The 144,179-nt window shown below is 41.3% G+C and overlaps 1 non-coding gene and 1 pseudogene across 1 annotated transcript; both read left to right on the top strand.

Moving 5' to 3' along the window:
- The first annotated feature begins 36,366 nt into the window (after positions 1-36,366).
- LOC116578855 lies at positions 36,367-128,300 on the top strand (annotated as a pseudogene).
- A 7,449-nt stretch (positions 128,301-135,749) lies between these two features.
- Positions 135,750-135,892, top strand: LOC116580408. Its single transcript, XR_004281645.1, has one exon. It is a non-coding gene; the product is annotated as a U4 spliceosomal RNA (small nuclear RNA).
- The last annotated feature ends 8,287 nt before the right edge of the window (positions 135,893-144,179 follow it).

Here is a 144,179-nt window from a genome sequence, read left to right as displayed (position 1 = left end):
TACCGTGGGCCAGAACTCTTGGCCCCTTTGGTCTGAACTTGTTCCTTCCTTAGAATGAGCAGCTTACATTTTTGGAGGGTTCTCAGGCACGGTGCTAATGACTTCATTCAGCAAAATCTAACAGTAATTGTTACAACATATCAACCTGGAGCCTAGTAGAGCATTCTATTCAAATGGATTAGGTAGGGTACCTGGGTGGCTCAGTCATTAAGCATCTGCCTTCGGCTCAGGTCACGATCGGAGGGTCCTGGGATCGAGCCCCACATCAGGCTCCCTGCTCAGGGGCGGGATGCCTGCTTCTCCCTCTCCCACTCCCCCTACTTGTGTTCCCTCTCTTGCTTTGTCTCTGTCAAATAAATAAATAAAATCTTAAAAAAAACACACAACAAAGCATGCAGGTAGCCAGAGCCTTAAACTCTTAGCAACTTCCTGTCCCAGAGACAGTTTTAGCGTAGTAGGGAAGCATTCATGTCTGGACTCAAGCAACAATATTCACATCTGGGCTCTGTTATTTTCTGGCTGTGTTACATGGGGCAAACAACTTAACCTCTGCATGTGTCTGTTTCCTCATTGCAGACATAATGCTAATAATAATAACTTAGTTCAACGTGTTGTTGTAAAGCTATCATGTACAAAACATTTTGGATAGGGCGCCTGAGTGGCTCAGTGGGTTAAGCTCCTGCCTTCGGCTCAGGTCATGGTCTCAGGGTCCTGGGATCGAGCCCTGCATCGGGCTCTCTGCTCAGCGGGGAGCCTGCTTCCTCCTCTCTCTCTCTGCCTGCCTCTCTGCCTACGTGTGATCTCTCTCTGTCAAATAAATAAATAAAATCTTTAAAAAAAAACCCCAAAACAAAAAACACTTCGGATAGCCCCTGATGTGGGGACACAGTCTGAAGTGACAGGTTTTTGACGCTTTTCTTTTCAACGACATGACTATGTTTGCCAGATTCTTTTGATTTGGGGTGAAGGACGAGAGGAGAAATGCAATCAACTGGTGATTTTACATGAATCCCATCTCCCATGGCAGGTGTGGATGTAGACATTTGACTCGGGTGCGTAATTTAAGGAGGAAAGCTTAACCTTAAGGGAGGCGACTAGCTGTTTCTGGCGGGCGGATGCCCGTTTTCAAGGGGGCAGGATTCGAAAGGATGACACGAGTTACCATTCTGATGGATGGGAAACTGATAAAAGTCAGTTTCATAGAGTCAAGGCCAAAATGTGTGTGTGTTACCAGCTGTGGGAAAAGCCGTGTAACTAATTATCCTTGGAGGAGTGGCAGTCAGTTAAGCTTTAGGTAATCTCAGTAAAATTCCTTAGGCCTCTGTCCAGCAGGTCACAGGCTGAACAATGGCTCTGGAATGTCAGAATTCTGGGTTCTCATCCTCCCTCCGCTGCTGATCTGTTCTGCCGTCACCCCCCCTTAATCCCCCCATGCCTCTACTTCCCTCCTGCCAAATGCCAGAGGTCTCCCTGGGAGATTTTGAGGGATAACCAATGAAAAGGATTAGGGACAAGAACCACCATCCAAATTGTTAATAAAAGTGGCATTTTGTACTCAATTTTTGCATTGAAACCCTTTATACTCTCTCTCTGGCATCCCCCACCCCCTCCTCTTATGCGTGGACTTTTCTCCCCACCCCCATAGAGAAGCAAAAACATGACATATATGGTATGATCTCTTGCAATAAAATGGCAATCTGGGTGAAGGAGAGAATTAGCTATGCCGTGACATTTCAAGCAGTTTGCAGTCCAAGGGAGAAATTCACCTAAGGGATGCCCCCAGTCCAGCAAACAAAGAAGTAATAGAAAAAAAATGCTGTAGGAGCTCTGGGTCTCGCGATGGGACTCAGATGTTGTTGTCTCTGTTAGGTTGGCCAGTGCCTGAGCAAAGGTAATGTGAAGATTCTGGATGCTGAGAAAAATAATAAAATTGCCAGTGTGTTGGAAATTAACTGCATGAGCATAAATAATGAACACAACATAGATTGGAATAAATGATGTACTCTGCTTTAGAAATGTTATTTGAATAACTGATATTGTACTTTGTTGGGCTATGGTTTCAAATGCATTCGATTATACATTTTAATGTTTCCCCCCAAACAGTCTTTCAAATCAGTATAAATTGCTGTATGTAGCAGGCATGTCTTGATCTTTAGCTGCCATGACAACGGGATACAGAGAAATGCATTTTCATAACAATTGCTAGCAATGTTTAGTATCACTGTTACTTTGTGTCAGGGAAAGGCTGGCTTTGGGAAGAAAGCGGTACTGTTTTCTTTAAGTTGAAAGCTTCTCTTGTAATAATTGAAAAAATAGGTAGAAAAATTGCTGTTTAGGGGAGTTGTAGGTAGATGGAAATAAAGCCTGGAGTGGGAGGTGGGGAGAAGCAGGGAGAGAGAGAGAGAGAGAGAGAAAGAGAGAGAGAGATCCTTGCCTGGAAAGACGGCTACATCCGTGGGTGCATAGTGTAAAGCTACCTAGCGAGTAACTGGGTAATCAAATCAGCAAATGGAGTCAAATGATGTGATTTTCAGTGATTTCACAAACTTGGAGAAATATACATGTATTTCGTTCCCCTACCTGTGTGTTTTAACCCAAATCTTCTCAAATAGCTCAGAGAGAACGAATCTGAGGATTTGTAGTAAATAACATGTTTGTTTGGACAACGGACATTAAAAAAAATTGCAGATACACATGTTCCACAAAAAAGGCAGTGGAGGTGTTTTTTCTCCAGGTCGTCTGAAATCCATGACGTCCCCTGCCTAGAGGCGCCTTCTCACTTCTAGGGTAAGGAAGAAGGCTGCATGGCCTGGTGGGAACGGGAGTATCAGGAGGTAAGTTTAGCCCCAGGGCAGGCAGAACTGGGATGATTACTCTGGCTCTGCCCTTCCCCAGCTGGAGAGGTTATTTAACCCCTCCAGATCTCTTTATTTTAAAATTAAAGTTACTAAGCTCCTTGTGTTTGCGGAGGGTAAAGAAGATGAGGCAGAAGAAGGCTTAGCAAAGTGCTTGTCACAGAGTGAACCTTCAAAATGTGTTAGCCATCCCTGTTATTGCTGTGAGATAATTTCACGGATAGAGAAAGTCTGGATCATTCTGTTATTTTCTACATCAGGTTCTTAATGTTCCTTAAGGTAGCTTTTAGAGATATTAGAGGAATTCTCAGATGACTGGTGTCTTAGAGCTCTTGGATCAGTCATGGCTCTGGCAGGAAACACAATTTCCTCCAAATGATTTAACTAGAGAGAGTTCAGTGAAAGGACTGTTTACAGGAGCGTGAGCAGAGGTAAGGGACCAATGAAGGACCGTGGGATCTCTAGAGACCCCACCCAGTGGGGAGCCCGAAGTGGCAAAGGGAAAGCAAGTGGCCAGAGCCCAGGGGCGCCAGAGTCATAGAAGGGAGGCGGCTTCTAGAAGCACAGGTACAGCAGGACAGGTGGGGAAGAAGTGCCCTGGCCCTTCTCTCCTCTCACCTGCTGACCTCCTGCTGGTGCTTTGGCTTGGTTGCTTCTCACTGGAATCTAGAGAGCAATGGATTGGGGTGAGGTCAACCCCAGGGGTCAGCTCCTTGGGGGCACAGAGCATGGGGAGAGGGGCAAAGAACAGATTCTTGGAGGCAAATGGAAAGGAGAGCAACCAGCCAGGGTTTATCTTAGTGTGATTTTTAGTAACTAGGGTCAGCTTTTTAAAAATTGCTATAGAACTGGGCGCCTGGGTGGCTCAGTGGGTTGGGCCACTGCCTTCGGCTCAGGTCATGATCTCAGGGTCCTGGGATCGAGTCCCACATCAGGCTCTCTGCTCAGCAGGGAGCCTGCTTCCCTCTCTCTCTCTCTGCCTGCCTCTCCGTCTACTTGTGATTTCTCTCTGTCAAATAAATAAATAAAATCTTAAAAAAAAATTGCTGTAGAACTGTTTCCTTTTATTGTCTTGTGTGCTATTCACCCACCTCTCCGGTGAAATTATAAGTTCACTGAAGGCAAAGACTATGGCGTATTCCTCTTCTCGTTACCACCAAAGGCAAAAGGCAAAACAACAAACAAACAAACAAAAAACAACCAGTGCTGGCCATAAATAACCATAAACCTAACTGACGGGAATGCAATAGGAACAATTATTCTTAGTATAGCAGAAACTTACATAATATCTACTATGTCCCAGCTATTAATCTAGATATGTACTTTGTATATTTTAACTGATTTAATTCCCACAGCAACCCTGTGGGAGGCTCTATTATTACTGTCATTTTGCCGATGAAGAAATCAAGGTCCAGAGTGGCGGAGGAGGCAATGAATCACCCTTCTGTGCAATGTCTGTGTCTGCAGAGATCAGAGACATCCAAGATGGAGGATACTACAGAAACTCAAGGGCGGTGAGGTGGGTAGATTTTTGGAAACTCCTTTTTGCTAGGGGCAAGGATTCCTAGACTTCCTTTTTTTAAAAAAGTTTTATTTATTTATTTACTTCAGGGTCAGGGGAAGGGACAGAGGGGCAGAGGAGGAGAGAGAATCCAACTGAGCATGGAGTTCAATGGGGGGCTCAATCCCAGGACCCTGAGATCATGACCTGAGCTGAAACCAAGAGTAGGACGTTTCACTGACTGAGAGATCTGGGCATATCACTCTCCCTGTCCCCCAGCCAAATTTTAAGAGTGCTGTGTGAATGCTAGAGTTTGGGAAATATTTGCTTTAGGGAAAGAGACTGAGTGGATGAACTGTATCATAAAGTCTGGGCCCCTCCAGCCTGATGAACACTGCTTGGGGATAAGTTGCAAGTTTCTTTTCACCATTTTGGGGTCATTCTTACTTACTTCCTAGATGGTTTAAAGTAGGAATGAATAAATTCTTTCTGTCCTAAATCCTGAGGGCCATATCAGAATTTCCAGACATCTCAAAAACTTTTGTCACTGCGATAATGGTCCCCAAAGCTATTGGGTCCCTGGAGCCTGTAAACATCGCCCTATATGGCAAAGATTTCAAAGATATCATTACATTAGAGACTCTGAGATGGGTAGAACATCCTGGATTATCTGTGTGTGCCCTAAATACAGGTACAGTGTTCTTTTTTAAAATTAATTAATTTATTTGAGAGAGAGAGTGAGAACACATGAGCAGGAGTGGCAGAAGGAGAGGGAGAGAGACTCTCAAACAGAACCTGACATGGGGCTCAATCTCACGACCCTGAGATCACAACCTGAGGTGAAACCAAGAATCAGACATGAACCCGACTGCCCCAGCTAGGCATCCCTGGGCACAGCGTTCTTAGGAGAGAGAGAGGCAGAGGGAGATTTGCTACACACAGGGGAGAAGGTAAGGTGACCATGTGTCAGAGAGAGCTTTGATGATGCTGGCCTTGAAGACTACAGTGATAGTGGCCACAAGCCAAGGAGTGTCGGTCACCACCAGGAGCTGGAAGCAGCAAGAAACCAGATTCTTCCCCACAGCCCCTGGAGCAGGCACAGCTCTGTGGACACCTTGATTTTGGCCAAGTGATACAGATTTCAGTGTTTTGACTTCTAGAACTGTGAAGGAATAAACGCCTGCTGTGTTAAGCCCCCCAGTTTGTGTAACCTGTTATCCTAGGAAACTACATCTGTTGCCCTAGGAAAATCAAACAAATCTTGCTGCAGGAGCAGAGTGATCAAGATTCCTTGGGTACAGTGGTAACTGACTTCTATCCCACTTTTCCACCTTTTCCTGATGCTCTCAAGATGAAGTCCCAGGTGTGAATGATGGGCGGGGCTGAGCTTAGGTCCTATGCCTGCCCTGTTCCCTCATCCCCACCATCCTGGGATAAGGAAGGAAGGAACTGGAAATTTTTGTTTAAGCAATCATCCAGAGTTACACTTTCTTATAGGGATTATTTCTATTATATAACTATTCTTACATAAACTATAACTTCTGTAGAGATACAGAAGATGGTAGGGGCTGGGAGGAATAATGTCAGGATTAGAACAGGTAAGAAAAGCTTCACAAAGGTGCCACTTGAGATCTGGGTCCTGAGCCACGAGCTGAGTTCATAGGGTAGAGACAGGAGAGGAAATGAGCTCAGTCAAAAAAAGGTGATCAAGAACTTGGAAGACAGGGGCGCCTGGGTGGCTCAGTGGTTTGGGCTGCTGCCTTCGGCTCGGGTCATGATCTCAGGGTCCTGGGATCGAGCCCCGCATCGGGCTCTCTGCTCCGCAGGAAGCCTGCTTCCCTCTCTCTCTCTCTGCCTGCCTCTCTGCCTACTTGTGATCTCTGTCTGTCAAATAAATAAATAAAATCTTTTTAAAAAAAAACAAAACAAAACTTGGAAGACAGGCACTCTGTGTCTTCCAAGTTTCAGCCACAATACACATCCCATGGGTCTCTATATTTGCCTTCTGAATACTCTTTTCCCCAGAGGTGGTAAAAATAATACTGAATGTTTAAAGTGTACTTTTTCCCCCCTCTCTTCTTTTGCCTGTCTCCCTCGTGGCATTCAGAAGTGGACCGAAAAATGAAAAGATATAAGAATTAAGGGAGAAACTTCTTTGCTGTCAAGGTTTTCAAAAAATCAAGATGATAAAAGGGAGAGAAAATCTGATAGATTGATATGCCAGTCCTTACATTTTGGTTTCTCTTTCCTCTACAAAAGAGATGATCTAAGATTGCATGATGTCCAGTGTTAAGTGATGAACAGAATTAGGAGTCAAACAGACATATCCCTGTTCACCTAAAGGGCTTTTACAAAAGATACAGAGCTTCACTGCTTTTTGGGGCCACCTGCACTATGAAGGGGAAAATTCTAGAAAAGCAGTGTTATATTAGGCCTCGAGTTTGCCCAACTTTAGTTATTTAAGGACCACCATCAAGTGTTTTGAGATATCCCCATATCACTCAAGCAATTCATTTCTTAAAATATTAAAAAAAATAATCAACTTTTCTTCTTTGGTATGGAAATCCATCATGTTTTTGATATTATTGCACATTTTCTATGCCTTGAAAGAAATCTTTAACATTTATTTTATTTCTTGATGAATATCAAGAAATATTATTTTTAAATATAATATTATTGAATTATTGAAGTCTAATATGGATATTATTAAAATATAATATGGGTATTTAAAAATGTATACAAATCATCTATGTAGAGCTTGATGACTTTTTACCAAGTAAATGCACCCATGTAACCAGTGCCAGACAGGCAATAGAACAGGACCAGCTCCCTAGAAAGCTTTCCTCCCACCCCCTCTGCTCCTCTAAAAGAAAACACTTTTCTAAATCTATCTTCTCAATCCATTTCTTTTTAAAAGATTTTATTTATTTATTTGACAGACAGAGATCACAAGTAGGCAGAGAGGCAGGCAGAGAGAGAGAGAGAGAGGGAAGCAGGCTTCCTGCGGAGCAGAGAGCCCGATGCGGGGCTCGATCCCAGGACCCTGAGATCATGACCCGAGCCGAAGGCAGCAACCCAAACCACTGAGACACCCAGGCGCCCCTCTCAATCCATTTTAAAAAAAAGATTTTATTTATTTATTTGACAGACAGAGATCACAAGTAAGCAGAGAGGCAGGCAGCGAAAGAGGGGGGCACAAGCTCCCTGCTGAGCAGGGAACCCAATTCGGGGCTCGATCCCAGGACCCTGGGACCATGACCCAAGCCGAAGACAGAGGCTTTAACCCACTGAGCCACCCAGACGCCCCCCTATCAATCCATTTTGACAGTATTCTGAATTTTATATAAATGGGATCTTACAGTATGTACTCACTTGGGCCCAGCTTCTTGCATTTGGTATTATGTTGTACTGTATTATAGTCTTTCTTTGCTGCATAATGTCTATGATGGAGGTACACCAGTCAAAGCTCTCTTGAAGGAAGAACTTTTTGCTAGGAATGTGGTCTGTGAACAGCTTTCTGTCCTCAGATTCTTCAGGATTTGCCTCAGCTGCAGAAACCATTGGCATGCCATTCCCAAGGTGGCCAACGTTCTATGACTATCATGGCAGGATATGAAGGTCCAGCCACTTTGGCTCACCAGGGGACAATTCGGACACATGTGGTATATATTGGCCGGGCTTCAATGAGCCTATATTGTGGTTCAACTTATTCCTCTACTTCTTCCCCCTCCCTTCCACAGAGTTCCTTCCTAATGAATATTCTGCATATCAAACTCCATTTCTGTGTCTGCTTCCAGGAACCCAACATGTGCCGGTTGGTCTGAGAAAGTCTGAGAAGGCAGGCACTATAATGGAATCTCGGAATTGGGTCACTTACCATTTGGCTGGCAGTGAGAGCTTTGTCACCGGTGGTCACTGGAGCCCAGGTAGCCTGTGGAACAAGGTGGGAGGTCCTACTGTGAAAACTCTTACCAGTGATGAATTAGGAAGGATGGCAAAGGAAATCTACTACCTTGTGTCATGCATCAGGTGTTTGGAAAGTGCTGGAAATCAAAACTATAAAAACAATGCAGTTGGATGACTATTTCCTGTGCCAAGTGGATACAATTGTCATAGACAGTAGCAGGTTTGGCGTGCTGGCAGAGAAGCGACTATGGGAGTGGGGGGATGGCAAATAAAATATGGCATTCCTAAGACAGAATCAAAAATATGCAGAATCAAAATATGCAGCTAACACAAGTACCATTCAGCTTGTATCTACCACCAGAAGAAATCATAGATGGGTGATCAGAAGGCGGCTGAGGTAGACGTCTATAAAAAAAAAATAATGATTTCTTGCTTTGTTTCCAGATCGGAGCCAGTTTTTGTCTCAGTATTCACTGACTAAAGAATATGTGAGGTCTCCATAAAGAAATAACACTAGGGCAAATATACTTAGGAAGGATTCTCCCAGTCTTCCTCCAAATGGATCTATAGCCACCAACTAGGGTGACTGCACGTTGGGGAAAAGGGAACACCCAAACATTTTGATTAATCCTGGATGTAGGATCTAAGTTGACCTTGTTATCCAGAGACTTATGTCACCATCTTGGTCCTCCTTTTAGAGTGGGGGCATGTGAAAACCTGGTAAGGGAAATCCATTGCCACAGCTAACCCACCCAGTGGTTATTTTTCTGGTCCTTGGATGTATGACCGAGACTGACATACTTGGTAGTTGGGTCCTTAATCTGTGGGGTATGTGGGGCAGGCCAAGTGGAAACGGCTCCCTTTTCCATCCCCGGCCAAGATGGCAAATAAACAACAATATGACATCTCAGGATAAGGGGGAGGGTGGGAATTCGTGTCACCCTTCAAGATCTAAAGTTTGGAGATTCTATCGTATTTCCATTCAGTTCATCAGTCTGGCCCCTGCAGAAACAAGATGCATCATTGGGGATAACAGTAGACTTCCACGAAAATAACCAAGGGCTCCTCCTGGTTGCAATCACCATGTCAAAGTTTTATCTTTGCTGAAACCAAATATCCTGGTTTCAGATATGCAAACTGCAGCCGTTAATTTGGTGAAAGTGTCCCGTTTCTGATGAGAAACACAGTGCATTAAAAAACGATAGGCAATGATACACACTTGGAGTTTTGCCCCAGGGCTATTTAAACTCTCCTGTCCTCTGTCATAATAGACCCTGGAAAGATCTGACCATTTGGACATCCTACAGAATATCACATCCTACAGAATATCATCCTACAGAAGCTCATATCCCACTATTGATGATTGGGATGATATTGATGACATTATGCTAACCAGGCTGGATGAGCTAAATGTTGGAGGATCTGTCCCAGAGCATAAGAAACAAGACCTATGAAGATTCAATAAGGGCCGGTGGGGGAAGTTTCTAGGGACTCGTGAATAAGGGGAAATGCCAGGAAGTTCCGCCAAAGCAAAAAGATACATTTTTGCATCCTATCATGAAGGAGGAAGCCCAGGGCCTGGTAAACCCCTTTAAATCTGGAGGAAGCTTATTCCACACCTGGGAATCCTGCTGTAGCCCATATAACAGGTGTCACAAAAGGCTGCCAGCTCTGAGTGGTGCCCAGAACAGGCAATGGCTCTGCAGCTAAGTCCAGGCTGTGGTGCAATCAGCCATGTGACCATATGACATGGCGGCCCCCATCCTTGATGGCAGAAAAAAATGACACAGCGGGAGTCCCATCGAACTGTAAGCTATAGCCGCTGCCGGAGAACTTTAAGGCTCCTTGTGTTCTAGAGAACGTTGAGGCAAGGAAAGGAGTCACCATTTGGGGAAGAGTAATGGACCTCAGTATCAGGAGAAGGTAGGGTTGCTTCTTCCACACTAGGCAGGAAGGAACCAGTTGGCACCAGGCCATCCACTTGATGCCTCTTGCTACTCCCCTGCTTATGTTAAAGGGTCAAGGGCAACAGCCCCGGCCTGAGAAGGGCATGGTGACCAGAAGCTCATATCCCTCAGCATTGAGGGTCTGTGTTCTGCCACCAGGTGGGTCACAGAGACCAGTGGAGGTGTTAGTTGGGCGTGAGGGCAATCTAGAATGGATAGTGGTGGAGGGAGAGGGTCAGTATCAGTGTGGCTCTGAGACCAGCTGCCGGGGAGGGTGGGGTCTATAGTCCATCTCACTAATCTTCATCTCTGAGTTCCCCTGGGAGGCCCATTGGAATCCTGGAGGAACAGCATCTTGAACAAAACCAAAGGAGTGGAACGGAGCAGCATCATATGTGGTAGGTGGTGAATACTGACATTTCCTGCCCAGGGACCCCCTCCCCCTTTCAGAGGACTTGTTTCCCCGGTCCTTAGAGTGGTGGCATCTAACTGCAGACAGCATCTAACTGCCAGCTCTGTCAACAGCAGAGAGCCACCTCACCTTTCCCGGGGCAGCCTGCACCCAGTGACAGGGGACGGCAGGTGTATAAAGCATTTCAGCTCACTGTGGGACCACACTGAGCGGCCATACTCTCCAGGGCTCCCCACACCCTTGGCCCAGACTCTGATAGGTCTGCCCTGCAGTGTGCTCCCCCATCTCCTCAGTCCTCATGGATGTTGATCCCTGAGGCTCTTTGCAAGATACAGAAGTTTCCAGGGGAGCCATCCTGATGAGGCATTTCTCCCCAGTGACCGAACCCCACTTCAGACAAAATTTGGGAGACGAGGTCAGCTGATTGGCATCCCAACTGGGATTTGTGCTCAGCGAGATGTTGATATAGGAGACACTTATCCTTAGCACCCAGTAGACAATTTGACTGCATTTAGCATTCTGTGAATGCACAGCGAGCTCAGAGGAAAGACAATGGAGCTGGACACGGGTTTACATCCTGACTCCTGGGCCAGTGACTTGAATTTTCTACCTCAGTTTCCTCATTCGTGAAATGGGTAAATGAAATCTTTAGACAGTTGTAGGAATTAGAGAGTACATACAGCCCCTAGGGTATGTGGTAAGGAATTAGCTGTCAAAAAATGATCATTTTAAAATTTTATATTTTTAGCCCCTCCCTTTCATTTTTGTGTGGCCAGCCCATCATTTTAGGCAAGAAAACAGTTAGTTGTGGAGTGTGTGTGTGTGTGTGTGTGTGTTTAAATTTCTATTTAAATTCAGTTAGGTGGGGCCCCTGAGTGGCTTAGTAGTTAAGCGTCTGCCTTTGGCTTAGGTTGTAATCCCAGGGTCCTGGGATCAAGCCCCACATCAGGCTCCCTGCTCAGCAGGAAGCCTGCTTCTCCCTTTCCCACTCCCCCTGCTTGTGTTCTCTCTCCCGCTATGTCTTTCTCTGTCAAATAAATGAAGAAAATCTTAAAAAAAAAATAAAGTCAATTAGGTAACATATAGTGTAGTATTAGTTTCAGGGGTAGAATTTAGTAATTCATTAGTTGCCTATAACACCCAGCACGTGCCCTTCTTCTTCTTTTTTTTTTTTTTTAAATGATTTTATTTATTCATTTGACAGACACAGAGATCACAAGTAGGCAGAGAGGCAGGCAGAGAGAGAGAGGAGGAAACAGGCTCTCCACGGAGCAGAGAGCCCAATGTGGGGCTTGATCCCAGGACCCTGGGATCATGACCCGAGCCGAAGACAGAGGCTTTAACTCACTGAGCCACCCAGGTGCCCCAGTACGTGCCCTTCTTAATGCCCATCACCCACGGACCCCATCCCCTCACCAGTGTCCCTCAGTTTGATTAATGCTTGTTCATTAAGATTTTAGGTGTTTAATATATCTCATCTTCCCCGGGAAATTGCACTTTTAAAAAGGAGCTGTGAGGTCTAAGTAAAGGAATGATGGGCCGAAGGGTCGGCATTTGGGGAGACAGGAGCCCTTCATTTGGTCTTGTAGAGGAGAAGCTCTTTGTGCCTGTACAAGGCAGACTCTCCCCACTTGCAATGAAGAGGAAAGGGAAAACTTTCCACTTCGGGAAGACTGCCCCCTCCCCTGCCATGATCTGTGTGGAGAAGGGTTTGCCTACATCTTGCTTTTTCAAGTGGGACAACTAAAATATCTTCTAGCTATTTGTTCCAGTAGTTCAATATATATTCTTGGTTATATCAAATATTTGATATTTTAGGAAATCAGCCTTGTTAAATTAAAGTGGATAAGATGGCATTTTAAGGTCACCTTGCTATGATCAAACATGATGCTGACATTTACAATCCATTTCCATTCCTCCTCGCATGTTTCCTTGTCAGTTAAATCCAGACTCTTCAAACTTAAAGGAGTTTCAAATCTAATAACGCAATTATAAATACTGTACCCGAGTCGCTAACTGCCCACCGATCTCGAGGCAAGTTAGAAAATCTTCATACGTCCTTTCTCTTCATTTAAAAATTTTTCAAACTGAAAGTGGCTTTACTATGCTACCTGCCCAAGTATAAATGAGTATATATATAAAATATTTATAGATTCATTCAGTGATTGACTTGTGTCCATATAACAATCAAAATAGATTGTCACATTAATTAGAAAGGAAACCACAAATTAAATGATGTTCCATGAACCCATGAATTCAAGGTGGTAGAGAACACAGTTTCACAGAAAACACATTGTCACACATAGAATGAATTTGGGCCACACTGCTGTGGGTAGGTTCCCCCCCCCCAAACATTTGCTTTCATGCCGACAGTATTTTTTGAGAATGAAGTCTGCCTCTACCCTTTCCTTGATAGATCACTATTATCATAATGCCTAAATGTCAACTTAGGCACATAAATAGTGTGGAAACAGGTAGGTCAAATGTGGTTATCTTGGTGACCGAGACGAAACCTGCTTACAAAACACAATTTAAAATATCGTAGCGATATTTAAAGGCTGAGGATATATCCACAGTCGTCTTCAGGAATCCATACACCTTGTTTAAGAAATACTCATGTAGGGGCGCCTGAGTGGCTCAGTGGGTTAAAGCCTCTGCCTTCGGCTCAGGTCATGATCCCAGGGTCCTGGGATGGAGTCCCGTATCGGGCTCTCTGCTCTGTGGAGATCCTGCTTCCTCCTCTCTCTCTGCCTCCTTGTGATCTCTGTCTGTCAAATAAATAAATAAAATCTTAAAAAAAAGAGAAATGCTCATGTATAATGCAGAGGAAACAAAGCATAATAATATAACTCTCAATGGGATATGCTGTGAGAAATAATGGGACTGGCCACTGTGATTAGGAAGGTAATCTGTGTGAACTGATGGAAATGTTTTCAGAATTTAGTCACTAAAATTGTTTTTACATTGGTAAAATATACAATGCAAAATTTATAATTTTAACCATTTTAAGTGTTCACTTCTGTGGCACTACGTTTACATGGTTGTGCAACCGTGATACCATTATCACCACCCATCTCCAGAATCCTTTCATTGTCCCCAAATGGAACTCTGTCTCCATAAACCACTGACTCCTCCTTTCTCCTTCCTCTCAGTCCCTGGCAGCCACCATACCACTTCCTGTCTCTATGAAGTTGACTACTCTAAGAAAATCATAGAGGAGGAAGGAAAATATTTGTCCTTTTGTGACTAACATACTTTATATTGTCTTCAAGGTTTATCCACATTGTATCTTAGATCAGAAACTCCTTCCTTTCTAAGGCTGAGTAATATTCCATGGGGTGTCTATTCCACATTTTGTTGGTCCACTCATTCACTGATGGACACTTGGGTGGCTTCCACCTTTTGGCTCTCATGAACGATGCTGCTACGAACATGGGTGTCCAGAGATTCTTTTCCAGTGCCTGCTTTTACTTGTCTTGGATGCATATCCAGAAGTGGAATTACTGGATCCTATGGTAATTCTCTGCTTAATTTTTTTTGAGGAATCACTATACTGTTTTCCACAGCCATTGTATCATTTTACATTCCCACCCACAATGTGCAAGGTTTCCGATTTCCTACATCCTTGCCAACACTTGTTGTTTTCTTATTTTTTATTTTCTTGCTTTTTAATAACAGCCTCCTAGTGGGTGTGAGGTGGTATCCTGTGGTTTTGATTTGCATTTCCCTAATGACTAGTGATATTGAGCATATTTACATATTGGCCATTCATATATCTTCTTGAAGAAACATCTATTCCAGTCCAGATTCATTTTTGAATTGAATTTTTATTGTTGAGTTGTGGGAGTACTTATATGTTCTGGATATCAATCCCTTATTAGGTATATGATTTTGAATATTTTCTCCCATCCTGTTTCTTTTTTACTTTGTTGATAGTGTATACAAAAGTGTTTAATTTGGATGAAGTCCAACTTATCTATTCCTTCTTTTGTTGCTTGTACTTTTGCTATCAGATCAAAGAATTCTGTGCCAAAGCCAATGTTATGAACATTTCTCTGGTTTTCTTCTAAGAGTTTTATCATTTCAGTTCCTATGTTTGGGTGTTAATACATTTTGAATTACTTTTTGGTGTGATACAAGGTAAGGGTCCAGCTTTAACTTCTGCATGTGGATGTCCAATGTTCCCAACACAATTTGTTGAAAAGACTGTCCTTTCCCTATTGAATGGTCTTGGCACCCTGGTCAAAAGTTATTTGATCATGTGTGTGAGAGTTTATTTCTGGGCTTTCTATTCTCTTTCATTGGTCTATAAGTCTGTCTCTATGTCAGCACCATACTGTTTCAATTACCATGGCTTTATTGTAAGTTTTAAAATCAAGAAGTGTGATTTCTGGCTTTGCTTTTTTTTCTCCCAAGATCATTTCAGCTATTCAAGGTCCCTGTATATTCCATATGAATTTTAGGATGAAAGTATAGAGTTCCCATATACCTCCTGCTCCCTGCCATAGAACTCTTTCCACTATCAACATCTACCAGAGTAGGACATTTGTTACAGTCAGTGAACATACATCCATGCCATCCAAAGTCCATAGTTTATGGTAGCATTCTTGGTGTTGCATGTTTTATGGGTTTTGACAAAAGTGTAATGGTAAATATTCATCATTATGGTAGCATATAAAATAATTTCCGTGCCTTAAAAATTCTCTATATTCAGTCTACTCACTCCTCCTTCCCTTCCCCTTAATCCTTGGCAATTACTGATCTTCTTATTGTTTCCATATTTTGGTCTTTTCTAGAATGTCTAATATTTGGAATCATACTGCATGTGGCATTTTTAGATTGGCTTCTTTCATGTAATAATATGCATTTAAGATTCTGCCACATCTTTTCATGACTTAATAGCTCATTTCTTTTTAGCCATTGTCGGGATGTACCACAGTTATCCATTTATTTACTGAAAGACATCTTGTTGCTTCCAAGTTTCAGTGATTGTGAATAAATCTGCTATAAATATTCATTTAGAGGTTTTTGTGTGGACTTGTTTTCAATTCCTTTGGGCAACTACCAAGGAATGGGATTGCTGGATAAGATAAATAAGAGTGTGTTTAGTTTTTAAGAAGTTGCCACATTGTCTTCCAAAGTGGATCTAGCATTTTGTATTCCCACAAGCAATGAATGAGAGTTCCTGTTGCTCCACATCCTCACCAGCTTTTGGCATTGTCAATGTTCCAGATTTTAACCATTCTAATAGGTATGCAGTGACATCACATAGTTTTAATTTGTGATTCCTTAATGACATATGATACAAAATGTATTTTTATATGCTTATATGCCATCTCCATATTTTCTTTGGTGAGGTTCTGTTCCTATCTTTTGCCCATTGTTTTCTAATTAATTTTTAAAATTTTAACATAATTAATGTACAGTGTTATATTAGCTTCAGGTGTACAATATAGCGATTCAAAAATTCTGTACATTGCGGGGCACCTGGATGGCTCAGTGGGTTAAAGCCTCTGCCTTCATCTCAGGTCATGTTCCCAGGTTCCTAGGATCAAGCCCCACATCGGCCTCTCTGCTCAAAAGGGAGCCTGCTTCCTCCTTTCTCTCTTTGCCTGCCTCTCCATATACTTGTGATCTCTATCTGTCAAATAAGTAAATAAAATAAAAAAAAATTCTGTACATTGCTCAGTGCTCATTACAATAGGTATACTCTTAATCCACTCTTTTGCCCAATTTTTAAAAAAAGATTTTATTTTTCAGAGAGAGAGAGAGTGCACAAGCAGGCAGAGTGGCAGGCAGAGGCAGAGAGAGAAGCAGGCTCCCTGCCAAGCAAGGACCTGACGCAGGACTTGATCCCAGGACTCTGGGATCATGATCTGAGCCGAAGGCAGCGGCTTAACCGACTGAGCCACCCAGGCATCCCTCTTTTGCCCAATTTTTAATCAGGTTGTTTGTTTTCTTAGAGTTTTAATACTTCTTTGCAAATCTTGGATAAAACCCTTTATTAGATGTCTTTACAAATATTTTCCCCCAGTCTGTGGCTTGTCTTCTCATTCTTTCTATATATAGGCTACATATGTATACATATGTGTGTGTGTATGTATGTATGTATGTATGTATGTATATATATATATATATATATTCAAGAAATATATACATATATGTATTTCTTGAAAGAGATGCCCAAAGCAGGAAAAAATAAGAGTTGGCATATAACCTTAGCCTGTGTTTCCTCATGTGTAAAGTTCAGACAAAGATTTAGATAATTTTCATATAGTATTTAGCTTTTCCTCTTCCTATATCCCTATCCCCATACTGGAATTTCATGCACATAGTATGATCTAACTTTTTTCAACAGCTATTACAGTGCTAGATTTAGATAAAGATTCTTTATCCCCAAGAATAATCTGAATATATATGGAAAGGGACATGTTAATCCACATTTCAATGAGATAGATGGGCCCAAAGGAGAAACCAGGCTAAGATCCAGGAGAAATAAATTCAAGGCCAACCTGACATTTCGCTTTTTGTGTTGCTCTGTTAAAAAAAGAGCAAAATATCTACTCTTCCAGCACTTGGCTAACATACTGATGACTCACTCAAGTACATTTGTGAGGTTCTTTGAGCTCTTTGGAGGTTAGATAGGCCCCAAGTAATAAATCTGGAGTAAGGCCTCATGAAGAGCCAAAGGCAGTGGCTTAACCGACTGAGCACTTGAAACAGTTATGGTTTCTGCTAGTTTTAACATCAGTTGTTCTTTTGCTCTTCTGTAATTCTTTCTCTTACAGCAGAGTCTTTTGTATCTCAAACATTTAATGTGCTGTTTATTGCATTTGTTGTACATATGTAATATAGTTGAAGCAACATTGATTTGAACTTTGAGGTGTAGTTATACATGAATTTTTTTTTATAATACAGGACTATAAATATATTTTCTCTTCATTATGATTTTTTTAAACAAGATTTTATTTATTTATTTGAGAGAGAGGGAGAGAATGAGAGAGAGAGAATGAAAAGGGGGAGGGTCTGAGGGAGAAGCAGACTCCCTGCTGAGCAGGGAGCCCGATACAGGACTTGATCCTGGGACTCCAGAATCATGACCTGAACTGAAGGCCATCGCTTGACCAACTGAGCCACCCAGGTACCCGCTTGTGATTTTCTTAATGTTTTCTTTTCTCTAGCTTACTTTATTATAAAGTACGGTACCTAATACCTATAACATAAAAAATATGTGTTAATCAACTGTTTGTGTTATCAGTAAGATTTCTAGTCAACAGTAGTCTATTAATAGTTAAATTTTAGGGAGTCAAAAGTTGCATGTGAAATTTTGACTGTGTAGGGGGGCAGGGTCCCTAACCTACATGTTGTTCAAGGCTTACCTATCCATATATTTATCTCTGTGTGTGTTTGGATGTATGTGTTTGTGTGTATATATATATATTTAAATTTCTTTCCTTTTGTATTATACAGGTTAAGACCTTCAGTTTAATGTTAAGTATAAGGAAGAAACAGGCATCTTTGTTTTTTCCTTTAAAGAGACCGCATGTATATAATGCTTTAGCTTTAGATACGATGTTTACTATAGGTTTTTGGCAGATACCTTTTACAACTTAAGGAAGTTCTCTTTCTAGTCCAAGTTTACTAAAAAGTTTTTTACTTGCATATTTTGAGATTATCATACATTTTTGTTTGTAAATATGATGAATTATGTTGGTAGATTTTCTAATATTAAACTAACCTTGCATTCCTGGAATAAGCCCTACTTGGTTAGCATCTTAAGTATTTTATGCATTTTTGGATTTGGTTTGTTGATTCCATTTAAGATATTTGTATCTTTATAAGTAAATTTGATGTATAATTTCCTTTTCTTGCACTGCTCTCGTCTGGTTTTCATATCAAATGATATCATATTAATATCAAATGATATCATATTAATCTCATGAAATGGGAGTCTCATGAATGGAGAAGGTTTACTCCTTCCTTCCTTTTCCAATCTAGTGGCTTATGACAATGAGACTCGATCCCTTTTTGCTTCAGTTTCATAATTTGGGAAATGGAAATGCTGATATCATAGGGATGTTTTGAGAGTTAAAACAGTTAAAATAACAAAGCACTTAGAACAATGCTCATAACATAGCAAGATACCTTTTAGTTTTAGCTATTATTGCTATTGTTCTACTCTCTAAGTTTATATGCAAGGAATGATGTGCTCCTAGAGACTGGGTAACACTCACCTGCAAATCACCTAACTTTTTTCTTTTTGTGGGTATATTTTAACTTATTCATTTGCAACTTTATTTTTTCTTCTTCTTGAATTGTTTTTGGCAAGTTATGTTTTTCTACCACTTTGTCCATTTCATCTAAATTTTTCAAGTGCATTGACTTAATGTCTATAGCACACTGTTATTAATGTTTAGTTATTGCTATATCTATATTTCTGGCTCCCTTTCCATATTTTCACTTTTGGGGGGATACTCAGTGCTTAGTTCATTAAATTTTAGTTTTCTTCCCATAAATGTATGTGTATATGTATATACACACACGTATATATGCTTTTATTACCCTCCACATGTCCCAGTTGGTAATATTTTTCATTGTTACTAAGTTTGAAATGCTTTCCAGTTTCCACTGTAATTTCTTACTTTGATCCATGAATTCATTATATTTATAAACATTTCCAAAACAAGGTTTCTATGGTTTCCCTTTTATTATTGAACTTTACTTATATTGTATTGTCATCAGAGACTGTGCTGTATATAATATAGCTCCGTTTCAATATCCATAATACATTTATTTATTCCTTATAATCCCCCTCTGGAATGTGACCCCCATGAAGAAAGGAACTTACTCTGTTAAGTTAGCTATCATGTCCCCAGAGTCTAGGATGGTGTTTGGTATATACCTGTAACTCAGAAATTGTTGAATGAAAGAATAACTGATGCTCATAGTAATGCTTGCTGATCAGATTCTATTTCCTCAGATTGGCCACTGAGAAGAAGATGCAAATTTCCACCAGTTGCAGTCTACCCTCACACCCTTGGCTCCATGACTCACATCCATATGTGTCTGAAAAACATCAAAATTTCCTGAGTGACAAAATTCCGGAGACCTAATGTAAAGCATGGTGATTATAGTTAATGACACCTATATTTTGAGATCTTAAGTTTTCTGACCACACACACACACACACACACACACAATGATGACTGATAGTTATGTTAATTAGCTTGATTGTGGTAATCATTTCACAATGGATACATATATCAAAATCACATTGTACAGCTTAAATATATACAACTTTTATTTGTTAAAAAAAGTAGAACTTAGAGGACATAGTCCTCTATGTATTTTGATTAACTAATTAATGTAATTCTAATCTGTCCATTCTCAGCACCCAGGCATTGATGTGACCTCTGCTGCCCGCAGACCACAAAGGTTGACAGTAGCAGAACCGGGAATCCTCATAAAAAATTTGTATTTCCTGTATTTAATGTTCTCCACAAAACAATATTCATACATTCTGTTACGCATTTATAGAGTAGAGACAGCTGGCCATCACTCAGCTTGGTGTATCAAATAGGTACTTTTGAAAATACACAAGCTCTGAAAATTTTTATTCTTCAGACAACTTTGGCTTTGAAAACTCTGTATATCTTAAAAGCAGTTTCATAATGTCAGTAGTTTTCTGTGATTGATAGTCACAGCACACTGAGCTCATGGAGACATTAAAAATGTGGCATAGAAAAAGGGAAACAAGTACTTTCCAATATTGGATTCTGTAACAGTAAGTAATCTGCTCTTGGCTTTCCCTCCCTTAACTGAAAGATTTTTTTTTCCCCTCTGCTTCTGAAAGGTCTGTGTTTTATTACATTCTAGTTTTGGACATCCTAATAAAAATATATATTTTTTGATGCTTGCCAGAATCTTATTTCTCAACATAGAGGGAATTATTGCCTAAGTGCTGTACTGTCTCTCTTTGGAATGCTGAGACTCCAAATTAAAAACAAAACCAAAAAATTGCCAATAAGCAGGGACACCAGGTAGAACAGTGACATTGGCAGGTCTCTTCTGGGGTGATGGGGATGCTTGTATGCTGCATTCTCACAAAGGCAGAGGTGTTTCCATTACTGGGTGTGGTGGCTGAATGCCAGGGTTAAGTGATACAGAGAAGCAGTGAGTCAATGTAGGGACAATTCTGAGAAGCACAAGTGAGGTTATCCTTTCTGAATGTGGAGGGATGTTATTATTTTTCCTAACTAGAGTGTCCTATGAATAAATGATAGTGGGATAGCTGCTGTAACAAATACATTTGGAAATGGAATGGCTCATTATGGAAGCATATTTCTCGCTCCGTAATTAGTTTTCTGGGAATTGGTGTTCATGTTGGCAGAGTGGCTTCCTTTGACCAACTCACTTAGGAACACAGACTCCTTCCATCTTGTGGCTCTGCCATTCCTTAGAACAGCGCTTAGCATTTTTTTTTCCCCCAAGAACATGATAGTAAATATTTTAGGCTCTGCATACTGTACAGTCTCTGTCACAGTTATTCAATGCTGCCATTGTACCATGAAAGCAGCCATAGTCAATAAATAAGTTAATGGGGTGGCTGGTTCCAATAAAACATTATTTTGAAAAAAAAAGGTGGTGAATTGGATTTGGCCCTGGGGCATAGTTTGCTTATCCCTGCACCAGAGTCTGGTCATTCTCTTCTGTATCTAGTAGAGAAAGGGTAGGAGCATAGAGAAGCAAATGTGGAAGTTTTCTACAGGGCAGACCTGGAAGTAAAACACATCATTCCCCCTCATGTTCATTGGCTAGAAATCAGGTTTTTGATAACACCCAATTACCAGTGAGGTTGGAAAATAACAGTCGTGTGCCCAGAAAGAAGAAGAAACACATCGGTGAATGGGTGGCAGTCTTTCCTACATCTAGCGTAAGAGAAAATCTGAGGATGGAACTCAAGGTCCATTCTTTAAGTATTCTACCATGTTCTCAAATATGGGGATCACAGAGCATGGTTTTGCAATTAGACAGACCTGGACTTGAATCCTAGCTAGGCTGCTTTTTTGCTGTGTACACTTGGGTAATTTATTTAACCAATCTGTGTCCCAGTCCTCATCTGGAAAATAGCAGTAATGATACTCTAACCATCACTGGGAGCGTTAAATAAAAGTGATGATGATCACTTCATATATGTTTAATAAATAGTAGCTATTATCATTATTATTCAAATAATGACTCTTCCTCCTAGTAAAGTGTAATTTAATGCTTTGCTGCTGGACTTGAAACCCTATTCCACTGTTTACTTGTTGTGTAATCTTAGACAAATTATTTACCCTCTCTGTGTCTCAATTTCTTCATTTGTAAAATTACAATAATAATAATTCCCATCTCCTAGGACTGGTGTAATGCCTAAGTGATTGAACACATATGAAATCATAGATGCCTAGACTTAACAGCGCCCAACATGTGTTATCTATTACCTTGATACGCTGATCCCTGGCATCCAAAGAAGATACTAATGATAAAAGTCATCACCACCACATCCATATATTAATTTCTTCAGCAAATATTGAACACTTAAGGGCCAAATTTTGTGCTAATCCCCGAGGCCCTAGATGGTGACTAAGCCTGACATGGTTCTGGTCTTCATGGAGCGTACAATGAGTTTGCTAATAGTATTTCCTTTTTTTGAGCACTCCTTGCAGTGATCTCTTTTAGCATGTTATTTAATTTTATCCTTTGCCATCACTCTGAGAAATTGGATATTATTGTCTTTATTTTACAGACAAGGTAGTAGGTTTACAGAACTTAAATAATTTGAGTAAGGTCACGGAGCTGATAAATGGAGGAGATGGTATTTGAAACTACGTCCCTCAAATTCAAATGCCAATGGTTCTAACAGTCACATTGGGCAGTCAGATCTGGCCACGTAAAAAGATTTGTCTGGAAAAATATATACTGTTTAATGGGAATGTGGGTAGGAGGTGGGGGAAGGGAGGGCTGTAATGGTGAGGGTGGCCTCTTGGTCTGTCTGGGAATTCAGTTCCATCTCCAGACCATTTATGACAGCAAATGCTCTCTCTCCTTGGATGATTTCAAACATCCCACAGGATTAGAAACATGTAATCTTATCAACCAGGTTTGGTTCCCATCTGCAGGAGAGCTGGGCTTTTCAATTTAACCACTGGCTTAAAAAAATGGGAAAAAAAAAGGTAACACAAAGAAATCTACTGTCTCTACCCTTCTTTAAAATGATGAATGCTTTTTTAAGGCAAATCCATCATTGGTCACTTGAGGGAGGAAATGTCAAGAAAAGTTATGGTTTGTTAGCTTTTACTTCTTGACATTATACAAGAAAGTAATTGAAGTACAAGAAATGCCATGTTGTTTTACCTCATCTATTTATATAGCGACCTGACAAGATGAATATATATGTTACTGCGGATTTGGAAAAAAAAGTGACACAGGCTCTATGATTCGTTCTGTTGTCTTATCAGTGCTGATCAGATGCTCTTTCCCTCAAGAAACCACATGGCCGAGGATTTGGTATTCTTTCATGTGGATTCCTGGATATTAAACCCTTGAACTCATTTTACACTCTCAGCCCCATTAGGCTCTTATCTCAAGTTCTGAGAGCTTTAACACGGATGTATAATAAAACGTGCACAAATTCAATTCAATACAACAAATATTTATTTAGCACTCACTGTGCAAGAGATACCATTAAGTCACAATCTATGATAATTCCAGTGCAGCCTGGGTTAAATGTTACCATTATGCCGTTTACGGCGGGGGGAGGGGGGGAGAAGGAATCTGCTAAGCAAATCAACAAGGTAGATCTCACTATATATTACACGATGCTCCTGAAAACTCGTATGTAAATCAGATTTTGAATGCACTAGGAGAGCTTGCTGTTCAAAGAATTTTATACTAATGTTTCTGGAGAATATATAATCACTGAGAAATGAGGATTTTTAAGTTAGATATTTAAAAGGTGAGTGGCCACTTTATTGAGGGATATTAGGTGACTAGTATTATGAGAAATTCCAAGGCTTGTTTCTATGACAGCCCAATCTCTTTGTGGTTGGGTAGTCTGGTTGTCAGGGAACTTAAATAGAAGAGACATGTTAAATTATTTTTCTTTTTCTTCTGAAAGGTGTCAGCCACAAAACAAAGGTACAGAGCTGTTTATTCTGGGGTAAAGATCTCTTTAGTTTTTCACATAGATTGCAGGGGAAGAAAAGAGATACTAAAACTATACCTAATAGGAAGAGGCAGGGTAAGCTCTCAGTGTGTCTTAACCTTTTTATTTTGCTGAAATTGCCTTAGAAAACCAGCTGGGATCTCAAGTGAGTTACTCAGGGATATAATATTAAGAATCATGAAACAATATCTACTATGGAAAGAATATAGTAAGATGATGTTACTTTGCATTTTGGTTACTCTGTTTTTTTTTTTTTTAAATAGCCCCTTTATCAAAACTGGTCCCTTTATCAAAACTGGTTCTTATCCATATGTAAGTGGTTGATAGGTTGGACTCCAGAGAGTTTGAATTAAGAACCATCATTTATATGTCTGTACTCTGTGGTAAAGAATGTGGCCATGTCCAAAGAGATGTTGGGCTTTGCCCTCAGCTTCTGGGAGGTAATCTTTGTCATATATGATTGGAGTGTCTTTGTTTAGGTGGACGCTGGCCACACTGGGTCTTAGCGTGAGACCAGCCACACCGATAGTCTTGGGGTCCGGGCTGGCCATACTAGAGAGATTTGTTTTGGGAATCCCTCAGACTTGTAATTGATGTCATAAGTGAAAGGAGTCTTGGGGATGATTTTCCCTTACCATTGCACTTTGGATAACTACAGTTAAGTACCAACCAAAAGGGGTCTATGGACATGCAAATGTGTCCCATTATATACAGCAATGATATCTGGTCTCAAAAGTCCTTCAAAAGAAGAAAATTTACTTGGAGGTATTTGTAAAAGAGTCTAAATCTGACAAGTTTAGGAAAATCAGCATTAGGCAGACATCTTTTTTATGCATCCATTTGAAATTAGAACAATCTTAATGGGTTTGAGTGATTTCAGGGGTTGCAAAAAAAATACCTTATGGGCCCAGGTAGATAAGCTAAATGTAGTGCTAGGTAAGATCTGTGGTGGACTGAGGAACATATGCTTAGTCTAAAGGCATTCAGGGTTAAGAAAAATGTAAAACACTATAAGGACGATTAAGAAACATCTGTAACAGGAGCTGACCCAGAGACCACCAGTTTGTTTTTTCTCTACAATCTGGACTGAAGACTCCAGTTACAGATTGGTCTTTTTTTTTTTTTTAAGGATTTTATTCATTTATTTGACAGAGAGAGACAGTGAGAGAGGGAACACAAGCAAGGGGAGTAGGAGAGGGAGAAGCAGGCTTCCCGCTGAGCAGGGAGCCTGATGGGGGGCTGGATCCCAGGACCCTGGGATCATGACCTGAGCCAAAGGCAGACATTTAATGACTGAGCCACCCAGGTGCTCCAGATTGGTCATTTTTTTAAGTGAATGTTTTGAGATCATTCAACTTTTCTATTTCCCTCTCTTCTTAACTTTTTTTTTTTTTTTTTTTTTTTTTTTTTTAGAATTTATTCATTCAACTAAATTTATTTCAAACTTACTGGCATAAAGTTGTTGGTCATACCTTCTTATGACATATAATGTTTACAGAATCTGTGGTGATGCCTCATTTTAAATTTCTGACTTTGATTATTTGTGCCTTGTATCTACTTTTCCTGGCGTTTTATCATGGGTTTATTAATTTTGGTAGTTCCTCCCCAAAATAAATCTTGTTGGTTTCTTTCATTGATGTTTGTTTACTATTTTATTAATTTATATTCCTATGTATATTTTTTAAGCCCAGTGGAATGATTAGACTTATTTATTTATTTATTTTTAGGATTTTATTTATTTCTTTGACAGAGAGAAAGAGAGAGAACATGTACAAGCAGGAGGAGCAGGAGAGGGTGAAGCAATCTCCCCACTGAGCAGGGAGCCTGATGTAGGGCTCCATCCCAGGACCCTTGGGCTCATGACCTGGGCTGAAGGCAGACACTTAACAGACTGAGTCACCCAGGTGCCCCATCTTCCTATGTTTCTTTATCTGTCCTTTGTTTTTCTACCTTATTGACAAGTATGTTTAGCTATTTGTCCATCTTTTTCTTTTTCTAAAAAGGCTATGTATTTTTCTTAAAGAATGGGTTTATCTGCTGCTCATAAATTTATGTCTATATATAAATATCATCTATTAGTTTTATTATCATTTGGTTAAGATATATGTGAATTACCACAGTAGTTTTTTGATTTACAGGTTATTTAGAAGTATATTTTGAAATGTTCAAACTTACAAGTTTTTTTTAGCCTTTGTTTTGTAACTGGTTTCTTGCTTCATTGTATTAGGGCCAGAAAACATAGTCTGGTGGTTTAAATCATTAGAAATTTTTTGAGACTTGGTTTATGGACCAGAAATATTTACAAATATTACATATATTCTTGGAAAGAATATGTGTTTTCTGTAGTCACTAGAATACATGTTTTCTGTTGTCACTAGTTAGTCACTAGTTTCCCATAGTCGATAGCTGTCCATTAAGACAACTTTGTAATTGTATTATTTAAATAGATCTTCACTGATTTTTACTTATTCTGTAAGCTATCACTGAAACCTCCCACTATGATAGTACTTTTATCTCTTTTGTATCTTGTCAATTTCTGCTCTATGTATTTTGAGGCTATTTTAGGTACACACATGTCTTGTTACTCTATCTCCAGGAGGAACTGAAAATTTCATCATTAAGGTTTTTGCTTTGTCTGATAATACAGGTATACCAGGTTTTAAAAATTTAATGCTTAGGTAGTATATTTTTCTTGCCCTTTTATTTGTAACTTTTTGCATCCTTACATTTTAGGTGTCTTCTTGTGAACAACTTGTAATTTAAAAATATCTGGCTGAAATTCTTTGTCTTTTAATTGGAATTATTGGTCCATCTACATTACTGATATATTTGAGTTTAAATCTACAATCTGAATGACACTTGCAGAGGTGCTCAGAGCCATTTAAGAGTAAACTGTCCTGAGGGCTCCAAGATGGCGGGGCCTAGGAAACCTAATCTTGTCTGGTCTCAGGAATTCAGCTAGATAGTTATCAAACCATTCTGAACACCTGCAAACTCAATAGGAGGTCGAAGAAAAGAATAGCAGCAACTCTATGAACAGAGAAACAACCGTCTTCTGGAAGGTAAGACATACAGAGACTTGAATCAGAGGCGATATACAGGAAGATGGGGGCGGGCACAGGAGCGGGAAGGGAGTCTCCAACAGCCATTTACCAGCAAGCAAGAGAGCAGTGGAGCACAAAATCGAAGTTTTTAGAAGTCTGCTGAACAGAGGGACGTTTCTCCAGTGACTAAGTGGGGGTCGGGTAGAATCCTAATGGGGACAGTGTGGTCCCAGAACCCACAGCATCACAGAAAACCCCGGGGGTGTCTGAGTGCAGCAGAGCTCCCAGGTATCAGAGCTGGGACGCTGGCTGCAGAGATGGTGTCAAGGAGGTCTCTCAGCTCAGGGTTGCCATAAACTGTGATCTGAGGCACAGTTAGGCCACTACTATTTCAGCTGGGACACAACAAACGGCTGGTTTGGGGAACTTCTCTTCCTCCCCTGGGAGGAGTGGTGTGGGAGCACAGGGCAGGAATCTGCTGGGTTTGGAGACTCCAGAGATGGCAATGCTTGGTCACAGATCAGATGAGCTCAGAGCACAGCTGGAGACCAGGGAGAGAGGAGGGATTGACTGATTTTCTCTGAGGGTACACTGAGGAGTGGGGCCCCATGCTCTCAGCTCCTTTGGGCAGAAGACTGGGAGGCTGCCATTTTCATTCCCATCCTCCAAAGCTCTAGAGAAAGCTTTCAGGGAACAAAATCTCCTGAGAGCAAACTGAGCAGATTGCTTAGCTGGGCCCCCTGGCAAAGGCGGTGCAATTCCGCCTCAGGAAGAGACATTTGATACTCATTGCAATAGGCCCCTCCCCCAGAAGATCAGTAAGATCCAGCCACAACGAAGTTTACAATCAATGAGAACTTCAAACCTCCAGCGCTAGGGAAATAGTCACAAAGAATTCATGGCTTTCCCCCCATGATTCCTTAGTCTTTCAAAGTTAATTTTTAAATTTTTCTTTCTTTTTTCTTTTTCTATTTCTTTTTTTTTTTGAATTTTTCTTCTTCCCTTTTTCAACTGACTTATCAGTTTCTTTAAAAAATCTTTAATTTTCATTTTCATAGTCATATTCTATCCCTTCAGTGTATATAACCTTGTTTTTGGTAAATATATGCCTTTCTTTCTTTAAAATTTTGGAATGCAGGTTCTTCTAACAGACCAAATATACCCTAAATCTAGTGTATGGCTTTGTTCTGTTCACCCACCTGACCACATTCTCTCTCTCTCTCTCTTTTTTTTTTTTACTTTTTCTTCTTACTTTTTTCAACAAACTTATCAATTCCTTTTTAAAAATCTTTTTTAATTTTCATGTTTACAGTCACATTCCATCCTTTCATTGTATTTACCCTTCTCTCTCTCTCTCTGTGTGTGTGTGTGTGTGTGTGTACTTTTCTTTCTTTAAAATTTTGGGAGACAATTTCTTCTAACAAACCAAAATACACTCAAAAGTGTATAAAATACACTGAAAAGTGTGTGGTTCTGTTCTATTCACCAGCCTGATCATATTCTTCTCACCCCTACCCTGTCACTGGTTTCAGGTCTCTTCTGATTTGTTTAGTATATATTTTTCTGGGGTTCTTGTTACCCTTTTAGCATTTTGTTCTCTAATTCATCTATTCTTCTTTGGACAAAATGACAAAAAAAAAAAAAAAAAAAAAAAGAGGCAGTAACAACTGCCAGGGAGCTAGTCAACAAACATGGACATTAGTAAAATATCAGAACTAGAGTTCAGAATAACATTTATAAAGATACTAGCTGGGCTTGAAAAAAGCATGGAAGATACTAGAGAATCCTTTTTTGGAGAAATCTATCAAAGTCGAAATCAAAAAGGCTATTAATGAGATACAACAAAAAGTGGAGGCTCTAACTGCTAGGATAAATGAGGCAGAAGTGAGAATTAGTGATATAGAAGACGAAATGATGGGGAATAAAGAAGCTGAGAAAAATAGAGATAAACAACTATTGGATCATGAGGGGAGAATGGGAGAGATAAGTGATACCAGAAAGCAAAACAAATTAGAATAACTGGGATCCCAGAAGAAGAAGAAAGAGAGAGTAGGGCAGAGGGTATAATGGAGCAAGTTATGGCAGAGAACTTTCCTAATTTGGGGAAGGAAACAGGCATCAAGATCCAAGAGGCACAGAGAAACCCCCTCAAAACCAATAGAAATAGATCAACACCCTGACATCTAACAGTAAAGCTTACAAATCTCAGAAACAAAGAGAAAATCCTCAAAGCAGCTTGGGACAAGAGTCTGTAACCTGCAATAGTAGAAACGTTAGATTGTCAACAGACCTTTCCACAGAGACCTGGCAGACCATAAAGGACTGGCATGATATATTCAGAGTAGTAAATGAGAAAAGTATGCAGCTCAGAATACTATATCTAGCTAGGCTGTCATTGAAAATAGAGGGAGAGATAAAAAGCTTCCAGGACAAATAGAAACTAAAAGAATTTGCAATCACCAAACCATTCCTACAAGAAATATTTAAAGGGGTCCTCTGAGCAAAGAAGAGCTTAAAAGTAACATAGACCAGAAAGGAACAGAGACAATACACAGTAACAGTGATCTTACAGGCAATACAATGGGTATCAGAATGGATTAAAAAACAAAGACCCATTAATATGCTGTCTGCAAGAAACTCATTTTAGACCCAAAGACACCTCCAGACTTAAAGTGAGGAGGTGAAAAGCCATTTACCATGCTAATGGACATCAAAAGAAAGCTGGAGTGGCAATCCTTATATCAGACAAATTAGATTTTAAACCAAAGACTGTAATAAGAGACTATATCATACTTAAAGGGTCTGTCCAACAAGAAGACCTAACAATTCTAAATATTTATGCCTGTAACATGGAGCAAGCCAATTTTATAAGCAAATAACAAAATCAAAGAAACACATTGACAATAATACAATAATGGCAGGGGACTTTAACACCTCCCCTCACTGAAATTGACAGATTACCTAAGCAAAAGATCAACAAGGAAATAAGGGCTTTAAATGACACACTGGACCAGGTGGATATCACAGATATATTCAGAACATTCCATCTCAAAGCAACAGAATACACATTCTTCTCTAGTGCACATGGAACATTCTCCAGAATAGATCATATCCAGGTCTCAACTGGTATGAGAAGATTGGGATCATTCCTTGCATATTTCTAGACCATAATACTTTGAAACTCAAACTCAATCAAAGAGGAAAGTTGGAAAGAACTCAAATACATGGAGGCTAAAGAGCACCCTACTGAAGAATGAATGAGTCAACCAGGAAATTAAAGAAGAACTAAAAAAAAATTCACAGAAAACAAATGAAAATGGAAACACAACTGTTCAAAATCTTGGGGATGCATCAAAGGCGGTCCTAAGAGGAAAGTATATAGCAACATGGCCTTTCTCAAGAGACAAGAAAGGTCTCGAGTATACAACCTAACCCTTACACCTAAAGGAGCTGGAGAAAGTACAGCAAATAAAGCCTAAGACCATCAGGAGAAGAGAAATAATAAAGATTAGAGCATAAATCAATGAAATAGAAACCAAAAGAACAGAAGAACAGAGCAATGAAACTAGGAGTTGGTTCTTTGAAAGAGTTAATAAGATTGATAATTCCCTGGCCAGATGTATGAAAAAGAAAAGAGAAAGGACCCAAATAAATAAAATCATGAATGAAAGAGGAGAGATCACAACAAACCTCAAGGAAATACAAACAATTATAAGAACATATTATGAACAACTATATGCCAACAAATTAGACAATCTGCAAGAAATGGATGCATTCCTAGAGACATATAAATGATCAAAACTGAAAGAGGAAGAAATAGAAAAGCTGAATAGACCCATAATCAGCAAGGAAATTGAGGCAGTAATCAAAAATTTCCCAACAAACAAGAGCCCAGGGCCAGATGGCTTCCCAGGGGAGTTCTTAATACCTATTCTTCTGAAACTGTTCCAAAAAATAGAAATGTAAGAAGGACTTCCAAACTCATTTAATGAGGCCAGCATTACCTTGATCCTAAAACCAGACAAAGACCCCATCAAAAAGAATTACAGACCAATATCCCTGATGAACACAGATGTAAAAATTCTTACCAAAATACTAGCTAATAGGATCCAACAGTACATTAAAAGGATTATTCACCACAACCAAGTGGAATTTATTCCTGGGCTACAAGGTTGGTTCAACATCTGCACATCAATCAATGTGATGCACTACATTAATAATAAATAGTACAAGAATCATATTATACTCTCAATAGATGCAGAAAAACCATTTGACAAAGTACAGTATCCTTCCTTGATTGAAACTATTCCCAGTGTAAGGATAGAGGCTACACACCTCAATATCATAAAAACCATCTATGAAAATGCCACAGTGAATATCATTCTCTTCCTCTAAAATCAGGAACACGGCAAGGATGTCCACTATCACTACTGCTATTCAACATAGTACTGGAAGTCCTACTTCAATAATCAGACCACAAAAAGTTATAAAAAGTATCCAAATCAGCAAAGAAGAAGTCAAACTCCCACTCTTTGCAGATGATATGATATTTTATGTGGAAAACCCAAAAGGCTTCACTCCCAAACTGCTGGAACTGATATAGGAATTCAATAAAGTGTTAGGATATAAAATCAATGCACAGAAATCAGCTGCATTTCTATGCAGCAGCAACAAGACAGAAGAAAGAGAAATTAAGGAGTTGATTCCATTTACAATCGCATCCAAAACCATAAGATACCTAGAAATAAACCTAACCAATGAGGCAAAGAATCTGTACTCAGAAGACTATCGAACACTCATGAAAGAATGGAGGAAGACACATAGAAACAGAAATATGTTCCATGCTCATGGATTGAAGAATAAATATTGTTAAAATATTTATGCTACCAAGAGCAATCTACACATTTAGTACAATCCCTATCAAAATGCCATCAACTTTTTTCAAAGAAATGGAACAAATAATCCTAAAATTTATATGGAACCAGAAAGGACATTAAATAGCTAGAGGAATATTGAAAAAGAAAAACCAATGTTGGCAGCATCACAATTCCAGACTTCAAGCTCTATGACAAAGCTTGTAATCATGAAGACAGTATGGTACTGGTACAAAAACAGACACATAGATCAATGGAACAGAATAGAGAGCCCAGAAATGGACCCTCAGCTCTATGGTCAGCTAATCTTTGACAAAGCAGGAAAGAATGTCCAATGGAAAAAAGACAGTCTCTTCAACAAATTGTGTTGAGAAAGTTGGACAGCCACATGCAGAAGAATGAAACTGGATCATTTCCTTATACCACACACAAAAATAGACTGAAATGGATGAAAGACCTAAATGTGAGATAGGAATCCATCAAAATCTTTGAGAAGAACACAGATAGCAACTCTTCAACCTCAGCCACAGCAACTTCTTCCTAGAAACATTGCCAAAGGCAAGGGAAGCAAGGGCAAAAATGAACTATTTGGACTTTGTCACAGCAAAGGAAACAGTCAGCAAAACAAAAAGACAACTGAGAGAGTGGGAGAAGATATTTGCAAATGGCATATCATATAAAGGACTGGTATCCAAAATCTAGAAATAACTTATTAAACTCAACACCTGGGGTGCTTGGGTGGCTCAGTGGGTCAAAGCCTCTGCCTTTGGCTCAGGTCATAATCCCAGGGTCCTGGGATCAAGCCCCGCATTGGGCTCTCTGCTTGGCAGGGATCCTGCTTCCTCCTCTCTCTGCCTGCTTCTCTGCCTACTTGTGATCTCTGTCTGTCAAATAAATAAATAAAATCTTTTTTTAAAAAAAAAACAAACAATTCAACACTTTAAGAACAAATAATCCAGTCAAGAAATGGGCAGAAGACATGAACAGACATTTCTGCAAAGAAGACATTCAAATGGCCAAGAGACACATGAAAAAGTGCTCAACATCATTGAGCATCAGGGAAATACATATCAAGACCCCAATGAAGTACCACCTCACACTGGTCAGAATGGCTAAAATTAACAAGTCAGGAAATGACAGATGTTGGAGAGGATACAGACAAAGGGGAACCCTCCTACACTGTTGATGGGAATGCAGGCTGGTGCATCCACTCTGGAAAACAGTATGGAGTTTCCTCAGAAAGTTGAAAATAGAGCTACCCTATGACCCACCAATCACATTACTGGGTATTTACCTCAAAGATACAAATGTAGTGATCTGAAGGGGCATGTGCTCCCCCATGTTTATAGCAGCAATGTCCATAATAGCCAAACTATGGAAAGAGTCTAGATGTCCTTTGACAGATGAATGGATAAAGAAGATGTGATATACATCTTGGACATCTTGAACATCAGTGGACATCTAGGATATATATATCCTAGATGTCTTAAATTATATATACATATATAATCTAAGTCTATATATATATAATCTAAATCTATAATATATATAGATTATATATATAATGTATAATATATATAGATAATTTTCATATATATATGAAAATTATGCAGCCACCACAAAAAAACAACTTGCCATTTGCGATGATGTGGATGGAACTAGAGGGTATTTTGCTAAGTGAAATAAGTCAATCAGAGAAAGACAGTTATCATATGATCTCTCCGATATGTGAAATTTGAGAAACAAGGCAGAGGATCATTGGGGAAGAGAGAAAAAATGTAACAAGACGAAACCAGAGAGGGAGACATATCATAGGAGACTCAATCTCAGGAAACAAACTGAGGGTTGCTGGAATGGAGGAGGATGGAGGGGAGAGGGTGGCTGGGTGATGGATGTTGGGGAGGGTATGTGCTGTGGTGAGCACTGTGAGTTGTGTAAGACTGATGAATCACAGACCTGTAACCCTGAAACAAATAATTCATCGTATGTTAGTAAAATAAGAAAAAAATAAAATAAATATATCCTCAGTCTTACTATGTAACTTATTCTACATGTTTTATGTTTATTTCTATCTATCTCCTTTCTTACATTCTTTTGGATTGATAATTTATTATTTTCTCTCCTCCTTTTATTAGTTTGGAAGTTACACATTATGTTATATGTTATAGAGATAATATTTGCAATGTCAATATCTAGAATATACAAGAAGCTCTTTTTAATGAAAAAGAAAATGATGGGGAACACAAAAGAAGGCTAGGCAAAGATTTTGAACAGGCAATTTCCAGATGGGAAAGTATGTGAACTAATACATGGCTTCATTTGAAATCAGAGAAACACAGATTAAGACGACAAGGAGATATCACTTTATACTCATAAAATTTGTAAACATTAAAACATGTATTTGGATAATACCAAATGTTGGCAAGCCTGTGGAGAATTGGCAAATTATATGTTCTACTTGTGAATATTTAAATATATTCAGCTGTTCTTAAGCACAGACTGCAGTATTTAGTAAAATTAAGCATTGTACAACCCAGCAATCCCATTATTGAGTAAAAGCCTTAGAAACGCTGGTTTATCAGTGTACCAGGAGAATGCATAAAGATGCTCATCATAGTGTTGAGAAGTGGGAAGGAAGTGGAAGCACCAGAGATGTTCATCAACATGGGTCTAGATTAAAAAAAAAAACAAACAAATGTGGTAGATGCATATTGTAGGATATTGTGCTGCAGTTAGAGGAAATGAACGTAAATAAATCATAAGAACAGCATTGAGTGAAAAAAGTAAAAACCAGAATGGAATCTAGCAGAACAGATTTGCTATACAAAACAATGCTATTTATTTTTCAGAAGCACAAACAAATCTGAGCGTATTTAACAAAAACATCATAAAGTTGTTGTTCTGGGGTGAAAGGGAACAAAAAAGGGGTTTGGACTAAGAGGTAAGAAATCCAGAGGGCACCTGGCTGTTTTTGGTCAGCTGAGCATCCGACTCTTGGTTTTGACTGAGGTCATGATCTCAAGGTCATGAGATCACGCCCACACTCGCGCCCACACAGGCCCTACATTGGGTCCTCAGCTCAGCACAGAATCTGCTAAAGTTTTCTCTTTTCCTTCCCCTCCCCCTCTGCTTTTCCCCTTGCTTGCTTACACATGTGCACATGCTCTCTCTCTCTCTCAAAAAAAATACATGAAATCTTAAAAAAAAAAAAAGGGCAAGATATCCAGAAGTAAAAATTAACAAGATGAGGATCTGTGTGGTCTTCTGATAACCGAGTGATACCAACGATCATCATTAACTCATCTCAAAGGGAGAGTTGCGTTTGGGATTCCAAAGACCAAATTATGTATATTAGAACCTTTGCTTTATGTGGAGAACATCTAGACAGTGTACTTAATATCCTTTTAAAATAGTTCCATTGAAAACACAGATATTTTATTTAAAAAGGAAGCTTTATATCATGACCATCAATGGAAAACTGACCTTTTCCTGGTAAATACAAGGGAAGTGTAAAAGTAGTTACATGAAAACCAACCAATGGTCGGAACTTCAGCTGGATACTGTGGCTGAGTGTGAGGTTGGGTCTCTGTGGAAATGTCTTGAAAGTCACTGAAAAGAAAAAAAAATGAATACAAAGGAAAGCCACTAAAGATATAGTAACACCAGCCTATGCTATTCCTTTTCTTTTAAAAGCAGAAGAGGGAAAGGAAATTAAGAAGGAAATATAACTTTATACGATGTGCTTCAGAAATGTTTAATGCCTTTAACTGGCATTTAGCACAGCCCCTGAAATTAATTTGAGGCCCATCAGCGTTCTATTTCCCACACTTTGGGAAACCCAGGAGTGAATGACTGCTAATGTTTTTTCCAGCTCTAACGTTCTGAAATTGCATGATTAGGAAAGGCAAAATCTTGCTGTGAACGAGGAAAGATTCTTGGTACTAAAAACACCAAATAACAGGATGTGTTTCCAGTTGAGGAATTAGGACTAAAAGGCTACTTGGAGGGTTGAATCGAATCTTCGAGATTGTTCCCATTTCAGAGCGCTCTGCAAAGGTTACTTAAACCCTGGGGATGATCCCGGTGAAGCTCGTTGAAACGGGTCAGGGGGGCGGGGGTGGACGCTTGGTTGATGAGTTTCTTTTCTTTCTTTCTTTAAAAAAAAAAAAAAAAAAAAGAGCATGAGTGGGAGAGGGGCATATGGAGAGAGAGAATCTGAAGCAGACTCCCTGCTGAGTGGGGAGCCAGACAAGGGCTTGGATCTCAGGACCCTGAGATCATGACCTAAACTTAAATCAAGAGTCAGCTGCTTAACTCACTGAGCCACACAGGTGCCCCTGCTTGATGAGTTCTAATGGGTTGTAACGATTCAGCTTCTGAGTTGTCAGCAAGCTTTGGAGCCGTCCTGAGGATGGCATACAAAGGTAACTACATAGGCAAGAGTCCCCAGAACGTGTAGTTCCATTGGTCTATGACGTCTTTAGCAGTTTCCAGGATTACAAATAATTTGATTGATGGAGGGAATAGATGTTATTTACCATGATTTCTTCCAGACATGGTGAAGATTGGGCTTCAAGTGATGTAAACCTAACAAGTGAAAAGGAGACACAAAGTTACCAGTATGGTTTGCTCCTTCTTCAGATTGGCTGTCTCCATATCACCAACCCCAGTGGCTTCAGGCTTCCGTCCTTCCAGCTTCCGCGCCTTGAGAAAGAGAGCTTTCAATGGATTCCAAGAGTTGCTGGAGCCTGTTGTTGGCCAGAATGGAGCTCTGTACCCACTGCAGAACCATTACCACAGGTAAGAGGATTTCTTAAAGTATGGATTCAAGCTCTGTGCTGGATGTGGGGGTGGGACCAGTCCTGTCCAGAGCCAAGGGCTGAGAATAGGGAAGGTAAATGCATGCTGGGATGGCAAAGTCAACAGATACTCATTGCTTCTTTGAAGTTAGACCAGGGATCAGCAAGCTTTTCCTTTAAAGGAGAAAGAGTATTCAATATTTAATCCTTTGGGGCTATTCAGGGTCTGTATCACACTTTGCTCTCTCTTTCTATTCTGATCCTTTATTTTGATTTATTTACTTGAGAGGTCAGGGGAGAGGGAGAGAGAGAATCTTAAGCAGGCTTCATGCCCAGCACAGATCCCGATGTCGGGCTCAATCTCACGACCCTGAGATCATGACTTGAGCATAAATCAAGAGTCAGACGCTCAACTGACTGAGCCACCCAGGGGTCCCTCTGTTACAACTCCTTAAAAAGGTTGAAACCTTCTTAGCTTGTGGGTTACAAAACTGGCTGCAAGCTGGATTTGGTCCATAAGCCACAGTTTGCTGATTCTTGAATTAGGCTGACCCTTCTTTTTTGTGTTTCAGAATGACTGTTTATAAGATTTATTTTCTGAAATGCTTCTATGGACAAAACAACCTCTATTCCGGAAGCTTCATTAGAGCGGGTGCCATATCTTTTCTTCTCCTTATTCTTTACTTCTTCTTCCCCTCCCTGTCTTGTGCTTCTCCTCTTCCTCCTCTTTCTCCTTCTTCTCTCTACTGTTACCACTATTTACCACCTTCTATCCAGTGTCCAGCACAATGTCTGGTAATCGAAGTCACCCAATGAGTGTATACTGGGTAGGTAAGAGCCCTTTCTCAAAGTCCCACCAGCAAAGACTGGCCTTCCAGAGGCTTAGAAGAAAATAAAATCGTTCTCTTTGGTGTTTTGCTGGGCTACACTGCTGGGTGATGCCAGGAAGGTGGGTCGTGATTGGCAGAAAGAAAACCATGTAAGGAAGCAAGAAACCAAAGTTTTAGTTTTAGCTTTGTCACAGCTTTGTGACTTTGGACAAGTCATTGATCTTCCTTGGCTCTTTTTGCTTCTTCACTTGGAAAATAAAATGATTGGATTAGGGAGTGGCTAAAGTTTTCTGTAGCTCAAGTTTTCACAGCACAAAGGGAAACATTTTGCAACAGGGACAGGGCCAACGAGAAGGGGAAACTGTGCTTTTATTGTGGGCTGATTTTGGAAATTGATTTTCAGGAGTTTTGGCTTTCTGAAGAAATGCTAATGACCAAAACTGACCTATAAATGCAGCTATAGTAGAAGGGGAGTTTGTCAGGGGCACCTGTGTGGCTCAGTCAGTTAAGTGTCCAACTTTTAGTTTTCGCTCAGGTCATGATCTCAGGGTCATGGGATCGAGCCCTGCATTGGGTTCTGAGCTCGGCAGGGAGTCTGCTTGTCCCTCTCCCTCTACTCCTTCCCCCTGCATGTGTTCTCTCTCTCTCTCTCTCTCAAATAAGTAAATAAAATCTTTAAAAAGAGGGAATTTAAAATGTTCTTTTCAATTGAAGGCAGGAATATTTCTAATATTTTTCCCAAAGGATGAAGCTTTGCAATATGTTCAGAAGCTTACCTTTCACTCCACACACGGCAGACATTTGTAGCTGGAGAAATTATCCTCTATGTAAATATTGTCCAGTAAATTAATCAAACTTCTACTGAGAACTGATTAAATATCAGGTGCTTAGTTAGATGCCTCAAAGATGGAGAACAGATGGTTCCTTCCCTAAGGGAGTTTTAATCTGGAGATGTTGAATGGAGAATCACTTAGGTCTGACCAGGAAAACAGAAACACCTCTAAGTATTTCGAATGAGGGAATTTAATGCAGAAAGTAGTTACACAGATGATGGAATTGTTGAGAAGCCAACAGCGGAGGAGGCAGTGACCCAGGAGATGATGCGGACCTGCTGCTAGGATGTTTTTAGAGGCATGGAAAAAGAAATGGCCCGTGATAAATGAGGTGGAAATGCCAGAATTTCCACAGAAGGTGATGGAAATGGATTGAAAGGCTCAGAAGAAGCCCAGAGAACCCACCAGGTGCTTGCATGCCATGGAAAGGCTTGGAGAAGGTATGTTTGTAAAGAGATGAGGAATGTGTGGGTGAGTGAGTGGGACAGTAGCATCCCTTGGAAGCCTGGTGGGGCTTAGCCAAGGCTAACTCTAGGATACATGGTGACAGGACTAGGCTTACCAACAGCAACAGGGAAGCTCACACTAGGAAAGAGAGGCCAGATGGTGACACTGAGCATCAGGTGGACAATTACTGTAATGAATTGAAAGGTCAGAGCTGCAGCCAGGAAGGCCCTTCTTACAGAGCATTATGAAGATGCTTAAAGGAAAATGACATCTCCAAGGGTGAAAGATGGGGAGCCAACAAGAGTACTACTAAATGTGTATAATTGAAAGAGATCAAGGGTGGCCCATCAGGAGGTTGACAGCAATCACTCCTAATAAAAGGACACAGCACATTGCTCATTTTTGCCAGACCTGGGCCCGTTTTGGAACCTGAAACTCAGTGAGAGGACAGTTCTCCACAAGGAAGACCCTTGCCCCATAAGTAGACCCGTTAATGATTCTTCCAGGCTTTCCCCAAAGGGATGCATAGCCATTTACTTGAGTAACTGTACACTGGGAAAAGGCTAATGGCCAAACACTTCTAGGACTGGTGGACACAGGATCCCAACTGGCATTGACACCTAGAGGTCAAAGCATGGTCATGACCCTTCTATTAGAGCATAGGAGACAGATTTGAGGTCCTTGACTATAGTCCAGCTCCACAGCATACGAGGTCTGTGGAGTCAGCCAGTCGTCCTGCCCCAGGTTTTGAAAGTATTACTGGGATAGACATAATCCATAGTTGGTTTCATCCACACTGTCTTTGGTCTATAGAGTAGGGGTTACCATAGTGAGGAAGGGAAAGTCAAAGGCTCTACTCCCTACTTCCCAATGCTGGCAGAGATAGTCAATGCTTAGTATCTCATCTAAGGGAGATAACAGAGATTAATGCTGGCAAAGTCCTAAAGAGTTCAGAGGCAGTGGTCCTCATCCTATCCCCATTCAGTTCATTAGCCTGGCTCCTGGAAAAATCAGGTGGCCTCCAGAATAGACAGTGGAGACCAAGTAGTACCCATCCCACCTCCAACCAGTGCAGCTACTTATGTCGTCTGTAGTCTCTTTCCTAGAGCAGATTAACAAAGCCACAATGTTCTAAAATATAGTATTAGTAATAGAACATTTGAGGTTCGGTCAGGTCAAGAGCTCAGGATGGTTACTATTGGAAAGACACTTTGTTAGTCACAGTTCCCAAGAAAAGCAGGCATACCAAATGCCAGAAGGGGTGGGGGGCACCAGTGTTGTCAGGAGATGGGGGGAGGGGAAATGCATTTGCTGTGGTTTTCTTCAGGAAGCTTCAGTGGGCTCTAGGCCACAGGAGCTCTCCCTAGTTGTCTGACACCTGGCCTGGGATGATTAGGCCAGGATGGTAGAGGCCCAGAGTGTGAGGGCCCAAAAAAAGAGGTGGTTGAGGGTATGGCCAACTGGATTGGTTGGTTTGCATTTGAAAACTGTGCTAGTGGGTGGGTTGTTTACTTCCACTAGGAATTGGCTAGGCTTGGGAGGGACAGTTCCCCCAGGGTTAGCAAGGGCTCTGATGTCACAGCATCAGAATACAGAAAAGACATGGCTGATATAGGTGCATAGTATGTGGTCACTGATCTGGTGAAAGTGCCCTTTTCGTTTATCAGAAGATGAGAAACAGCCTGCTCGTCACATGGAATGGCCAACAATATGTGTTTATAGTTTTGTTCCAGGACTATGTTAACTCGCTCCCTTCTATCATAATATATTCAGAGTAGACTGTCCGGACCTTCCACAGACTATAATACTGCTCCATTATATTGATAAAACTGTGATAATCCAACTAGATTCGCAAGAAGCGACCAGCATGTTAGAGGCGTTACTCTGATAATTGTACTCTAGAGGGTGAGAGAGAAAAACCTATGAAGAACTAAGGGCATGTCCTATCAACAGCATTTCTCATGGCTCAACTTGTTTGGAGGTTTGACTATTTAAAGATGGAGGTAACAAGTCTTTCTTGCCCCAGGTAGGGAGAGTCTTGTAGGGTATGCCCACCTTTAGGACTCCCTACAGAGTTGCTGAAATTTCTTTTGAGATCTCATCAGAGCTTGACCTCTCCCCTGAACCAAACTTGTTTTCTTCCTTTCTTTTCTCTGGTGTTGACCCCAAGGATAATTCCTTTTATATGTGTGTGTGTGTGTGTGTGTGTGTGTGTGTGTGTGTATACATATATATATGTATATACAAATATATATAGTTTATTTGACAAAGAAAGCACAAGCAGGGGGAGTGGGAGAGGGAAAGCAGGGGGGAGAGGCTCCCCACTGAGCAGAGAGGCCAATATGGGGCTTGATCCTAGGACCCTGGTATTGTGACCCAAGCCGAAGGCAGACACTTAACCGACTGAGCCACCCAGGCACCCCCCCACCCCACCCCACCGATAATTTTTTTTTTTTAAGATTTTATTTATTTGACAGACAGAGATCACAAGTAGGCAGAGAGGCAGGCAGAGAGAGAGGAGGAAGCAGGCTCCCTGCTGAGCACAGAGCCCAATGTGGTGCTCGATCCCAGGACCCTGAGATCACGACCTGAGCTGAAGGCAGAGGCTTTAACCCACTGAGCCACCCAGTGCCCCCCCACTGATAATTCTTAATCAGCCTCCCATTCCCTAACCTCTATCTCAGAATCCACTTTTTGGGAAATACAATCTGTGATAAAAGTCTTTTCCATTACCATTCAAGCAACAAACAGAAGAGATCTATGAGGACAGACAGGAAGGAAACCTTGCAAAAACAAGTGTTGGTCACTGCTTTCTCTGCCAGAGAAAGCATACCCTTACCTCTAGCCCTAGAAAGACAATGGCAGTGGCGTATTTGTACCACGTGACCCAATTTGTCTTACTAGGTCAATTTTACTAATGGTGGGTACCTGATTCAAGGGTAGTTCATCCACCGGCTGGCCAGGGCTAAGTGGTTTGGTGATGGAGTGTGGAAACATGGTGCATTTGGGTCCATGCGATTGTCCACTCAGGAATCTGAAATGAGACAGAAACTGAGCAGGTTAGCTGTTGTGCACAGTGAGGGGGAAAGAGGTACGTTAGGAATAGTTTGGGAGTGGGTATCACAAGCTCTGTGCAGGAAAACGCAGCTTGGTAAGAGAGTAGGGTATAGAATAAAGAGTGATTTAAGGATGGGGGAGGAGCCTTGATTCTTCCTGGCTTCCCATTTTCAGTTCCTACAGGGCCTACCTGTGCTTTGGTTCTTACCTTTGAGTTCCAATGAGACACTATTGAGACTAGTCCTTGGTTGAGCTAGATTGAGTGAATCTCTTTGTTACAACCAAAGAACCAGCTAGGAATTAAACCCTAAGGTGCACCACTTGCTGCGTGATTTATCATGTCGCTTTCTTTGTTATGTTATTAGTTACCCGCTATGTATTGTTTCTCTCTCTCCATTTACACTGTGAGCTTTTTGAGGTCAGTGTTCTATATATTTTAGGGAAGGTTAATCATGATAATAATAATGTTATTATTAATAATATTAGGTCACATTAACTCAGCTTTCCCTACGTATCAGATGCTGAGCTAGGTGCTTTTCCAGGCACCACCTTTCGGAGTAAATGCTCAACTGTGAGTTCTTCTTATCATCATTATTAGTAATTACCTTCATCTACTTACTGCGAGGGTAGAACCGGAGGAAATGAACTTGTAATACAGCTGGAGGGAGGAAAGGAGGAATTTATTCCTGGGGTTGTATTATTTTTCTTGATTTCTTTTCTTTCTTAACAAAAGTGAGATGTGTCCATGAGAGAAAATTTGGAAAATACACAAGACCACAAGGAGGAAAAATTTAAAAAATCACCCCATTCTCACCACAAGAGATAACCACTGCTAATACTTTGATGCACAGCTTTCCCTTCTACATGCATGCAAATAGGCGCACATGCTATTTTGTCATTTTCCCCCATACAGTCTGTGTGAACGCTGGATGCCATTCCATATGCTGCCAGGACATGATTTTTAAAGATCTGTGCTGCAGTCCTCTATGTGAGAAGTGTCAGGGAGGGAATGGAACAAAGGACCCTGGCAGATCGTACCCCGGGGTGGGGGCTGTGAGCTCTCTTGCCTAATCCTGTGGGTTCCAGGTACATTTTTGCCTGACACAGGGGGAAGGGTTGTATGACCTCTGGAGGGCACTATGTTTCCAAAATTCTTCTGAAACCAAACTCTTGCATCTTTTTCCTATCCTTTTTCTTTTGGCTTCCTTCATCTCACGTTGCTTTTGAAATTTTTTTTTGCTCTTCGATGCCTTGAGGCTCCCGAGAATTGGTGCCTCAGGGTCGTTTGCACAAGATCTGGGTTCTTGGGGCAGCCGCGGATGGCCTGGGTCTCCTGGAAGGGTTTGAATTTTCGGCGGCGTCCCCGAGACCAGTTCATTTCCCTGCACTATACCAGGAGCTGCCAGCAGATGGCGCTGTGAGCAAGTGCGTCTGCCTAGGTGTGATTTACACAAGCCCTTGAAGGCTTTAAATATTTATCCACAAAATTCAATAAAGCTGTTCATCAAATCTAATGCTTGGAATTTGGGCAGCCCATGAAAATATTATAATATTTTGCCCGAGGTTCCAGAATCCTCCTCTGTAGGGTGTGTTTGTATATTCAGACTCTTGATATTTGTTTATCACTAGCAGGAAGGAATTCATGTTTTCGTATTGGAAATTTTGCATGAGATCAGGCCTGGGAAAGCTTCCTAATTTTTTCTCTAGGTATTGCAGGAAGCACGAGCTCCTTACCTGGCTGAGAGGTCATCCAGGTGAGGTACAAATGTAACCATCCATGTATTCTCCGTACCCAGCAAGTGTGTCAGAGAGGGAGCACACCATAAACAATTTAATTTAGGGAGGGGGAAGCTGGGTAAGATTTTTATTTTTTATTTTTATTTTTATTTTTGAAGGAGTGTGTGTGTGTGTGTGTGTGTGTGTGTGTACATCCTTTATAGGGGAAGGGATTAACAGTTAACGACAATCATCAATTAACCTGACGTGTGCTAGGTGCTGCCCCCCTGAGGAGAATTTGGAAATACATCTGGTTGGCACAATGGGTGGGTGGATGTGGGTGAGGGGGTTCCCACCGGCAATGGGTGGGCAGGGGCCAAGGATGCTGAAGACCAGGAACCAGTTCAGCACAAAGAATTGTCCAAAATGCCACTCGCTCCCCCTTTAAGAAGCCTTGTATGCCTTCTTTCTAACTGGGGGTGTTATGCAAACCACCTAACTTCTCTGAGCATCAGTTTTTCTCATCCTGGAGATTTAAGCATTCATCTGGATTACCTCATAGAAATGTGGGTATCAAATAAGTAATGTATATTAATGCACTTTCCACAAATTATAAAGCACTGTAGGACATAGCAACCTTCTTGGGCCCACAGGAAAATTTCACCTGTAAGCCTGGCCTGGTTGGCTGTGGAGTGTGATCAGCTGAGACCCACAGGTGGGACTCAGACCTATTTCCACCTGAATTCCCAATATGTCAGTCACTAGCTCCTCTCTCCTCTCGGTTGCTTAAGCCCCAATCAGAGTCATCTTTGATTCCTTGTTATCTGTCGCCCCAAAAGTCCAATCTCTCAGCATTCACATCCATTCCACATAAAAACTTTGCTCAAACCTGGGTCTTCTCTTCAGCTTTCCTGCCTTCACCGCAGACCAGCTATGGCCTTTGACCTCCTGGGGGAGCCGGTGAGGCTCTGGGTCTCAGGGCTTCTATCTGGCCCCTCCCGTGATGCTCCTCTGCCCAGGGGCCAGAGTGATATTTCAAAGCTGCACATCAGACTGTCAACTCCCCAGCTTCAAACCCTCTGTCCACTTCCCTTGGAATCACAGCCCCTCCTTCCACTGGTTTCCAAGGCTCTCCAAGCTCTGCTGTCTTCCAGCACCCTTTTGAACCCCGTCTCCACGTTCTGCACAGCGCCCTGACATTCCTATTCCCAAGCTTCCCAAACTCTTTCCTCCCTTAGCCATTGTGCCCTTGCTGTTTCCTCTATCTAAGACATTCTTCTTCTTCTCCTTTTTTTTTTTTAAGATTTTATTTATTTATTTGAGAGAGAGAGAGAGTGGGAGAGCTCAGAGGGAGAGTGAGAGGGAGAACCAGACTCCCAGTGGAGCAGAGAACCCAGTGTGGGACTCAGTCCTAAGGACCCAGACCTAACTGAGCCATCCAGGCGCCCCTATCCAGAACATTCTTTCCTGAATCTTTTATTTCTTCAAATTTCAGTTCAGATATCACCCCTCAGCAGAAGCTGGCCTCCCCAGGTAGACCAGTCCTACCAGGCGTTTTCCACCCTATTACCTTGTTTCATTTCTTTTGCAACGCTTCTCATCTTCTGAAATGGGCCTGGTTGCTCTTATCCATTCCTTGATTTACAGTGTTAGAATGCCATTGTCATGAAAGCAGGGGCTCTCTTGGACTCGTGCCTGCTGCATTCCTAGAACCTAGAACACTGCCAGGCATTTAGCTGGTGCTCAGTCAATGCTTGCTGATGAACAAAAGGGGGTAGCTCTGGCTCAGGGTTTCCCATTGGGTAGCAGTTGGGCTGTTGGCCAGGCTGTTGTCCTCTAAGGCTGGTAGGAAGCTGGAGGAGCCCCTTTGAGGGAGGTGAGTCACTCACGGATGGGTAGGAAGCCTTAGTGCCTGGTCATGGGAACCTCTCTGTGGAGTTCTCCATGACATTGAAACTAGCTTCACCCAGAACAAGTGATCTAAGAGAGAGCAAGGGGAAAGCTTGAGGTCTTCTATGATCTCAGCACCCATGGTCACTTCGGCCTTATTGTATGTGTTTGAAGACTCACTGAGCCCTGGACACACTCTGGAGGGAGGTGTGTTGAAGAACTGTTGGACAGCTTTTAAAACCACCACGCCCAAGTCATCAACCACAGAGTCTGGGGCTCATTCTTTGGGGGCCATATAGCTCTCCACCAGCTTCATCGACCGCTTCAAAGTATGTCATTGGTGGCAAGAGGCAGAACATGGAGACAGTCAAACACAGCTAGCCCCAGCTTCTAAACCAAGAGAAACCCCACCTCGTGCCATGGGACCGGCAGCATTCTCTGTGTGTGCAGAGGATGGCCCAGGAAATGCTCGCACAGGCAACACCATGCCTCCTCCCTCTTCCCACTGCACTTCTTAACGTTGGTGTTTGGTGGTAAGTGGCATAAACGCACGCTTGGCCCTTAAGCTACAAAAAATGAGGCCCCAGTGATAACAACAGAGAAAATCCAAAGCTAAGGGAAACTAGTCTCTGAGAATCCTTGTTAATTGAAGTAATTAAATCAGCAGGAAGCCATCTGAACAATTATCACACTACAAGGGAAAACTCATTTTAAGGCCTTAGAATAAACATTCTAATAAACAGCTATCGGTTTATATTTGTAAATACCATCGGCCTATCAGGAAATTTGCTAATAGATTTTTAATTAAGGGGAACATTTATTGTAGAGCTGTACAGCCTTGCACTCAACATACTTCCCCTGGTCTGGACATGGAGCCTTGGACTCACTTCCAGAAATTGAGAAATTGGCTTGATCTCTCTTGGCCAAAGTTGCTGACTTTTTTTTTTTTTTAATTTCTTCCCATTGAAAGCTGATGGTAATTTTTTTTTTTCAAATTCAAATTTTTTTAAAAATTTTATTTCCTTAAAAATTTTTTTTTATTAACATGTAATGTATTATTTACCCCAGGGGTACAGGTCTGTGAACTGTCAGTCTTACACACTTCACAGCACTCACCAGCTGATGGTAATTTTTTTTTTTTTTTTTTTTAAAGATTATTTATTTATTTGACAGAGAGAAATCACAAGTAGGCAGAGAGAGAGAGAGGAGGAAGCAGGCTCCCTGCCGAGCAGAGAGCCCGATGCGGGACTCGATCCCAGGACCCTGAGATCATGACCTGAGCCGAAGGCAGCGGCTTAACCACTGAGCCACCCAGGCGCCCAGCTGATGGTAATTTTTAAAGGAAGTATGAATAGCTTACTTCTTCTTCTTCTTTTTTTTTTTTTTTTTTTTAAAGGATTTCTCCTTTTTGAAGTTCCTTCCAACACATCATCTCATTAATCCTCACCCAAACCTCCTGGAGTACATAACACAGATATAATTATCCTCATTGCCTGGATGAAGTAACTGAGGCAGATGTGATTTAATGTTATGTGGCCAGTCAAAGACAGAGTTGGACTGGACCCTGGGTTTTGCAGTATTTCCTGGTCTCTCTCTGCCTTGATGTTTCCCAGTCTTCCTTTAATGCAGTGGTGCCTACCTATGTGGGGCTCACCTTTAAGAATCTGTAGACCTTGGATACCTAGGTAGCTTGGTTGGTTGGCTGCCTTTGGCTCAGGTCATGATCCCAGGGTCCTGGGATCGAGTCTCACATCGAGCTCCCAGCTCTGTGAGGAGCCTGCTTCTCCTACTACGTCCTGCCCACCCCCCCCCCCCACTTGTGGTCACTCACTCTTTGTCTCTCTCTGAAAAATTAATAAATAAAATCTTAAAAAAAAAAAAAGAATCTTCAGACCTTTTCCAAAAAGAAAAAAAAATCCACCTGCACACACAATTTTAGGTACAATTCAGGAGATTTAATCACTCCCTGAAAATCAATGGTGGACTGCCCATGGGTTTATTTATCCCAAGAGGAGAAGTTTTGCCATTTACCCAGCCCCAAGGTGTTAGCCACATGAAGGTTTAGACCTCATGTGAGAAGCAAAGATCTGACTCTTCTGGCTCACAGATTCCCTTGCCCATCGCTTCCCTTCAAGTCTTGTGTTTGTCGGGGGAACCTGAGTGGCTCAGTGAGTTAAGCTTCTGCCTTTGGCTCAGGTCATGATCTCAGGGTCCTGGGATTGAGCCCCACATTGGGCTCTATGCTCAGTGGGGAGCCTGCTTCCCGACCCCTGCCTGCCTCTCTGCCTACTTGTGATCTCTGTCTGTCAAATAAATAAAATAAAATCTTAAAAAAAAAAGTCTGCTGTTTGTCAATAATTAGGGGAAAGGGGGACCAGATTGAAGGTGCCCAATTCACAAGGTTTTATCCTGTTACGTTAATTATTATTTTTCTTTGATATCTATCGGGATTAAAGGTTCTGGAATCAGATATCCTAACACACTCTCACACCCCTTTCTCCAGTTTAAGGTCCAGCTGGAGGGTTTTACTTGGATTTGGCATGAACTGGCCTTGTTTTATGGGCACACCCATGTTTCCCCTTTTCTTTGAAATATCTGTGGCAGAGTAATATGATAAAGTTCTTACTTGACACACTGAGTAGTCTGTAATATGCTAACATTTCTGTATCATGTTAGTATTGCATTAAGCTAATATGACACTAATTCAAGATGACAGGAAAAATGACTAATACAATAAAACCTTCGTCTACTTCTCTAGGGTTGCCGCACGCGTCTGATTTAATTCACCTGAAACCTCCCATGGCTAGGCAGGGTTAAGGTGTGGGAGGGCCATGAAAACGAAAGTCCCTGAAAACCAAAACCACTGGACAGTTCCTGCCTGCCTTTCCTGCCTCCCTCTCCACCTCCACATTCCAATTCCTGGGAGACAAAATAGAAAGGCGTGTCAAACTGGTGGAGTGGTTCGTTAAATGCACTAAGGTTGGAATGAAGGCAGACCTGGATTCAAGTCTAAGCTCTGCAAAACATTGATCTTGGGCAAGTTAATTAACTCGTTTGAATTTCAGTTTCCTGCAGAATAACGTCCATCCAGCAACCTCATGGGGCTATTTTGGGGATTAAATAAGTCAACATATGCTTAGTAAGTACTCAGAAATGATGATGATGATAATGATGACCAACATGGTATCTCACTGGACCTAGAAACAGAATTTCTTCGAAAACCCTTGGGTATGGAGATTAATTTATTTTTTATTTTTTAAAGATTTTATTTTTAAGTAATTTTTGTACCCAGTGTGGGGCCTGAAACCACAGCCCTAAGATCAAGAGCTACATGTTCTACTGACTGAGCCAGCCAGGTGCCCCAAGATCAACTAAAAAAAAAATATATATATATATATATATATATGGATATTTCTTTATTTGAGAGAAAGAGAGAGCATGATCATGGGAGTGTGTGCAAGTGGTGGAGAGAGGCAGAGGGAGAGGGAGAGAGAGAATCTCAAGCAGACTCCCCACTGAGCAGGGAGCCTGTTTTGGGACTCCATATCAAGACCCTGAGCTCATGACCTGAGCTGAAACCAAGAGTCAGATGCTCAATGACTGAGCTCCCCCAGGAGCACCCCCCCACCAAGATCAGCTTTTTAAAACACTGTTTTACTGTGGTACAAAGTGCATACATAAAATTTACCACCTTAACCACCTCTGAGTGTACATTCAATGGTGTTAAGGATATTCACATTGTTGTGAGATGGCTTTCCAGAACTTTCTCATCTTGTCTGTCTGCAGCTCTACCTATAAAAAAGTCCAATTTCCCTCTCCTCCCTAGTTCTGGGCAGCCGCCATTCTTTCTGTTGCTATGAATTTGGGACTAAGTGCCCTAAGTGCCTCATTGAAGTGTTTGTCCTTTTATGACTTGTGTGTGTTTGTTTTTACTTTGCAAGATGTCCTCAAGGCTTACCCATGTTATAACATGTGTCAGAATTTCCTTTTTTTTAAAAGATTGATTTATAGCAGAATTATCCATAACAGCCAAATTATGAAAGCCCAAGTGTCCATTGGCTGAGGAATGGATAAAGAAAATATGGTATATATATACACAATGGAATATTATGCGGCCATTAAAAAATGTAATCTTGCCATTGGCAATAACATGGATATATACTAGAAAGTATAATGGTAAGTGAAATAAATCGGAGAAAGACATACCATATGATTTCACTCATATGTAGAATTTAAGAAACAAAACAACTGAGTGAAGGGGAGAAAAAAAGAGAGAGCTTGGTAAACCAAGAAATAGCCTCTTAACTATGGAGAACAAACTGATGGTTACCAGAGGGGAGGTGAGTGGGTGGGGGTTGGGTAAAAAAATATAGTATTCCTCTGCATATGTAGAATAAGCCATATTTTGTTTATCCATTCATCTGTTGATGGACATTCGGTTTGCTCTCACCTCTTGGCTATTGTGAATAGTGCTGCTATGAACAGGGGTGCGCAGAGGTGTGTTTGAGAATCTGCTTTCAGTTCTTTTGGGTAGATACCTGGAAATGGAATTGCTGGGTCATATGAGAATTCTATTTTTAATTTTTTGAGGAACCACTGCACTGTTTTCCAATGATTAGTGATGTTGAGCATCTTTCCAGATGCTTGCTCTGGAAGCCATTTCTCTGTCATCTTAGCAGAAATGTCCATTCAAGTCTTTGTCCGTTTTTTAAATTGAATTATTTGCTTTTTTGTTATTGAGTTGTAAGAGTTCATTATATATTCTAAATAATAACTCCTTATCAAATATATGACTTGCACATATCTTCTCACATTCTGGAGGTTACCTTTTCACTCTGTTGATTATGTCCTTAGATGTACAGAAATCTTAATTTCTTGTCCAATTTGTCTATTTTTCCTTTTATTTCCTGGGCTTTTTCATATCTAGGAAATCCTTCCCAAATCCAATGTCATTAAGCTTTTCCCTTATGTTTTCTTCTAAGAGTTTTACAGTTTTCATTCTTACACTTAGGTCTTTGATCCATTTTAGGTGATTTTCATATACGGTGTGAGGTAAGGATCCAACTTCAATATTTTGCACATGGACATCCACTTTTCTTAACACAATCTAGTGAAAGAGTCTTCCCATTTGATGGTCTTGGCAACCTTATCAAAAGTCATTTAACCATATACGTGAGAGTTTGTTTCTGGGTTTTGAATTCTTTCTCATTGTTCCATAAGTCTATCTTTATGTCAGTGCCACACTTTTTGATTACTGTAGCTTCGTAGTAAGTTTTGAATTCAGGAACTGTGAGGATTCTAACTTCTTTTTCTAGATTGTTTTAGCTATGCAGGGTCTCTTTAAATTCTATATGAATTTTAGGATGGAAGTTTCTATTTCTGCAGAACTGTCGTTGGGATTTTGAGAAAGATTGTATTAAATCTGTAGATTGAATTGGATAGTACTGACATCTTCAGCTTTCAAATCCATAAACATGGGGATTTTTAAATTTATCTGTATCTTCTTTAATTTCATTCAACAATGTTTTGTTGTTTTCAGGGTACTACTCTTTGCTTCTTTGGTTAAATTTATTCCTAAGGCTTTTTTTTGTTGTTGTTGTGTCATTGGTGCTGTTGTAAATGGAATTATTTTCTTGATTTTTTTTTTTGATTGTTCAAGGAGATTTCTTGTTATTTATTTTCTTGAAGTGTGTACTTTTTCCGTGTCATGTGGGCACGCAGTAAAACATTCACACAACATTAGCACATGTGCAATGCAAAATAAGTCTCCCTCCATATCTGGCCTCTAGGTCCAAGCTCCCCATCCCAGAATGCATCATCCTTGCTAGTTGCTTGTGATGCCTTCTGGAGATATGCTGTATTGACACGGCTACTGTATGAACAGATGGGGTGTATAATATACACTGTTCTGGACCTCACTTTTTTCTTTTAAACCCAATACATGTTGGCAGTAGTTTCATATTAGCACACCAGGAGATACCTCATTCTTTGTAAAAGCTACCTACATGTTACTTTTTTTTTTTTTTTTACTTTACCTTTTTTTAAAACCATTTCCATAGTGAAAGACATTTAGATTGTTTGCAGTTTTTGCTATTAGAAAGACTGCTTCAATGGATGTCTTTGTACAAACATCTTGGAGCACATATGTGAATAACCTGTTAGAATAAATTCTTAAATATGTTTCTAGAACAACAATTGCTGGGCCAAGATTATGTACCCAGGAAATTTTTGGAGATTGTATGAGTTTCTACTAATGAATACATGTTGCTGTAGTTTTTAAGGATGTAGGTTTTTGTCATATCTGTAGGAGAACTTTGGTTTTTGCCAATCTGATAGGTTAAAATAATGGCACATTTTTTAACAGTCTAATTTACATTTCCATAATTATGAGTAATGTTCAATATATTTTTAAAAAGCATTTTTTTCTAACGCTGTGAACCACACTGCATCTTTCATGCTCATTTACTTATTGGGCTGTTGAACTTTTCTCATTAACTTATAAAAAACTTCTTAGACAAAACTGGCTCTTTGCCAGATATGTCCCAAATACTTTTTCCCAGTTTTTTGTTTGTTTGTTTGTTTCCTTTGTTTATGGTGACTATTTCATTGTGCAGACATCTTACCTTTTTATGGAATTAAACTATAAATAAAAAAAATGTAAAACTTTTCTCTGTGGCTTTGGGTTTTACATCATGATTCAAATGGTCTTTTCTATTCCAAAATTAAAAAAAATTCCCTTGTGTTTCTCTTACTGTTCTTATGTTATTTTTCATGGTTAGATGTTTGATCTACTTGTCATTTATTTTGGGGTAAGATGTGAATTAGGGAATCTGTCTCTTCCATCCCTCCCTCCCCAATGGCTAGCTAGTTGTCATTATACCTTTTATTGAAAATGTTCTATTTTTTTCTCCACCAACCGAAGTGCCACCTTTGGTGCATAATACATTTTCAAAGGTACTTAGATTTATTTCTAGACTCACTGTTCTTTTCTATTGGTTTTATACACCTGCACCAAATTATTTTAATTACTGTAGCTTTCTAGTTCTGTAGAATGAGATTTACTCATCCAAGAAATAGTCTATTGATATAGTATTGAGATTACATAAAATTTATGGGTTGATTTAGGGTGAAGGGACATCTTTACAAATAATACTCAACCTTCCTTCCAAGAACAGGGTTGTTTTTCCATTCATTTGAGTTTTGTTTCATGTTCCTTAGGAGTGCCTTCATGTTTTCTTTTTACAAAGATTCCGCACATTTTACAAGGATACCTACAGTTTAAAGTGTATTCCTGAATATTTTATCTTTTAAAATTTCTGTTTATAAATGAGACTTTTCCTTCCATGATGGGTTCTTATTGGGATATCTATATAGAGAAATCTAGTGTTATTCATATATAAAACTTACTCACTTGTCTGAATTCTTGTTTTTTTCCTAATAGCTTTTTAGTGGATCTTCTTGAGTTTTCTAGGTACTATATAAAATCCCATAATGTACAAATAATCCTTGTCTTGCCTTCCCCTATCTAGTTTTAACTACCATATTTTCATGGCTTGCTAAGCATCCAGAACAATGTTAAACTGTTTTGGTGTGGTGTCTTATTTCATTCCAGACTTGAGTGGGAATGATTTGTTAATTCACTATTATACATGATGATGACTTTTTCTTTATATATATGTTTAAAAAATCATATTAAAGATGTATCTATTTCCTTATATTTTCATAAGGAGTTTATTTTTGTCAACTAAGACTGCATGTTATTTTTTATCCAATACCTTTACCAGTATCTTTGAACATGATTATATCATTTTTCTTCGTTGACATGTGACTATAGTGAGTCCCTAATGTTGGACTATCTTTGCATTTTAAATCTTGGTATATTATTCTTTTAGTGTGCTGCCAGATCCTAAGTGCTGATATTTTATTCAGGATTTTTACATTACTATTCATAAGGGCGATTTACTCTGTATTTTTTTTTTTTATTATGCTATCTTTGTCCTATTTTGGTATCAAAGTTTCCCTGGTGTTATAAAAAGAGGATGGAAATGATCTTTGAAGACTTTGAAATGTTTTGAAGTGGCATTAGAAGTCATCCATTCTGTGAGGTTTTGGTAGTTTTCCCTTGTGAAACCATCTGGGTCTTCTACATTTTGGGTGGTTAGTTCTTTGATTCCTTTCTAAATTACTTCTAAAATTAGTATATCTAAAAAAAGGAAAAAATGTAGCTGTATGTGTTTACACTTGTGATGTAAAAGTGTTACAATAAATTAATAAGTCTCTACAAAATTAGTGTATTTGGGTTCTTAGCTCTTCCTGGGTCTGCTGTGATGATGTTTTCTTAGGAAATTACCTATTTATCACAGTCTCAACTTCATATGAAATTAAAGTCTTCTTGGTGATACTTTGAATGAGCTCTTTTATTCTTTCCTCCTCATCCCTTGGTATTTTGTACCTATTCTGGTTTCTTGTTCCTTTTTTTTTTTTTTTAAGGATTTTATTTATTTATTTGAGAGAGAGTGAGCATGAAAAGGAGGAACAGCAGGCAGAGGGAGAGAGAGAAGGAAGCTCCCTGCTGAGCCGAAAGCCCAATGTATTCAGCTTTCTTTGTTTTAGAAACTTATACAAATAGACTATGACTCTCTCATATCTGCTGCTTTCACTCAGCCTAGTATTTGAGATTCATTTATGTTGTTGTGTGCCTATTTTATTTCTGAGTAGTATTCCATTGACTGGATATACCCCAAAATGTTATTATCCACTTAACCTGCTGGGGAATAGTTGGGTTATTTCTAGCCTGGAACTATTATGAAGAAAACTGCCCCAGATATTCATGTACAAATCTTTTTGTGGCTGTATGTTTATTCTAAGTTGAATATCTAGGAATAGAATGAGTGGGTCCTAGAGTAGAAAGCAATGCTTAATTTTTTAATGGAATTGTTTTTCAAAGTAGTTGTATCATTTTACATTCCCACCAACAAGGTATGAGAGTTCCGGTTGCTCCATATCCTCACTAATGCTTGGTACTTGTTTGTCTTTTGAACTTTAGTCACTGTAGTGGCGTGTGGTGATATCTCTCTATGATCTCAGTTTTGCCATATCCCAATAATTAATGATGATGAACACATTTTATGGGTTTATATAGGCCATTGGTTTCTTTTTTCCCAATCTTCTGCCTGAGTTTTTGTTTTTTCCTAGCAAATCATTACAACTTGATAAAGCAGACTTAGCCCTCCTTCAATGCCATTCCCCGAGAATGGAATCTATGTTACTATTCATAATTTTTCTATGGGGCTAATTAAAAATTGATTTTTAAAAATTAATAGATTTTCTTACATTCTTTGAGCAGTTTTAGGTTTACAGAAAAAAAAATTGAGGGAAAAGTACAGAGCATTTCCTTATCCTTCAGCAGCCCCCCATTTTACCTATACTAATTTCCCTAATAGTACTCATATTGCTCTGTATTTAGATTTTCCTCAATAACTATAAAGAACATCATCACATGCAAATCATTTTTTTTTGTGTATTTTGTTCAAAGTTTTTATTTGTGAATGCCAGAGGGTTAATCTGATATAAATTACTCCAACATATACGAAGTTGGAAATCCAATGTGAATTAAATTAAATTAAATTAAATGTGATCTCGATTTGGGGTTTTGTAGTTCAAAGGTTGCTTCTGTTAAAAGCCACACACTCATTATCTGAGTAAAGACACATTAAGTTCTCTTGATTCTACCTCTTAAATATATGTACATTTATGTATTTCCTTGTATCATAATTCCTATCCTCTTTCTCCAAGACAGCATCAGTCAATGCTTGGTGGGACTGCCACCGTAGCTCCCAAATGGTTGCTCTATGTTTATTCACTCCTGCTCTCTTGGGATGGACATTTATTCCTATTTTCTTGGTTATAACACCATGATTTGTGTGTGTGTGTGTGTGTGTGTGTGTGTGTGTGTGTGTGGTTATCCAGTTCCTTTGGGTACAGTCTTAGTGCTCTCCACTGCTTCCAGCCCATTCATTTGGCCCAAGGTAGGCATGTGACCCATTCTTGGCATGCAGATCCTCTGTCCTCTGTCCCCAGAATTTGGATTTTGAGCAGAATGTGGTAAACACTGACAGTGACTGCAATTATCCATCCTGTTGACCATGCCAAAAGACACAACTCATGAACTTTTGCTTCTGAGCCAGGGTCTTTAGATTTTCCAGTGATTCTGGGCCCTGACCCATAGCCTTCCAGTAAACTGCTCTTTTAAGCTTATGTTAACCTGAGTTTCTGTTGCTTACAACCAAAGAATTTTACCCAACGTTCACAGATTAAATAGGATATAGACTAAGCTGCTATAACTAAGATTCCAAAAGTGTTTCAAGTGACATCTAATTTTCTCTTTTTTAAAGATTTATTTATTTATTTAAATAAATACTTAATTATCTTAATAAAGATTTGTTTATTTATGTGAGAGAGAGAGAGAGGGTGCATGTGCAGGGGGAGAGGCAGAGGGAGAGAGAGAATCCTGAAGCAGACTCCATGCTGCGTGTGGAGCTTGATGCGGGGCTTGATCCCATGACCCTGAGATCATGACCTGAGCCAAAATCAAGAGGCAGCTGCTTAACCAACTGAGCTACCCAGAGGTCCCTGTTTCTTTCTCTTGTGCAGGAGTCCAAAGTGGATGAGTGGGTCTGTGCTGTGAGGTCACTTGGGCTCAGGTAGCTTTCCCCTCTTGCTCTGCCATTACCAAGGGTGCTGTCCTTGTCCTCTTGGTTGATGGGGGTTTACGGCCACATCCACATTCCAGCCCACAGGAAAGGTGCTCATGTGGTATGGCAAATCTTTCTTTTCTCCTGCTATACCTGGGTGAAGTGGGTTGGGTTATAGAGGCCCTTGTTGGGTGAAATGTGCCCAGAGAAAAGGGAAGAAGGATTTAGAGACAATTGGCAATTTGCCACGTGACATCACACACACACACACACACACACACGCACACGTGTAAATAGGTCATCCTCCTCCTGAAAAGCCTTCCATAGCCTCCCCTGTGGTTGGATTAAAACCACAACCCTCACATGGCCTGAGGCCTTCATGCTGGGTGGGGCTCTCCCCCGCTCTCTAATCTACTTGCCCTCTCTATTGCCCTTACATAATCTTAATTTGTTGTACAAATTACATTTTAGTGTTTATTGTTTTTATAAGTTTTTATTTAAATTCCAATTAGTTAACATACCGTGTAATACTAGTTTCAGGTGTACAATATAATGATTCTCCACTTCCATACAACACCCAGTGGTCATCACAAGTGCACTCCTTAAACCCCATCTCATATTCCCCCCCCCCCCCCACCCTCCCCTCTGGTAACCATCACTTTGTTCTCTAGAGTTAAGAACATATCACCGTCTGTTTTCTTTGCTTGGAACATTCTTCACTTCTTCTCCTGATTTACCTTCCTTTTTTAGGTCACCATCATTGTTTTCAAGGAAGCTTTCATAGCCTCCCAGATTAGGTCACAATCCCCTGAAGCACCCTCTTGTAGCACCCTGTACTTTAATTTTCAATCATTTACTGAGCTTAAGTAATCATGTGACTGATTAATATTATTTTCCCCTGCCAGAATGTCAGTCCCATGGGGACAGGAAACCCACCCACCCTGCCTTCTTGGGATGCTTAGCTCCTAGCATAGTGTTTGGCATAGAAAAGACCCTTAAAAAATCCCAAATGAATCCTTGAATGAAAGAAGGATAAGAGAAGACGGTGTTATGGCATAGGTGGGATGAAACGTTTTTGGCTTTAAGAAACTGGAGTAGATCCTAGGTGTGTTCATGAATATCCTGATGCCGGATTCTTAGAGAGGTGGGGTGCAGGCCGAGGAGGAAGAGAAACCCCTTAGACAATGACCACTATTTGAGATTTTAATGGGGCACCCTCTGTGCCTGGGCATTCTTCAGTTCTGAATCCCAGCTGGGCCAAGCAAGACCTATGGAAACACTGTTTTCTTTGGCCAAGACGTCAACAAAGAGAAATGGAGGAAGAATGGGGAGAAGGAAAGGAAAAAGAAGAAGGGAGAAGAAATGAACAACATATTGGATAAAGTTCCATGGGTCACAGCCCAGGTGTTCATGCTGGTTAATAAGGACGTCCATCATTCTTTACGTGTGTCTGGGCATCCTCGCTCATGAGGTGCGTTCATGGATGTGATTCATTTTCTTCTCCCACCAGCCCTTTGAGTGGGCAAGGTGGTACTTACTGTCTTGACTTCAAAATAAAGCTTTGATTGCTTTCCTTTCTCGTTGCAAAAAAAGATACCTGTTTCCTATATAAATGTTCCCAAACACAGGTAAACAAAAAGAATTTTTAAAAGTCTTATCTCTCCGAGATAGAAACTCTTAACCCCTTGATGTGTATCTTTCTTCATCTTTCCCTGTGCATATTTCATGCTCTCATTCTACTAAAATGAGAATTTGACGAAAGGGGAAGACAAGGCTCGGGGAGGGACTTCACGTATCTATTTCTTTCTTTATTCATGTAATGATTTCTTTCTAACAAGCTCTGTACAAAGAGGATCGGAGGCATGGGGCGGTCACAGCCAGTGAGGAACCGACCGAGAGCGGGGGGGCCCCCATCTTGAGACTCTTATTTTGAATTCATGTGACTGTTTCCACTTCTCCAGCCAATGGAACCTCATGAATAAGAATTTGTTTTCCCCCTAGGAGAGGGTTGGCATAAGTGCCAAGAGACATGGGGGTTGGTTCTGGAGAGAATGGTAAGAAGGCAGGTTGTGGATGGGAAGCATAAGGAAGCCTGGTAGAGCCCAGGACAGATGGACAGATTTTCTGATGCCACATTCTGATGCCCAACCTAACAGATGACAATTAGCAGCCACCAGCTGTAAAGTGACTGTAAATGCTGCTTTGAATAAAATGAGTCTTTTATTTTTGACGCATTTAGCAAAACATTTTAAAATCCAACAATGAATGTTTGTTGGCAGCCCAGAGGCTATGTGGCACGGGGGAGGGCTGGTTATTTGCCACGGATGAGGGCTTCTGTGGGTATCCTCTCTCCAGCTAGAGCAGGAGGCTCTCCTCTTGAAAGGAGGGAAGTGGGCTCGTTCACAGAGTTGTCACTGTCTAGCTGCCGGATCCTGAACAAGTTCCTTCTCTCTTTTGTCATCAGTTTTCCATCTGTAACTGGTCTCCCTGCTTCCCTTCGTGTCCCCTCCAGTTCCCACCCTGTGCCTCTTCTATACATCATCTCCAGGAGTGGTTTTTAAACATTTGAGGGCGCCTGCTTGGCTCAGTCAGTTGAGCGATGACTCTTGGTTTTGGTTCAGGTCGTGGTCTCCTGGGAGGGAGACAGAACCCCATGTCAGGCTCTGTGCTCAGCAGGGAGTCTGCTTCCCACCCCCCTCGCTGCCCCACCCCTGCTAAAATAAATAAATAAGTAAATCTTAAAAATTAAAAAAAGTTAAAAATGCACATTCATTTGAATCGCTCTCCTGTTTATAAATCCTATGTCAGCCTGTAATAATGGGCGTAAACTCTATGGGATCCTTATGGGATGGAGAACCACACAGTAAGGTTCTATGTCATTTGGCTCCCACCTACCTCTCCGGCTACATCTTTTTTTTTTTTTTTTTTTTAAAGATTTTATTTATTTATTTATTTGAGAGAGAGAGAGAAAAAGAGAGAGAGTGTGTGCATTTGATGAAACATGCTTTTGGTGTTCTGCTAATGATTGTTCCCTGGGGATTTGTATCACCTTTGGCTAAGCTGGGTCTACATTTCCTTGCGTGGTCCTAGATTAGGCTTGGCTGCGAGAGAAAGGCTCTGTGAGATTTGGAAGAAGGAGTGAAAGGGCTGCCTTGTTCTGAAGGAAGGTGGTGTGGGGTCAGGTGCTGTTGCCCTCACACTGGATGCTGGGTCTACCAGGCATAGGGTTGGTGTGGACCCGCAGCAGGGCCCATGGCTTCCTCCCTCCCACTGGCTTTTCCCTCAGCTTCTCTGAACCCTGGGTCAGGGTCATGTGTGGATCCCTAGCAGGTCACATATATCAATGGTGTTGTAGGCGGGGAGGTGGCTAGAGACAGCACAGGTTCTTACGAGAGCCAGACACTCCTTCTAGTTCCTCTTCCCAGTTGCAGAATGTTCTTCTGGCTCCATTATGGCCGTATCCTCCTCATAGCATGTCCCTCTTCCTTTTGCAATGGCTGACCCTGCTGACTTCAGGATCAGACACAGGCCAGCAGACCTTCACAGACTGCTACCCAGCTCCTGGAATCACTGGTGACCTAAACCTTCTAACAGAGCTGGTCTGTCACTCATGGTGTCTTTGCTCCTCTGATGAAAACCTAAATTCTAGGTTTTCCGCAAATTGCGGAATTGGAATTGGAATTGCGGGGGCTCCGCAACCACCCCCACAGCCCCCTCACCCCCACCCCCCCCGTCTTCAGGTTCATCCTAATTGAGAAATTGCACATGCAAAGATTGCTCGAAAGGGCTCTGATAAAAGCATTTTAATGCAGCTTTTGGTGTTTTGCTGTTTATTGTTCCCTAGGAACCAAGCAAGGAAAGAAAACCCATCCTTTGCCCCCCCCCTTTAAAAAAAATCCACTGTAGCTATTACCCTAGGGTATCAAAAGCCCTTAATATTGACTCAACACAATTGCACGGTGGAGGAATCAAGAGAGGATTCATCACCGGGCAGGATCCCCCCCCACCCCCAACTCAGGCCGAGTCTCTGAAAACTCAACATTTGGACGTGTCCATTTCATTTCAGGGTGTGCGTCCTCTTCCCCCCACAATTTACTCAGTGCCGTGTCCTTCTCCTTGTGCCGATGCCTCATCACCCGGCACGCAAGGGGTTAATTTACCCAACCGCCCGTGGACTCTATGGGTTATTCCATATTTATTTCAATTATATAAGTATCCTGGGCCAGTGTATTTATTTTAAATCACATTATCTACAGCTTCCCAAGCATGTGTCAACAAAAAGAACGGTTTCAATTTAGTAGACTTTGAAATGGTGTGCAGTTTATCCTCACTTCAATTATACTCTCTACAGTAAGTCATGGGCAGCTTCAGGATTATTCAGGGCCAGGTAATGCTATCTGAAAGCATTGATTTTTCCCCCTTCTCTTCAAGAACAGTTCACTGAAGGATGCACTGGAGTCTCCTTTAAGGAAACATAAAAATACATTTCTCAGCTGGAACTTCTGAAAAATCTTGGTCTTGGGGGCTCTGGATGAGACTGCTGGAGAAGTTTCTAGCCTTTAAAAGAAGCTGTGCAAAGCTGGTTGCCAAGGTGTGACCATAGCAGGAACCGTGTTTCTTGGCTTGAAGTGATGGGAATTGGGTGGGCAAAGGAAGAAAAGGGTGCTGGAGAGTTCCTGCGCTCTGTCTGCTCATAGATAAATTCATATTGACGGGGCACCTACTGTGTACCAGGCCCTGTGCTGGGAGCTGGGGATACAGTGATGAATGATAAAGGTCAGAGCTTCATGGGCATGAGAATCATGGGATTCCCCCAAGGCCACAGGCTTAGGAGCCTTCCAGACTTGGCTCATGCCTCTATTGTTGCTGTCTTGAAGTTCTTACTAACTTTCAGCCAAAAGGCCCCATGGTTTCCTTTTGCACTGGGCCCTGCAAAATATGTAGCCTATTTTGATAAATACACAATCATTTCTGCCCTCATGGAGCTTAGAGGCTAGCAGGGCCTAATGACAACCTAGTGACGTCATGACCTAATGACGGAAATTAATTGCAGAAGCTAATTGCACTTGTGATGAGGGTTACTTAAGAGCAGGTACAGGTGTGCGTAGAGGGTATGTAATAGAGATAGAGGGATCTAGTCATTTGCAGGAAGTGAAGCCACCAGAAGAAGAGCCACTGAACTAGACAGTGAAAGACAGCTCATACTAACACGCAGAGTTCTCCAGGGAGATCATTCTGGGTGGAAGGAACACCACGTGTAAAGGGGCCCAGGTAGGAAGGAGCCTGGTCTATCAGAATCAGAGAGGCCAGTGGGAGTAGGTCATAGTGAACATAGGGGCAGGACACGATTCTCTCTTTGGCAAAGCTATCAAGATCTGAATGCACTGTAGTTGGATTTATAGATTTTCCCAGTTGGTAACTGGAGGTGACCCATAGACTTCTTTCTGTTGCTGTCCATTACTGCGGTGTTGGTCCATGAATTAATCCAGCCTTCCTTAATACTGAAGCTCCTTGGAAGGGGGGGAATGTCACATAGATAACTCAGTCTCTCAAAATATTATTCATTCTAAGTTACTTTTTTTTTTTTTAAAGATTTATTTATTTATTTATTTGACAGACAGAGGTTACAAGTAGGCAGAGAGGCAGGCAGAGAGAGAGAGAGGAAGAAGCAGGCTCCCTGCCGAGCAGAGAGCCCGATGTGAGGCTCCATCCCAGGACCCTGGGATCATGACCTGAGCCGAAGGCAGAGGCTTTAACCCACTGAGCCACCCAGGCGCCCCTCATTCTAAGTTACTTAAACTTAAATGACGCATACTTAACCATCACTGAGTAGCTATTGAAGAATCCAGAATGACGATGTCATTTACAAATTTACCCGAAGCCTCGGCAGTATTTACACGCAGAGTCTGAACAATGTAAATTCATTATACCACTGCATGTTGAGTTATTTTATTCCTGTGGGTTCTTTACCTACCTCTTCGACACAGAAAAAGCACGCGTTCCCTTGACTTTGGCCTTCTGGAATTTGGTGAGTATCCCTCTGCAGACTCATACAGGTTGGGGTTTTATTACTGTTTCATCTCTCCTCTTTCAAAGCTGAAGAGAACTGTTCTATTGAAGTCTCTTTACAGGTGAGCGGGGAACTCCACGCTATATGCAATGGGAACAAAATTGAAATCCGTCGTACATTAGAAAGTTTACTTGTCTGAAACATTTGCAATTTGAAGTCTTGGGGACTAGTGAGAAAGAGGGGCTGGGGGGAAGAAAAAGAGCCTCCAGAGATGAGTACTTACATAGTCCCATAAATCACATTTGAAAAGACAGTTCGTATGTTTACTGAATTGATTTGCCTGGACAAACGGAAGAATAACATAAAAGAGAAGAATAGAAAACTCTACAAATGACCCTCATCTGGTGCCATTTAAAAAAAAAAAATATTTATTCAGTTGAGAGAGAGACAGAGAAGGCACAAGCAGGGGGAGCGGCAGAGGGAGAAGCAGGCTCCCCGCTGAGCTGGGAGCCCGATGCAGGACTCGATCCCAGGACCTTGGGATCATGACCTGAGCCGAAGGCAGAGGCTTATCCATCTGAGCCACCCAAGGCGCCTCTGGTGCCATTTTTATTATGGTGTCCTCTTGACGCCTCGCTTTATGGTTGGGTTAAAAACTCCAAGCAGACTTGACTGGGAGTCATTAGCCTAGGAAATAACTCTGGGGTCAGTGGCAGTAGCAGGACTTAAACAATGTTTTATCTCTTTTCGTCTATTAAAATGAGTTCCATTTATGGATTTTCTTTTCCTTTTTTTTTTTAAAGATTTTATTTATTTATTTGACAGACAGAGATCACAAGTAGGCAGAGAGGTAGGCAGAGAGAGAGGAGGAAGCAGGCTCCCTGCCGAGCAGAGAGCCCGATGTGGGGTTCGATCCCAGGACCCTGGGATCATGACCTGAGCTGAAGGCAGAGGCTTTAACCCACTGAGCCACCCAGTGTCCCCCATTTATGGATTTTCTAATATGAAACCAACCATTCCTGTACTTCTGGGATTTATCCAGTTGGGTTGTGGCTGTGTGTGAACATGTGTGCTCTAACCATGAAAACCACATTCGAGAGTAAAAGACAGGGACATTAGGTATGTTCACAATGTTGTGCAACTGTTTCCAGGACTTTTTTTTTTTTTTTTTAAATCACCCCAAGCAGAAACTCTGGTTCTCTTAGACAGTAACTCTCCATTCAAACCCCCTTGTAACTTAGGCTCTTCTTTTGGGCTCTCTATAAATGTGCCTATTCTAAGAACCCAACTCCTGCAAAATGCGTCTTCTTGTGTCTGGCTTACTTCACTCAGCATGACGGTTTCAGAGTTTTACTCATGTCGTAGCCTGTGCCAGAAGTTCATTTTCATTGCTGCTTCTTCGTTTAACGACTGTGGGGGCTGTGGTAGGAATCATTGATTTTTCAGAAAGTCATAGTTTTTGGAAAAGGAAACTTTCCTCTCAAAAAGTAATTATGGAAATGTCATAAAGAGGTGAAAGATTTTCGAGTAGAGTCAGACATAAAAATTACATTTTGCAAATTGGACTTGAAAAGAATTATTTTAATTGAGGTAGCTATTCCCAAGCCCAGATCCCCTTCTCTCCTATAACCTCAGAAGGCTCAGTTCATTCCTGTCAACTGCTTGCTTCTCTGAGACGACCTAAATGTGCCATGTAAGGAAGAACTCCTTGACGGGAGCTACTTGGGAACTATGCATGGGAACCCTGAGAAACTGATCTGTAGAGAATTCGGTAACCGTGGCAGGCCAGCAGGCAGGTGATGTTCAGACCCATGAAATCTTTTGCTCTTCTTTCTTTGTCTATGTGAAAATCCGTCTTTCCTGAGAGGAAAATATCTCTCTCGCATGCTTGAAGGCAGTCCTAGGAGTTGGCTTGATTCATTTATTCAGCCATTCGCTCCTCAAATATTTATGAAATGCCTGCAATGTGTCGGACACGGTGGGACTAGGGACATTTTGGTGATCGCGCTGACACAGTCCCTACAAAGTGAGAGCATATACTATTTATAATTAATTATTATTTTTTTAACATATAATGTATTATTTGCCCCAAGGATACAGGTCTGTGAATCGTCAGGCTTACGCACTTCACAGCACTCACCATAGCATGTACGAGAGCATATATTATTGCAGGGAAAGATAGGCTTTGAATGGGTGATTATGGGGGTGAATCATGTCATAAAAGAAGTGAGGGGCACTGTGGAAACATGATCCAACAATGTGAGTAAGAAATGAGGGTGACCAGAAACTTCTACCCCGGTTGTTTGGAAGGATGAGTCATGAACAGTTGGTTCTCCGTGTTACCAAATTAGAATAGACAAAGAATTAATGCGGGCTGTGTCTGGGATGCTGACCCTCTCAGAATATTCTTCAGACACTCACACTCTCAGAATATCCTCTGTCTGAAGAGAAATAACCGATGTGTCCATTTTGACTTTCATTAAATATGACCATAGTGTGAGTACAGTTGATGGGACTTTTAAGACATGTAAGGAAATCCATTTTACTTCTGGGAGGCCCTGACGGGACGCTCATTTAGGAGGCTGCTGTGACAGGCGTCAGGCCATGGGCCTAGAAGAGCCACCATGGCCATGGAGAAAAACACGATGCTGTAACATTTTTAAAGTATTAGCCGCGTGTTTGTGAATTCTTGCTTGTTTCTCCAGCTCTTGCCACGCCTCCATTCTGCCAGCCAGGCTCTCCATCTTCACTGTCTTAGCAGAAATTCAGAAGAGCTATGTCCTTTCTCGGATTTGAGTTTCAAAAGCCCGAGGCCTCAGAGGAACAGGAAGAATTTGAGTTGCGTTAGAAGAAAACTTCTGGCTTCTAATGCTAGAAAAGGGTCCCAAGGTGTGTGGGTCATTGCCCGCTCTCTCTGAGACCCTGTTCTTGCCTTTCTGTTGCTCTGCTTTGCATCTCAGCATTGACCCTGGTACACCGCACTCCCAGGCTCTCTAGTGCACATGGCCTCTGGGTAGGTTTGTCTATGGTGGCCTGGCCCAGACCTTGTGTCTAAGGTAAGAGGAGGGAGAACCAGGGCATATCTCCCTCTTTTGTCTCTGCTTCCGGTGGCATCTCTAATGGCAGCTGTATTTCCTCTCCAGTTCTAGTCTGTGGGGGAGGATCTGGGCTCTGTGAACACTGCTTCTTCCCTTTGTCCCTTTCTTTCCCCAACTCTTGAGGTTGCCACAGTGTCTCTTGGTAACACTCGTCAGCCTTTCTAACACTTTGGTAAACTGGTTCTCCACATTGCATGCCCTCAGTGTGGCCTCAATTCTGTTACCCTGACTGAATGCTGATTGACACCCTGAAGTTGTCAGGAGGGCCCACCCAAAAAGAAGAGAAATGGATGGGTCCTGGGCTGAAGGCAGTAGATTTGAAACACTTAGATGGACCAGACAGAAGTTTTTCTTACACATTGGCTGGCCTCTGTGTGAGCTCCTATTTGAGTGAGCACAATGGATCCCAGCACGCACTGCTGTGGGAATTAACACCCTTAGACTAGAGTTGTCCTTACCTTTGGGAACTGGCAAAGTCTCTTCTTGGCTAGTAGCTGTGGTGCTCTTGTTTGTGTCCCCTAAACTTGGCTCTGGGTAGATAACCCTCATTCTAGACCTTGAGGACACCCTGAAATCCCAGGACAGAGGATGTGGTCCTAGCATTTAGAGTATCTTATAACCCAGGCCCCATACAGTAAGAACGTTTGCATCTCATTTTGCTTTCTACTCAAGAACTAAGCAAGTTAGAGCTGGAAATTCCCTTAGAGGTTGCAGATAAGGATATTGAGAATGGAAGAAGAGATTTTGGCTGTGCGAGAACTTCTAGCTCATCCTGTGTCTACTTCATTTTGGTGACTATTAGCCCTTTAATGGAGAACCGCCACTGGGACTTTCTACATACCACAGAATCACGTATATTCTAAATTTTCAGTTCTTTTGTGTTTGACAGCAGAGAGCAGCTACTGAAAAGAAATATGCACGTACCTATATCTGTACCCGTTCATGCATATTCGGTAATTCAAAATGTCAACCATTTACCTTAGGGTTCTGCAAAAGAGAGCTCTTTCTGGAATGACACTCGAACTGAGCAATATCATCTCAAATCTCATTTTGGTGGCTCTAACCTTCTAAAAGCTTGGCAGAAGACTAAAGTGGATTAAGGTTGAAATTTTCCAGAGGCTTTGTCTCACATCAGTGAAGTACTTCTAATCACTTCCCATCATTGTCTAAAACAGAACAGCTTCTGAATCTCATGGACCACCCTCATGGTTCAGAAGAACCACATACCATGGCTGAGAGAAGAACTGTTGACCCCAATGCTGGTTAGCAAAACAAATCTAGAAGGAAAACAAACAAACAAACAAAAAGGTATCTGTGTCCTTGACCTTACTAGACCTTGACTTTACCAGATCATCTTTTTCAGGAGGGTAGTGGCTCCTAATTACTTTGTATTTCCTCCCTCTAGTTTTCTAAGAGGGAGAATAAAGCCAGTGTTGAAGGCTTCAACTGTTTTGTATTCAGGATCCTAAGCACTAGTGTCTGAATGTTTGGAAGACACATACATTTTGCAACACCCCCAACCCCCACCACAGGAAAGAATTCTTCATCTTTAATAAGGTGATCTGTCCAGGCCCAGGTAGATCCTCTGTGAGATAATTTGGCAAGTAAGTGCGAAACCGAGACCATCTCTGTTCCATTCCTTGTAAACTTCCAGGCAGCATGACTGAGGACTCAGGCATAAAAGTTTAGAATCTGTGTCTTTGCCTGAATTTAATCATCTCCATCAGAATCCTTAAGGAATTACAATAACAGTGATTCATTCATAATTCACAATTTCCATTATCTTCTTTCTCCATCTAGCGTGGGGGGTAAAATTTATGGCTTCATTTACATTGTGTTCTATGAATAATAGAAGAAATATAGTAAAGACCCATGGAAATGTTCTCGCTACAGACGCACTTTGGAGCACATCTGCATGACAATAGCTTTCGTACAGTGCAAGATCCACGGAGCCTGCAGCTGCGAAGGAAGCATTTCAAAGGGGCCATTCTCATTATACAGAGTCCTCTCTTTTCTTTGAACTTCAAAGCAGAATGAGGAGACCTTAAATGATATGGGGTGGGCAAGTGATGAAACTGCAACTTCAGGTATAAAATACCTTCAATTATGTGTATGGGGAAACACAGCCATTCAATGGAGCAAATATGTTTGCTCAGAATGATCATCTGGCTGGCAGGCAGGAACAAATTTCATCTTAAGATTTCTCTGAGCTCTTGGGGCCTTAATGATAATCTAGCCCAAAGCCCTCCTTTTGGTGAATGGGGCAAACCAAGGCATAGAGAAAGAAAATGACTTGCTTGGGGTCACGTGATGAAAGGACGGTCAGGACACAGGTGGACTCCTCCCTCCCTGTCCAGGGCTCCTTCCAGTACACCATACACCGCCTTTACTTTTGTTTTAAACACAAAGAACCTGGTTTTGTGACACACCGGTGAGGCTAGAAGCAATCCTCTTGGAGAGGGATTTTTTCAAACATGGAGCAGAGATTTTTTCAAGGATTTCCCCCTAAATACTAATCTCTCTCAATGGAAAATCTTCACTGAAAAATATTTTGAGGTTTGAAGAAAGAAATTTGCCATACTTCTGCGATTAAGGAAATCTCATTTTTCTTCTCCCAAGGAATGACAATAAAGCTGATGAAAGACCATATGACATTTGGATTTCTACCCTGGTGTCCAGCAGTAGCCTAGTGCAGTACTTTATTACAACACCATCCACAGAAGAATAAAAACCAACCCAAATAATATTTAAAGAATGGCCTATCCTCTGAATCAATGGCTTTCCAGAGACCATATGGAGCATGACCTAGCCAAGCCAAACCCCCTTCTCATAGTAGAGATTCAATGCATTTTGTTGAAAAGATTTAATTCAGAATGTACTTTCACTTGTAGTTTGTTGTGGGCTATGAAGAGTTGTTTCTAAAACCTCGTATGTTCATCAACTCCCCCCTCGCCCTTCCTGTGCTGTGGTTCCTACTTCCCCATCTTTTCCTATTTTGTGTTCGAAAAAAACACAAATCACAGAAAATCACAATATAGAAAGGCTTTGGGAACGATCTCTCATTTCTTACAGAGAAGTCAACGTAGCATGCCCTGTCTCTAATTTTATTAAAGTAATTCAGATATCATGTTCGTAGGGAGGCCTTTTGTAGCTGGAAAGGGCAACTGATATTAGTAGGCAAAACACATCCAAATTCCACAGCACTGTGATTCACAGATCCATATTCTCTGATCCAACATGTCTAACACATTTAGTCATGCACAATAAAAACCAAACAAAAGAAGCAACCACCGGCCTTTCACTGCCTGCTTCCCACCCCAAGCTTTAAGGAATTCCTCTAGTTATGCACACCCACAACAAAATAATGTGTCTTCCCCATCCTCCTAAGTATGTAGGAAAGCTCGGAGTGCCTTCCCTCCAGGCAGGAAGACAAGAAAATATCACTTGGTTTACCTTTTTGTGATAAGTGCTGACACCATTCTATTCCGGAAGTGATCTCATCATATAAAGAGGATTCCCGTATGTACCAACAGAGAAGGGTCAAGCCAACAACAGTAACAAACTTCAGGTTCCACAGCTCACGAAGTAACTGAGATCCAGTCTATTACCCATTTCAAAAGTCTGCCACCTAAACTAAATTCAGCCTGATGAAGATAACTTTTTTGGTAAAAACCGCACCACCAGTCTTATCTCTCAGTGTATGCTTTTTACACACTGGGCTGATCTTCATTCAGTTAAAAATAAGAATAAGATTTGCTTATGAAGCAGACGACAAGACCAGATTTTTAATTTGGACTTGTAGGACTCCTGAAGATTCTAAGAACCCGATAGTCTGCCAGATCGCTTTCGTTCCCATAAACTTTTTTTCCCCTCCTGCCCCACCATAATGGCACAGGAAATGTGGTTGGTGGGGAATTAAACTTACACCTGCTTTGTTTCTGGACCCTGGTTCTTTTGTATCTGGTCATAGAGACTCAAGTTTTGTCTGTTTAATTTTAGTCTTGACAGTTCTCTTCTGAAAGAGACATGGAAGCAAGATAAAGCTATTGACTTTATTTTATAAGAGCAAAGAGAGAGAGTTTCTGTTTTGTGGGCCACAATGCAATCTTGGTTTTTCTCTGGGTGATTGCCATTTTATTTTAGGTAGGTATTTATTTTAGGCAATGTAGTTAAGAGCAAGCAAGAACAGCCTTGTAGCTGGTGCCTGAGAAGTCTGGGCAAGATTGGCAAATTGGTGGTAGAAGGGTAGACCTGCAAGCCAGGAATCATGCTGTTGTAGGTCAGTGGTTTTCAAATGGAGGTGATTTTGCCCCCCTAAGGAACATTTGGCAATGTCTGGAGACATATTTGATTGTCAAAAACTAGAAGTCAGGGACTCTGCTACACATTCTACCATGTGTAGGACAGCCCCCACAATGAAGAATTATCCTACCCCAAATGCCAGTGGTGCTGTATTGGAGAAAGCTGCTCCAGATAAAGTCTTACCTGGAATATTGTGTGTCCAATTCTGAGTTTAACACTTGAATAAAAATCCAGCCACTTCGGAGCTTGTCCCATCAGGGTGGCTAGGAAGTGGAGGTACTTGAAATGGTATGAAACAAGACACCGGGAAAGGGACAAAGCTGTTCAATCTAGAGAAAAGGAGATGCAGGAGACATGGAAGTTTTTCTGCTCCATCAGAGACTGAACTGAAAGTCACAAAGAGAGATATTTTGGCTTAAATAAGGAGGCCAGTCTATTTATGTATGTAGGTATGTATACGTGAGAGCAAGGTGGGGGGAGGTAGGAACAGATGGGGAGGGATAAGGAGAGGGAGGCAGGAATCTTAGCAGATTCCCTGCTGAGCATGGAGCCCCACTCTGGGCTCGATCCCTTGACCCCTGAGATCATGACCTGAGCCCAAATCAAGAGTCCAGTGCTTAACCGACTGAGCTACCCAAGTATCCCAAGGAAGCCATTTCTAACAAGGAAAGTTACTGGGAGTAGAATAGGCTTCCTTGGAAGTAATGAGCTCCCTGCTACTGCTTAAGTTGAAGTGGACCCCACGAGAACATAAATTCCCTAAGAGTAACCGAAGTGCCTGTTTTCTTCCCCACTGCATCCACCAGGGACTGGCACAGAACTCAAGATGTAGTTGGGTATTATGGAGGGCACATATTGCATGGAGCACTGGGTATGGTACATAAAAAATGAATTTTGGAACACTGAAAAGAATTAAATTAAATTAAAAAAAAAAGATGTAATAAGATACCTAGTGAATGGCTATTGCATGAACAGTATTTTGATTCTCTATCAAAGATACCATGGAGGACATTCAAGTTTAGAAAGACTCCAATTTTTCCTTTTGGTTTGGCCTTATATTTTCTTAGGAAATATTTTGTCTAAATTTTAAGGCAACGGTAAATAGAACTGAGAGCTAGCAGAGCTCAATATAATAATTTTAAGTTACATTTGGCTAATTCATTTTTGAAGAGTCTGAATTCATGTATAATGATGCATTGACCCAAAAGGTGTGTCCCACTTTCAACAACCCCCATGTTGTCAATAATCTGCAAAATATGTATTTTTAACATTTTATTAAATTATTACATTTAAACAGTGAAGTGCCCCTGAAACAGGTCTACAATTTGTTGAACTTATTTAAATTTTTCCCAGCTTTATTGAGATACATTTGATACACATGTATATTGCAAAATGATGGTCATTATAAAGGTAGTTAACACATTTATTACCTTATGTAAGTACACATTTTTTCCTATGGTCATATCATGTAAGATATATTCTCTAAGCAACTTTCAAGTATATAAGACAGTATTATTAACCATAATCATCATGCTGAATATTAGATCTGAAGCCTTATTCATCTTGTTAACTGGAAGTGTATACCCTTTGATTGTACCGATTGTTGAACCTTTACAAACTGAATGTACCCATGCCTCTGCTACCCAGATTGAGAAACTGAACACTTCTTGCTCTCCAGACTTCCATTTGTGTTCCCTTCTGGTCACCCAAGGGAAGCCGCTATTCTGGTTTCTAACAGCATTGAATATTTGCACCTATTTTTGTAATTTATATGAAAGCATCACTGTGTGTTCGCTTTGTTTCTGTCTTCTTTCATTCAACTCTATGTTTGTGAGATCCATCCAAATTCTTCTGTGTCCTTGTAGATTAGATTGTTCACGGTCGTTATTGAATCATGTCCTATTGTGTGACTATACTGCAAGTTATTTACCCATTCTTTGGTGATGGACATTTGAGTTGTTGGTGATGGGCGTTTGAGTGGTTTCCAGTTTTTGGACTATTATGAAGAGGGCTGATATTCTAGAACATGTTTGTATCTACTACATAGTGCTGTGTACAAAACCACAAAAACAAACCGACAATGCTGTGTTATTTCACATGGTTCTGTGGGTTGGCTTGGCAGTTCCTCTAGAGGTTATTTCTGGGCTCACCATGCCACCTGTATTCAGTCGGACTAGAAGGTTCAAGATGGCCTCACCCCCCACTCCATGTGGCAGCTGGTGTTGGCTGCCAGCTGAGGCATCTCACATCTTTCACGTGGCTCTCCTTCTCCAGCAGGCTGGACTGGCTTTCTCACATGGAAGTCTCAGGGCAGGGTTCCAAGAGGGTGAAAGGAAAAGCTGTAGGACATCTTGAGGTCTCAGCTATGGAACTGACCCACTGTCATGTCTACTGTGTGGCCAACCCATATTCAAGAGGTTAGGACATAGACATCACATTTGGGAGGAGCTGCTGGGTATTGTGGCCATCTTCCAAAGTTGATCACAGTATCTTCTGGTGACTATGTTCCACATTTCCCTTATTGCTGAGTCACAGGTTGGTAGTTATGACCAAATACTTTCTAAGGTTGCCCAAGTTCTATTTCCACCAGCACGTACCTGTTTGCTGGTACTTGGTGTTGTAGGAGCCCATTTTATTTTATAAAGATTCTTTTCTAATCGAATCAATGTGAAAGAACATCCAAATAGTCAGCTACCTTCATACACAAATTTGAATTTCATTTTCAAAAATGTATTTTGGATGCAGTTAAAAATTTAAAAACCTCTCCTAGACCTTCCATCCTCTTCCTTTTCTTTTCTTTTTTTTTTTTGCTGGTTAAAGCAAAGGACCCACATGTTTCTCCTCTGTGGGGTTAAAGGACACTCCACTCACAATTTTTTTCCTATTCTAATAATAAGCATTACTGTCTCTTCCATCCCTGGAAAGATCCTAGACACCTTGGGCTACTCTTTTAGTGTAGGTGTAATGTGTGAAACATTCCAAAGTCTCTATCTTGCAACCAATCAATCAATCAGAAAGGTAGGCAGGCAGGAAAGAAAAAGGGCTTTCAGGCTAAGGTACCAGTGGTCCATACCACCAGTCTCTGTGTGTAGCCAGGCATGAATATTGGTCCACAACTCTGATAAGTGGGAAGTATAGAGTCATTTTTTATCATAATCAAACTTGATTTGCTTCTTGAACTTCCTTTCTGAGAAGGAAGGTTGGCATTGGGGAAGGTGGAACAGAATCTCAATCAGTCCAGGGTAGAGTCCCCTCATCCCTAAACATTTCTCTTAGAGCTATCTAGTTTGTGGGACCCCTTACTCATGTCACAGTTCTGTAGAGAAGGATATTGAGTCCTGGACCCTCAAAGCTCACTGTTGTCATCTGCTGGGAGGGTCCCATCTGGCCCAGGTCATTGATCCTGTTGTCCTTCAGTTCTAGAAGCCCAGCCTTTCCATGTTGTCCTTCAGTTCTAGAAGCCCAGCCTTTCCTGTTTTGATCTTCATCAGCTCTTTCTACACCCTCTTTGGGAACATAAGCAACATTTGATTGCTCTCGGGTTCGTTGCTCCAAGTGTATTCTGCTGGGTTTGTTCAACCATCATTAGGTAGAACCTTCTTTTATTCCCACATTTCTTTGAGCTGTAGGCAGCCTCACTTGGGATACTTCTTTGCCATAGGGGATACTTCTCTTGGCATTCTCTTGTTGACCACCTCTCTTGGCATCCATCCTTCCTTGAACCCACTGGGTTCAGCTTGGAATTAGGGGAAAGACAGGGTGTGTTTGAGGGACTGCATTGGACTCTATCCTTTCTTGCATACTGAGTTCCAAACACACTGAGAATGGTAAGCGGTTGGAGAGCATTGCTTATGCATTTATTCAAATAAGTGTTTCTTGAGCAACTACTACATGCCAAGAAAAGCTGGTATTTGAGAATGTGACTTAGGTCTGACTGAACAATGAGCTTGCAACATGGAGATGGTAATTTTTATGTATCCACCTGGGTAGGCACATAGCACACAGTTATTCAGTCAAACACTAATCTAGGTGTTGCTGTGAAAGTATTTTGTGGGTGTGATTAATATCTACAACCAGTAGGCTTTATGTAAAGGAGATGAACCTGGATAATCTGGGTGGGTCTGATCTGATCAGTTGAAAGGATTTAAGAGCAAAACCAAGGTTTCCCTGAGGAAGAAGAGGTTAAGCCTGTGGACTGCAGTGTCATCCCCTGCCCGAGTTTCCAGCATGCCCGGACAGCCTGTTCTGCGAATACAGGACTCTCCGTTAGTTCCCACAACTGCATAAGCCAAGTCCTTGCAGGGAGATCTCTGGTGGAACCTTGACTGATTCACATACTTACACACTGGTCACAGGCAGTCCTGGTCCCTAGAGTAATGAGGAGAAATATTTCCAGAAGATGGCCATCATATAAAAAGGACACAGAGAGGAAGAGTGGGAACTAGATATTAACCATCTCTTTTTTTCCCATCTCCCCTTCATCTGGGGCTAGAGATAGAGCAGCAGAGAGAGACCGGTGTATTATGTGGAGTAGATCCCTCCTCCTAGAAGAAAGAATCTTCTCTCACTTCCTCAAACACTTGAAGAAAAACAAAGATGGTCAGGGACTGTAAAAGAAAATTTAATTTTACATGCTCAAATTATAAAAAGTTTGAATATTAGATCTGCCTTATTTTACCAGCTGAAGTACCTCTGATGGAATTATTTCCTGTGATCAAAATGCTCACTGAAAGAGCTCGCATTTCAGTCTTCTCTCCTCTGTAGTGTTTTATATAGAATATTAACCATGATATTATAATCTAATAAGATGCCAATTATAATCTGAACTTTCAAACAATTGTTCAACTAAGTCTACGACATCATACTATAAATACTTGTGTGATGCACTTAAACTCAAATCCAGTCGAGTCTTCATAGAATGTGTGCTGTCAAGGGGACACTAGATTATCGGGTCAAGAGTAACAACCATTTGCTTTTCTCCTTAAGTCTATATTATTTCTGTGTGTTGGCCATCAGTATGGTAATTAAAAGTGAGGCTCTGGAGTCAAACAGATCTGATTTTGAATCCCAGTTGTGTTTCCTATTGGTTGTGTGTCCTTGGATAAATTAATCTCTCTGAGCTTTGGTTTGCACATCTGTGAAATGGGGATCATAACTGTACCTTACTTAAAGTGGGTTTGTGAGGAGTAAATGAATAATAGATGCAAAGTGCTTAGTGGGACATCTGAGTAAGACAATATTTGGAATTTGTTCATTTTACCTATCTACTTTCCTCTTCTCTTCAACACCACTGATATTATACTAAAAAAAAGTATTTCACTTTGTTTTGAATAAATGAATGGGAGGGGAGACTGTGGCAAAAAATGATTGGAAGCCATTAACAGAGAAATAGAATGATAAGTGACTTAGCATGCCTGAAAGAACAGAATCCCAAGACTTGTAGTGTGAAAAGCTAAAAATCAACCTGATTTAAACCACAGACCCAAAGGCTTGTGATCAGGAACACAAGATGGGGTGAGGCAGAGGATCAGAGTCCAGGAGGATTAGTTGAAAACCTATATGAGAACTGTTCTAATCTCATATACCCTCCCCACCAGCATCCAGACAGAACATTGTCCCTCTTTCATCCCAGTAGAAGACCAGAAGTTTATTCTTTGGTGAGGTTAAAACAGAAGGTCTCTGGATTGGGTGACCCCAGTCATACCTGAAGATGGGGTTACCCTACCAAAAACAAACAAACAAACAAACAACAACAACAAAAAACCAGGGTTTAAGTGAATGAATGCATTCTGGTTGCTAAGACCCCCAGCATTCCCTTTCCTCAGCTTCCAGAAGTGACATTCAGGCCTCATTCCTTCCTAGGAGATGAAAGGAGTCTTTTGGAGGGGAATCTGACATGGTCTGTGGATGTTTTTAAAGGGAGCAGCCTAGACAGAGCACCTAGTGAAGTTCACAGTCATTGTCTTGCTCAGAGCAAATCTGTTTTTTATTCCCTCACTTTTAAATACAACAGAAAACTGGACTACCAGACACAAGAGAAAACTTAAACATTGAAAGATAGCAATAAAAATAGGCAATGACACTAGCAAAATAATCTGGTTAAAGAAAAAAAAAAGGAAGCCATGCAGGGCAAAGAAACTAAGAAAAAAAAAATCCTCTTATTATTGTATACATAAATCAAGAACAGGATGCTTTAAAAAAGGAACATTTAGAAAACAAAATGGAACCCTTGATAATTAAAAATGAAAGCAGAAATGAGAAATTCAGTAGGAGAGCTTGAAGTTGAAGCTGAAGAAAAAATTAAGCCAAGAAAATTTCCTGGAAGATAGAGTAAAAAGATGATAGAGAGTAAGAAAATTTAGAGAACCAGTCCAGGAAGTATAATATCTAAACAATGGGGGTTCCAGAAAGAGAACGTGGACAGTTTATTTAATTGAAGAACATTTCTCAGAAGTGGAGGGGGAATTCTCAGGTAAGAGCCACTGAATTATGAGCTCAGTGGTTAGAAATAGACTTACACTGGACCCACATGTCTCAGAACACTGGGGCCAAAAAGAGAGAGAAAAATAGTCACCCACTAAGGGCCAGGAATCAGAATGGTATCAACCTTCTTAACAGCTATACTGAATGTTGGAAGACAATGGAGAGATGCCTTTAGAATTTGAAGAAACATTGTGCCTACTTGGAATTTTATACAGAGCCAATCTATGAATCAAGTATGAGAGTGGAATATAGATGTTTTGTGGTAAGCAATGTTTAAACAATTTATCTCCCACATTTCTTTTCTTTTTTTTTTTTTTTTTTTTTTAAGATTTTATTTATTTATTTGACAGAGAGAAATCACAAGTAGATGGAGAGGCAGGCAGAGAGAGAGAGAGAGAGAGAGGGAAGCAGGCTCCCTGCTGAGCAGAGAGCCCGATGCGGGACTCGATCCCAGGACCCCGAGATCATGACCTGAGCCGAAGGCAGCGGCTTAACCCACTGAGCCACCCAGGCGCCCTCCCACATTTCTTTTCTTAGGAAGCTGCTAGAAGGTAGGCTTCACCCAAACGTGGGAATAAACCAATGAGAAGGAAGCCATGGGACTCCAGAAAGAGATGGAGGTCTAACACACAAGAGAGGCAAGGGGAATCCATATGAAGATGTTGAAGGGGGATCCCAGGATAGGAGCTCTACACCAGGCCTAGAAGGAAACTGATTCTGGTGGGAATGTATCAGAGGCCCCTTGGAAAGATTTCTCCAAGAATAACAAATTGGTAGAATATTTGATCATCTAAATATTTTGAAAAAAGACTTACACAAAAGACAGAGAATTTGGAGTTGAATTAGTATTAAGTTCACAGAAAACAAAACAAAACAAAAAAAACAAGGAAACAAGACAATTGTTTGCAGGGAAACAAATTTATACAGGAAGGAAACACAATTATTAGTTTGCTCATGACTCAGCTGTGAATAGCATTTGCATAGTCTTAATGTCAACATTGAATATTGATTCAGTGAAATTACAAAATAGTTATATTGGGAAGTTGGGGGAATAGAAAGTTTTACTGGGAAGTGTGTGGTGAGGGCCCAGGGAGTGAATAAAATCTCAGTTGTCATCATCCAAAGAAGGGGGTTGATAGACAATGTCAAACACTGGAAAATAAAAATGTGATCCAAAGTGTGTTATTTAGAGATATGAAGATACATATCCAAATAATCTCTTCAGAGAGTTGGAAATGGTAGCATCCACAAAAAGCATGTGGGGCAAAAAGTAAGCAGTTGCTGAGTTTTGCATTAACTTATACAACTCTTTGACTCTTTCAATATATGCATTTATATCTTTGATAAACATGAAATTTTAAATAGCCTCAGCACAGTGCTGGTTGTGTAATGAGTCTTCAATAATTAGCTCTTATCATTAGTTTTATTGCACCTAGTGTATCAACCCTGAGCAGATGTGAAAGGAAGCAAGGAGGAACTTCCTTGATGCAGAACAATTCAATCTCCACGTGAGGTCTCAGCAAATTTCTTCATGCTGATCTCATTATTGGATTTCGGGGGAGATGTGGAACCCTACAATACCTCAGGAAGTTAAAGGGAAGGTGTAAAATCAGAATCATTGAGTATCAACTCTGTGCACGGAATGGTGCCCCTCCTGTACGTGGTCATTTACCCTGAAGGCCACCCTCTATGTATATCAAGTTCTAAGTACTACATGTCCATTTGACAGTTGAGGATGGTCAGTACCAGAAAATTGAAACGGAATTGCTGCTCACCACACAGTGAAGGTTGGAGTAGCTCTGGGAGTTGAGTCCAACTTTGGAACCTAAATCCATGCTACTCTGTCATCATTGCCATTCAGGGCCTCTAGGAGGCAAAATCTTGGGTGTCAGTTTCCTAATAGATTCATGAAGGGAGTCCGGGTGTTTGGAGGACAGGTGTAACCAGCAAGGTCTAACTACGTCAGCGTTCTCTTGCCAAAAGCAGACCTCTAGGCCCGATGCCCTGGAAACTGACCAAGCAGGCTGGCCGCCTGTTCTTGTGGCTTGCAGAGTGCCCCGTCCTGCCAGTTCTAGACCCACAGAACCAGTCCACTGTTTGCTTAATCTTTTAGATCCCTCCTGACAGAACAACTTGTTCTCCCTCCCTTCCAAGGAGATAGGTGAAGACTGAAGGTAAACAGAGCCTTTCTCTTTCCTGTTCAGAATGCACATGTAGTCCAAGCCAAGGGCTTGAGTTACAAGGGTGGCAATAGACTAACTACCTTCCTGGGGCACAGGACAGGGTCCTACATTGTCACTCTTTGGCTTAAACCCCAGTCAATCCAAGTGATCAGTGCTGGTGGAATTGAAGTTTACCAGTAACCGTAGGTAAACTTGGAGTTGGACAGGGATAGATGCTTATTGTTGAAAATTTAGGGGATGCCTGGGGGGGGGGGGAACTACAACAGTTAAGCATCTGCCTTTGGCTCAGATCATAATCCTGAGGTCCTGGGATTGAGTCCTGGGTTGGGCTCTTTGCTCAGGGGAGAGTCTGTTTCTCCCTCTGTGTACCCCCCATGCTCTCTCTCTCTGACACATGAGTTAAAATAATGAAATCTTTAAAAAAGAAGAGAATTTAGAATATATGGCAAAGTACCGCATGAGTCAAAGTGCATGCTGGAAAGAAGAGACACACTCACCGAGGCTCAGAGGGTGCATTTACTGCGTGGACTTCTTGCAAAGGTGTGGGTAGGATTAAGGAAACCTGACAAAGAATGTTGAAGTTCCCAGGCTGGTAACAGAAAGGAGTTTTGAAGGGGTTTTGGAAGGGAGCATTCACTAGATGCTAGAGAGTTATGGGTAGAAGAGACAGTTGTCTGGCAGATCTAAGATTATAGGTTGAGAGATATAATCCCTTCCAACATATACCAGCAAGGAGTAAGCACTGGAAATAAACACTTCAATGTTTCTCCTCCTACCCTCAGATTCCCTACTTATGTCTTAACCTTGGTTGGACCCACTTAGAAGCCAGAGGGCAAGGGAGGGTGTTAACATTACAGTCCCTGAAAGTCAGCCTCCCAGGGTACAGCATGGTGAAGATAGGTGGAGAATGCAACCGGAAGGAACAGAAAGAGATGATCCAAACAGATATAAAAAATAAAACAAAGAGTCGCCCACAATCTCTGGCTTGTATAATATCAGTGTCTGCCCTCTTCACTGTGTCTTGGTGATTGTTTTGATTTTTTTCCTTCCTTCGTGCATCTTGGCCACACTGTAGATCCAGAGCTCCAAATGGTGCCGACTCTTCTCAAGGAGACGAGCTCTCATAGCAAGTATATTTTTACTGTGAAGACATCTGCACCTTCTTGCCAGCCAAAAATAACATATGGAAACGTTTCCCACATTTTCACCAGGGGGCACTCACTCCTTTCCCATGGATGGCTAGGAATGTTTTTTTGGAAGTATTTGCTGGCCAAAATAGAATCCTTTTTGTAGCCACAGTGAATGTTGGAATCAGCTCTGTCCCGAAGTAATTTCTGGCCAAACAGTGTTTCTGTTTAAAATAATATGACTGGACTCAAAGTATGCCTTCTTGGTAAATGTTTAAAATCCAACTTGCATGTTCCATTTGGAAAACGTTTTAGGTCTAAACACCGCCTTACCCTTCTGCCACTGAAATGAACAAAACGAAGGAGACTTTGAGAAGATAATCTACGTGCTTCATTTGCAGGTATATTTTCAGAGCCGAGAGCCCAACCAATCAAAGCAGAGGAGCAAATCGTCTTTCATGGGCTGCCGTGTAACCCATCCCCATGATTCATTCTGATAGATAAATGGAGCTTCCTAGAGGAAACATGTTTTCTCAAGTATAAATTCTCCTGAACAGAAAGGCATTTGTTTGGTATCATATCAATCCTATTTAGCTATTAGGTATGAGAGTGACACACTGTCAAAGGAACCATGCAAACAGCTGAGTAATAAAGCAATGTATGGGGAGTGAGGGGGAGGCCTCAGACGCATATTTCTAAGCATTCTCTTAAAAGTGCAGATTGTGTTTGAGACTTGATGAAAATAATTATAGATCTCCGATTCCTCTTACATGAGCATTGTATTATAGCTACAGGGAAATAGAAATATAATGAAAATATTCAAAGCAAAAAATTGGGAAAAATTGGTTCCTAGTATCCTATTAGAGTCTTGTTATAGAGACTAGTTGGTCTACCAGTAAATGGATCGATCAAAGGGATAGAATCAAATTTGTTTTTGATAAAAACCCTTGTCCTTAAGTCTGGAGACTACATGGTGTAATGAATAAGAGCAAAAGTTTTGGCACAAGATCAGTCTGGGTTCGAATCTCAGCTACATCTTTTCTTATCTTTGTGACCTTGGGCACATCATTCAACCCCTAGAACCTTAGTTTTCTGACATATAAAATGGGAGAAATTATAGCACCTACTTAAATAAGGTTGATGTCGGGGTGCCTGGGTGGCTCAGTGGGTTAAGCCTCTTCCTTCGGCTCAGGTTATGATCTCAGGGTCCTGGGATGGAGCCCTGCATAGGGCTCTCTGCTCAGCAGGGAGCCTGCTTCCTCCTCCCTCTCTCTCTGCCTGCCTCTCTGCCTACTTGTGATCTCTCTCTCTGTCAAATAAATAAATAAAATCTTAAAAAAAAAAAAAAAGGGTTGATGTCAAGGTTGAGAATACCACCCAAGTGGCTGGCAAGTAAAAACACTCAATGCTTAATGGATATTGTCATTTTTATAGTAAAACAAGTTCATCAAAAATTTACAGATAATACGTTATAAAGAAATCATCACATGCATTGAAATAATTCATTGCTGTGTTGGTTTTTTTTTTTTCTCCCAATTAACTTTAGTAGCCAGCTATGGTAGTGCTAATTAGTTATTTAAAAAACAACAGCTGTTTGAGTGAATTTTCTGTCATAAAACATAGGATCCCGGAGCTGGGAGGACTAACAGATTCATCTCATCCAAACTTCTTTTAAGATGAAGGGAATGTTTCTAAAAATCTTTTAAGTCAAGCAGTTTGTCTACATAGCCACACATTGCAAGTACGGGTAAATGACTGCAGTTCCTCATTGATTCAAAAATTGTAATTTATACATGACCTATTTCCTTACAAATAAGTGAGTGAGAGGGAGTGTGATTTCTTTTTATTTTCTGCATTTCGGCTGACTGTTGCATTTACTGTCACTGCTTTCTGTGGAATTTAGAAACATGGCAGCCAGTCTCTTCTTTCAGGTTTTCATGGACAATTAAAAATGAAATTTGATTACAGGGTTCTTTCATAACACGTGGGGCAAAATTATCTTGTAGAGTATAAGCAAAGAAGATAGAAGTAATAAGGGCCATCGATTGTGGCAGGTCTGTCTGCTTAAAGGGTGTTTATTCATTTGAACATACTCTTCTCCTATGGCATGGAGAGCATTGAGAAGAATAAGGCTTTTTGGGGTCTGCTCAGTTGATGGTCACGCATTTTCATGCCTCTCTATGGGGTAGGGAAGAGCACCACTAGCCCAGATGGTCCCATCTTAAATAGATATGAAGCCTGGTCCAGCTTATTTTTTATATTAGCAAAAGCAACAAGACTTTTGCTGATAGGCTAATAGAGTAATTAGAATTTTGTTTAATAGACTGGTGCAAGGCAGATTTCTTTCTTTCAATATGCTCTGCTCTGTCCGAGGTTTCATATACTCTAGTCTTGTTTGACCTTCTAATTTGGCCACTTGGCCATTTTACATTTCAGGGATCCTATTCGCAGAAAATATGTTGACTACTCCCATGCAGCATCTGTTGTGCTAAATGCCAAGGAATGGACAGAGTTGAGATTGCAGCATAATGTATTTGTAATTATAATTAAAAATGATAATTTGTAATTTTTAATTTTTAAGAAGAGATTTTAGGGAGAGAGAGAGAGAGCGAGCAAGCGAGCGAGCATGAGCGGGAGGGGCAGAGGGAGAGGGAGAATCCCAAGCAGACTCCATGCCCAGCACCAAACCCAACAGGAGGCTCTTTCCCATGACCCTGAGATCATGACCTGAGCCAAAACCGAGAGTCAGGCACTTAACTGACTGTGCTACCCAGGCACCCCTGTCATTATAATTTCTTAATAAACATGGTTTTATAACATTAAAGTAATAAAACATGAGTATATTCTTGTTCTAAAACCTTCAAAAAATATGGATGTCAATGAGAAAACAGACAGTATCTTCCAATTTTATGACTTTCTGCACAGGCCATCACTCTTCAAGTATGGGGCATAACCCTCATGCATTTTTCTATGCATTCATGCTAAAGGTTGCACCCCAGCTGTCTACTGGGGCCTGGCAGTAACACAAATGGGTGAGGAAAGCTGGCTGCAAGGCAGTGGGGCAGGGTGAAAACCTGGGCAACTGGAGAGGCAGGGGCAGCGCTACCAAACCGCCCCTGCCGGTTATCGCCATGGGGGAAGATAGGTCTAGTGTGGCATAGGGCTTATTTTCAAGAGAAGACCGAAATGTTAATTTTGAAGTAAAATTTCCTAATTTTTAAATGCTGGAAGCTAATGAAACTATTTTACAGTCACTGTTCAAGTTCAATCAAACCTCTCTGCAGGACAGATGTGGCCAGATGATAGCTGATTTGTGCCCTTTGATTTACCTTCTTCCTTGCTCTTTGCATGTTATTCGCATTATCTGTACTATTGCATATACTATCTGCATTATCTTTCTAGGCTAATTACTTTTTTTTTTAGGCAGAAAGCACGCACATATGAGTGTGTGTGTGTGGGGGGGGGCGACAGAGGAGGAAGGACAGAGAGAACCTTAAGCAGGCTCTAGGTCCTGCATGGAGCCGGATGTGGGGCTCGATCCCATGACCCTGAGATCATGACCTGAGCTGAAATCAAGAGTTGGACGCTTAGCTGACTGAGCCACGCAGGCACCCTGGCTAATTACTTTTTTTAAAAAAGACAAGGTACTTTTCTTACTCCTTTTGTATTCATTCCATTGGACCCCAGTAGACAAATAATACAGCTAACTCCAAGCCTCAGTTTCCATTTACAAAGTGTTCCCAAGATGATCCCAAGATGGAAACTAATGAAAAAGGTGAGAGTAAAACCTAAATCCAGACAATAGGAATAGGAAAACAGTAAGAATAAACAACAGCAACGAAGTCAACCTAGAAAAAAAGTATAACTGAGGCACTGATGATCAAAATCAGCCCCAAATGATGTCTCTAACAATGGCCAATGTTGGGACACTGAGAGTTGTATCGCTTCAGTTCTTCTACCGAGGTTCTCTACCTCCATGCCACCATCTGGTCTATCTGACTGGCTGGCAGCGGGATCTCTCACTGGTCACTCAACTGGCCAGTAGCTGGAACTGATGGGCAGGGTTGGGAAGGCACAGTCAATGCTTGTGCTCTGATCTCTGAGGTAAATGGAAGATTGAAAAAAAATTGCAGTGCACAGAGGTTGATTTAATTGTCCTTCTGAGATCACTTCACTTTGATATACACATGGCCAAGGAAAACAGAATCTGTAATTAACTTTGAATTTCATCCAGTACATCCAGGAATGACCTTATCTCTAATTACTTAAGCTTGGAAATTGAGCTACAGAGACAAGATTTCTAGTTTTTTTTCTTCTTTAATACAGTTTCCAAGTATGTTCTGAACCCACCTTACTGCCCATCCATGCTTGAATGGTTTGCATCAAGGTGGATATGAGGAATTGAGGACAGGGCAGGTGGAAGATATTTAACCCAGAAACACTTCAACAACCCCTGACATGTCTCCCCTACTCCACCCTTGTTCCTGACGGACTAGAAGGATCCTCTTTGCTGAAAATCCATCATGTCACTCCCCTGGGTCAAATCTTCAGTGGTTCTATTGCCCTTAGATTAAAGTTTACACTGTAGCCTACACTCTCAACCTCACCTAGAAGATGCTACATTTTTGGGGCTCTTGTTTTCTGGTCCATTCTCCACTCTGGGCCTCCCCAAATGTCAGTCCTTCCCTCTGGTTGCCGGCTAACTTATTCTTATCCCACACATCTCCATTTAAAGAACGTTTTCCCTAGGAGGTCATTCCTGACCCTCTAGCACAGCGCTGTCTGGTAGAAATATAATGTGAGCCACGTATGTCCTTTTGAATTTCCCAGTAGACATTTATAAAGAATAGGAGAAATGAATTTGATTTCATTAATCTAAGAAATGTATTTTATTGAACTCAACATGTCTAAAATATTTTCATTTCAACACGAACACAGTATAAAAATTATTGAGATACTTTCTTTTTCTTACATATATTTATCTATTTTGGTAATAAGTCTTTGAAATTTGGTACGGATTTTGGACTTACAGCATATTTCAGGGAAGCCTATCCACATGCACATGGGTGCTTCTGTATTGGACATGTGGCTATGGACTCAGATGATGGCCCCCCCGTGTGCATCTTGTCTCTCATTTCCAGCCACAGACCCTCTGTTTGTCCTTTAGGGGGATCATGCTCTTTCTCACCATGGGGGTCTTAGAACAGGTTATTCCCTCTGTCTGTAATATCTTCCCTACCCCTCCTATATCTGGCTAGCTCCTATGTAATTTTCAGGTCTGAGCTTCCTCCAGAAAACCTTCTGTGACTTCCCAAACCCAGGTTAGATGTCTATCCTGTGTCTTCCTACATTTCTTAAGCATTATCGCAGCATAGGGGTGCCTTGGTGGCTCAGCTGGTTTAAGCATCTGCCTTTAGCAGGTCATGATCTCAGAGTCCTGGGACTGAGCCCTGAATTGGGCTCCCTGGTCAGCAGGGAGTCTGCTTGTCCCTCTCCCTCTACCCCTCTTCATGCTTGTGCACATTTTCTCTCTCAAATAGACAAATAAAATCTTAAAAAAAAAAAAAAAAAGAATGATCACAGCATGTTTCGTATAGTGTTAGCAATGCCCATTTCCTGGTTTGTTCTTCCTTCTGCCCTGTGAGCTGGAGGAAGGGACTGTTGGTTTCTCTGACTCACCAGTCCAGTGCCTAGTACATACTAGATGCTGATTAAGGCAATGCTTTCTGATTTTCAGACATCAAAAGTAAACTTTCATATTCACTTTTGCTGACTGAGTTAACATATGGAGTCAAATGCCTCAAATTTTTCAGTTAGAAACTCAACATTGACTTGATTTATTTCATAAAACCTGTGGACCCACATCCCATAGATACCCCAAATACTCAGAGAATACTATTTACAAGTAAACGGTACAACCTGGGTTAATAGTATGGTACCAAGGTCAGTTTTCTTGTTTTGACAGCATACTACGGTTATTTATAAACTATAATCATTGGGGGAAACTGGGTGAAGGGTATAGGGGCACACCTTACTATTTTTGTGACCTCATGTGAGTTTTAAATTATTTCAAAATAAAACGTTGTTTTGAAAAAGTATCTTCTCAACTTAAATAATTGTAGGTAATCATGAAATTCCAAAGTGCCTTTGCTTAGTGTTATGAAAATGCTATGTCCAAGGAGGCAAAACACGAGAGTGGGAAAATCAGTGGAATCAGTGGTTTCCAGACTTTGTGGATTCATGGCACACTTTTGCATATCAGAATTTTGGCAGACCTCTTGGAGTGTTTAGGAGACTAGAAACAACATTTAAACAAATTAGGAATAATTACAATGCAATCATCACCACGGAGGAACAATGTCTCCCAGTGTTTACAAAGCAGTTAGTGGTCACCCTTTTGCACCACTCCATTACTGGAGTAGAATTGCTACTGCCTTGACTGTACTCCCTTAAATGCTCAAAAGCTCTTGACCATTTGACCTCACACTGTAATCCTGTTCACAGCAGGTTGGACCATGTTTATGTCTTCCTGCCTGCTCAACGAAACTGTCCATCAGGCAGATACAGCTGCAATGTGATGTTTTTCCAATTGTGCATCCATTCAAAAAAAAAAAAAAAGTTATGTTGAGCAAAATTGGGCTGTGCCCCTGTGCCAGGGTAATGGTTCAATATGAACTTTGTGGTTGGGAGCAGAGATCCAGATATTCGAGATGCAAATTCTACTTATGTAGAATGGCCAATGCAAATTTTTTTGAAAGAGCTCAGAGCTCAGTGAAAACCCTATGATTGTTTGTTTGTTTGTTTTGCCACTTCAGACTCTGCTGAACTTCTTCCTCCTCCTTTAATTCAGTCTACACTGTGTATGCCAAGATGGGATTTACAAACTATTATGTCATTTTGTGAGTCTTCTTTAAATGTATGTTTTCTCATTCTAGTGAGAACCTGTAAGCTCCATGAAGATAGGGGAACCATCTGCCACCTCTTCTGTGTCACCTGTCCCATGGCTCCTGAGTGAGTTCAATTTCATTCTATCTGTAGGTTCTAAAAATAACCATTAGTTTGATTTATCGAGATTAGATGATTTAAACAAAGACAAGGACACTTTAATCATGCCTGTGTCGAAGTTGTGATTGAAAAATTTTGCCAACTGCTGTGCAAAAGACACTGTCAAAAGAAGAAAAAGACAAGCCACAGACTGGGGGAAAAATATATTTGCAAAAGACACATCTGAAAAAGGACTGTTATCCAAAATGCACAGAGAACTCTTAAAATGAAGCAAGAAGAAAACAGACAAGCTGACTAAAAAATGGGCAGAAGACATTGCAAGACACCTCATCAAAGAAGATAAACAGATGGCAAACGAGCATATGAAAAGGTGTTTCACATTGTATAGTATCAGGGAAAAGCAAATTAAAACGACAAGATACCACTACACACCTATCAAAATGGCCCCAATCCAGAACACCCTCAGCACCAAATGCTGGTGGGGCATGTGCAGCAACAGGAGCTCTCATTCATTGCTGCTGGAAATGCAAAATGGCACAGCCACAATGGAAGACAGTTTGGAGTTTTTCTTTCTTTTCTTTTTTTTTTTTTTTTCAATTTTTCTCAAAACTTAAGAAACTCTTAATGTATAGTCTAGCAATCATGCTTCTTGGTGTTTACCCAAAGGAATTGAAAACTTAGGTTCACACGAAAACCTACACGTGGGGGTGTTTATAGCAGCATTATTCATAGTTGCGAAAACTTAGAAGCACCCGAGTTGTCTTTCAGTAGGTGAATGGATCATCTATGGGTAGCACACCTGGACAATGGAATATTTTTCAGTGCTCGAAAGCAATAAGCTATCTGATAGCAAAGAGACATGGAGGAAAGTTAAATGCATGTTAAGTGAAAGAAGGTAATCAGAAAAGGACACCTACTGTATGTTTCCAATTAGAAGACATTCTAGAAAAGATATGGAGACAGTGAAAACTATAGAGACAGGAGAAAAATCAGTGGTTGCCAGGAGTTAAGGAGGAGGGAGGGATGAAGAGTCTGAATATAGAGGATTTTTTAAGGGCAGTGAAATTACTTGTATGATGCTCGGATGGTAGATACATGTCATTATACACTTGTCCAAACCCTGACTGCATGTCACCAAGAGTGAACTGGTGGGGATGTTGTGAATCATGGAAGGCTCTGCCGGTGTGGGGGGTGGGAGACATACAGGAAATTACTCTTAATTTAGCTGTGAATCTAAAACTGCTCCAAAAAAGTCTTAAAATACCAAGAACCCCCCCTTATATTTTTCCAAAAACCAATTCTATATTTATAAAACTCACTTACTCATTTCAGTAGCTATCTACAGATCATGAATTATGTGCCCACTGTTGAGCAGGCTCTGAAGACACAAAAGAAGTCAGACTCTGGCATCCTTGTCTGCATGAAGCTTACACCGGATCCCCCTCCCTCGTGGCCCCCTAACACCCAATACATCCCAGTCTTGTAAATGTGAGCGGTCATACACAAATGGCTGCAGGACATATAGGCTTCTGAAGGGTAACCCAGCCCTGTAGGTCTTAAGGCAGGGGCATAATAATGTCTGGGACCATAGACAATACCAAACTCAGAATCTTTAGGACACACTCCTCGGCGGGCTTATCCATGCTTCTCATTTTCTTCATTTCAGATATTGCTTCATTCCCCACCCCCAACGACCGTACATGCACATAATACATCTGTTCCTTCCTGTGACTATATAGTGAAATGGTATTTAGTCGCACATGTTGTTTATTCACCTGCTTTTGAAAAACCTGATGTATCGTGGACCTGTTTCCAAGTCAACAGATCGGTAGGTTTACATACACAGCAGAGTCAGAAAGCAGAGCGTTCAGGCCCTAAAATCTTCCTGCCTAGGTTCAAATCATAGCTCCAGGATCACTAGTTCTGTTGATCTGGAGGAATTTGCTCACCTTCTCTTTGTGCCTGTATTTATTAATTTGCCAAATGAGGAATCATAATAGGACCCACCTCATTGCATTGGCACAAGAAGTAAATGACAATGGCCATAAAGCATTTCAAGCCCTCTATCATGTTTGAGATCTCGCAATGCCAATTGTTCTCACACTAGTTTAAGGCGGTGCAACCCTGTTAAAAAAGTATTTTGCAGAGCCCTAAGTAAAGAAACACACACACACACACACACACACACACACCACACACGAGTGACGCTTCTCTGGGTGAGTCTAGGATGGGGATCCGGATGGTTTGATGCCTTACCTAGAAAACTGGATAAAAACATGGAGGTCTTATTCTATCTTAGTGAGCCCAGGGCCTTCACCTACTTTATTAGTCCCCCAAGTGATTCTGGTGCACACAGGAAATCGACAGCCACAGTTCTGCAGTTCTCTGCAAGCTTCCAAGCCATTGACCCACATCATACTTTTTAAGAGCCACACAAACTTCATGGAATGAACATACACCGATGTATTTAAGCTCTCTGCTACTGATGGATATTTACACTGTTTCTTTTTCTTGCCATCTCTGCCCCCCTGCCCCCCCGCCCCCCCGCCCCAGTTGCTGCCGGACATGTTCCTACACAAAAATATTCTTCTGTGGGTGTGTGAATGTCTACAGGATAGATTTCTGGGTGTCTCAGTGAGTTAAGCCTCTGCCTTCAGCTCAGGTCATGATCTTAGAGTCCTGGGATCCAGCCCTGCATTTGGGCTCTCTGCTCAGTGGGGAGCCTGCTCCTCTTCCCCCACTTGTGATCTATCTCTGTCAAATAAATAAAATCTTAAAAAAAAAAGAAACAAAATTGCTGGGTCTGGAATATGCATGCTTTAAATTCTGATAATTATTGCCAAATTGCCCTCTTAAAGGTTATATCAACTTACTCTCCAGTTAACAGTGGTTGAAGAGGGGTATCCCTCTCCCCCACTCTGTTATTTTTCTCTTAAGTCAGGTTTTAACACTGTTTATTTTAGGGCATTGATGAAAGCCACCTCTGTGATAGATGGGTCCGTAAGCACCTCACTGATTATCTTTCAGAAACAAATTCAGCAACCCCATTGATACTTCAGAAATCATTTTCTTATCAGTGACCTCCTCTGCCACACAGCCCAGGCTGCCACTAAAATGTATGCTCATCTTTGTGTCTCTGGCGTCTTTAAAAAAATATAAGAAATGTTGCTGTTTCTCATGATTTCAGGCTGAGTTTTCTATTCTTTATGAAAGAGGTTATTATTTATAGTCAAGAAATTCTGAAGTCAAAAAATATAACTCTCCCATTGTTGAGTTCCTGGATGCCTTTCTCCGATCAGAGCCGTATCTCTGAGTAACACATCACAGGAGTGACAGCTCTCTGGTGATTTAGGAGCCTGCCAGATCATTAGAGCATTACCAATGTAAGGATGTATTAGTATAACACATCATCAGTGTGTTATCGCTCTGTGATGAATTGTTCCAAATCAGAACAATGGCCTCAAGAAACTATGAATTCTTTTAGAGTTAGAAATGAAATCCTGGGGTTTTTTTTTGAATAAGGAATAAATAAACATGAATGTTCTTCTTTCACAGTGGAGAGAGGTTTAAATCACACATTTTTGATCTTTTGATTATCCCTTGGTTGTTGTCTAGTTTGAGCTAGAGACGGGGTCTTCAGTCTGGATAGGCTGGAGGTTTTCTAGCTATAAAAATTAATTACTTATGCCAAGGGAAGACCAGCATTCAGGAAAAAAGAAGTCTTCTTCACTTGGATCCTGGTGGCATGTTTCCCTCTAAGTGGGGGTGCCATTCATAAATGGGGGAACGTTTTCATTTGTGCATTTGTTTTGAAATGGGAACTCCTTGAGAACAGAGACCAGGTGGTGTTTTTTTTTTTTTTTTTTTTTTTTTTTTTAGGGGCCAGCTTTTTAATAATTTGGTCTATCACCACGGTGCCTGAACCACATGGGTTGAAGTCTTGGTGATGGAGAAGAGAATGTGTTCCTCCAAAGCCAGAAGTCCCCACCCTTAGGGTTATTCCTGCTCCTAATGATAGTGCCTTTTGAATGGGCTCCTTGAAAGGGGAACTGTGCCACCTGGAGTGGTGAGAGGTGCTGTATTAGCTTCCCCCTGCCCCTGACTAGTAGGAGCAACAAGGACCCTATGGGGAAGGAACAGAATGTGGGGACCACCATCTTGGATTTTCCCTAGGGACTGCTTAAAACCTTTGGCTGTGGAATGAGACTGACTTGGCTTTCAATTTGTGCTCAGTCACCTCCTAGTTTGAGCAGGTTGCTTGAGCTCTCTGAGCCAGTTTCTTCATCTGTAAAATGGGGATGCAGCTAATAATGGCTGGACAAGGATGTTCTGGTGATTAGCTGAGCTGTCTCATGGAAAGGCCGTAGTACAGTGCCTGGCACACAGTGAGTGCCTTATAAATGTTACTAATGGTGGTTGTTGTCTGAAAAGCCAGTGTTCAGATTTGCTGCCCATAAGAGAAAAAGCCTTGATGTTTTGCCAGCTCTGAGGCACCTTAGGGGTGCACTTTTATTTTTGGGTCTAGAGCATTTACATTTGGTGTTTCCTTACTGAGTGTTTTATTTTCTCTGAATTAAGATACTGAGGTGGTCACTTTGAAAGACATAACTTTCAAATAGGACATTTTAAGAAACTCTGGGTACCTGCAGAGAATTATCTTACAACCAAGATCCAGACCTGATGAGACCATTTGGAACTGGCTATTGGATTAGCAAGTGGCAGGTGACAGATAAAAACCTCTGTATGTGTAGGAGATAACCGCTGGGAGCTTCTGCTGTTGTTAGTGTGAACCAGGCCCTGTGTGAAGTGTATGAGCTTCTGCTGTTGTTAGTGTGAACCAGGTCTTGTGTGAAGTGTATTGCATTCGATCCCCTCAATGATGGTATGAAGTAGGCTTGAGTCCAACTTAGCAGGTGAGGAAAGCCACAGCTCAAAGAGCTCCATGTACTTGTCCAAGGACACACCACAAGATACAGGTGGAACCAGATCTCCATTCAAAGCTTCCTGATTCTGGAGCCCAAGATGTAACTATTACACATTTCTGGAAAACACACATTGCACATTCGCGGGGTAGTTCTACGTATTTTGAGGTATGTGGCATTCCTTGAAATAGATACAAGTGGGAAAATATATCAGAAAATCACCATTAGCATCTCGGGGGACAAGGGATCATCGAGGAGCCCTGATTATCCCATGGTCTGACAGTCCCCGTGGGCTGAGTTCACCTAATCCAGGAGAGCCTTGCAAGAGAGGCATTCTGGGGCTGGACTTGATTTCCATCCACCCTCTGCAGTCACTTCTCATTGTCCTCAGCCTGTGCAGGCATGGCATGCTTGCTGTAGATAAGCCAAGATGGAATGTAAAAACCCTCCTCCCGTTCCTTCCCCCTCCCTCCTCATTCCCCCTTCAAAGCAAATTGCGAAGAACAGTTCTGTTCTGATCAGGCATTAAAATGTCATCATAGCACAGAGTTCTGATCAACTTAATCCTGCAGCTTGCTGCCGAAGGCTGCATCAGCATGTCAAACTTTGGGTTATGGGAGAACAATGATCTTCTGTGGCTACCATTTTTTTTTTTTTTTTAAAGCACGTTCGAATGGAATAAACACATCAGTGCCAGAGACAATAATATAAATTATATCAGTGAACTCTTAATTTCAGTGGGTAGATGGAAAGTAAGTTTGTTGAAATGAGTTTTCCTTGGTCTGCAGGAGTCCTGTTTTCTTTGGAATGGTTTTGGGAGGCTAAGGAGGCTACTATTTCCCTTGATTTTTTAGTTTTATTTTTTTATTTTTTTTTTGCAGTTGTTTTGGAGAACAATTTTCTCTGACATGTAGCTGGTTGTTTTATGGCTTTAAGAAATATATTGGTTTATTCATCTGTTGCAACTATAATAATATTGCCATTGGAGTCCAACTCAGTAATAAATCAGGCCATTCTTTTCCACTCTATACAAATAATTAAAATAAAAATCGACTGTGCCAGTGAATTTGTTCTACAAGCTGAATAGAATTGTGTGCTATAAGTCTAGATATTTTGGTTGACACAGGACTGTATATCTTAAAAATAAGAAAGCAAAAGGTGGGAAAATAAGACCTTATTTCATTACATGCAATTTATAACATTTATCTTGAAGATAAAGTTGCCTTCCTCTGCTGCCTATTAACTAGGAGCCAGAATTCGAAGACTGTGGAGTGTTCAAGGCATCACATCCCGCCCAACCCCCTCTCCCTTCCCTTCCCTTTTTTACCTTTCCTCCTGTCCTTGCATCATTAAAAAGCAAGTTGAGGTTCATTATCATAGCTCTGGAAATAAGGGCCTGTTATTTATGCATGCATGCGTGGATGTCATATATATTTTTATTCACGTGCTACCTTTCTCCTGAAAAGAATTAAGGCAGTTTGCAAAAATACATAATTCAAGATAAAATAAAAGCAAATGAGTCAGAAAAATTATTGGGATGGGGTAGATCAGTTCTGAAGACTAAACGAGGGCATGGGGTTGATGCATAAGTGGACACTACGAGGTCGGGCACCTGGTAAGAGGAGAGTTAGGCATTTGGCTTAGAGGATCCTTGTAGGATTAATGCCATACTTCCCAGTAGCCCCTAGATTAGAGACATGTAAATGACTCAGGAGAAGCCAAACTGCACTTGGTAATGACACCGGAGAGAATTTGCCCTCTAGGTCCTCAGCAAGAGAACACTGTAACTGAAGGACAAAGGTCTTTGGCAATATCCTTAAGAAATACAATCGATTAGTTGGACCTTTCCTTATACTTGTAGCCCCCTGAAGACCAATGGCACAGCATCAGTCAGCAAAAGCATTTCTAAGGAGCCAAATGTGTGGCCTAGGCAGTTCTTTCTTTGCCTCACCTAAGCCAAGAAGAGATGATAGCCTGTCTGTGCAGTGGTTCTCAAACCACTGTGCATAAGATTTACCCAACAGTTTGTTGAAAGTCTAAGCTGTCAGGCCTTACTGCTTCCATCACATGTGAGGATAAGCCAGGTTATGCTGCAGAAACAAACAGCTCCAATATCTCAGGGGCTTAAAACAACAAAGGCGTATTTCTTGCTCATGCTTCATAACCATGGTGGGTCAGCTGGGGAAGTGGATGGGGGCTGGGAGTGGGGTGTCTCTGCTCTATGGCTTCTGTACCAGGGGTCCAGACTAAGGAAGGCTCCGTCTTTGTGCCTTCACAATTGCCAGGACAGAAAATAGATGGGGACAAATTGCAGATTTTCTTCTAAAGCTGCCACCTGGAAGACAGGCATGTTAATTCCCAAGCCCATTTCATTGTCAAAGCAAGTCACCTGGTCTTGCTAGACTTCAAAGGAGACAGGAAAATGCACCCCACCTGAAGCCTGGAAGAAGAGAATCTGTATTTGTATGGGAACCCCAGTTGCTTCCAGTGCAGATAGTCTCTGGACAATATTCTGAAAAGCACTGGTTTAGAGAAAGGGCCAGATTCTGTATCCCTCAGGAAACCTTCCTAAACATTTCCCTGAATTGGGATTTAGATATGTGCTGAGTAACACATATTAGATATGTGCCGAGTAACCACAATGAGGTAATAATGTGATAAGGACCAGCTTCGTAGCTGTGCTGTGGAAATGGCAAGTCCGAACCCATAATATGTCTAATAGTCATGAATTCTCATGGGCAGAGCTGAGTATTTTAATTAGGAGACGCCTGATTTTAAGATGGTGTCTGTTCCAAGGGAAAGTGGATGTCTTACCTATAGGATGCCTATAGGTTGGGCCAAGATTTTTCTCAATAAATCATTTTGGCTCTGTTTTAACACTTGCTATGAGGTCCCAGAGTTCTACACCAGAATTTCTATGATCTGAAGTTCTTTGCTGGTTGTGAGACAGAATCACCATGAATCTTTGGGGAAAAAAAAAAATGACATGCTTAACACATCTAGACTGGTTCCTGGGCTTAAGCATTTATACTAAAGCTCCACAGGTGTTTCTGAAGCATCCTCCTGGTTAAGAGGCATAGGCACTAAATTGAAAGAGGAGGAGGAGAAGCAGCAGCAGCAGCAGCAGCAGCAGCAGCAGCAGCAGCAGCAGTAGGAGGACAAGGAGGGGGAGGGAGAAGAGGGGGAGGAGGAGGGGGAAGGGGAGGAGGAGAAAGAGGTGGAGGAGAAGGAGAAGAAGAAATTGCAAACAACTCCATCTCTAAAATGTCTCAACGAAGTCTCCCTGACATGCTTAATTATTATTTTGCTGTCTCCTAGATTTTAAAAATTTAAGTGCTGAATGAACATAGTTAAAGATAATTTAGATTCTACTGAAAAGGCTTAACATGAAAATTGTCATCCCTGCTTCTAGAGGCACTCATGTTTAATGGTTTCAACCACTTCTTCTGATATTTGCCCCCGTATCTGTAAAGTACTCATACTATTATTTATTTGTGTGGACAGAGGTGACTTAGATTGGTGATATCCAATAGAAATATAATGAAACCTATGTGTGTAATTTAACTTAGCTAGTAGCCACATTGTTAAAAAGTAAAAAGAAACCAGTGAAATTAATGTTAATGTATTTGATATAATTTAATATTTTTTGTTGAACCCAATATATTCCAATGTTATCATTTCAATATGTTATCAATATCCAAATTATTAATGAGATGTTTTTACTTTCTTTGTACCAAGTCTTTGGAATCTCTTATGTGTTTTACTCCTAGAGCATTTCTCAGTCCTCACTGGTCACATTTCAGGTGCTTCATAGCCCACATGTGGCTGGCGGACACTCTGAAAGCCCTGACCCAGAGGCGTCCTATTAGGCAGATGGAGATTTAGCTGTTTTGCAGGTCAAGAACAGGATAATCTGGGGTGCCGGGTGGCTCAGTTCATTGACGTTCAACTCTTGGTTTTGGCTCAGACCATGATCTTGGGCTCCTGAGAGCCCTGTGTTGGGCTCCCCATTCAGTGGGGTCTCTGCTGGAGATTCTCTCTCTCCCTCTGCCCCTTCTTCCATTTGCTCTTTTTCTCTCTCAAATAAATAGATCTTTTAAAAAAAGAAAACATGATAACCTTTTATTTTGAATGGTTTTTGCAATGCAGTGCTAAAAGGTATGATAGTAAACAAGAGGGAAATCACTATGGTGAAATCAAACACTTCACTCTAGATTACAGGACTGGGACACTTAGTCTGGGAATTTGTCAAAGGAAATGGGTATATATTTGGTTGTCTGAGACTGATTATTCTTTTGTTCGTGGGAATAAGGATTAACATTTAGAAGAAAAATAGGAAGTTGATGGTACTCTGCTCTCCTTTTTGATAAGACTATAGCCACGGAAATGATAAAGAACAACAAATTGGAAGATCAAGTTCTGGAGACTTTATCTCCTCTTCAGGTTCTGTGTTATCTAAGGACTTTTAGCCAGGTGTTAATATGCAAACCAGTCAGAAAGCTACTTACATCTTAGAAATCCTGGGGAATTCCTCTTTTTCCTGGTGACTTGTCACTTCAGCCTCCCAATATCCATTTTCCCTGCTAGTAAAAGTACCCCAAATTCCCCTTTGATACTCATCCTGAACTCTAATCTCAGCTCTGTGCTTTGGGAAGTATTTATTCTATGATGAATTGCAGTGGTAAAGGTACATGAATTTTGGTCCTCAGCTCGCAATGATTGGGTCAGGGGTCAGGGATCAGGAGGTGGGTGTAAGTCAAGCTAATTAGGCTCAATCAGAGACATCTTGGCGTCTTTGCTCGAGCAAGTGAGAAGCATTCACTTCCCTGATCTTGAACATAGAAGGACGTGGCTCTAGAGCAGCGAGGTCACCTGGTAAAGCCTGGAAATGCAGTCCACATGATGGTTGGAGATGTGCAGACATGAGAGGAACTGAATTCTGATTGCTGTGTTTCAGCGCCAGAATTCAGCTGTGCTTAAAACCAGAGATCCATTCTCAATGAGAATAAATCTCCCTGGTTTTTCTCTTTTGGCACACCAGTTTGTGTTGATACATTTATAGTATTTCCCCCCATTTTGATGCATTCATCTTTCTCTATAACAATATTTTCCAGCGTGCATTTCTCAGGTTCGTACTCCTGCAAGATTGCTTGAAGAAAAGTGTTTTCATGGTCAAATGAATTTGCTAAATTCTCTGGACTAGATCCTTCCACTTGGTGATTCTCAATGCATTTTAGCACATTAACATCTCTCACAATTTCTGAAGTTAAGAAATTTGGCTATCTTTGCTTTCCAACACTTACTTGGCCACGGCATTGGTTTTTTGGCTAACACCTGTTAGTCTACTAGGAAGATGCTTTGCCAGCTTCTGCTCTAGGAAGGAAGTAATGCTCTCATGTTTCAGGTGATCAGGCTGCGGCCACCTCCAGTCACAGTACCCTTGGAGATGTTTATGTCTGCCATATTGTAAAGGACCATCCATGGGGAGCCATCTGTGAAATAGACATTATGTATCTGGCAGGAAAAATGTAAGTATTTTAGACACACATTTAGATTGCTAGGCAACCAAATTAAGATAAACCTGATATTTAAACCAGGCAGATTGGTTTAACTATTTATTCATGCATTCCATTATTTATTCATGAACTCAACAAATGTTTATTGAGTCGCTACTTTGTGATAGCTCCTAACCTTAAGGAAATAAGCATACAGAGATCATGGTATGTGAATCAAACTTGCAATACTCTGATGACTCTCTTCTGGCCTTTTTCTAACCTTAATGACCATTTCTGCTGATCTGGCTTGGGCTGACACTTAAATGCACCCTCAGAGCTAAACGTGAAAAGTAGATAGCATTTTCATGGGATCTACATTGACACAGCATTTGAAGGCTTGACTCCTTTCAAAGATACCATCTTACTTAACTTGAGTTAAGTAAAAACTGTAGGTGAGAGATATAAGAGCGATTGTTACCCAGGGAGTAAGAGCAGTCTAGAAGGGTTAATCTTCTGCCCATTCAAAATCACACAAGAGGCCTACTCTAAGTACTTCAATCCTTAGGATGTGAAAGGTAGGCTACGTCAGACTTGTGTCATCGATACACAGTAGTCACTAGCCACGTGTGGCTATTTAACACTTGAAATGTGGCTGTGGCAGCTAAGGAACTGAAATTGCAATTTATTTAATTTTAATTAATTGAAGCAAAATTTGAATACTCAATTTAAGTATTGAAAACCCCTTAAGCATGTTTGAAATAATAGGGGTATGTGAACCTGTTTATTCCAACCATGAATTTTATGATACTAAATATAGATTGTGTATTTTTTGATGAAATCTTAGTGTCTAAATGAAGACAGTCTCTAAGGGTAAAAATACTCATCAGATTTAACAGATGTGGCATGTAAAGTACCTCAGTAATATTTTCATACTAGGTATGTGTCAAACCTATAATATGGATATATTGTCTTAAGTAAAACTGTATTATTAAAATTAATTTCACTTATCTCTCTTCACCTTTTTGGATGGGGCTCCTTAGAAAATGCATAGTCACAGGGTGCCTGGGCGGCTCAGGCGGTTAAGCATCTGACTTTTGATTTCAGCTCAGGTCATGATCTCATGGGTCATGGGATGGAAATCCATGTCGGGCTCCACGCTCAGTGGAAGTCTGGTTCAGATTCTCTCTCCCTCTCCCTCTGCCCATCGCCACCAATCTTAACAAAAAAAAAAAAAAAATGAAGCCACAATACATGGTTTTCCCTCTATTTCTGTTGGACAGCCCTGATATAGATTGTGTCTATCTATAAAATTCAAATCTTAAGCAAAATGGGTGGAGAAGAATCATAGAACCAGAATTCAGAGCATGGTTTCAGAATCACTCATGTTTGGGTATGTGTTCTGGCTCTAGGACCTTCTAACTGGGCAAGTTACTTGACCTCTTGAAGACTGTCTCTTTACCTGCGGATTAGGGATAATGTTGACATCCATTTCATTGAATTTCTCAAGGGCTCAACAAGCTAATGTGTGCATAACCCGTAGACTAGTATTAGCAAGGCTTAAGTGCTCATTACTTTGTTAGTAATAATACTAATTATAATAATACTCTAATAATAAAAATACAAAATGCAGATAGAATCCCCAGCCTTAGTTAAATGGTGGTATTTTTTTTTTTCCTGAACTTCATTTTTTTTTTTTTTTTGAGGTGTCATCTTCTGCTGCAATTCATTGCACTGGACTGCATTAATCATACCCTGTTTTGTTCTTCCTGACAGTAATGAATAGTAACTGATACAAACCAGCCTGCTAGGTCACTGATGAGGTGGCTACAAATGCTCTTTTCCAAGGCAGTTCTTAATTACCTTTTGTGTGTGAAATGCCATATGCTGGAGTTCCTCTAGCTGGAAGGCTGCTCTGGGTTACGATGCCATGTTGGTTTTTAAACTATGTCTCTGGTTGATTTCTCTTCTAAATCTCCAGGAGAAGTTTGATGTAGCTGTTGTTCCTTGTAATTTTATTTTATTTTTTTTAACTGGCAGACTTCCTGCTTCTCTCTTTTCTACCTCATTTTCCCGTTATTATTAAAGTCAGTGAGTCCAGCTGTGCTTTAAGGGTCTAGTTCCTTGAGGAGTCAGAACCTGAAGGACAGTGATATTTATATACCTCGCTTGAAGCCTATAGATGAAACTCTATTATGCACAAAGGCTCTTTTTAGGACATTGTAAACTACCATCAAACATAATGTGTATATACATATATACAAATATATATACATATACATATATATACACATACATATGTATAAACATAAAAATTGTATAACTTTTAAGAGTCTGGCAACTACTTCTAAATTTGAAGGTCAGGGTTGTTTTTTTTTTGCCTCCTCAACCGCCCAGGGCACATCTGGAAACATGGTTGTAAATGAAAAAGGTCTTTCAGCTGCTAAGAACACAGTTGTTGGCAAGCACAGCATTTTGTCGAGAAGGAGAGGGTGAGATTTTTCCAAAAGACACCGACTTATCCATGAATCTAAAACAGGGGCTGGCAAACTTTTTTTTTTTTTTTTTTGTAAAAAACAGATCATAAATATTTTAGGCTTTGCGGGCTATGTGGTCTCAAATCACAGCTACTTAACTTGACCTGTTGTAGAATGAAAGCAGCCACAGACAATGCAGAAAGGAAGGAGCATGGCTGTCTTCCAGCAAAACTTTATTTACAAAACAAGCTCTTTGGATTTGGCCCACAGGCTGTAGGTTGCCCACCCTGGTCTGAAACACAGCGGCAGACTACAAGCAGCAGGGCTTGGGGAGGATAGAGGGAAGGAAGAGCTGTTAAATAGAAGCAAGGGTGAAACAATCTCTTTGAGGCAGACAGAACCTTACAGAAAGTACACCCATCCGGAGCCCTTCCGTGAGGGGAGAAAGGGTTCTGCGAGCATAACAATATGATTGATGGTCAGATGTGATAACTGAGATTTGCCGTGGTGACCTGACAACCTCCAGGAACAATTACACTGTCTCCTGTATGTTCTGATTACAAAGACAGAGAATTAGGGGACATATTTGGGAGAGCTACCCCAAATAGGTGAAAATAAAAAAGGAACTCTGGTATACTTAAGGTGGTAGACATCAGGTATCTGAAAAGCTCTTTTATTATTCTCCATTTTTCATAATCTGTGGCTCTTGAAATGCTACCAAATTTTTCTTCCCCGTTTTACTGAGAAATCATTGGCATACAGCACTGTATAGGTTTAAGGCTTACAGTATGATGACTTGATGTGCACATGGTGGAAAGGATGAATGCACTATGTTCAGCTAACATCCATCCTCTTATATAGATATACACACACAAAAAAAGAAAGAAAAAGGACAATGATTTTTCTTTGTGATGAGAACTCTTAGGATCTACGCCCTTGACAATTTTCTGGTGTATTGTCCACTGGTGTTGGCTATGGTCATCATGTGGTACCTTACATCATTAGTACTTCTCGTATAACTGGAAATTTGCACTTGTGACCACCTTCCTCCAATCCCCCTCTTCCCTACCCTCTGCCTCTGGTTATCCTGAGTCTCATCTCTTTTGCTGAGTTTTTTGTTGTTGCTATTGTTTTATTTTAGAGTTCACACAGAAGGGAGATCATATAGTATTTATCAGTCTCTGACTTATTTCACTTAGCATGACGCCTTCAAGATTCCTCTGTGTGGTCACAGATGGTAGGATTTCCGCATTCATCATGCTGAGTAATATTCTGTTATGTATATCTCACCACTTCTTTATTCATCTATCTATTGATGGATACTTGGGTTATTTCCATGTCTTGGCTCTTGTACATTACCCTGTTATGAACATGGGAGTGCATGTATCTTTTTGAGTTCTGGTTCTCATTTTCTTTGCATATAATCCCAAAGGAGAATTGCTGGATCTTATAGTAGATCATATATCAGACCATGTATCTGACAGTGGGTTAATATCCCAAATCTACAAATAACTTCTACAACTCAATAGCAGTAAAACAAATAACCCAATTAAAAGAAAATGAGCAAAGGAATTGAATTGACATCTCTCCAAGGAAGATACACCAAAGGCCACCAGGTACCGGAAAAGATGTGCCATGTCACTAGTCATTAGGGAAATGAAAATGAAAGCCACGTGCCTGTTAGAGTGACTGTCATCAGAAAGACAAGACATAACAAATGCTTGTGGGGATATGGAGAAGAGGCCACCCTTCTGCACGGTTGGTGGGATTATAAATTGGTCCAGCCACTATGGAAGATGTATGAAGGATCTTCAAAAAATTAAAAATAGTGCTGCTATATTTTTTATCTTTGATTCTTTAAACTTTAAATTTGAGACTAGCTAACAAAACCAGCTTACATGGAGCTTTGAACAGAATCTCTGTGGGGCTTACGAGAACATTCAAAATCTACATAACCCCCTGTTTTTAAAGCAATCTATGTGAAATGATAAAATGTACTTTATGTACTCACAATTCATGCTGATGGTTGAAAATTGTGTTCTCCTAGGGGAAAAAAAAAAAAAGAATATCTTGGACTACTCTTGCTAAACTTGGGGGGAAATTGGTTGTTTCCAGCTTGGGACCCTGGGAATACATCCCTCTCAACAGTCAGGCTGCTGCTGAGTTGATGCCTTTGAAGGATTTTTTTCCAGTACATTCTCCGGGACCTTTTTAAAGGAAGGAAATTCTATGACTTGCCATTCAACAGATTCTAGCTCTTTCTCCCCTTTGCTCTGAATCATTCTATATTTATCATTATTGATAAGGAACATCAATAATGGTTGGGATTTATTCTATTTTTCCCTCAGATATAGTTTATGTTCACATCATAAAATATGAATTTGTACAGACGGCTTTGAAATTTTCCCAGGTTATTTATAAAACCTCTCAGGTTTTGACCATTAGGGGTTGACCATCAAGGAAAAGTAAGGATAAAAAATGATTTTAAAAGACATCCTGGCTCTACCCTCTGCAAAAGTGTTTCTTTCCGACCTATGAGTGTTTTTCTTTCTTTTTTTTTTTTTTAAACAACTTTGCAGGAATAGTGCAGAGTATTACATGAGGTTAATACTGGGAGTCTCAGGGCCAGACTCCACAGTTGCAAATCCTGGTTTCATGGGCCATGGCTGTGTGACGTTGGGCAAATCTCTTACCACCTCCAGATCTGTTTCTTTATTTGTGCTATGGAACCAGTAATTCTATAGTTTTCAGAGTCTTTGGGAGGGGATTAAATAAGATAACACACATGGAATGCTTAGCACAAGGTAGGGCTGCCAAGTACAGCCATGCAAGTTGTGTACAACCCAAGAGGGTGCTGGTCACATACACTATAATGCAGTGTGGCAGCTCTGGTACCATGTCAGTGCTTGATAGATGAAGCTATTATTTTATTATTATTATTGTTGTTGATGAGAAACTCAAGGCACACAAATGCCATGAAACCTGTCTAATTATATGCCTTCTGTGAAAAACCCATCATCATGGGGCAACTATTAGGCACACATCGTTATCAGCAATTCTGGTGTATTATTAGATTTCAATTATTAGAGTAAGATAACCAATAATGGCCTAGTAAAAGCTTGGGCTAGAATTTTGTTTTTCTGTGGATTTGATTAATCTGTAACCTCATTCTAGAATTTTCTTCAAGATGACTCTTTAACCAGTTTATCCTATGCCTAGCCCCGTAGTATTCTCAGGAAAATGAAGTTTTGCCCACTCATTCCTTCCTGCCCATTCATTCATTCAGGAAATACTACTAAGTACCAACTTGTATGTGACACAGAGCTTTGAAAACATCTAACATGGTTTCTGGAGGGGCCCACAGACTCATGGGGGTGATGACTGGTGGGCAGGCAGTTCCTCAGAGCAGGAGGAGAATGCCCTGAGAGAGTGAGTTGTTAATCCATTGACTGACTGAATGTTCATTAAGGAACAGGTGCATTGTACTGACTCTGAACTAGGCACTGAGGTTGTGGCCGGATACTAAGAGTAGTAAGACTCGGTATCTTCCCTAGATGAGCTTAGGGCAGGTTTTCTGGAGTGGATGAGGCTGGAACCAACACTTGCAGGCCAAATAGGTGAAGGGTGCTGGGCAAATGAGGACGGGAATGGTGTTGCAGTCAGTTTGAGGAAAATCCCAGTGCACTGGGCAGGGCTGAGAACTTGGTGTTAGTCCCAGGTTGGTGATCCTGTCCAAACATACCATTTATGACCCCTATAATCTTGGCCAATCCTCTTTTTACCTCTGAATTTCAACTTCTTCAAATGCCCAAGTGAGCAAAATAGCCTTCTCTCCATTAACAACACTGATGCTTTTGAAGAGATCCAAATGAGGGGAATTTGTGATATTTATTTGGAAATTGGGAGAAGTCAAATATTATGTAAAATAGAGGAGGGGACCATTTTTAAGTCCCGTAGGTAAACCCCAGCGAATGGTTTCTAGATTAGGTTACTGTGAGAGACCAAGATAAAGCTCTGGGGACATGTTCTACTAGGACAGTGGGGGTAGGGAACAAAGAAGGAGGAAAAATCAACATACGTGTGTCATTGAGGTTACTGTCTGGCCAATGGAGGTTTGTTTCCATCAGGATCTCCCAAAATAGCCCACCCAAAGGATAGGAGGTGAGGGGTATTTACCCGTGGATTCCTGTCCTACTGAAGAGCTGGATTAGCAGTGGTCAAAAGGCACAGTTACCCAGGGCATGTCCACAGTATTCAGATATCTGAATACTTTAAAGTATTCACTATTCAGATATCTGAATACTTTATAGTAGAGCTTTAAGCTCTACTATACCTGGTAGTTATAGGGACATAGTTTCCTTACTCATTTTTTTCTCCTCTAACTCTTATTAATAAAATACGTGCTGGGTAAGAGCCACACAAATTAGTGCTATGAATTTGTCAAAAGTGCTACGAATTTGTTAAAAGGCTTCTTTCTCCCCATTGAGTTTTGATGTTGCTTCTTTTGAGATAATCTTCCTCACCCTGAACATTCCCACAGAGCGTTGTTCTGGCCAAGAAGTACATCCATAATCAAAATTGAATCTCCTGTAACCAAAGTATGATTAGACATCCAAACAATTTTTTGAGTTCAAATAATTCCCTTATTAAATAGGAGACAATACGATGGCTTTAGGTGGACTGTGCCTGGAATTCTAAATTCTGAAAGTCCTTTGAGGGCTTGGTAAATGTGCACTTTATCATAGTAAAACATGCTAAGAGCAATGTAGAACTTTATAAATATATATATGCCTCCTACTGGGCCTTGAACATCCGGCAAGCCTAATCTATCAAAAGGTTGCTAAAAATAGTCACATCCACAAAGAGGTTCTGAAGTGTGGCTTCTGATAAAACCACTGTCATAATGCCCCGCTGTAATTTGGTGTCTTCCACATCAACGGAATCTTGTTTTTCATCATTTCTGATGAAGTTTGTCTCTGTAACAAAAGGACAATATGTTTGCATTTTAAGGATTTCCATGAGAACGCATCCGTTCACAATTCTGTGCGAGATGTCTTTTTATCAAACAAGGTCCTGCTATCCCCAAGTTAGTAGCTTTGAAGGTGAATATAGGAAGTTAGGAAATTTAGGCCAAACGTGTGACCTAATTATTTGAGTTTCTGGACGTGGCCGCTGTTCATGACTTGAGCTGTTTCGACTGAAACAATTAGCCACAAGTCCTCATTCCTGACTCCTCAGCATCCCTGAGTAGCTGCTATCCCCACTAATTAGTTGAGTGATCTTTGGCAAGCTACTTTATAGATGGGAAATTGAAGGTCAGAGTGGAAAAAGTCGAAAGCAATGCTGCAAAGCACCTAGCATGATCCTTCACATGTAGTGTGCACTCATTCAGGATGTATTTTGAGCATCTGCTTTGTGCCTGGCACTGTTCCAGGGGCCGAGGTTACCATGGTGCTCTGGCAGACAAAAGCTTATGTTCTGTTGGAAGAAGGCAGACAAAAGCAATTTAAGAAATAAGGATTCCAGGTGGTGGGGGCCAGGGATCACTCCTAGACTGACAATCCAGGGATGTCTCTCTGTAAAGGGGACACAGGGACCAGACTCCTGGAAGACAAAGGATCTGTCCTGGAAATATCTGTGGGCAGAGGGAATGCCAACCCAAGATCCTCAGTTAGGTATGAGCTTGGCATCTCTGGAGGAGGGCAAGGAGCCCTGGTGTGTGCTGACCAAGGGAGTGGTAAGCAGTGAATTGTGGCAGGGCCTAGATTGTGAAGGGCCTGGAAGCTGGGAAAACCATCTTTATATTCAAACCATCTTGAGCTGGGAGACCAGCATAACATCTTAAGCAAGGAAGGGACTGGATCTGATCTAAGGTTTTATAAGGCCACAGTGGATGCCTTGTGGTGAATAGAGCCCGGGTGGGGAGGAGAAGCAGGGAGGCCAGCTGGATGGCTGTTACCATAGCTGGGACAAACGTGGTGGGTGGTAGGACTAGAGAAGGAAATGGAAACAAATGGGGAGGCAGATAGAAGGAAGCTCTGAGCTAGGGACTGGAACATTATTCAGTTATCATGGAGGTGATCCCAGGAAACACTGATGCAAGAGGAGGAGGGTGAGGCAGAAGGGGAAGGCAGCCGACTGGGGACACAGGATCAAGCAAGTTACCAACCTTGGCAAGTCCCCTTGGAGAACACTGGGGGTCAGTTGCAGAACTTGTACCTCATTGTTATTCCACCCAAGTGGTGAGGAAGCTGGGTTTCTTAATCTGTCAGTTTCCAACAGCCATTGATTGAGGGCTGTTCCTGGGGGAGAAAGAGTTTCCTGGCACCTCTGCTGCTGTGTGGGCAGGTGGAGCGGCCACTAGCCACTGGAGAGAGCAGGGGCTGGCATCTGGCAGTATGTCACGCAAGGGATGTGACCAGGAACTGCCACAATAACCAATGGGCAGATGGATCACGTCTGTAGCTCAGGTGAGACCTCAGGACTTCTCTGCATATAGGGACTGCCTAAAGCCATGGGACTGGGCGGGGAGGATCACCTATGGAGAGTTTGTGGGTGGAGAACAGAAAGCCTCAGAGTTTAAAGTCCACCAGGCAGCAATGTTTAGAGATGGCCTTGAGGAAAAATCGAAAAGAGTAGCCATTAAGATTGGAGGCAAGTCAGGCAAATGTGGGGCCATTGGAGCCAAGAGAAGGTTTCCAACACAGTGGACATAATGAACCATGTCAGATGCCTCTGAGGGTAGAGAAATTGCAGAGAGAGAGAGAGAGAACATTGGATCCCACAACTCCCTGGTGCCATTTCTAGCAGACACTCAATTCCTGAGGTGGTTATTATGATTATTAGGTTCTCCAAGAACACATTAAGATTCTTTTCTTTTCTTGTGAGCTGCCTTTTGGAACCTTATGTAACGGGATTTCCACACACATCCCTAGAAACTGTAGAATTCATTCCCTTAAATTTTTAGTAAAGGACTCCATAAATCTTGGTTGACTGTATTTTGATGAATCTTCCCTTCAGCATTAGGACTTTTCTTGCAGCAGGACATTTCTGGACAGTGGGTAGACAAGATTGTCTCAGTAAAACACCTGCTTTGTATCTTTGAAATTCTAGCAGCAGCTTTGTTCTGGAAACATACCTTCCTGTGTAATACTTGTAACAGTGACTATTCTAGAATGTGTATTTCTAAGTTAGCTCTATGTAAAAGTCTCTCAGAGAATAAAGTGACTTGGATTTCTTAAAGGCTTATCAAGGCAATGCTCCTCCTGGGAGCTTCTATACTCTTAGGTTTTAAAGGCACACAAGTCAGGAATACCAGGTGTTTGAGATTCCGCTGTACCTAGGAATGTACACTGGCTTGCCTTCCTTTAGATGTTTACCTGCAAAATGAGATCAGAGGAAAGACTTCTTCCTCAAGCCTGAGAGTTTGTTTAGGTCATATAGAAAAAATGTTAATATTGTAGAAGCGAAGGGATCCATTGAGCAGGACCCATCCCCGACCCCTCTCAAATTAGCTACTTCGGCTGTACAATAAAACTGTATGACTTCCTCTTAGTCTTAGAGAATGTTCCAGGCAGACTCTCTGAGCCATTTTAATGCCTTTTCTTCACTGTAGTCTTTCAAGAAATGTCATAATCACATTCCTGTCTTAAGATGAGAAACTGAAGCCAAATGGAGAGCTGATTGTTAAGACCCGTTTGTCACTTTGGGGAAACAGTTGTTGAGGTCGCCAAAGGGAGTTATTAAACAATTATTTAATGCTAAGAACTGAAATCCCTCAGTGCTATCCAGGATTTAATTTTTATCAGTTCAGACAAGAGGAATGTTTCAAATCATCTCAAAGCAGTGAGTTCTGACTGATGCTTTTGCTGTTTCTTTCAGCTTTCGTATTTCCCAAGAATCCAACATCCTATCCCATGCTTTTATAGTTGAGACTTTGCCCTTACCTCTTTTGTGATAAAGATTCAGCAGGAAGAGCTGTGTGTGTGTGTGTGTGTGTGTGTGTCGCGCGCATGCACGTACATGCAAGAAGACACATCATGTGTGTTGCATATGTATGCACACATATACATATGCAACACACATGATGTGTCTTCTTGCATGCGTGTTACATGAATTTTTGTATGTTGGCCCATACACTCTTTTTGTCTGTTTTACAAATTGTGTTGCAGTTTGATTAAAAACTTTCAAGAGTGCTGACCATTTTCAATATTTGGAGTAGTGTGTGAAGCCAAAAGTACCCTCTCCCTAATACCTTCCATGACTCCCAGCCCTCTTTGCTCTCCATACCTGTTTCCAAAGCTATTCTTGTGAAAACATCTGTCATGCTGTGTTATGCGTTGGTTTTTGATGTCTCTGAATGGATGGGGAGAGGGAAGGTGACAAAGACAAGGTTAGAGCTCTAGTTTAGGAGTTGTGGGGTGGAAAAATGGGCCATTGCTTTTCTGTCAGTTCAGCTCTTGGGTTAAGCAGTTGGGCCATAGATAGTGAAGGAGAATATATTTTTCATAGCTTCTTTGGAGCTAACCTCTTTTGATTCAGAGAGTATGTATGTCTTTCTAAATCAGTCACACTTAATGATACAGCAAGAGTCAGGTCACTCTGTCACTGGGTCTGTAGTCTCCCTGCCCCCCAGTCTTTGGTTTCCAATGTTATGGACACTCTAGGCCTTTTGTATATCTTTCTGGGCATTTTACTGGGAAGTTTGGAGTATGAATATCGGTTAACCCCCATGCCAAATTGAAGTCCATGGAGGGAAAGTAAAACCTTCTGAGAGGGTATACATGATGTTCCCTTCTATCCCAGACACAGCTACAGAGGAAGCTGTGCTGGGAAATCAAAATCGAAATGAAATAAATATTGCATTTGTCCTACTTAGTGAGAAACTTCGCTTGCTGAGACAGTTTCCTTCTTGTAGTTCAACATTGTGTTAACTAAAAGGTTGAATTATAAATATCTGTAACTTCTTTCAAATGTCTCTGATTTTTAAGGACTCTCCTGATTGTTCATTCAGATTTTTTTTTTTCCTTTTTTTGTATCTCTCTATCTGCAGTGTTCCTCATTAAAAATCAGGATATGAGAAATGATAGGAGAGCTTAAAAGTTTAAAGTACATTCAAAAGTGCTCAAATATTTCACATTCTGAGTCTTTATTTCTCCCCATTTCTAAAGGCGCTTCTCTAATTGTGGCCCTTTTTTCCCCCTGTGTTTTTTGTTCAAGGAATACCCCCCATATGCCAAGCCCTTGAGGCCTGCCCCTGGCTTGCACTGAAGAGGCTCTCCCATGCTGGCGATCTGTGGGCGCTCCAGGGGGAAGGCGCGATACGAAATGATCAATCACAAAACCATTTTACTGTCATTAAAACCTCTTTGTGAGTGATCACTGTTCTTTCTTCACATGAGATAAAAATTAAAGACAAGTTGAATAAAAAAATAATTGCTCTTCATTTCCAAAGAGGCAATATCTCTGAGGAAAAAGAGGGAAGAAAACTTTCTCAAAAAAATTCAACCTTTCATTGAAAAGCACTTTAATTTTCCTCAGCTATCCCAACACGTTATTATCCCCACAGGATGGGATGAGTTGAACCAAGCACAAAATTTAGAGTGTTTTCACTCCAGGCCTTGTTTTCCTGATAAGGCAGACTGCTCTGTGTTTTTCCATCTGCCTGGGAATGTGCATAGGCCACGTCATGGTGAGATGTGGCAAAGGCAGATTCCAGAATTTTCTCATCTAAACAGGGGATCCAAACGTGTGATACCATCACACAGCCCCTTGACCCAGGAGTGGGCCTCCAAAAAAAAAAAAGTTGACCTCAAAAAAGTGGGCTTTGGAGGCCATGTTAGTTCTCTTATAAATTAAGAATTATGATTATCTCCTTAAAGCTAATCTTGCTGCTGAGTTTGGGATTCTCTGGGAAACCAATAGCAAGGGATCATGAAAAAATTTGATTACACCTGATGAAGTGAAATCTAGATTTTAATTTTTTTTTTCCTTTGAAAGACTTACAGATTTGTACCCTGAGTGAGGATTTGCCTTGAAAGGAATTATTGGGCTGAGAAGTGAGGAAGCCCAAAGAAGAAGTGTCTTTCTTGGCCTCAGGTAAGGAACTCTGGGATCTCAGTTTGTCCACCTGGGAATTGGAAGGATTGGAGGATGTGACCCTTACTTTGACTGTTTTGACCAGTGTTGATGCTAAATATGATTTCTCGACATCATGTTATAAATGGCTCTACAGGAAGGAAGCCTTCAATGAGATACAGTATTAAAATTTCTTCATTATGAATTTAAGTAGATGCATTGCAAATAAGACTGGAAAACAGAAAAAAGGTGGGTGAGCATACCTGTGCCATTTCACCACCATAGAACAACTATTGGTGGTATTATAATCTATTTCTACTCGAACTTTCCCTATATATCAGTTGTATGTAGTCGTATGCTCTTGTGTCTGGATATTTTACATCTCAGGTTTTCTCTTAGCATTGTAATGATTTTCCTTTTTTATCTTTATGCATTTTCATCCCCACCTCCCTTTTAAATTGCCAAGCAAATACATTTCATTATTCCCCATTGCTGGAAAATTCCTTCCAATTTTTACTCTTTTACAAATAATATTATAATAAATATCTTCATTCCTGTGAAAGCTGGTCTCCCTCCACATCAATCTCACTTTGAAAAAATAAAATAAAATTGTTTGGTTGGTTCATCCTCCAGAACTCTGGCTGATCCCATGGTATACAAACTGTGTTTTATCTTCATGTTTACAGTTACTCATGGTGATGTTTGTAAAATGCTTATGGATTTGTTTGCACCTCCAACCCCAAATTAGGTCTGCTGGTCACTTGAAAGAGCTGAGTGGGTACAGTTGGATTGGAGAGGCCTGTTGTAGAATTGTGCCTGAAAAGAGGAATGTGGAATATGCCATGTACCATAATCCTCATGTTGTAGGGAGGAAAACTGTTTCCCCCTAGGGAAGGTATGGCACCTGCTTTCTCTCATTCCCACTCTCCCCAGTGGCAAACTGATTGTCACCCCCTAGAATGCAGGTTCCTCACTGGTAGTAGAGGAGATAACAAATGACCAGTCCACCAGCACAATCTTTCATGCTTCTCTCCGGTCTGCAACAGTTACTTGCCAATAATATAACCACTGAAGAGTGTTAAATTTCTTAGTGCTGTGAAAATTGGTATTAAAAGAAGTACTTTAAAAAAGAAATGGGAGCTTAAGAGCTATAATAAAAGAATAACCCTTAAAGCAAGTCAATTGGAAAGCATAATGAAGTTGATAGTGGTCTTTTTAGTTTAGTCATGAATTTGTTAGAGGAAAAAAATGACTTTTCTGAAAACCACCATCTGGGCCATAAGTAGATCCATTAACGCCGCTAAAGACACCAAGAAGGTTATGCTTGCTGCCACGGCAGGTCACCCCCATTGCATTTTAATTTTACTGCATTCACTGCCCAGATTTTCCCAAGTCTCATCCACTTGGCCGAGCCAGAAGGCTCTCGTTACTCCCTAATGGATTGTAATCTTCAGGGTGAACTTGGCCTCTTGAAACACGAGTCCCCTGTGTTACTCAGACCTCTAAGTGTTGACAGGCCTGGAGAGGGGCTGGAGGCTTTGACAATTTCATTTGCTTAGTGCTTCTGCCTGTCAACTTCCATCCCACAGGCTTCTAAGGGGCAGAGCCAAGTTTTTGGGTGGAGTTATGTTTTGGCATGTCAAGTTCAGGTTTATCCTCACTTACTGTAGATGTGATCTTCTCTTTCTGCATGAAGAAAAATCTATTTTTAAACATGGCTGGCTCTGGAAGTCTTTTTTCTCAAGTTAGATATATTCGTGTTCAGAACACAAATAATCACACTGCAATTGATTCATTGGAGTAACATCTGCAGAACTGAAACCTATGGTAATCTTCTGCATCGTAGAAATTCATAGTAGTTGCAAAATAAATATTCATCTTCTTTTCAGCATTCTGAATTTCTTTTTATTTTTTTAAAGATTTTATTTATTTATTTGACAGAAGGAGATCACAAGTAGGCAGAGAGGCAGGCAGAGAGAGAGGGGGAAGCAGGCTCCTGCTAAACAGAGAGCCCGATGCAGGACTTGATCCCAGGACCCTGAGATCATGACCTGAGCCGAAGGCAGAGGCTTAACCCACTGAGCCACCCGGGCACCCTTTCATTCTGAATTTCTAAGGTTTTAGTTTGTATAACAGTATGGACATGTGTGTTATCCCTCATTCAATCAACAAGTGTTTATAAAACCCCTACTTTGTACATGACACCGGCACAGTGCTAGGCATGTGATTATAGCACTCTTGGACATATTGTCTAGGGATTTCAAGTTTCTTGAAGGGACCATCTTTGACTTCCTTTTTTAGACCCCAAAGAAAGCGTACGAGGAACTTGGCAGGTGCTAAATGAAAGAATGAAAAAATGATACAATCAGATTCAATTTATATTGCTTAAGAAAATTGGCTTATCACATGGGAATTGGAATTCTTTTGATGAATGCTATTGGGATGAAATGGGATGTTTCTGTTCTTTCCTTTGCTTAGAGTCCTTTCAGCCCAATGGCTGAAGCCAGTACTAGCAGATGGCAGGGAATAAGGACTAAGGACTGTTTAAAGTTCTTGAGATGTGGGAAAAACTATTTCTACATAGGCTCTGTTTCAACCTCTGCTTTAGAGGTGACAGATGAAGCTGGGTGAGCGTAAGAGACTGGCTCCAACCTGCCCAGCATCTTTGTGGCAGTGGCAGTGCCAGGAGTGGAACCCTGGATTTGGAATTCTCAATTCTTTTCTGCCATGTCTTACTTTTTATTCAACACTGGTAATCCTACTTCTGCCTTGTCTGGGTTCTTAGGTTATAAGCAACAGAACCTGGTTCCGACCAAATTTAAGCAAAAAAGGAACATCTTGGAAGGATATGGGTGGCTTACAAAAATACAGGAAGACTTGAAGAACCAGATCTCTGGAAGGGCTGGCCTCACAGTGGCTCTTTGCCTTTGGAGGGCAGAAAGGCAGAGGCAGTGTCTTCTGGGAGCCACCATCAGAATGAATCAGCCCCACGAGTGTTCAGGCTTTGTGTTACTGCACTTATGATTCAGATTTTAAGGAGGAACCTCTGATGGGTCTAGCTTAGGTCACCTGCCCATGCCTTAGTGTGAGTGGGGAGGATGGCTCACTCTGATTGACAGTCCCAATACAACTGTATCCACTGAGGGTTCCAAATCAAAGCCAGGTGCTATTATCATATGAGGGGGAAAGGATGCACATTAGACAAAACCTACAGAGCTCCAGGACACAAATGACTATTTGCTTATGAAAGCAAGTCTCGTAAGTACACAAGCATTGCCTTCTCCCAATATTTACCACTCAGTTCATGCCTGTAATTCTATCCCTGAGCCCTGTACTCCCAGCATACTTCTACTTTACAGGGAGGATGAAGATGTCTAAAGAGAAATCCCTTATGGCTCCTCTGCTCTCCCTGAACATTTCTCCTCCATTTAAAAAGTGTCTTTCTCTTCTAAGACTCTAACTCTTCCTATACACTCCAGGTCTGATCATCATCCACCTCCTTTGGGGTCTTGCTGCAAAAATTCCTTCTTTAACCTACATCCCCATAAATCTGTGATTTGGGTGCTGTTCCATTTTTACTGCCAGGGTAGAACGTGAGACCCTCAGCTTTATCTTAAATTCTAGTGTCTCTTTTCAGCATTGACCTAGGGATTTCTCTTCGAAAAAAGGAGAATCCTTTTTTATCCTCAGGGATATCCTCAGGGATAACTGAGACCTAGGAGAGAAACCAAAAAGTGGGCAGGTGATGATCAGGTAGGAAAGCGAAGCAAAGAGGGATTGAAATTGCCAACTAGAGAAAGAAATGCAGAGTGATGTCCTGTATCATGGAGAAAATAGTATGGGACTAGTTCCAGAGCCCTTTGAAGAATCCTTACCAGATTGGTTTAGATTATTAGATGTGGTGGCTTATGCCCTCTGATGATTAATGGTACCCCTCAGGGTCTGATGCCTCCATCTAGATGACCCACCTTAAACTCAGTATGACTACATATCATCTTCTCTAGTTGCCTCATACTTACATCAAACCTTTTTCTCACTCAGTTTCTCATCATTGTTTGTCCAACTACAACCAATGGACCTTCCTTCTCTTTGTAAAGCTAAACCACTCCATGCCTCAATTTTCCCACTTGTAAAATGGGGATAATCATCACACACATCTAATAGGATTATTGTGTGAACAAAGAAACAAAGCAGAGTAATCAAAAAGAGTCAACCATGGTCAACTCACAGACATTTTATTCTTAATATTTACTCTTGAGCACCTTGAGAAGAATTTCTCCATCCTGACTCATGCCCTAAATGAACTACTTCCTCTTGAACCTGTGACTCAGCTACTAGTAGTAGTTTATGATCTTTTCTTTTTTCTTCAGCTCAATTTGGCATGTCAGCTTCTTAGTTGTCCCCACTTGCTTAAAGGAAAGTTTTGAATGAAATATCCAATCGGCAGGTGACCAATGACCTATCAACTGGTATCCATGGCTCCTTCCTAGAGAAACTGGAATTTACCAGATGTGAGACCTTTGTGGAACCATCATCATTCCAGTCATATGAGGAAGAATGTATTGGTCAGAGGGCATTTGGTTGTAAGTAATAAGATACCCAGTAAGTCGGCAAGGTAACAGATTTATTGTAAAGATGCGCTAAAGTCTCAAAGAAACAAAGAACCAGGCTTCTTGGGAAAGGCTAGGTCTTCAGTGTGACCTTCTCTCCATCAGCTTTTTCCTTTCTGGCTGCATGCTCTTTCATTGCTGAGAAGGGTCCTCTTCCTTGATCTCTTCATACTTTTCCTAACAGCAAGCTTGTGTGTGGTTTGGGGCTATTATGGCCTTGGAGACTCCGCTCTGATTCTATCTGAATTTTATATCTCTAACCTGACATCCCTCCTTCAAATGCTTGAGTGAGACAACCGGTGATCTCAGAGTCATTTGGTACAACTGTGGTCCCTGGCCCTTCTTGTCTGCAGGTCTGGTTGAAGATGTGGGGGGCATCCAAGGGGAGGATTGTGGTCCAGGATGCTCCTAACATGTGTGCTCAAATCCTCCCTGGTCAGGGTGTCACTCTTCCTTTATCCCGTATCTTGCCTTTAGTTAACCAGTACTGAACTCCAACAATGTAACTGTGATACACCAAACCTCTACTGGACACCTCCACTGGGGGCATCCAACACACCTGGCCTTGTAGAAATGGAAGACTTAGCACCCGCAAACCAAGGGGAAAAGACTCTCAGGAAGTCTGTGTCTGTCTCTGTAAGACATAGCGCTGGAAACCGATGAAGATCCATTGCTGAAACCCGACAGCAAGATACTTAACATAGTTACTAGCTGTGCTAACTGATTTAATGAACAGGCAACATAACAAATGAGCATGTTTACCAAGTTAACTTGTGAAAATGAATATCTGTAATTAAAGCGGCTCACAACTGACAGGCAAACAGGAAATTATTGTTATTATTATACACAAATCATCTTAAAATACCAGAACTTAATAAATGGGGGAAAAAACAAACAATGGCTAAAACTGTCTGCTAAATAAAAAGTAATGACGAACACCTGTGGTCTTTTTATAGGACTCCAGCGGAGATTTTTTTTTTGAAGACCTAATTATGTTTTTGTAATGGTACCATTTCATTATTTCTCTGTAGCATTATTAAAAGAAAATGTCCATATTTTCTCTGTGTAAAAGGTCTGGCACATAGATCCGGGTGTGGAGTTTCTTTAAGGCTGCAGACATCCTGACAGTTCTAGCTACTTACTGGCAGAGAAGATAGGCCTTGGCAAGGCTGGACTTTTCTCTTTGGTAATATCAGAACCTGGACAGGGCGTAAGGGTGATGTAGACCCCTTCATACAGATTCTGTCAGCAGCTAAGTGAGAACCAATATAGCTAAATGGGTAAGAGAGCAAGCTCTTCAATTACCCTCTCTAATCTTGAATCCCAGCTTTGTCCCTTCTTAGCCATATATCCTCTGGCAAGGTACTAAACCACTCCATGCCTCAATTTTCCCACTTGTAAAATGGGGATAATCATTACACACATCTAATAGGATTATTGTGTGAACTAAGTCCTGAAAAGAGCATATTGGTCTTGGTACATTAGTTACAATTATTATCTTCAGGTTACCATTCTATGTGTTCTTTAACCAAGCGGTTTCTAGGAATGGGGTCCCAGGATGCCCCAGCCATGTTGTCGGGGAGGAGTCCATGGTGAGTCCATGGCAACATGAGTGGTCCAGATCTATAGAGTTGGGAGTTTATTTTCTTTGCAGCACGAATGCCATTTGAAAGTATCTTGCTTGCCTATGGTCTGCCTCCTATCAGTAGAATGTAGGGTCAGAGGAGGGAGGATATTCCAGGACTGACAATTACACAGTTCCAGCAGGGGCTGTTCACATTGTCATATTATGCATCTGTAATTCACACTAGGGTGCAGGATACCCCTGGAGTTGTGCATCCTGTAGGTTTTGGATGTCCCAGAGGGGCCTCAAATTGAGTTCAAGGTTGGCCTCACTCCCTCCCAAAACTTCTCTCCACCATGATTCACCATTCTCTGGGTGGTTGCACCACATGTCCAATCATCCCAAGTAGGAACCTTGGGGAGCCAATGGTTGAATATAACAAGTATCTCAACTTTCTTCTTCCACATCCATTCCCTCATGATGCTCTCTCCATGTAGAAGCCAGAGTGTTCTGTTAAACCTAAATCAGGTCACAGCACTCCCCTGAGCATGTCCTCCAGGGGCTTCCCCTTGCACGTACCATAACATGCACATTTTTTATTATGGCCCAAAGGGTCTTATCCTGTGCCACACTCTCTTGATCACACAGGTACATGAGTTTCAAAGGTGTGGCCCCTGCCCTATTAGGATCATTGAGAGCTTCTTAGAGATATAATGCTTAGACCTGCACCAGATCAATCAATTAAGAAACTCTGGGGGTTGAGGTCCAGCAATCTGTGTTTTAACAAGCCTTCTAGGTGATTTTGATGTGACACTGGCATCTTTCTTTTCCTCGGACACCATTAATGTCCTTCTGGCTGAAACGCTCTTACCCTGATCTCCATGCAATTTGTAAGATCCCCTTTGCTTTTTTTTTTTTTTTAAAGATTTTATTTATTTATTTGACAGAGAGAAATCACAAGTAGATGGAGAGGCAGGCAGAGAGAGAGAGAGGGAAGCAGGCTCCCTGCTGAGCAGAGAGCCCGATGCGGGCCTTGATCCCAGGACCCTGAGATCATGACCTGAGCCGAAGGCAGCGGCTTAACCCACTGAGCCACCCAGGCGCCCCCCTTTGCTTTGTTATTCATTTCAATTCAAAAGTCAACTCTTCAGAAAGGCCTTCCCAACCATGCCACCAAAGGTGACTACTCCCCTCTCTCTGTTGCTGACATTATCCTATCATATGCCTGGGTTTTATTCTCTTCACCATCCTGAGCACAATTTGAAATGATCTTCTTTTTCAATTTGTCTCTGTTCTTCTTTTTTTTTTTTTTTTTTTTTGTATTAATTTTTTTTTTTTATTTCCAGCATAACAGTATTCATTATTTTTGCACCACACCCCGTGCTCCATGCAATCCGTGCCCTCTATAATACCCACCACCTGGTACCCCAACCTCCCCCCCCCCCGCCCATCAAAACCCTCAGATTGTTTTTCAGAGTCCATAGTCTCTCATGGTTCACCTCCCCTTCCAATTTCCCCCAACTCCCTTCTCCACTCTAAGTCCCCATGTCCTCCTGGAAGAGATTATGCTGAGTGAAATAAGTCAAGCAGAGAGAGTCAATTATCATATGGTTTCACTTATTTGTGGAGCATAACAAATAGCATATCTCTGTTCTTCTGCCAGAATTTTAGCTCTGTACAGATAGGCACCGTCTCTGATTTTGCTTCCTGCTATCTCCACAGAGCTTAGAGGAGTGCTTGGTGGACGTAGTAGGTTCTCAGTAAGAAAGAGTCAAGTGAATGGCTCTGCCCACATTCTAATAAGTATGTGTGACAGATTGAGTCATTGACCTCAAATCTTCGCCCATCCCTGAATCTTTGTTCTTTACCATTTGATGCTACATCTCTTTGCACTGGAGAAAGAGTTTCCTTCTGTGGAGTCAGTCCAAGCAGTGCTTAGACAGAGTAGATTTGGACTCAACACGCAGTGTGGAGCTGAGCCCAGCCTAGATCAGCCGGCTCCCAGCCAACTCCCTGCTTTGTGAGCAAGAAAAAAATTGTTGTTGTTTGAAGTCACAGAGGTTTGGGTTGGACATTAACAGGCTTTTGTGCCAATAGCTCATAGTCTGCATGTATTCTGTATGTACTACTTACCATTCGAATCTAAAAGAAGAGGTAATCAATTTCATTTGCAGAACAAGGGTAAGATTACTGAGCAAGTCTTTTTGCAAACAAAATAATTGATTGCCTGATAGGTAATGGGTAAGACAGGGAAGAGTATTTAGGCCAAAGGAATTATATGAGCAAAGGCCTTAGTTAAAGTGCATGAAACCTCTAGAAGGGGAGACGTGGGAGAGTAATTTGAGATGAGTAATTTGAGATTAGTAATTATACCTTACATTTGTAAAGAACACTGCAGCCCAACAAATATTTTCACATATATTCTCTTACTTTGTGCTTGGATGCCCCTGGGGCAGTGCTCTGTAGAGTCTTGGAGAAGCTTGTTCTGAATCTTAGCATCATGGCCTTGGAAGGGGTACTTTGAACATCTCTCGTCCTCTGCTTTGTCATCCATAAAGTGGTGTTACTCTCAGGACTGAAAGAGACAAAGTAGGTACAGTGAGTGCCTGATGTGCACTAGGTACTTCAAGTCTCTCCCCTCCTTCATCCCATTTTACATCTAGAGAAACTGAGGCTTGGTTAAGCTACTTGTCCATAGGTCACATTGTTAAGAAGTAACAAGTTTGGGTCCGCAATTCCCATGTTTGGCCCTCCCCTTGGTGCCATGGCTTCATCTGGCAGAAGCTGAGTGGTGACCCAGACTCATTGGGGAGGTGGAAAGATGAGAAACCATGTTTTTGTTGTTTTTTTGTTCCCCATCAGCCACCCTGGAAGCCATGTCCCAGGGAAATGCAGAATCTAAACCACATGGACCATAAGTGTTAGTTAATCATCTAAAAGGTGATAAAACAAAAATGTTTTAAATGTTTTATTTAAAACTGTTTTGTGATAAAACAAAAAAACCCCCAAGATATCACCTTCCATTTCTCCCCTATACCAACCCCCCATCCCTCTCTCTCTCCCCTACAGGTGGATCTATCTTGGATCTATCTGCTTCTCTCCAGCAGCCCCCATGCTACTTCTCACTATCTTGTCCTGCAACATCTCCCTTCCTCCCCCACCCCCCACCCCTCCACCCCGCCACATAGTCTGGTTTTGACTATTTCTCCAGTCTCCTCTTGTACCACTCGGCCTTTCTGGAAGGCTTTGGTTGCACAACTTCTTTTCTGACCCTTGGGTATACCCTTCCTATCCACCTTGAGTGCTTTTGCACTCGCTCTCTGCCTGGAATGATTTCCCCAAGCTCTTCACTTGCTAGAAAGGTAACAAATAAGGCAAATGACAATGGTCACGATCTGGACTCATCTTTTGTTTATTGTCTTTTTTTCTCCAGTGGAATATAAAGGCCACTCCCTTATCTGTCATATCCCTTCTATACCTCCAGTGTCTGGCATCTGATAGGTGCTCGAGCAGTCCTTGTAGACTGATTATATTCAGGAATAAGACCAAGGACAGAACCTGCTAGACCCTGCCAACAGAGCAGGTGTGAGGGAAAGTTCTGAGGAACAGCAGTCATTGTGGATTCTTATGGGCTACCTATGGCTGTGGGTGGGGCTGGGTCAGAGTCATTAGACCCAGCCAGGAAGAGGATTCCAGTGTGGCTAGCCTGGTGTGGGTGGCACCCCATGCACAGTCTGCTTTTGTTCCCGACTTATGTCAAATTCTGTTCATCTTCTATTTCATTCTCTTGGTCCTATTCTTGGTTTTCTATAAGATTGAAGTAAAAGTGGCAGCAAAGAATGGTGGGAGTATAAACTGTTACAACCACTTTGGAAAATAATTTGGGCCTGTTTTATAGAATTGAGTGTTTGCATGCTCTCTGATTTAGCATTTCTCTCCTTGGTAGGTGTCTCCGAAATATCCTTGGATGTATTTAGCAGGAGACATGTAAAGGAATGCTTGGGAGGAACCCAAATGGGAAACGGTCCAAATATCCATCGCATGAAAATGGTTAAATCAATTAGGGTGTTGTTACAGAACGAAATATTATGTAGCAAAGACAATAAATGAAATACCATAATGTAGATCAGCTATAAATGAATCTTATAAATCTAAAATTTAATGGAAAAGCAGGCCATTGGAGACATCATCTAGTATTTTTATAAAGTTCAAAGACTAGCAGAATTAAACAATATATTTAAGAAGACACACACATAAAAACTAAAGGGTAAAAAAAAAACCCAAAACAGTGAAAAATCTTGCCTCTAGGGTTGGCAGTGAGCTGGGATAGGGAAGATACCCAGGAGGAGACACAACAATAGTGGTTAGCACACACTGGGTCATGGGCTCACCGGTGTTCGTCTTATTATATCCCTCATGATTTACATACAAAATAATACTTGTAAAATATATTAAACATTACATAATAGATTAATAGACGTTTCCTGGCCTGAGAGTTAGGAGGATTATTTGGTTTTAATTTTAAATTGCCATGGATTAGAAAGAGTATCATCTATTTAATAAAAAAGCTTTTTGGGAAAGAGGGAGAAGAAATGCTGTTTAGAATCAAGAAACTAGATTTAATGGATCTCTTTCTGGGAGTTAAATCCTCAACCTTTCCTAAAATAGTGCAAACCTAAGAGTAGTGTTATGGTGGGGGAAGGCGGGACACCTGGGATAGCTTTTGGGACAGATGAGTCTGTGAGCATGCTTTTGGTTTTTTGTTTTTTTGTTTTTTGTTTTTTTAGATTTTATTTATTTATTTGAGAAAGAAAACCCAGAAGGAGAGTGAGAGGGAGAAGCAGACTCCCCCCTACCATGGGGACGTCATCCCAGGGCCCTGGGATCATGACCTGAGCAGAAGGCAGACACTTAACCAGCTGAGCCACCCAGGCATCCCTCTGTGGGCATGTTTTATTTCACCACTATCCTGTCCTTTGTCCTGGAAAGTCAATATAAATTTGGGGGAAAATAGAATTACAGAAAATACAATTTTTTTTTTTTAAGTTTTAAGAGTAGAGACAGGTAAGATCAAAGACCAGAAGTTTGGACACTCTTGTGAAGATTCCCCCCCCCCCTTTTTTTTAAAGAAGGAACTTAATTAAGTTTCCATTTCTCTTATGACTTTATTTTACTTCTTGGTCTGATCCTAGAGCTCAGCTCAATTACATATAATGCTTGTCTAAGAGATAAGTGTGGAAAAACAGTGGTCTAGAATTTAAAGGAATTGATTCAGCCTGTTGAAGCAGTTGTTCAAAAAAAATTTTTTGTGCTTTACTAAAATGGATCATGGGAAGGTCATTCTTCCTTCTTACTAATTTCTGTCAGCCCCTTAAAGGCAAAGAATTTAAAGGAGTTCATGTGCTGTAAAGGGTTCTACATACTCCTTGAGCTATTGTCCCTGAAGGAAAGGGCCAACTAGAAACCATTTCTTCATGTCCTGTGATTCCCTTTGGGCTTTGGTCACATTGTACAAAAGAGAAATTAAAGTCAGGATGAATAAAAGAGAAGGAGTGATCAAGAAGTGGCAGGAGACAGTCCACTGAGTAACCAGCCTTGGTGACTTTCAAGCAGCTCTTGTTCTCTAAATTAAAGGAGGAATTGAAGCCATGATCATAAATATAAGACAAAAGTCAATGACAATGCAATGAAAATCTAACCGTTGTGCTCATAGAAACAGCCCCCTGGTGCTTGAGTTAAATAAAGGAAGGCAGGAGATAACTATCGTGTACATACTATTGTACGAATGTTATCCTCTCAAAGAACAGACTGTATAGCAGAAGGAGTAAACCCACACTGTATATGGAAAACAGAATGCTAAAAAGGGCAAGGTAGACCCTATGGGACTCCATGGCTTTGAGCTTCCATGAAAGGTAAGGGCAGATTGGATTAAGGAATTTTGTAACCAGGGCTGTTGAGGGGGCATTTTTGCTTTTATGGGTACTGATAAAAAGAGGTCCTCTTTGACCCAGAACAATTGGAAGAGAAGGTTCTAGAATTCTTGAGTCAGCCCTAGGGAGAAAGATGCCAGCTGTGTGGCTAGGAAGAAATAGTTGAATAATCTTAGAAGGCAACAGCTTTGAAGTCAGACATAAGTTCAAGTCTCCTCTCTGGAATATAATTTCTGTGTATAGTTGGGGAAGCTATGTACATCACATAAGCTACAATTTTCCTCTTTCTGCAATGAAGCTAGCAGTCCCCACCTTATAGAATTGTTGGTCAGATTAAATAAGATAATGAAGAGGAAACAGCATGATGGTCATTCAGTCTATGGAGCTGGCACCACACAAGCAGTGTGAAATGGTAGAGGTGGTAAGAAATCATATTGATAGAGACAACACACTGTCTCCAGGCAATTTAGTTTCTCAATCCTTTTCCACTCGAAAAGGAGACTTTCTTTCCTAATTTATTCTGACCCAAAGAATTACACCCTTTTATGTAGACAAAGTGTTATGTAGAGATTTCCAATATGTCACCTTGATTTTACTGTGTACACAGATGAAAAGTGGCTTGTGTAGATTTTCTTTTTTGATATACTATGATCTCTCAACATTTAATAAAAAAGACTTATTTTGACTGAGACAGCCTGTCAATTCAGTCAAACATCTAATTTGGCAGATTCTCCCCTCCCTTGACCAGAATGACAGGCTGTTTGCCAACTTGATCTGATGGATTAAATGTTTTGGTGCTTCGTCGATACAGACTCAGTGATTTTTTTTTTTTTTTTGTCTTTGTTATTTGCATGGACAAGGGTACTGCATTTGAGGAAAATGGATGATCCTGGTGAATTTAAACCATTTGGTTTTGTATTTGCTTCTTAACTTGGTCCTCTGAAGGCTTATGATCCAAAGGGTTTAGGGAGGACCTAGAAGAAGAGATTGGAAAATGAATCTGGAATGGATACCAGGTAATTAGTTATCATGCTCAGGGGTTGAGGGTTTTAGAATGGGAAGTGCGGACAGCTTAAACGTTACTTAGAGCTTGGTCTAGAGGACCCATTTCTAGGGTATGAGACAACCTGCTGTGGTTGTAAGGAAATACTTTCTGTCTCCAATTTCTCCCTTCTTCCACTAGTACAGTAGAAATTAAATTCTCTTCCCTCCCAGCTTTTATTCCTCATTTTCTTTAAGAGGTAATTCCATAACTTCCTTTTGGGGAATTATCTGTTTCCAGCCCAGTATGAGTTTGCTTTGTTATACTTAATCAGTCTGGCCTTCTGTCCTCTTCCTTGGTCAAAAGCTAGGTCCCTCTTCTCCTGGGGCTCAGAATCATTGGCATTTTTATGGCAGAAAATGTATTAGGAGCACATACATTGGAATGGGAAAGCTATGAGAAGTTTATGTCATTCCTGCTATCCAGAACCCCAGCCCACCCTGCTTTCTGTAATTTTTCCAAGCTTGCATCTCTAGCCTTCCCACCAATTTCCTAATCCTAACCCCTTCTTCCTAAGGCTTCCTCTAAGACTTCCCTTCTGACTAAATTAGAATCAATTTATGTGACTTGCAGAGAAAGATGGCGCTGTCACCGCAGGCTGCCCAGAATGTCAACAGACATTCTCCTCTCTATATTGTATGCTCATAGGTCTGCCTTGCACAACAGAAGCTAATTATATATTCCCTTCGTGGCATCTCTTGAAGTTAGGTACAGGTGGCTGTATTTGTTAGCCATGGCTGCTGTAACAAAGTACAGAACTTGGGTAGTACATTTTATTGTCTCAGTTCTAGAAGCTGGAAGTCCAAGATCAAGGTGTCAGCAGGGCTGGTTCCTTCTGAGGGCTGTGAGGGAAGGATTTGTTCCAAACTTCTCTTGGCTTATAGATGGCTGCCTTCCTTCTCCCTGTGTCTTCATATCATCTTCCCTCTGGGTCCAAAAAAAAAAAAATCTTTTTTTTTTAAGATTTTCTTTATTTATTTGACAAACAGAGATCACAAGTAGGCAGAGAGGCAGGCAGAGAGAGAGGGAGAAGCAGGCTCCCTGCTGAGCAGAGAGCCCGATGCAGGGCACGATCCCAGGACCCTGAAATTGTGACCTGAGCTGAAGACAGAGGCTTAACCCACTGACCCACCCAGGCGCCCCCAAATCTCCTCTTCTTATAAGAACACTGGTGGTTGAGACCCATCTTTTTTTGTTTTTTTTTTTTTTTTTTTTTTGGGGTTTTTTTTTTTTTTTTTTTTTTTTTAATTATTATTTTATTTATTTATTTATTTTTATTTCCAGCATAACAGTATTCATTATTTTTGCACCACACCCCGTGCTCCATGCAATCCGTGCCCTCTATAATACCCACCACCTGGTACCCCAACCTCCCACCCCCCGTCCCTTCAAAACCCTCAGATTGTTTTTCAGAGTCCATAGTCTCTCATGGTTCACCTCCCCTTCCAATTTCCCCCAACTCCCTTCTCCACTCTAAGTCCCCATGTCCTCCATGCTATTTGTTATGCTCCACAAATAAGTGAAACCATATGATAGTTGACTCTCTCTGCTTGACTTATTTCACTCAGCATAATCTCTTCCAGTCCCGTCCATGATGCTACAAAAGTTGGGTATTCATCCTTTCTGATGGAGGCGTAATACTCTATCCCCAGGGGTACAGGTCTGTGAATCACCAGGTTTACACACTTCACAGCACTCACCAAAGCACATACCCTCCCCAATGTCCATGGTTGAGACCCATCTTAAAGATTCACCTAACTTGTTACCTCTTATAAAGACTTTGTCTTCAAATAAGGTCACACTCTGAGGACCTGGGGGTTAGGGCTTCAAAGCATAAATTTTGGGGAGGCACAATTTGACCCTCACAAGTGGCCAAGTGACCCGTCCTAATCAAAGAGACATAGGGGGACTGTTATTTCTGGAAGGAGTTTTCCTGCATGGTGACAGAAAGAGGTGTATAAAGAAAGGGCTTGTTCTCTCCTTCCTTGCTTTGGATGCTGCAGTATTAGGATATAATACCCAGGGTGATGGCAGCCATCTTGTGATCATGAAGTAATAAGCTAGTGAATATCTACATGTGGAGGGTGGTGGAGTAAAAGAACGAAAGATAGAAAATAATACGGATCCTGGATGCAATGCTGAACCAATGCAGGAACACCAAGCTCCATACTTAGATATGTGAAATAACTGACTGCCTTTTTAAAACTACTATCACTTTCTTTCATTTCTCCTTGAGATAGAAACCTCCCCAGATCCAATAAAATCCTCAGTGGCTTATCTCCTCACACCTTTTCCTTACTTCCTCCATATTCACAGACTATTACCTTAACCAGAATGTAAATATCTGATACCATATCTGATCATAAAATTTCAAGGTCATCCACCTGGGTCCCTTCTTCTACCTTATCTGGTGCACCCAGGTCAGTGGCAGAATAAGCCCACAACTAAAACTCCATTGCATTAGGTCACCCTACCCTGGGAAGTACTATCCACCCTACCCTGGGAAATACTATCTTTGTCATTTTTTCCTCACAGTTTACTGGAGGCGTGGTGGATGATGACAGGAGGTCATAAAGAAGTGTGGGCATGAGATGGGCTCACAGAGCAGGTAGCTTCTAAATGAAGATTACTTTTCCTTTAGTGTTTTATTTAATTTTGATTATTTATTTATTCAAATCAATCTCTTACAGGGAAGCCTGGATCAAAGTCCGTAGTTGCACCAGGGAGGAAAGAGACGAATAAAACAATTAAAATCCTTCCAGGGAGGGGCGACTGGGTGGCTCAGTGGGTTAAGCCTCTGCCTTAGGCTCAGGTCATGGTCTCAGGGTCCTGAGATCAAGCCCCAGCATCGTGCTCTGCATCGGGCTCTCTGCTCGGTGGGGAGCCTGCTTCCCCCTCTCTTTCTGCCTGCCTCTCTGCCTACTTGTGATCTCTCTGTCAAACAAATAAATGAAATGTTTAAAATAAAATAAAATAAAATAAAATCCTTCCAGGGAGAGTCAAAGACTTACCTCACAGGGTTGTTAGGATTAAATGAATTCATACTACTTATAATGTGCATAGTACAGTGCTAGGCTGGGTAAGAATTACTATTACCAATTAATGTACAGTTTATCAGTTTATCACACTGTTGATTGTTTATGAACTTATGGGAGGCTGGGACATTTCTGTAGAATCTACAATAGCCTGGGATAGTGGTTCCCAAATTGGGCCATGTATTAAAACCAACACTACCCAAGGTGAGGTCCAGCCCCTCTGAATCAGAACTCTGGAGCTGAGGCTCCCAAAATCTGCATTTTTAGACTGTTCCACACATGGCTGCAATGAAACCAGCCTCACACTGTAAGTGGAAATTATTGACAGTCCAAGGGCAGCAGTTCCTTTTTGCTCATCAGACCTTAGCTATAGTGACAATGGACCAAGTGTCATGGAAAAACCTGTAAAAATCATTTAATCTAGTCCGTCATTTTGTCAATGGGGGGTTGAAGGCCAGAGTGGTGGAATGATGCCTGAAACCGCATAGCTAGTTTGTGGCAGAGATGGGGCCCAGCCTCCCACCTGGAGCCTTTTCTTTGAGCTTCTTTGCTACCCTCTTATCCTCCACTAAGCTATACGCTCATAAATGGCAGGATGGGGCTATGTTGTTTGTGTTTCTCCTGTTATCATGGTGTCTAGAGAGGGCTCTGATATCTATGTTTAATGGCGAACTAATTGTATTGAAGCCATCTTCTTCTACCTCTCTAACTCATGTGCCCAGGAGAGCTCAGTTTTACAGCAAGTGGGGAGTTTTGAGCTTTGCACCAATGGGGTTCAGTCAGACAGAGAAGAGGAGAGGTTGTATCCTCTGTTATGTGCAGACCAATTCCTCAGGACTGTTGGCATTCTCATGGATGGAAACTTTTCCTTGCTACCTCCTGACAGTAAGACCTTCCCCTAGAACTTCATCTCAGTCAAGATACTTTCAGTTCAAGGTTAAAAAAGCCAACTTGAGATTACTTAAGTAGGAGGGGGGATTTATTGAAAGGAGACTATCCCGTGGAGCTTATCCCCACAGCTTATCCTGTGGAGCACAAGAGCCTCAGGGTAGACCATGTTCAGGGAGTAGAAAACCGTGATGGGCTCAGGCTGCCATGTCTTCTCCTCTTGCATCTCTACTTTTCTGACCCTGTAGATATTCTCTCTTTGCTTCTCCAACTGCAAGGCACAAGATGATCAAGCCATAATTTCTAGGATCCCCCCCTCTTCCCAAATCTTCCCTCTTATTTATAGACCTAAGCAAATCTCTCTAGCTGTCTTCAGGTCACAATTCCATATTTCTTGGGATAAGCTTTTATTTGCTCACATGGGGCCAAGTGTCCATTTGTGCTTGGCTTAATTATGGTTAGGGCCTCCGGGATTCCTAGTATTAGTATTATAGAGCACTAACACGAGTGTCAGAGTCGTTGTGGGCCAAGTGTAGTTCTTGTAGACAGTCTGGAGGGAGATGTGTATGCATGTGTGTGTGAGCTGGCAGACTCTCTAAACAGTATCTATGAGAGGTGTGTTTGTCAACTTTACTATGAAAACAAACAACCCCCCAATCTCAATGACTTATGACAATAAACATTTACATCTCACATTACATGTGCTGTGGCTCTGTGCCATGTGTCTTCTCAGCCAGGACTCAGGTGGAAGGAGAAGCCCTTATATGGGAAATGTCTTTCTTGTCACAAAGAGAAAAGAACAAGAGGCTGAGCCAAACTATGCACCTGCTCCCAAAGCTTCCCCTTGGAAGTGGCTTGGCTGGAGTCTGCTCGCAGTCCATTGGCCAAAGACGTTCCAGGGCCAAGCCTAACAATGAGGCATGAAGCGCACACCACCTCCAGGAAGGCTGGGCAGGTCACTTGTCAGGCAGTGGGAACCCCTACCAGGGCAGCGCACAACAAAGTGTGAACAATAACAGTGGGCCACAGCAGGGTTTAATAACAGCAAAAATAGTTGACCTTTAACAAATGTTTAAAATGAGCTAGATACTGTGCTAAGATGTTTATGCAAATTACCTCATTTAATTATCCCAATAACCTTATGAAGTAGCCACTTTTGCCCTCCCTTTATTGACTAGAAAGTGCCAATGTGCAGAGGTCAAACAACTTGCTTCCTGCTACAGCCTGTAAAGTGGGACTGCCCAGATCCCACTGGGGTGCTCCCGGGGGATGCCTCCTATATCAGTTTCCTGTGACTGTTGTAACAGATTGCCACAAACACAGTGGCTTCAAACAATGCACACCTAGCTCTTTTCCAGTGATTGTGGCACATGACACCTCAAGCAGCAAAGTCTCCCATGACACCCTGCACAAGGCCGTGTGGGGAGTCAGGCACGGGAATGAGCTCAAGTGCCAGAAGTTTTTGGAGACAGTGGAGCTGCAGATCAGCTTGAAGAATGATGACCCCCAGAAGGACAAATGCTTTTGGGGCACCATCAGGCTTAAGTCCACTCCCTGCCTCAAGTTCTCTGTACGTGTTTTGGGGGATCAGCATCACTGTGATGAGGCCAAGGCTGTGGCTATTCCCCACCTGGACAGTGAGGCACTGAAGAAACTCAACAAGAATGAAAAATGAGTTCAGAAGCTGGCCAAGAAGTATGATATCTTTTTGGCTTCAGAATCTCTGATCAAGCAGATTCCATGAATACTGGGCTTAGGCCTGAATTAGGCAGGCAAATTTCCTTCCTTGCTGACCCTCAATGAGAACATGGTGGCTAAGGAGATGAAGTGAAGTCTATGATCAAATTCCAGATGAAGAAGGTGCTGTGTCTGGCAGTGGCCGTTGACCACATGAAGATGACAGATGATGAGCTCGTGTGGATATTTTCATGTAGTTGTTAATTTCCTGGTGTCATTGCTCAAGAAAAATTGGCAGAACATCCGGGATTTATACTTCAAGACCATCATAGGCAATTTCCAGCACCTGTACCAAGGCACAGCTTAATAACCCTTGGTTCTACCAAAATAAATAAATAAATAAATGAATAAATAAATAAATAAGTCACAAAAACAAAAAACCAAAACAAAATAAAACCCACATCTGTTATCATACAGTTCTGAAGTCTGACCTGGGTCTCACACAGGGTTGCATCCATTTTCAGAGTTTTTAGGGGAGAATCCATTTCCTTCCATTTTCTAACTTCTAGAAGATGCCCCTATTCCTTGATGATGTCTCTTTCCTCCATCCCCAAGGTCCATAATGGTGGGATGAGTCCTTCTCCAATATTACTCCAACCCTGCTTCCATTGTCATATCTACTTGCCTGACTTTCTCCTCTCCCTCTCTTCTACTTTTAAGGACCCTTGCAGTTACATTGAGCCCACCCAGATAATCCAGGATTACCTCTCTATTTCTAGGTCCTTAATCACACCTGCAAAGTCTCTTTTGCCATGTATGGTGACATATTCATAAGTTCTAGAGATTAGGATGTGGACACCTTTGGGAGACCATTATTCTACCTACCACACACACCCTTTCTTTGCTGCTGTATGTGGACTCCAAGAAACCCCTTAGAAAATGGACAAAGAAAACTATCCCTCCCACTCTCGTTTACACTGATTTTTTTCTGTAAATCAAGAGCAATGATGCTTATGCACAAATAAAGAGAGAGAAAGAATAATTCAGGGAAATGACATAGAGCTCAAAGCTGACCATCTATTTGTTAGCTGTATAAGAGTGGGAGCCTACTGCTGGCTCTTAAAGTAGAAAAACCAACTTATTTCATTACTAGTGTTCCTGGCATGATGCCATAATTAATATATGGTAACAATATTACTAAGAACGAAAACATACAATTATGCCCTTAAAAATGTCAACATGAAAAGTAAACTTAATAAAAGATAGGCACAGAAACATATATAACAGAGATTATCTTTAATAATGAAATTATTTATGATCAAACATTTATACTTAATTTCAGTTCAATTCTAAAATAGTCACAGTAATGTCATGATTAAATATTAATGCTAGCAGAAACAACCTAATTGGGAGGTTATTAAAGCTTCAAATTAAGTTTCTTTTTCTTTTCCTAACTAAAAACTTCTGCCTAGAAGGGCATCAGGGGATTTGCAGCACATGTGTTTCATTCGCATTGATTTGCTGGACTGAGAGAGGGACTTTGTCAGCAGAGGTTAAGCCCAAAGTTCCAGGCAATATAATGAGACATTTTCTGTCTCTCTTTTGAGTAGCCAAAGGAGTAGTTACTACCTTTGCCTTTCTTGGTGCAGAGCTGGCCAGTGCTTTGGGTATAACAAATGATCGATTGCTGCCTAGTACACCATCCCCAAACTTAAAACAACCATTTTATTGTACACAATTCTGTGGGTCACCAGTCTGGGCTGGGCTTTAGCCCATCTCTTCTGGGGTTACTTCTGGTTGCTTGTCTGGAGCTGGGTGTCTATGATGGCCTAACTCACATTTCTGGTGATTGATACTTGGCTGTCACTGAGGTCATGTGTCTCTAGGAGGGTAGCCCAAGCTTCTTTGTGTGGCGGCTGGGTTCTAAAAGCAGCAAGAGAGAAAGAGAGAAAAAACCCTAATTCCTAAGTGCCTTTTGAGCCTCTATCCAGAACATGTTTGCCGACCATCCTATTGGCAAAGAAGGTCACATGACCAAGACAACTGTCCCACTGGGATGACCTATACATGGGCATAGATAGAGGGAGACACGATTCGCTGGGGACCACGACTGTACCCATGTACCACATGGGGATTTATCTAGCATGTATTTAGCATTCTCTAGGATAAATCATACAGAAAAGGGAGTATGAATGTTTTGTGCCCCCTGTGTCCTCATAAAGTTGTTGTTCCCAAGGAAGAGGCCACACACATTTCAACCATTCGAGCAGAAGCTCCCCACACAGTTTCTTCTCAGCTTCTCAATACTTTGGGCAGAAGTGAAGAGCCCATGATCAATGACGCATGAATTGTTTCAATCTTATCATAAGCTGAGAAGCATGCAATACCCATTTCCCTTGACAAGACCCTAGACCAAGCAGCACCTTGGGATTCTATGTCATTACTTTTCAGTGGCAAAGCCCAGATTCAAATTGGGCTTCTCCAAAGAGTTGTGTACATGCATTGCTGTGCATCTGGATGTACTCTCGCCGATTTTCTCTGTCTGTTGCTGAGAGGGGATTGTTGACATCTCCAGTAGTAACTATGGATTTGTCTATTTTTCTTTTTAGTCTGTTGGCTTTTACTTCAGAGACTTTGAAGCTCTGTTATCGGGCATATCTGTTTAGAATTGTTAGAGTTTCTTGATGATTTAAACTTATGTCATTAGACATGAGATACTATAATACTATAATGTCAGCAATGTCATTAGCAGATTCTGGGTAATTTCCTTGTTCTGATGTCTACTTTGTCTAATATTAGTAAAGTCACTTCACCTTCCACTTAATTAGCATTTGCATGTCTTTTTCCTATTCTTTTATTTTTAACCTATCTATATTCCTTTTCTCTGGCTGCTTTGGAGTTTTTTTTTTTTTTTTTTAAATCATTGACTTTCAGCAATTGGATGATGGGATTTTGGTGCAGTTCTCTTTAAGTGCATTTCCCTTCTGGTTCATTGAGCTTCCTGGATCTGTTGGCGTATGGATCTCTGGATGAATTTTCTTCTTTTGTCAATCTTTTTAGCTTCTTTTATTGATTATTGACAGGTAAATCAGAAACAAATTTTGATTGTGCCAAGACACAAAAGAACTAGTAATTTAGTAATATTCACTTACTAAATGTGGTTGGGACAGAAACAACTGGTTTGGTAAAACCAAGAAGAGGAAATTCATCTAGGAATCAGAATTGTCTATTGAGAGTCAGGATAGCTGGTTCTTGTCTGTACCTGCCAGTTGTATGCTGGGTAATCTTGGGAGAGAACCTCACTTTTCCTGTCTTCAAGATGAGGGATTTGGGTCTTCTAAAGCCCCTTCCAGCCCCTATATTTCAGTATTCCATGAGTTAAGGCAGCCTTTTCAAAGCATGCTTAAGAAAGCATGAATCTAATGTAATGATTTAGGAAAAAGGGGGCCTCCCCATTCAAAGATATTTGGGAAACTTTGCCTACTATTGTATTTCATAGAATCTAAAATGCCATTAAATAAAGACATACCATTACTTTGTGCTCAGCCAAGAGAGACAAATTGCTGCCAACTAAACCATGAAATAACTTTTCCTAGCACTTGGAATTTTTATTTTCTACTTATTGAAAGAGTTCTATAATATTTATGTAGATATATGTATTTTATCATAATCACTCTTGAGTATTAAAGAAGAAAATGTAAACAAAGTAAGTTGTTTAGGCTCCTCTCATGTTGAACTGGACCCTTCTGATCATTTGTTTGACTCCAAGTCATTGAAGTTTGTCTTTTTTTTTTTTTTTTTTTTTTTTTTTTACAAAGTATCTTCTCCTCCTCTCTCTGCAGAGTTTGGATACTGCAACATTTCTTAAAAACATGCTCCACTATTGTTTCTGGGATTTTCTTCCAAGCCGCTGACAGCCACTTTGAAAATTTTAATGCATATGTTCGGGCACAGCTGTTTTCTGGCTGACTACAACTGTAAGATGCATTTTGATTTCAGAAATGTTAAAATGTGGGGAAAAAAAAGTGCATTTTGGACAGAAGGAAATATGGCATAATCCCTTCTAGGATATGCATAATGCATGATGCATATTTAAGGCTCTGAGATATCCTGCATTTAAAAAAAAAAAAAAAAGTCTGTTTAACTATTTATCCCAGTGTTTCCCAAACTTAACTGACCCTGGAATCTGGGCCCAATCCTAATATGAAATTTTCAGAGCCCTGAAAGAGTGTAAACAGAAGCCTATACAACAACATCTCAATATTCTAAGTTATAAGTTAACAAAATATTATGCAATATATACAGTATCTTGTTATCTTGACAAATATTCTTTACTAATTACCTGGAAATCCAGGTTTGAACTCAGAATTCTTGGATACCTTGGACTTCTGTGTGGGGAGAGCTTGGCCCTCAGCTCATGGTCTCTTCTGTCTTCCGTACCCATCCCTTGTCCCATAGTACAAGGAGCCCTTGCCACACATGTGTGAACCCCCAGTTGTGCAACCACATCCAAGCTCCTTCCCCTATGAGCATGAGAGCTCTCTGGATATGCAGAGTATAAGCTAGTGGGACCAGAGTATGTTCTGCATAGACAAGTCCCTTTGGATCTGTGGACTCCTTGTCCCAAAGGGCACAGCTTAGGGAGGATGAGGGTAGGCCTCTGCCTGTTAAGTCCCAGGTCAGGGGCCCCTCTGGTCTGGCCCAAGGATGGGATTGCTGGAATGTTTTTTATCACATAACACCTACCAATATCACATGAAATTGACAACAGTTTCCAAGAACTCCTCTGATGGTGGGTGGTTCTATTGATGAGTATGCTTATACTTTCTTTCCCTGTCTTTTTCTCTCTTCTTCCCTCCTCCACTGTTTTTTTTTTTTTTTAAAGATTTACTTATATATTGTAGGGAGAGAGACAGAGAGAGATGGGCATGGGGGGAAGGGTAGAGGGAGAGAGAGAATCCCAGGCAGACTCCCCACTGAGCATAGAGCTCAATGCAGCACTCGATCTCATTACTCTGAGATCATGACCTGAGCCCAAACTAAGGGTCAGTTGCTCAACCGACTGAGCCACCCGAGGCGTACCCACTATTGTTTGTTTTAAACCTCTTCTTTAGCTGATTAATAGCATCCAATTTTTGTAAATACCTTTCCCCCTTCCAAAGACATTCCTATTCTTTCTTCTCTATCACATCCTTGGGAGGAACAGGGGGCATTAATGAGTACCCCCTTTTGGCAGTTAAGTGGCCAAAACGAGTGGCCCATACCACTAAAGGCAGTAACTGCATTAGGCTTGACCTCCTGACTCTGCTTTAACCCTGCGCAAGAGAAGAAATCAGTGATACCATATCTGTTGAGAGTGTGATCGCATGCATTTGTGGATGTCCAAGACAAGTCCCTAATTGTAATGTCTGTGCAGGGAGAGGTGTGTAGCAGGATGCAGAGGTTTTAAGCCAAAGAAGAGCAGGCATCTGGAAATAACACATGTAGATAAACAAAATCCCCTAACTCAGTCACCTCTGTGTCCAAATCTATTGCACAAAAATCTTGATACCAATTCAAGTTAAATGAAGGGAATTTATTTTACCATCTGGAACAGTCTCTTGGCCCTCTGAGATGTGTGAAAAGAGGAACTCTACTAATGGAACGGAGACAAAATTCTGTAAATTTGGGCCATTACTCTATAGAGAGTGGCTAGAACAGGTGTGTGTGCATGTAGGTTTCACAAGTATGAACAATAAGCAACTATTTACAGGTACAACCCTCATCCCACCCCATGGCAAGCTCTCAATTCTATAAATAAAAGGAGAGATACCTCCTCTTTTCTAGAAGACTGCATTCTAGAAGTCTTGTCTTCTAGGTGAGCAGAAGCTGGCCTTTGGAAGTCCTTGTAACTCTCCTGTTTGGCGCTTGACCATAGAAGTGAACATTCCTGGGCCAAGCGCCCTGCTCTCGTCAACCCAATTGTGCAAGTTCACCCAGATTGACAACACTGGTAAGGTCCTTCTGTTTTTTTTTTTTTGGAGAGCAAGACTCCCCTTTCAGAGGCTTTATGTACCTCCAACCACAGTTGTGCTTGTTGGCCAGCTCCTTACGCCCCCGATACGACAGGAGACTGAAGAATGCTAATTTCTTTTCTGTGTAGTACTTAAAATTCTAACTCTGAGCCAGTTCACACCACAACCGGACTAGTTATTAGGCTGGTGTCAGTAACACCTCAGGTCCCATCGTGTCTCTCTGAACTGTGGTATATTAATTGGGGTTTCTAACGCTGTTGTTGGTGAGAATTCTAAAGCACAATTAGTATTAATAGCCGCTGTAATTGACAAGAGCACTTTTGTGGCTTCTCTAAAATGCTTTGTGCCTTCCATTGAAAGCCACCACACATGTATGCCTAATCAGGAAACCTGTGGAGGACAGAGGACTAGTGTAATTAGAGTGACAGGTGACAGATTTAGCCTTTCAGATTAAGACCTAGAGTTAACACTGCTTTTATCCCCCAGCCCCTAATCTAGCAGCATTATTTGCATGACTATAACCCTCTCCAAGATTATGCAGATGTTCTATAGGACTGATATTTACTTTAAATATATGTCAAATATCAAAGAGCTGAAAGAGAAATTCAAATGCAATTTGTATTTACCAAGAGGTGGGTGGTTAAGGCCAGAGATACTATTTATCTTTTGATTTCTGCCCTCCTCTTATGACTCTCTGGGAAAATGCTATCCATAGGGGAAAAGTCAATAGTAAGCATGTGTTTGATGCCATAGGAACCCGTTTTCTCCTTGCACCTTCTGAAGGAATGAGTCAGTGGTGATTTTCTGGTATGACCCAGCTGCACTCAAATGCTCCATGAAATGGTTTCATAACCTAAAGGAATTTTTCTCACTGATTTTTAAGCCTCCCCATTGCCTTGCTCTATGATTTATGTAGTAACGGCTCTTGAGATAAATGGTATGTCCCACCTGAATAAAATAACAGTTCTTGGAATAGAAGGAAGATAGAGAAGTTTGGGGGAATGTAAGAGAATTCAAGTCAAGAGCAGAGACTGGAAGATAAGAATTCTGTAAAGGTGATTACTCACAAGGTGGGATGGAGAAGAGAAAGAACCCTGAAAGAAACAAGACTTCCTTTGGGGCACTAATGCTTTTTTGCACCCGCACAGCAAAACTGGAGCATCCAAGAAACATTTTAGGCCATCACCCTGAGGGTTTTACTTTTGTTTGCTTATTTGCTTGTTGACCTGATTATTTCAATGAAAACCCTATCCAAGGTGGTTTTTGTATGTTTATTTCTTTGTTGTTCTAGCAATGAGTTCATAGCCAATGAAACTCCAAAGTCAAATAGACGGCTTTGTGATTTTTAAGACACCTAGAGAAGACAGCAGAAATGAGAGTCATGTCTTAGATGAATATAGCTGTCCTTTCTAAATATTTGCAGCTCTCTATCTTGTAGGCACATGGTAGGATTATGCTTTCTGTTCCTCTAGTGGTTGGATGGAGCCATGCACCAGCTCAGGCCAATGAGGGGTAAGTGAAAGCAATGTTTGTCTTTTCTAGTCTGGAATGTCATATTCGTGCTGCAAGACTGTCCAGAGCTTCTTTTGGCCCTGGCACCATGGCAAACCAGATTTGGGGGAAATGGGAGTGACTGCTCCATCTGCCTACATTCCTGAATGACTGCAGTGACAAATGACACAAACTCCTTTATTGACCTAGGATGGGTGTGCATTGTGAATGACCTCTATGGCTCTAAGTTCCCGAGCTTTCAGAATTGCTTACTAGAGCATATTTTAGCCTATTCTGATATATGTAATCAGAGCTTTGTGCAGTGGCAGTATTGTAGCCAATGAGGTTTATCCAAGGTGCGATTATTGCTAATTGATATATGTAATCAGTTTGAGACCTAGTTTGATAGTTTGATGCACAAACTGCAAGGATTGTTCTGGCTACAGAAGTCTGTCTTAGTCAGGGTTTTCTAGGGAAACTGATTACACTGTGTGTGTGTATGTGTGTGTCTGTGTAAAGAGATTTATTATAAGAAGTTGGCTCACATGATTATGGAGGCTGAAAAATCTTAAAAATCTATGGCCACCAAGCTGGTGACCCAGGAGATCTAAAGATATCATTCTAGTTTGAGTCCAAAAGCTTGAGAACCAGGAATGCCAATGGTGTAAATTCTGGTCTAAAAGCCAGCAGGTTTGAGATCCAAGAAGAGCCAATATGTTGATTTAGTCTGAAAGCAGGAAAAGACCCAAGTCCCAGCTCAAGGTCTCAGGCAGAAGGTCCCATTCATTCAGCCTTTTTGTTTTTGTTTTTTTTTCAGGCCTTCAACTGATTGGGTGAGACCCCTCTGCATCAGGGAAGGCAATGTGCTTTATTCCATTTACCAATTCAAATGTTAATCTCACCCTAAAACACCCTAACAGACACACTAAAAAAAAAAAAAAAAAAAAAGTTTGACCAACTATCTTGGCACTTATGGCCCAGGTGAGGTGAGACATAAGATTGACTGTCATGAGATGCATTTGAGGCATGGCAGGAAACAAATTCACTCTACGGTGAACAAATCTAGGAGCCAAGACAGAGTGATGGAATGGGGTGTTAAAATCAGTCCATTTAGCCAATGAGACTCCAAAGACCATTTCAGCGCAGGAGGGACAAATGCCCTTGGCTTATAAGTAAAAGTTTCACTACATAACTGCCCCTATTCTGATGCCAGTGTGTGTTTCCAGCTTGTACCTTCCCAGGGTACACAGCGTTTACCTAGCTCTGATCTTGGATTTGTTCTCTCCTGTGTTCTTTTTGAAGGATGGGAAAGGTCTTTATCTCCCTCTTGGAAAGTCTGGCCCTTTGGATCTTAAAGTTGACTTTCTGGCAAAATGTTGTCAAGAGGACACTTCCCTGGGAAAACAGATCAACCCAACTGTACACTGGAGTGTCCATCTCACAGATCACTACACCTATCAGCTATGGTTATTCTCAATTTCCTTACACATAATCCCACTAGTCTCCAAAGAGAGGCTGGCTTTCTGTGAACCTGAATGTCAAAAGAAGGGTTAACTCTGAAGACTCATGTTAGGCTCCAAAGGCATAAGGCAAGACGTGTGTGGAATCAAAAATTTCATTGAAAAATATTTTAAACTCACTGGGACATATAGCAAATCTGGTTTGGGGCTTATTGTAGGAGACCTTAACGAGTCCAGAATGTCCATATTCTCCTTGAAGTGTTGGACTCATGGTTTCTTGAGTTGAACAGATCTTGAATTTCTTGAGAAATAGTTGGCTTATGTGTAGGGACCACATTATATTAAAATTTTTATTTTATATTTTTTTGCTCCCTGAGCACATTCAGTGGACTGTGTGGAAACTGCATGTTTGTAGGTGGGGATTCTACTGGTCTGCCTGTTATGTATGGCCACATTAGCATAAAAGAAGATCAATTTAGAAGCCAGTGTGGACCAGCACATGAAATTTCAAAATTCTTGGCATTCTTGGGTAGACTTCTGCCCATCTTAGATGTCCTGGAAGGTCACCAGAGCAGCAACCTCAAGGAACCACTCCAGTGGCAGATTTTCAATGATTAGCTTTGAGCTCAGCTTCTTGTTAAGTGAAAGTGATTAAAAAGGATTTCAAGCATGCAGCCCATGACGGCTGAAAGTGGCAGATGGTGTGAGCTAGTACATTATGTCAAGGAATCCATGTACATTTTTGCAACCATTTACAGCTCTTGGTACATATTAATACTCCCAGAACGCTGTCATCACAGGAGCCTGGCCAGCTGACCCTTGTCAAATGTGCCATTTCTTTTTCATTTCCAAAAGGCTTCGTTTCAGTTGTATTTTTTTTTATCCTCTTCTAGGAGAATCTTGTTTGGAGGTTTATTTATTTTTTTTTACTTATTTTTAAATATATATATATATATATATATATTTTAAGAATTCAAGGCATTCAGAATTATTCTTGTTTTACCTATGTCTCATTTGTATGGGGTAGATGTTGGGGGCTGGGGAAATTTTACTGCCTGGCTGTTCTATCTATCATAAGTGACACCCCCCTTCCCCCCAAATAAGACCTCAGGGAAGACAGAGGCAATGTGGGTTTGTGAATTTCATTTTATCAGCCCTATAGCCACCATAGTAGTGGAAGCACACACATTTTGGTAGAACAGGTAGTTCTAATCAAACTGCCTAATATGGGTGGGTCCTAGTGTGCTGCTGTATTTGCAGATGAAAAGGTCTAAAGCCTGAGCTTGTCTTGACCCAGTGAAAAGATCCAAGCCAAGCTGCTGCTTACTCACACGATCATTTTTGGAGCAATAGCCTTCATTTGCAAAATGTCTGGCAATACTGTAAAAATGTCCCCACCTTGGTCTAACATCTACCTCATCTCTTACTTCACACAAAGCTGTTTTGCCATTTGGGGCAGTTTTGCCAATGGACTTCCTTGAGTGTGACCACCCTTTCTCATACTTGACAAACCAGAAAGCCTGAGCCAATCAGCAGAGCCTGCTCTCTCTCCATGGTTGGGGTACAAACAGGGCATTGGTGATGGTAATCAATTTCCAAGGCATTTCTTTGGATTTCTTGAGCTGTTCAGGTTCTAGCTATAGGACTACTGTGGCCATGGTAGGGGGAAGGGCTTCTGGGCATCCAAGAGAAAAAGATGAAGCTGTCGTGCTTTCAGAGTGACACTAGAGAGTCACTCTCTGCTGGAAGGTGGCAGTGGGCGACCTCAAGGGGGCTCATTCGCAGGTTGGTTAAGCAACCATGAGGATCCGTCATAATATTTGGGGAGAAACCCCCAAGGAAAGGCTGGACTTCAAATAACACAAGCATATAGGGACTTGGATTCACTGTAGTTTGCATACGAAAAGAAAAATAATTTTCTTTTCTGGCTGGTACCAGGTCCTGCTACCTTTCTCCGCAGCTTCTGTCTGGTCCAGAACTCATTCTCATGTCTTCTCTCCTCGAGCTCATCTCATTTTAACAATAGTCATCTGTAGTCTCTGGAAGGGTCTACATAGCAGAACAAATTAGTCATGAATAAGACCGGACAGCCCAGACCTTGTGAAATGTACCAATGGCTGGCTCTTCTGTGGCTGTCTTTTGAAACCTGGGTGACAGGATGACACCCAGTGGGTGGAAAGAGCGTTTTTCTCTGAAGGAAATGAATGTTCCCACTGTCAATCATCCAGGGAAGTGATTAATCTCGGGCAGAAAGTGAGAAAGCTTTGTATGCCATGGCAGTAATGAAGGTTGTAAAGTTACTGTGCTCATCAGGGGTATTACTGTTGTAACTGTGTTGCCTGGCAGGTCCCATGGGAAACGGATCAGGGCAGTCCTATTTAGCTAGTGCATTGTGAGAGGGCGGAGCCCTGAGAAGTGGAGGTAAATCATGAGCCCTCAGGGCAAATCCAAGATAGAAAAGAAAGACTTGGCTGACAAACAGCAGAGTCTCCTCCAGTTTGCAGTCGGCCAGCCCTGACAATGAGCAGATAAGCACTTGAGCATCTCTGTTCGGCAGATACCTCTTGGATTATCTGTTCCTTAACTCTCACTTCCACCCGGCAATTCTAATGACCAGAGAACCTGACAGTAGCTCCCTACCTGGTTTTACCTGGAAAGCAAATGGAGCTCATTGGAAAACAGGTCACCTTTCTTCCTCCACTCTCTAGGGAGTCCAGATCCCACTTCTGAGTGTCCAGGGCCTGCGTCACTCACAGATGAGTAAGGTGACTTCATGCCCATGCATGAAGATTTCAGCCTTACTGCAAAGCCCTGCTCTAAGCAAAATTATCTTCCCTTTATTATTAGTTGCCTAGAACACCTATGTTATTTCTATGGTTTAAGCATTATGTTTCCAAGAATCCCCTATAAAAATGAAAATATCTACAAATGGGTAGGATACTCAAGTGTTGTCAGCTGTGCACGCAGTGCTGGGAATAAGTTTAACCCTGCGTTTCCCCACACCGGCCCTGGTGGTGCGGAAGATGGTTGTAGGGGGTACCCACGCAGTCTAACCCAGGATCCTGTTTTATTTTATGTTGTTTTTCGTGGCAGTCACTTTTTGTTTAAGGCAAGTAGGCCTACTGGTCAACGGTACAGATACAAAATTCATTTTAAATAAACTTAGGTATCTAACGTAAATAGAGTTTAAATTTTTAGAAAGGCAACTTGAAGAAAATGATTAAGTACATTGCAGATAGGTGGACATGGGCATGGAAAGTAGTCTGAGTGATTCAAAGTTTGGGGGAATGCTGGTGTACCCCCATCTTATTTCCATAGATGCACCCCCATAATGAGGGTGCGTGAGGCAGAAGCAAGGTTGTGAGCTCTTGGCATTGACAAATTGAATAACCGAGCGATGATGGGTGCTGGGAACAGCTGGAGGGGGCGTAGGAAAGGAACTGGTTTATCAGGAGGGCCGGGTGGACTAGTGGGTGAGACTTCAGTTCTCACTCTGGCTCTGTCAGGACTGACAAGCAGGGGACAAGGTCCTAGGTGACCATTGTTTCATCCCCCTCTCTAACGGGTGAAAGCCCAGAGCATGGGGCTGGGCAGAGCAGTGTTTGTCCGTAGGCTTCCTCGCCACGGGCAAAGAACTTACAGTGAAGCAAAAGACCATCCCTTGGGATGTCCTTCCAGAAAAAGAGCCTAAGAATGACAGATGACATTGGAGGCTAACACAGAGGCCAGACCTGAGGCAGGGTCATGCTCCCAAGAACAGGACTGAGAAATTCCCAGAAGGCCTGGGGATATGACCAAGGGTGCTTTGATCTTAACTATGACTGGGAAGGCCCTTAAAATGGCTCTCCTGACCTTGGAGGATAGTGACCCTGGGTTTTTCAGAACTCGATTCCCTCAAAGACCAGTTAGTGGCTTTAAAGAGCTGGATGGTCTGTTGCATGAGAGCAGGCATTGGCTCATCTTGCTCACCAGCCTCCTGAAGCCCGTGGGCACAGAGTTGGATCCCAGCAAGCATTTTCTGATGAATGAATGAGTGAATGAATGAATGAAAATATATCGATCTAAGCCGAGTTACATGATCTTGAGGAGATAGTCCCCCTCTCCGAGCCTCCATGTTTTCATTTGTAAAGTAAAATTACACAGTTGGCTAAATCATACCCTCAGTTTGGTTTGCCTCGTAAGGCTCTTGTGTGATCAGATTAAACACCACTGATAATAATAGTTTATTTATGGAGGGCATACGGCATGCCATAAATAAATGAGCTGAGATCTTTCTATGCATTCATCTATCCCAGTTACCCCTACAAAGGGCAGCACTCTCTTTAGGACAGCTACAACATTAGTAGGGCCCAGTGCAAAAAGAAAATGTGAGACTCTTTGTTTAAAAATTACTAAGAATTTCAAGATAGGGACAACAGAGTGCTAAACCATGTATAAGCCCCCTTAAACATGGGGTTCTATGCAACTGCAGATGTCCCCCATCTATGAATGAAGCTGGCCTTATTACTGTTTCCCATTTGCAGATGATTTAACCAAGGTATAAAGCAGTTCCCACTCTTACAAGGTCACTGGCTATGAAGAGGCACGTGGGATTCATTTCCTGGCAATTTGAATCAAGATGGCAGTTCTGTCTCTAGCACATTTCTGTGGAGACAATGCAAGCAGGAAAAGGAGCTAATAAAGAGTGTGATTTTCTTTTCACCAACAGGGTCAGCCCTATGAATAAAGACCCTAAGACCTGTGAGATGAAGAAGTTCTGGGGATCTAATATATAGCATGGTATGATAGTGAATTATACTGTAGTGTACACAGGAAATTTTCTAAGAGAGTAGATCTGAAGTGTTCTTACCACACATGGAGCCAAAAAGATAACTATGAGGAGACAATGTGTTAAAAAACAGATTGTGTTAATCATTTCACAATGCATAGGTATATTAAATCATCACCTTGTGTGCTTTAAAAAAAAATCATGTTGGGGAGACCTGGGTGGCTCAGTCAGTTAAGTGTCTGACTCTTGGTCATAGCTCAGGTGTTGATCTCAGGGTTATGAGTTCAAGCCATGCGTTGGGCTCCAAGCCACTGGGCATGAGCCTACTTAAAAAAAAAATCATGTTGTTCAACTTAAATATATATAGCTTTTATCTGTCAATCATTCCTCAAAAAATCTGGCAGTGGGGGTGACAAGGAGAAGAAACTACGACAATAAGGAAATTTCTGGAAACTACTTTCTGTCAGAAGCATTAGCTGCCACCACTGGGCCTGGCCTGGAAGGGCTCCTAATTCCCACACAAAGCACTCTCTCCTCACACTGTCTTCCACCCTCATTTAGGGACCATAAACATTGCGACAGGTACTGATTGGTTTGAGGCCATCAACAAGAGTTTACAAAAGAGGAGGTCATGCCTAATCAGCATGATTAATATCGCCTGTGATGTGTGCTCGCAGCCGTGTGCAGGAACGAAGGCACTAGAATCCTTGGGCTCTGAGGAAGGCTCTCAGTCCAGAAGACAGGCAAAGTGGTGGGGATAAAATTGGGAACTGCCTGCGTTCTACTGAGGACAGAGCCAGCCTGTCAAAGGCTCCTGTGAAGCCAGTAGATGAGAAGTCCCGATTCACCTTTCATGGAGAATTCTTCAATCACTCACTCCACCGGCTTCCAGGGGAATGCAGACCGCCCCTCCAATTCGCTTGCACTTTGTTTGGGAAAGGGGAGCACTGCATTCAGAGAAATCAAATCCCAAGTGTGGTTACAACAGATATCTAGAACCTAACTCCTACCCCAAGACTCCTTTGAAGTCAGTGAACAATGCCATTAATCCAAAATGAGAACAGCAAAGGTTTACTATCACAGCCGAATGGTGACTACCCTACAGGCAGGCGGTGTAGGTTAGATTTCTTCATGTCTCTCCTTACATTGAGAGGTATTTGGTCAATTATCTTAAAGGCAGAGGAGGTGGGATGGGCACACATCTGTGCCTAGACCAGGACTCAGTGAACTTCTGTGAAAGGCCAGATAGTAAGTATTTTAAGCTTGTGGGTCATATGACCTATGTGTCAACCAGTCAGTTCTGCTGGTTCAGTGGGAAAGCAGCCACAGACAATATGTAAATGAATGAATGTGTCTGTGTTCCAATAAAACTTTATTTATATTTTATAAATAATTATTTTTGAGAGAGAGAGAGAGCGTGCATGCATGCATGTACAAGTGGGGGAGGGACAGAGGAAGAGAGAGAGAGAGAGAGAGAGAATCTCAAGTAGACTCCCCACCGAGCATGAGCCTGATGTGGGGCTTGATCCCATGACCCTAAGATCATGACTTGAACTGAGACCAAGAGTTGGATGCTCCAAGAGTGAATTGAGCCATCCAGGTGTCCCTCCAATAAAACTTTATAAGAATAGATGATGAGCTGGGTTTGACTCCTGTCCATAATTTGCCAGCCCATCATCTAGGCTTTCCTTTGGGAGCTCTCAAGGTTGAATGCTCCTAAGGATTGCTGTAGATAGATTTGTAGAGATAACAGTGGTTTAAAGGATTTTCTAAAAATGACTTTGATCATATGTAATTTGGAAAGACTTTGTTCCCAACCCTAGTCTAACATGCTGTTACATGTGAATTTTTTTTTTTTTTTTTTAAATGTGTGAGAGAATTGGGTACCAGGGAGGTTAGGTAATTTGTCCAAGGGCATCCTGCTAGGGATGGAGCTGGGATTTGAACTCTCAGTGTATTTTTGGAACTTCTCACAAACATCAAGAATTGACTGATAGAGATGACCTATCTTTCAGGACAGTGGTTCATATAACGTACTACTCAGGTCCCTGATAGAAGCTTTGGCATTTTTGTGACAGTATTAGGGGGAAGGAGTAAAGGGTGGCATTCACCAGGAGAGGCAATATTAGTCCCCGCCCCCCACTCCAATTAGTTCTTGTCTTCCTCCACCTCCCCTCATCCCCACCTCCCTGTAATATAAATCCTTTGAAATACGATACTGCTCTCAGTAGACCTAGACATTTTTATTAGATGTCAGGATCCTATTTGGCCAAAGTCATGGGACTTACATTTCTTGACCAAGTATGATGTCATTGAGAAGTTCATGTTCTTGACATTGTTCGAGAGTCCTGTTAAAAAAGCCAAATCTGTTTTTATGGGCTCTCACAGCAGGGAAGCAGCCATGGTAATGCATAGCCATATCAATTAGAAGTGGATTAATTAAGCAATAAGACAGGAGCAGCAGTGCATTTCAGAGAGGTTATTGCACGGCTCAGAGAGTGCTGCTGAGGCAT

Source organism: Mustela erminea, chromosome 19 (genome assembly GCF_009829155.1).
Source record: "Mustela erminea isolate mMusErm1 chromosome 19, mMusErm1.Pri, whole genome shotgun sequence".
Taxonomy (NCBI): domain Eukaryota; kingdom Metazoa; phylum Chordata; class Mammalia; order Carnivora; family Mustelidae; genus Mustela; species Mustela erminea.
The sequence above is the reverse complement of the archived record's forward strand: the minus strand, read 5'-3'. Positions and strand labels throughout refer to the sequence as shown.